This window comes from Lampetra fluviatilis, chromosome 4 (assembly GCF_964198595.1).
Source record: "Lampetra fluviatilis chromosome 4, kcLamFluv1.1, whole genome shotgun sequence".
In the NCBI taxonomy this organism is placed as follows: domain Eukaryota; kingdom Metazoa; phylum Chordata; class Hyperoartia; order Petromyzontiformes; family Petromyzontidae; genus Lampetra; species Lampetra fluviatilis.
This window is the reverse complement of record NC_136278.1, coordinates 1,204,742-1,347,434: the sequence shown is the minus strand read 5'-3', so window position 1 is coordinate 1,347,434 and position 142,693 is coordinate 1,204,742. Positions and strand designations below refer to the sequence as shown.

General features: G+C 52.4%; 4 protein-coding genes and 1 long non-coding RNA gene across 6 annotated transcripts; 3 read left to right on the top strand and 2 right to left on the bottom strand.

Annotated features, from left to right (window-relative positions):
• Positions 1–45,227: 45,227 nt before the first annotated feature.
• KIF20B (kinesin family member 20B) lies at positions 45,228–82,952 on the bottom strand. Its single transcript, XM_078855301.1, has 30 exons — positions 82,836–82,952; positions 81,091–81,241; positions 80,735–80,833; positions 80,434–80,550; positions 79,923–80,061; positions 78,804–78,988; positions 78,191–78,281; positions 77,642–77,866; positions 76,813–76,924; positions 76,083–76,154; positions 75,345–75,494; positions 74,526–74,691; positions 72,946–73,230; positions 71,644–71,780; positions 71,079–71,259; positions 70,096–70,239; positions 69,811–69,963; positions 69,484–69,592; positions 63,744–65,859; positions 62,635–62,731; positions 61,820–61,942; positions 60,791–60,874; positions 55,499–55,651; positions 55,147–55,305; positions 54,527–54,709; positions 53,743–53,886; positions 52,005–52,106; positions 49,691–49,832; positions 48,697–48,854; positions 45,228–48,369 (listed from the first exon to the last, which is right to left on the bottom strand). The coding sequence occupies exons 2-30, from the start codon at positions 81,226–81,228 to the stop codon at positions 48,286–48,288; spliced, it is 6,048 nt and encodes a 2,015-aa protein (XP_078711427.1). The 5' UTR covers positions 81,229–81,241; positions 82,836–82,952; the 3' UTR covers positions 45,228–48,285.
• Positions 82,953–84,758: 1,806 nt separating this feature from the next.
• On the top strand, positions 84,759–95,063 carry RPP30 (ribonuclease P/MRP subunit p30). The gene is made up of 11 exons (XM_078855300.1): positions 84,759–85,022; positions 86,275–86,330; positions 86,675–86,731; positions 87,225–87,299; positions 87,696–87,758; positions 87,993–88,082; positions 89,747–89,863; positions 90,082–90,111; positions 91,111–91,148; positions 92,627–92,706; positions 94,056–95,063. Exons 1-11 carry the CDS (start codon positions 84,941–84,943, stop codon positions 94,244–94,246), a joined length of 879 nt encoding a protein of 292 aa, XP_078711426.1. The 5' UTR covers positions 84,759–84,940; the 3' UTR covers positions 94,247–95,063.
• A 6,288-nt stretch (positions 95,064–101,351) lies between these two features.
• On the bottom strand, positions 101,352–102,572 carry LOC144931249 (uncharacterized). The gene is made up of 3 exons (XR_013636544.1): positions 102,531–102,572; positions 101,736–101,836; positions 101,352–101,589 (listed from the first exon to the last, which is right to left on the bottom strand). It is a non-coding gene; the product is annotated as an uncharacterized LOC144931249 (long non-coding RNA).
• A 5,431-nt stretch (positions 102,573–108,003) lies between these two features.
• LOC144931460 (disintegrin and metalloproteinase domain-containing protein 8-like) lies at positions 108,004–127,072 on the top strand. Of its 2 annotated transcripts, none has more exons than XM_078855299.1 (20): positions 108,004–108,292; positions 112,191–112,294; positions 112,748–112,824; positions 113,455–113,533; positions 114,099–114,175; positions 114,380–114,701; positions 115,078–115,149; positions 115,817–115,986; positions 116,210–116,294; positions 116,685–116,833; positions 117,547–117,724; positions 118,006–118,095; positions 118,501–118,696; positions 119,330–119,435; positions 120,507–120,714; positions 121,155–121,232; positions 121,781–121,859; positions 122,646–122,778; positions 124,582–124,897; positions 126,001–127,072. In XM_078855299.1, exons 1-20 carry the CDS (start codon positions 108,181–108,183, stop codon positions 126,133–126,135), a joined length of 2,766 nt encoding a protein of 921 aa, XP_078711425.1. In that variant the 5' UTR covers positions 108,004–108,180; the 3' UTR covers positions 126,136–127,072. The 2 variants fall into 2 exon arrangements, with proteins under 2 accessions (XP_078711425.1, XP_078711424.1); XM_078855298.1 differs by having other exon boundaries at positions 112,745–112,824.
• Positions 127,073–132,427: 5,355 nt separating this feature from the next.
• Positions 132,428–142,194, top strand: LOC144931248 (pancreatic triacylglycerol lipase-like). Its single transcript, XM_078855051.1, has 12 exons — positions 132,428–132,512; positions 132,891–133,042; positions 133,384–133,509; positions 133,943–134,077; positions 134,987–135,095; positions 135,501–135,620; positions 136,387–136,506; positions 137,385–137,503; positions 138,012–138,141; positions 138,736–138,847; positions 141,296–141,469; positions 142,096–142,194. Exons 1-12 carry the CDS (start codon positions 132,431–132,433, stop codon positions 142,163–142,165), a joined length of 1,449 nt encoding a protein of 482 aa, XP_078711177.1. The 5' UTR covers positions 132,428–132,430; the 3' UTR covers positions 142,166–142,194.
• The last annotated feature ends 499 nt before the right edge of the window (positions 142,195–142,693 follow it).

Here is a 142,693-nt window from a genome sequence, read left to right as displayed (position 1 = left end):
AAAAGACCGTGTTTTTGTGCCACCATTAGCGACTAATCTGGATGACCTTAAAACAGAATCACGGCAGCGGTGACTTTACACTTTGAGAGGCGTTTGGGACGAATTCAACTATCGCCTCGATGTTGTCCGTACAGCCGGCGGAGGACACATAGAGCATTTATAAAATGGTTAGTAAAACTTGATAACTCATTAAACCGTTTGTAACTTTCCGTGTAATTGTAATATGTTGCCATCGTGAAATATACTGCTTTGAAATTGGGTCCATCTTTTCAGAACGCCCTGTACAACGGCCGCCATTCCCGACAAAGGCCACGTGGATGCCCCTCATCCAGCAGTGGATTTGCAAAAGCCTGAACGTTGTTGATATTATTGTTGTTGTTGTTAAATTACAGTGCTTTCACAAAGATACAGAGATAGCACCCCCCCCCCCCCCCCATGCCACCACCTTGAAGGTGACCCGGGGCGTTAATAATAAATGTTTGTATTATCACAGTAATTGCCGTTTGCAGCGGCTTTGTCTCTCGATGGGGGGGGGGGGGGGTAATTAAATGTGTGTAGTGAAGATCAATTGAAGGCGGGGATCTCAACGGCGTTCATGTCACCGTAGGCACCGACAACATCAACAACAACAACGTCATCACTTCACAACAACATCGTTTTCTATGGCTCGTCATCTACCTACGTGACTTCACCGAAAGAACCACAGAATATGAATTCCTGCAGTCACGAAAGTTTTAAGAAGAAAAAAATCAATATCATTATCCATCACTTAACGCCCCCCCCAGCCGACAACCTCTCCCCTCTAACCGCCGAAACGTCGACTATATATGTTCATAATGAGGGCACAGTACGAAACGAATTAGATTTGTCGTGCGTGTGTTTTGTTATCTGTGATATGCGCCACTGCCAAAGGCGGCGGCAGCAGCAACATCGTCACCCACCACCATTACCACCAACACACACACAAGCGCGCGTGCGTGTTTGTGTGTTGGTGGCGGTGACACGCGCGTGTGTTTGTGTGTTGGTGGTGGTGAAACGCGCGCGCGCGAGTGCGTGTGGAAAACCCAGGCAGGCGCACTCCAGGTCGGTCTGCCAGATCGATCCGCTCCGCGTGTTTCTGGTCGCCCGCCCGCCCCCTGATCTGCTTTAATGGGGAGCAGCCGACTCGTTTAGCCCCGTGGCGTTTGCGACACCAGCGACCTTCTTAGCCCCCAGCACCTGCACCGCTCCTCCTCCACTGCTGCTGCTATAGGCGCGGCTGTGAGGCGGCGCGCACAGGCAGCTACGCACACAAAGCAGTGGCTCGGTACGAATGTTGACCGTGAATACATCACGGGACGTTGAGTGTGTACAAGCACGAAATCAAAAATCACCGTCGTCATCGGCCACGATCTATCATGGGCTGGGTTCGTAGCGCAGCGCGCTAACCACTGCGCCACCCCCACCGGCAAACAAAGACAAAGATCCCCCGTATAGCCTTAGCATACTGTTGGGACAAGTGTAAGAATAACATAAATCCAATTATAACCAATGTCGCATTGTATTAAGCCGCATTGAGTCTCGAGACTGGTTTCCAAGAGGTGTTGTGTTGCTGCAATGAGATGTTTGGCCCGTTCCGTTTGTTACTTCGTCATCCAGTGGGACTTTGGCGTCGTGTGTGCGGAATGCGCATGTCGGAGAAACCACGGCGATGGAAGCGCTCCGAGATCCGCACGGATGGATTCAGGAACATAAATATTTACATACGAAAACCCAACGTGATTTAGTTTATATGTTTGGGAAGAGTTGTTTTAATGTCCGTCTGTTACCGAGTCACCCGAAGTGTCGCCCAGCTCGCCACACCTCGGGAGCTCCGCTGGTTCGAGCCTGGCCCGCGATCGAATGAGCCACCACCACCACGCAAAGACCCGGCGCTGATGCCAGGGCTACGTTGTCAACAGATGGCAGTACAGCGAAACACATTGTTGTACTGAACTCCTATGCCCCACCGTTGTCTGTGCATCTTCCTCGCCTTCATCAACTCGCACTGACCAGCATGGTGAAGTATGGTCGCTCAATAAACCCCCCCCCCCCCCCACGTACGGTTCTTGCGATGCAAATGTCCACGATGGTCGCGCTAATAACGCTCACGCTGCCGCGGATTTCTGGGCGCTGCCGCGGATTTCTGGGCGCTGCCGCGTATTTCTGAGCGCTCCCGCGGATTTCGCCGAGCAGCCTTCGCTACCATTGGCTCTTGGGCAAGTGAGGCCCCTTGGGCGATGGAGATTATGGAGGGGGAGGGGGGCCGGAAGGGGGGCCGTGGGGTGGGGGCCCTCTATAACCTCCACTCCCATCTCCTACAACCATATAATCCACACTCCCATAAAACTCCCATCCTATATAGCCATAAAACCTACACTGCCATAAAACTCCCGTTCCATATAACCGTATACACCCACACTGTATATACAGTAATAACCTATGCGGCTTTTGGTCATTCCACTGCTGGATGAAGCCTCCTCCCCACGGCATGGCGATTGTGGAGGTTGTTTGACCATACTTCACCACGCCGTTCAGTGGTGAAGGAAGTTGGGGTGAGGGGGGGGGGAGGGGGGGTGATGTGATTGGTTCAGATATCACTCGCCACTGATGGTAGCCGTGGCCGGGTTCATGGTGAGCGGTGGGTCCGCGGTTAGAGCGGACCGCTCGCCATTGGGGGTTTGCGACCTCAAATTCTGGGTTGGAGGTTTATTTTTACAGAATAAGTTCCGCTTCTTCCCTGCTGGTCCCAGGAAGGGAAACGCTCCGGCCACAGGAATGAGGAATTTCCACCACCGGCTCTGGGCTGTACAACATGAGCCACATGTGCATCGCCTGAATGTTCGTTCGAGCAAGAAATTGCGTTGACTCTGGAGGATAAAACGGTAGTTCGCACTTAAACTAAACTAGTAAACAACTTTTTTACCAGGTAAGGCTCTGGGAGCTATATAGTTCTTTTGCAAAGCGACCTGGCGATCACAAATGAGAGCTCGACGAAAGTGGCTTATCACGTAGGAATGTATAGCAGCAGCCAAGCACTCTAGAAGCGTGTTTCTAAATGTGGAAAGAAAACAGCAGGACCCGGAGAAAAAGCCACGCGACTCGGGGGAGCGAGACCCGCAAACTCGAAATATACAGCAGGCGACATGGTCGGGATCGAATCCACGACCTCCTGCATACCGGGCGAGGAAGTTAACATTTCCTAGTCACCGTGGCACCATTTCTTGTAGCTCACCAATACCCACAAAGTGTCCGCGGAACCATTTCATCGTTATCGACCGCAGCAGTGGGATGATGGGGCTGAGTTAACCCCCCTCCCTCCCAAACCAGGAGTTGAACTCGTAACCTTCAGGTCGCGAGCCTCTCGCCTGTGAGAGAGAGAGAGATGGGGGTGGAGGGGGGGGGTGGAGGGGGGGGGTGGAGGGGGGGGGTGGAGGAGGGGTGGAGGGGAGCGAATCCGAGTCGCGTCTTCTACGAGGGGCCTCGCTGACGGCGTGGGAGCGTGCCGACCGCGCCAATGAAGACGCGACTATAAAAGGCCGCTTCGCTTTATGGCCAAAATAAATTTTGGATGCCTCGAAGCGAGGGGAGCGCTCCGTTGCGGCGATGCCAGTCGGGGTCCCCGGCCTGAATTGACGGCAAGGGTCCGTGCCGCAGGGGGGGGGGGGGCATGGGGACGGAGAGGCGGCCCTCATAAACTGGCCAAAAAAAACACTAAACTATATTTTATTTTAACCAGGTAAGGGCTCGCTGAGCTATGCGGCTCTTTTTCACAAGCGCCCTGGCGAACATAAATGAGAGCTCAATTAAGTGGCCCATCACGTGGGAATGTGTAGCAGCATCCAAATACTCCAAACGCGTGATGTTGATTCTAAATGTGGAAGGGAAAACCGGAGCAATCGGATAAAAAAAATCGACGCGACGATCAACTAAACCGTTGCAAAGAAATGAGTTTTCAATTCGTATGTGACAGTGCTTTGCTCCAATGGCTTCCTAGTCTCGGAAGGAAGAGCGTTCCAGACGGCCACAGAAGCGCGTATCTGAAATCGCGCGGCGATGCGGTGACCACCGCCTTTGTTCGATGTTTAGCCAAGAGGCCCTGCATGAGGACTTGACTCAGGGAATGTGGAACAGCAACAATACAGACAATACGATACGCATCCTCCCCGTGGCTGTCTCCACTTTCGGTTACAGACCTCCCTGTATTATTTTACACATCCAATCAGCCATACAGCAGCGTCGGTCTAACACATGGGTCTGCAACCGAAATAACAAGTTGAGACATTTGTTTTGTCATTCGGTAACAAAACAAAAAAACTCTAATTTCAAGAGCCGCAACGCGCTGTGGTGGTGGTGGTGAACACGAGACGGTGGTGGTGGTGGTGAACACGAGGTGGTGGTGGTGGTGGTGAACACGAGACGGTGGTGGTGGTGGTGGTGGTGGTGAACACGAGGTGGTGGTGGTGGTGAACACGAGACGGTGGTGGGCCACTTAAACGACGTCACAAAGCAGTCCTTAAAGAGCCACGGCAGGTGACCGTCCCCCGCTTGGTCTGCGACGAACCACAACTCTGGACCGAATTCGACAATTGTCGCATCATCGTCAGCAACATCAGCAGCAGCAGCGGTGCACGTGACGCTTGCTCGACTCGCACGCTGCGGGGAAGTGGCCAGGGACGTGTGGGGGGAAGGAGGCGCCGCTGGTTCGAGCACTGGTGGCCGAATGAGGCGCTCGCCGGTCACGAATTGAGCGCAAGACTGAGGATGCGCGTCGTTGGATGCGCGCTGCTTTACAGCCGGGAGGCATGGGAGCCGCTCGAGCGCGATGGTGGGCAGAGCAGTGGAATAAACGAGAACGTGTATGAATACTGTACAAGCCCTGTCTTATTATAAATCCACTGCTGGATGAGGGCCTCCCCCCGAAAGGCGCGAGGGTCATGGTGGGTTGTTGGACCGTGCGACACCGCCGCGTTTAGCGCGGGTTGGTGGAGGGAGTTGGGGAGGGGCTGTCGGTAGGACCGGTTCGGATATCGCTCGCCGCCGATGTTAGCCGTGGCCGAGGAATCGAAACCAGGTCGCCGGGTTCGGGGTGTGACGGGTGGAGTTGGTCACCACCATCGCCGAGGGCTCGGGTCAGGCTGCTCGGACTCCGACTGCCGGGTTACCAAATCCCATTCGCCAGGTCACGGCGACAGATCAGCATCGCGGGCATTGGGGCTCATCTCCCGTTCACGGCCCTGCCGAGCCGATGGTGGAAATTCCACGTTCCCAATGGCGGGTACGCGTATCTCCGTAAGACAAGCCCACCTGTTGACTTCGCCACAAAGTGGTTCTGAGTTTTATCGACCCCCCGGAGATATGATGGGCCGAGTCAACCGCGATCCGATCTTGCCTTCGGGGGCAGCAGTTCCTCACGTGGCCCATGGACTATCACGTGTCTCTATTCAAGGCAACAAAAGACAAAGATCTCCCGTATAACCTGAACAGACTTGTGGGGCAAGTGCTGTAAGCGAGTAGCACCTAACGAAGGCCGGCACGGCACACGAGGGGTGCGGGTGGCCAGCACCACGCCCGACCGCCTTTGTCTCCCCAGTGCCGATGTTTAAACACCACACCAGGTGCTCGCTTAAGGCTGAGTCGACCTAGTGGGTGATCCAGGTGGACCAATATGTTGGCGGTGAGTGGGGGAATTGTACCGCAGGGCGCTAACCACGAAACTCGCGTTTCACGGGAACGACAAAACGACAACGACCTTTACAACGAATATCCATTACGGCAAAATAAATATACAGATGCGAGTCAAAGTCGAGCAACACAAACACGTGGGGGAGGGAGGGCCAAGGTCTCACCATGTCATGGGCTAGAGAAACTGGAATTAAAATCAAATGGAAAGGAAAATTGAGTTAACACAATGGCACGGAACAATCCATTTAAATGTCTGCTAGGGAATATTGCTCGTGAAGGCCACGGGGGTGGCGGTCCTAAGTGTTATTTAATGTTTTTGGTGGCTGGTCCAAGAGATCCCTGGAGGCTGTTTATTATGGTTATAATTACTACCCACAATCCACCGCTGTTGTGCGCGTGCTCATCGCCGTACTCTCTGGATTCTAAGACGCACTTTGGGTTGCGGTTCTTTTTTACTTTCCAGAGAATCGTCTTATAATCCAGAGAATATGCGTCACGGGTTCTGCTTAATCGATTTATCGACCACGTCGTTGTTGTTGTTTTGCGTGTCCGCATGCACGCAGGATCCGTGCGTGTGAGGAATACATCCTCTGTATGTTCAATGCCCTGTCACCGTGCTCTGCTCCTTCAAGGACCTCTCTTTCCTGTCTCATCACCGCCACCACCACCACATTCCTCACCACCACACACCACACATACTCCCTCCTCTCCCTCGCCACAACCACGCAACACTCTCTTCCTACCCCGTGCTGCATTCACAACCTCCAAGTTAGCTGCGCTCTCCTCCTCCAACTCGGCACGGCAACTCCGCTATTCCTCGTTACATCTACAACACTTTCTGCCATTGCCGTGTTCCATTCCGAACCTGCAGTTTGTCTACCCTGTCGTGCCGTGTTCCATTCCGAACCTGCAGTTTGTCTACCCTGTCGTGCCGTGTTCCATTCCGAACCTGCAGTTTGTCTACCCTGTCGTGCCGTGTTCCATTCCGAACCTGCAGTTTGTCTACCCTGTCGTGCCGTGTGCCATTCTTCACCTCCCCCCTTCCTCGTTTTGCCCCAATGTGTGTGAAGGTTGAACATCATCCTCAATCCACGTCCACTCCTCCACAAACCCTTGTCCCTCGTCACCATCAGCCACGACGCTTCATCGACTGGTGGATTAATCCCCTTGCCCCCCCCCCTCCAAGCCGCTGCCGTGGGTGATGGTGGGTGTAGGGTGTAGGGTGATGGGTGATGGTGGGTGTAGGGTGTAGGGTGATGCAGGGATGGGTGATGGTGGGTGTAGGGTGTAGGGTGATGGGTGATGGTGGGTGTAGGGTTATGGGTGATGGTGGGTGTAGGGTGGTGCGGGGTGGGTGATGGTGGGTGTAGGGTGGTGCAGGATGGGTGATGGGTGTAGGATGTAGGGTGGTACGGGATGGGAGTTCACGAGACTTGGCCAATGCGGATTGGGACTTGGAGCACGTGTGATCTCGCCTCTCGCTGACCAACTCACTGCTGCCGTGAGCGCCTCTCTCCGCCACCGCTCCTACGAGACACTGAACTCGTTTTATTGTACCAGGTAGGACCCACTGAGCTACGTAGCTTGTTTTGCAGAAGCGACCTGGCCGCAAATGATTAGCTCAACGAAGTGGCTCATCATAACGTAGACATGTACAGCAGCAGCCAAACCCTCTAAGCGCACATTGCGTCTAAATGTGGAGGGGGGACGCGGATCTTCGCGAGCACGGGGAGGGACACGCAAATTCAAAATGTGCAGCAGCAAGCGTCAGAATCGAACCCACGATCTCCTGTATACCAGGCGAGGTAGTTAACATCTCGCCACAGCGGCCGGTACCCCTTCACCCCCCTGCAACTCTTTGCTCGGAGTACCCGGAGCGACCGGGTCGGCCGGGAGTCCCGGCCTGGCTCCGGCACTCATTGTCCCCAGGCCTCGCGAGCTTCGTCTTCAATGCCACGTGTGGAGGGAGAGAGGGGATATGCACTCAGACGATGCGCGGGCAGAGCGCTAATAATGCATGAATGTGTGTCTGCCTGCATCTCTCAAGGCATCCATCAACCCCTGTCCTCTCTCCCTCCTCTCTTATTTTAGAAATGGTTCTGTCAAGTCTCGCAAAAAAAATAACATGAGCGCACACTCACGAGCCAGTCCCAGAAAGCACTTTTTGTATATGCGTGCTCATGCAGATGGGTCATTGCTCGAAACGTCGCCGAACTATATGTCTCTCCTGTAAAAAAAAAAATGTCAAGAGCAGTGTTATTGATCATGTGTCGAGCGGTTGTGTTATTTACGCGTTGGTTGAGTTGTTATTGGTGGGTCAGGCCGGGCCAGGACTGCGTGAGGACATACTTACATTTGTATTGACTCGTCTTGTATACCAACAGTGACACGTGGTCAAACATGGCTACATAATACATGTACATACAGTGAAGAAGAAATAATAATGGACAAAAATCCATCTATTTTACATTCAAATCGTATAAATTATCGTACTGTTGTAATGACAGGGTGACACCTGCTGGCCTGGAAGGGAAATCACGGGTACGGGCACGCTTAAGTAACAACCAATCAGAGTGGGAGGTGTGTCTGGGGCTAGCCGAAATACTCCGGGAACCTGCTGGAAGGTTCCACGAGAGGGCGTGGCCAGAGGCGGGGCCTAGCCACGCCTGGGGGGATATAAGGGGGAGCGGACGCGGGGCTCGGGGCTCGTGTGGGGGGTCCTGGGTCCTGGCTGTGTCGCTGTTCACCGACATCTCTCGCCGTCGTTCTTTGGACTATCATTTGTGATGGTCGTTTCGCTTCTCAACAAGAGCAACATAGCTCAGTGAGCTTTACCTGGTGCAATAAAAAACACAGTTTCGTTTCGATGTTTCCGCCTCCTCCACCACCAACCACACGGCCCCAGCAACCGCGCCGTGTGTTTGACGACATCGCTCATCTCGAGTCGTCGTAGTGGGATGGGGGGGGGTTGGTGGGGTTATTGTTGGGCGGGGGGGGCTATCACAATTTGAGATGAGATCCTAATCACACGGGCGCTCGTTCGCGCGGGTTCGCGACAGGCCGCGCGCTGGTGGCCCTGGTGGTCAATCACCGCGGTGCCACGAGGAGCTCGATTGCGTCACCGCACATGGATATTCAACGCGATGACAACCGTGCTTGGAATCACGTTTTGCTGTTCACCACCATCATCATCTTCGCCATCCTCGCCATCATCCTCGCCATTGCCATCATCATCCTCGTCATCCTCACCATCCTCTCCATTACCATCTTCATCATCATCATCCTCGCCATCATCACCATCTTCATCCTCGCCATCATCATCATCCTCGCCATTACCATCATCATCGCCATCATCATCATCCTCGCTATCATCATCCTCCCCATCATCATCGCGAGCCGTGCTCTCTTCACTGCTGGATGAGTTTCGTTCCCAACGCTGTGGCCACGTGTCACGGCGCTGCCCATCGCGGCGGCCGCGCTGCGTCTCGCGCCTGCCGCAGGAAGGGGGCACGAGGCCGAGCAGCGTGGCCCTGCCCGAGCCGCACCGGCCTGAGAGCGGTGGTGCTCAACCCGGGGGGGGTACGTGGACCCCTGGGGGTACGTGGACCCCTGGGGGTACGTGGCAATGCCCCTGGGGGAAGGGGGTACGTGAGGTGTTTTAATATATGCGTGAAGTTAAATGATACGTGAGTCATTGGCGAATAATCGCGAATGACTCTGCCAAATATGAAACAACTAAGACAACATTTAAATCCATATGGCAACCTAGGCGGATATTAAATACATGTCTAAACACGTTGATCGTTAACAATGTGGTCCCCAAGAGTGATCAGGGAGCGCGGACACAATACGTCACATACATGCAGAGCGTCACTTGACTTGTGTTCGCTTGCAGTTACTGGCGCGTGAGAATACCACGCAAAAAGGGCGTTACAAATGTTGATGTTCATTCATTCACAGAGTTCGTTCTTTCTCATAATCCATTCACAGACTTCTTTCTTTCTCAGAATCCATGCGAGGCCAGGGCAATGGTGGGGTACTGTCGGTGGAATCAAAACTCAACAACGGGGCTCCACGGTGGCTAGGAGATGTTAACTACCTCGCCTGGTAAACAGCAAGTCGTGAGTTCGATCCGGACCCCGACGCCTGCTGCTGTGTGTTTGGAGTCTGCGCGTCGCGCGTTTAGAGTGTGCGGCTGCTCGAAATTACCACGTGATCAGCCACTTTGTTGACCTATCATCTGTGGCCAGGTCGCTAATGAAAAATAATTGTATAGTTCAATGAGCCTTACCTGATAAAATAAAATACTAAGGAATTTATAGTTGAAGAGTTGTTTTAAACAAAAAAAAAGTGAGAACCACTGCTGTAGAGAACTGCTCCGCATCTGATGCACGGCCGCTCGTGATTCTGTCTCTGAGCGTGGCCTCGCGAGGAACACTTCGGCTTTAATAGGTGCTCGCTAACAGCACTCGCCCCGAAGGTCACCATCGTCGTGGGAGGGAGGCGAGGTGGGTGGAGGAAGGCAGACGGCGTCGTTTACGAAGTGATTGAAGGCATTGTGTGGGACATCCGTCTGTATTTCATGCATCGTTATCGATTAATCAATGCGAAATCATAAATTCATTTGCGGAAATGGATTTCGACGGGGCTATAATTCATGCGTTTGCAGTGAAATGCGTGGAAATCAATGAAGCAATAGCGAATGCATTCTCCTTTATTTATGGCAGCGGCTGATCGCTATAACTGCAGCGGTAATTCCTGATATAGGGCGGGCGCTTGAAACGTCTGTTTTTGTTTGTAACACGGCCATGAAATTAATCGATTGTGGCATTGAATCGCGATTCAAATGAAGATGCGCGTGCGTGCTTGTGCGCAACAGATCAGAGGGCACCTAGCCTGGCACGAGGGGCCGTGGTGACGTCGCCGCCATTTATTGGCGAATGGCGATTGTTGTGGTTGTTGTGGTTAAATTTTGATGTGAAGCTTCTTTCGTGACTGCAGGGATTCATATTCTAGGTTCTTTCGGTAAAGTCACGTAGAAGGGAAACAATAGAATAATAAAAATATGAAACAATAAGATTCTCACGACGTTTCGACTGCAACACAAGCAATCGTCATCAGGTGTGAAATCCACAGCAAGAAAATTTGAAAAAAGTGGCGATTTTTTCTTGAATATGTTGTTGTGGTTGTCGTGGTTGTTGTGGTTGTTGTGGTTGTTGTGGTTGTTGTGGTTGTTGTTGCGCAGGCCCACGACGCCAATCTGCCAGCAGGAACCAGCGCGGTTAAAGTTGTGCGGTGATCGTTCGGAGTGAATGCGGCTCAGTTGACTTGTGGGTGGTGGGAAGGGGGGTCCGGGGACACGAGGGGGAGGGGGCGAACGAGTAGGGGAATCGATGAATAGGGGGATAGATTAATATGGGAATAAAATAGAGGGGATATATAAATAGGGGAATAGAAGAATACGGAATAGATTAATAGGGGATGTGAGCAGATGAATAGGTGGGTATAAATCGGGGGATGGGTCATGTCGAAATAAGGTGATGGATGAATCGGTGAAGCAGAAGAACATAGGAATGTGTAAAATAAGAGAATAGATGAATGGGTGTAGATCCGTGGGGCATGGAGGAATATGGCATGGACAAATAGGGGAATTTATAATGGGGGGGGGGGAGTACTATATATATGGGAATGGATGAAAAAGGATATCGGTATACTGTGATGATACGTGAAATAGAGGAATAGGGTGATACGGAGATGAATGGGTCGGGGAATGTGTGAATAGGGGATAGGGGTGGGGGGGAAATAGAGTAATAGGGGGAGGGGTGCGTGCATTGAGGAATGGCGCGTACGAGGAATAGGAAATAATAGGGGGGGGTGGAGTGGTGGGTGGCGGGTAGTCGAATAGGGGGTGCACACGGGTGGAGGAGTGATGGCTGCGGAGGATGGGATCGATAGTCGAGGATGGGATCGATACACGAGGTCGTCCAGCGGTGCGAGGCGATGAAGCGGAGTGAGGGTCGGGAAGATGCAGCTCGCTGCGGTGGTGGTGGTTGTTGTTGTTGTGAGTTCAGTGACGGTTGTTGTTGTTGTGGGTTCAATGAGGCGGTGGTGAGCGGTGTGGGTGAGAGGCGCGCGTGGTGTGTCGAGTTCGCGGTGGCTGCGTGCGTGCGTGCGCAGCACGCGTTCATCATGGCTATCAGCATCACCGTGCCGCGCCGCGTGTGTGTGGTGGCGTGTTGTAAAGCGACGTTAAGGTACGTAGGTCAAATCGGCCTCATGAGTACCTGGTGCGCCGTGTAAACATCGCCACCTCGGGAGACAAAGGCGGCCGGGCGTGGTGCTGGCCACCCACCCCCTCGTGTGCCGTGCCGGCCTTCATAGGTGCTACTACTCGCTAACAGCACTTGCCCCAACAGTCTGTTAAGGCTATACGGGGGATCTTTTCGTGTAGTCCACCCCGTGTATGTGTCCGTGGACACAAAGACAAAGATCCCTCGTATAGCCTGAACAGACTGTTGGGGCAAGTGCTGTTAGCGATCACCTATGAAAGCCGGCACAGCACACGAGGGGGTGGGTGGCCAGCACCACGCTCGGTCGCCTTTGTCTCCTCAGTGGCGATTTTTATACATCGCACTAGGTACTCATTTGAGGCTGAGTCGACCTAGGGGAGGCCCAAGACCGGTTTAGATACTCGTCACTGGTGTTGGCCATAGTGTAGCGGTTAGCTACACTACTGTGTACACAGACACGCAGACACACACACACACACAGACACACACACATACACACACAGACACACACACGCACGCTCACGCTATGTTTCCTTCCTGATCAGAATTCCCACTCACAACCCCGACAACAACAGAGGTCACCCATATGAAGGAAAAACTAAACAATCAAGCCGCGACTTACACAATAACACGCAGCCGCGATGTTTTGTTTAGAGAACACAATGGGCTTTATGATTTACGATCTCATTTCAAAAGTTAAACGAGTGAGTAAGTGAGGTGGGGAGCGGTGGCGCAGTGGTTAGCGCACTGCACCACTTCAGGAACGCCACCTACGCTCAGCTCCCGGCCACGGCGATCGACCATCTGCAGGATGTTGTCCGAAGCGAGCAAAGTGTGACCCGGCTTCGACCTCCCATGCTCTCATTAGCAGAGTCATTTTCCGACGTTTAGGGAAATGGCCCTTCACCGCAGCTCAAAGCGATAGAGGCCAAAAATATATTTGAGTGATTAGTACCTTGGGACTGAATCATATATAGAGAGAGAGTTTGGAGTGTACACCGTGGAGCCTTGCTAGAACGATGGAGCGTTGTGTCAGATCTCGTGAAATTAACCGTGTTTGTCGTACGCCCTCCTCCACCCGATACAGCCAATCATTATTGAAGTTGTCACACGGCGAGCAAAGCGCGCAAACATTTTAGTGACCGCTTCAGCAGCGCCACGTGTAAACAATTTGGTTTCGGAAGTTTCGCTTGGTCGTTACATCCAGCATAGCGATAGGGAAGAGAAAAACACCTCCCGGTGTCAAGGTAATTGTGTGAATGTTTCTAGGCCTACAGACTTGCACTGCGGTATAGCGGCGATTCGCCGTCGAAGGGAATGTGTTGAGTTATTGTTGGTGGGGGTGGTTAGGGGTGTGTGTGTGACTGCACCACTGCAAATGCAGTTGTGGTGGTGGTGGAAGTTTTGCTGGTGGTACTGATGGTTTACTGGTGATAGTAGTTGTTGTGTTGGTGCGACTAATGGTTTACTGGTAGCGGTGGTGGTGGCGGTGGTGGCAGTTGTGCTGCTGCTGCTCATGGTTTACTCATAATAAAGGTTTTTGGGTTAGATCGCGTAAGTATAAATGTGTCGTAAGGGATTTATCACGTAAACAACGCGCCAATGAGTGACTACTTCAGCAAAACCGGTGTGTTGCAGAGTAAATCCACAACATTTACACATTTGAGAAGTACGACGTTTCGCTGATAATCACATCCAGCATCATCAGGCGATTTTTCCAGAGTAGCGAAGCAATCCACCTGCTTGCCGTCCACTGGTGGTGCTGGTGGTGCTGGCGGTGGCGGTGGTGATGCTGGCGGTGCTGGCGGTGGCGGTCGTGGCTACCGGTCTGATCATCGTGGATGTTGCGCGGCCACCACACGCACCGCCACCGCCGCTCGCGTATTTATAATTTCGGTGATTTACGATCCCATTACAACGTCAGTGGCTCCTTTATCGCCGTGGAGGGGAGGTCAAGAGGTCAAGACTCGTCGATTGCGATGATAGGGGCCCGTTCAAGAAGTGAAAACGTAAACCGATATCTCTGGAGACAAAGTAAAGGTGCCGTCCCCTGCAATTATTCACTCGCCGCCACTGGCGGTGGTAAGTAAGTCTGCAAGACGGAGCTCTAGAGAGGGCCCCGTGTGGGGGTGTTTGGCCTACTCTTCCACGCTGGGGGGCGGGGAAAGAATAGCTGATACGGTTTACCCCTATTACGGCGTACATCCGTTTCAATACGGGCAGAACAAATTTTTGTCTTTGTATTTCTCCCTTGTGATGGGACTTTGTAGGATGAACGTCGAGATTTAGAAGGGGTGACCAATAGGGTCTGAATTGGTCTGTAATAAGGTAGGGCACTGATACGGGATTTATGGGAATGAAAAATTCTTAAAGGAGGGTGGGAGGACCCACAGTTTACCCCACCACGAGCTGCGGGGTATCCAAGTAGACCGCTGGTTTGGACGGAGGCGGACAGATGGAATCAACCTTCTTGGTTCTTTCGGTAAAGTCACGTAGAAGGAAAATAATAAAATAATAAAAATAAAACATAATCAAATAATTCTCACGACGTTTCGGCCACAACGCAAGCAGCCGTCCTCAGGTGAAGAACAGGTCTGTCGGAAACGCTGTCTTTCTGACAGACCTGTTCTTATTTTATTATTTTATTATCTCCCTTTTACGTGACTTTACCGAACGAACCAAGAAGATGAATCCCTGCAGTCACGAAAGCTTTAAATCGAGATGGAATCAAGTTCAGCTGCCGCGCCGTGAGGGCAAATCAAACCCACGAGCTACGCATGAACATATTATATGTACGTGTGTTTAAATTCCCTAAAGCCTCATCTCTCTTTTTCTCTAACAGGCGGTTAGATATGTAATCTATTACATTTTTTAAACTATTTTTATCATTATTTCTGTAAAAAAATGTTGACGAATTAACCGATGTTGTGGTGCATTGTGGGTATAACGTCTGCACGTGCACGGCGCTCTTGGTCAACATCCACTGCTGGATGAGGGCCTCTTCTTCAGGCCGCGTGGGTCCTGAGTTTACCATTCCGGTTTCCTCCCTGAAGAAGCAATTGGAGCAAAAAACGCACTTTCCCACGTAAATAGTGATTATGACTATTATGATGATGATGATTATTGTTGTTGGTTTTGTTTTAGGTGGTGAAGGAGATCTGTTCAGAAGTTTCTCAAAGGAGCCATCGCGACAGAGGGGGAGAGACGTGAGAGGGAGAGATGGGAGATAGAGGGAGGGAGACGGGGGGGACACACAGAGAGAGACGACAGAGACGAGAGACAGAGCGAGGGAGACCGGAGACAAATAGGGAGACGGAAGAGAGATTTGAGATAGGCACAGATAGAGAGAGAGGACAGAGTGAGCGAGAGAGAAATGAAACAGAGATAGATGGGAAAAGAAAGACGGGAAATACGGAGAAAGAGAGAGAGAGCGAGAGGCGAGACAGAGTAGAAGCGACAGAGAGGGGGCGAGAGAGACCGGGGGCGGGGAGAGAGGGACAAGACAGAGAGCCATAAGTGTAAGACACCGACAGAGAGAGAGATGGGGAAACACAGACAGTGATGGTGAGAGAGCGAGACGGATCACAAGCGAGAGAGAGAGAGAGGCGGGACGTAACAGGCGGGGGCGCGTGGATTCCGTGGCGTGGCCACCACGACTGTGACTGACGCAGCATGCGAGGAGGATGGCGATGATGATGAGGGTGGTGAGGGTGGTGATTGTGATAAGGGTGGTGATTGTGATGAGGGTGGTGAGGGTGGTGATTGTGATGAGGGTGGTGAGGGTGGTGAGGGTGGTGATTGTGATAAGGGTGATGAGGGTGGTGAGGGTGGTGAGGGTGGTGATTGTGATGAGGGTGGTGAGGGTGATGATTGTGATAAGGGTGGTGAGGATGGTGATTGTGATGAGGGTGGTGAGGGTGGTGAGGATGGTGATTGTGATGATGGTGATGATTGTGGCCCAGGACGCGTCTTGCGCTATCGTCATGGGGAATCCACGGCCGAGCCTCAAGACAGAGGGGGGCAGTTGCTGCTGTGTTTGTCGAGTGGACGTGTGTGTATGTTTAATTTCTTTCGCACCGTACGTTGCCAACCGTGCTAATCGGAGGTGCGGGAATGGGTTTTATCTTTTGTCTGTTATTAAACTATTGTCTTTTATTAAACTATTGTCTGTTATTAAACTATTGCGTTTACCAGATGAATGCCCAGCGAGCTCTTAGCTCTTTTTCAGAGGGGGCCTTGCCACACCTGATGACTTCTCATCATCGCCGCACGTGGGAATCGATAGCAGATCGGGATGGAGGTGGGGGCTGTGGGGTCGGTAGTAGGTTAGGGGGGGGTAGGAGGGGGGGCTGGTGTGGGGGGGTGAACGTGTAGACGTGTGTAATACATACACCATGTGTAGATGTGTGTAATACATACACCATGTGTAGATGTGTGTAATATATACACCAATGTGTAGATGTGTGTAATACATACACCGTGTGTGTGTGTAATATATACACCATGTGTAGATGTGTGTAATACATACACCATGTGTAGATGTGTGTAATACATACACCATGTGTAGATGTGTGTAATATATACACCATGTGTGTGTGTAATACATACACCATGTGTAGATGTGTGTAATATATACACCATGTGTAGATGTGTGTAATACATACACCGTGTGTGTGTGTAATACATACACCATGTGTAGATGTGTGTAATACATACACCATGTGTAGATGTGTGTAATATATACACCATGTGTAGATGTGTGTAATACATACACCATGTGTAGATGTGTGTAATAGATACACCATGTGTCTATGTGCGAGTGTGGTTTTATACCCCAATTATTTTCAGCAGGGAGGTTTTATTCCGTGTTGTTATGTTTCCCATCGTCTCGCCCTCCTGTGTGTGTGCGCGGCTTTTATCGCCGCGGCAAAACTCCACGCGTGGGCCATGGAGAGCGCGTCTCTCACGGCCCGCCGGTCTCACGGCCCTCCGTGATACGGAACGACTCGTTTTTTCCCCTGGCCACTTCCCAAAAATAATAATAAATACTAATAAACAACAATAATAAATAATAATCAATAATAAACAATAATAATAATACTCCTGTTGCCGGGTATTATAACCGCGTTGCCAGGAGCCCGCAACTCGAATTTATCGAAATCTGCATTCATGCCGCTTTCAGTTGTGGCCCTGAGTTCTCTAGGCGACTGCTGCTGCTGCTTCTGCTGCTGCTGTTGCTGCTTCTGCTGCTTCTGCTGCTCCTGCTGCTGTTGCTCCTGTTACTGTTGCTCCTGCTGCTGCTGTTGCTGCTGCTGCTTCAGCTGCTCCTGCTTCAGCTGCTGCTGCTGCTTCTGCTGCTTCTGCTCCTGCTGCTCTGCTGGAACGCCGGACGTGTGTGCGTCGCGGGGGCTCTGCTCGGTTCCCCCCCCGCCCCGAACTTTTGACCTCGGCTGCCCGCGGGAATTTCCTCGGCGGATTTCGTGGCGAGCGGAATCGCCCCCCCCCCACGCCCGCCCGCTCCCAACAACCGCCTCGCACCATCACAGCAGCCGGCGCGAGCGGAAACAATTGGCCTTGATGATAATTTGTAACATTCTAATTTGACCAAACGCGATATTTATTCCGTCGCCATCCACGACCTCGACCCTGCGTTGGCTCGCAAATATATTGATGGCAAAGTTTATGTCCATCTTCTTCGGAGTAGTAATACTAATACTGGTAGGAACCACCTGGTTCCACCAGCCCACAGGGGATTATTGTGTCCGTCCGTCGTGCATTAAAAAATGGGAGGGGTCGGGCTGGATGAAGAGGGAAGGGTGGGGAGGGGTTGGGTGGGGAGGGTGGGGAGGGGCTGGGTGGGGAGGGGAGGGTGGGGAGGGGCTGGGTGGGGAGGGTGGGGCTGGGTGGGGAGTGGGAGGGGTGGACCTGGGTGGGGAGGGGCTGGTCACCCTGTGGTGCCCTTATAAAACTCAACGTTTAACCTACTCACGCCGGCTTGTGCCCGCCCTCACAGTCGGCCACATTTGCGGAATACACCACGCCGCCGTTGACCCTGGCCATTGACCGAGCAACCCAACGTTCCTACCAGCTCCCTCCGCAGGAATGTGTTTCAGTAGGGTAAACATACATGTTTGCATTACAGAGCACCTTGCATCGAGCTGCACGAGACACTGCAGGCAGCGGACAGCACGAGTGACACGTGACACTTGAAACTCAGACACGTCAGAAACAATGCACACAAACAAAAAAAAGCCGTTTGCTCAATGAGCCAAACGCTGACATGGTCGCACGTGGTGTGGGGGCACGTGTTGTGGACCCACGTGTTGTGTGGGCACGTGGTGTGAGAGCACGTGGTGTGGACGTGGTGTGGACCCACGTGGTGTTGGCGCAAGGCTTCCGCGGGCTGCTGAGGCAAAGCTCCGTTAGCGAGCACCGACCTGGGATCGGCCACCTTTGTCTCCCCTGTGCCGGCCTTGTGCACACCGCGCCGTGTGCGCTCACTCTAAAGTCTCGTGTCGCCCTAGGGGTGGAACCAGCACCGGCTGGGAGCCCCACACGCGCCACTCCGGGTTGCCGTGGCACCGCTTCAAAGTCTCTGTTATTAATCGCCCCCTTTTCCTATCCCGTGCCGGACGAAGTCCTCCCTGCAACTCTTTGGTCTCCTGATGACGATTGCTTGTGTTGCGATCGAAACGTCGTGATATTATTTTTTTATTATTTTTGCTATTCGCTTTATTTTCATTATTTTATCGTTATTATTGTTTCTATCTACGTGACTCTACCGAAAGAACCATAGAATATCTTCACTGTACCACGCTGGTTGGTAGTGGGTCGGTGAAGGCGGGAGAGGGGGGGGCGGGTTGATGTGTGTATGTTTAACACGTAGCAGGATTTCGCGACCAATATTCATAATAAAGGTTTTTTTGGTTAGATCGCGTAAGTATAAATGTGTCGTAACCCTCCACAACCCGACACAGCCAATTAGTAAGGGATTTGTCACGTAAACAAAACGCCAACTAGTTACCACTTCAGCCCACCGGCGTGTCGGAGAGTGAATCCGCAACATTTACATGTGTGTCGAACTTCTTTCGCACAGTACGTAGCCCACCGTGCTGATGCGACGAGGTGCGGGCAACTAGGGCGCCAGATTCACCGCGCGGTTAGACAACCACCACCGCTGCCCCTCCACCACACCGGAGCCAGCAGCAGATTTCAACTTTCCCAGCCACGAAACTTCAACTTTCTTTCCCAACACGAATCCAACCGGGACATGTCGCGCTATATTTACTCCAACCCTGGGAAGGCGGAGCGCGTGGGTCCCATCGCTGCTCCCTCGCCAGACACCAGCTCGCTCTGTGTGGTCCGACAAAGAACTCGTTAGTGGCACGGGGGGAGGGGCTGGGAGGATGTGGGGGGGGGTCAATGGGGAGACGCTCCAGTGAAGGAAAGTGATGCTGTGGTGCTGCGATCACTTCCCCCACAACCCCCGAATCCCAACCCGACCGCTTACCCCATACAAAGCCCAGCCCTAAACCGTGGGCCCACACGTAACCTTCACCCTGACCTTCATTGTCTCCGGTAACCCTCGCGAGTTCATGACCCCCAAACCGCGCGCCTGCAGCCCCCTGGAATACCAAAAAGTATTTTTAAAAATTGTAATAATTTAGTAAAAACAAAATGTTTATCACGTCTCGTCAACTCCACACGTCACTATGCCCGCCCTTAGCCACAAATCTCTCTCTCGCCGTAACGCCGCCTCTCATCCCTGAGAGGGAGGGGGCTGAGAAGCCAAGGGTTGGGGCGAGGGGGTAGGAGGCTGGGTGTGAGTTGGGGGGGGGGGGTGCGCTATTTTCTCTGATAATTGCTGATTATGTAAATGTATCTGGGAGCGAGAGACGCAATGTTCTCTGGAAAGCGGTTATTTAAAATTAAATCTTTGTGACAATCCCACTTGGCTCCCGTGGGAGAGGAGGGCACGCGTGTCAAGTCTCACCAAGCGGAGTGGCCCTTGCTCGATCCACCGCTAGATACTGAAGCTTCACAAAGGCCACGCCCGGCTGCCTTTGTCTCCCCATTACCGAGTCCCAAGAACAGTTCGGACCTCGTTCGTTATCGATGTTGGCCGTGACCGGGAGTAGAACTCAAAGCCCCGTGCGAACGCACACGCGCACACACACAACACACACACAACACACACACACAACACACACCACACACAACACACAAAACACACACAACACACACACAACACACACACAACACACACAACACATACAACACACACACCACACACACACCACGCACACACACACCACACACACACAACACACACACACAACACACACACAACACACACACACACAACACACACAACACACACACAACACACACAACACACACACAACACACACACAACACACACATAACATAAAGACCCCCGTATAGCCTATGACAGTCTCTTGGGGCAAGTGGTGTTAGCGAGCTCCTACGAAGGCCGGCACGGCACACCAGGGGGTGGGTGGCCAACACCACGCCCGGCCACCTTTGTCTTCCCAGTGACGATGTTTGCAAACCGCACCAGGTACTCCTTTTGAGGCCGAGTCGACCTAGGAGAGGCCCAGGACCGGTACAGATAATCGTCACCGGTGTTGGCCGTGAGCGAGAATCGGACTCGGGTCGCCGGGTTCGTAGCGCAGCGTCGCGCTCACCACTGCCGCGCTCCGCAACCTACAAGACAAAGATCCCCCGTATAGCCTGAACAGGCTGTTGAGGCAAGTGCTGTTAACGAGCACCTATAAAGGCCGGCACGGCAAACGAGGGGGTGGGTGGCCAACATCACGCCCGGCCGCCTTTGTCTCTCCAGTGGCGATGTTTACACATCGCACCAGGCACTCATTTGAGGCTGAGTCGACACTGACACACACCGACACACACCGACACACACATCCTAATCCACACACACCAACACACACACACCCCTATACTCGCCAACACACACACACAACAACAACAACCGCCATTCGCCACTAAGTGGCGGTGACGTCACCACGACGCTTGTGCCAGGCCAAGTGCACTTTGAGGCCACGTGAAGTGTCGAACGCCCGCTGGCAGGAGGTCACGGGGCAGACCCAGCAGGTGCCACGGGTCGACTGACCGAGATGACCGAGATGACTGGCTGATGCACCACCTGTGCCCCCTACCGTACCAACTTGCTGTGCTTTAGCCACCCGGCGCTCCGCTCGTTGTTGTGAGCGTCGCTCCTCCGCCCTCCGTTGTTGTTGGAGGGCGACTGCCTCCAACTGCCCAGTAGCGTCCTTCACGAGCCTCCTCCACTGAGGCCGATCTTGACACCGCTGGTACCAGTCATCGGCAAGTCCACTCAGCTCCACGTCCTCCCGTACCACATCACTCCATCTCTTCTCTAGCCCGTGCCGCGCCCGTTTAGCCGCCTCGATCCGGCCGAACAAAAGCTGTTTAGGCATGCGGTAGCTGGGCATGCGGGCTACATGACCCAGCCAACGCAGCCTTGCCTGCCGGAGGAGCTCACCGATGGGACTTTGCCCAGATATTTCAAGGATTTGTGAGCTCCTCACACAATCCAGCCTGGTTAAACCCAGGATGGATCGTAGGCAGGCCAGCCTAAATGTTTCCAACCGGCGAAGATGCTCCATTAGGGGGGTCCACGTTTCGCAAGCGTAGAGAAGGGAGGGAATGACCGTGGCCGAGAAGGCCTGAAGCTTCGTGCGGAGCGACAGACCAGGTAGCTTCCACACAGCGTTACGCAACCGATGAAAAGATAATGCCGCTCGACTGATTCGGAGTGAGACCTCTGCTGATAAACTGGAGCCGGTCATGGGAAACTCTCCACTCTCTCCACAACTGCCCCATCACCGATTGGGAGTTGTGGGGGTGGAGTGTCCGATGGTACAAAATACCCAGGCAGGTGCTTAGTTTTGGTGGGGCTGATGGTAAGGCCCCACCTCTTAGTGGCACGCTCCAGTCTCAGCAGCAGCGTCTCCAACTCCTCTTCTGAATGAGCAGCTATTACCAAATCATCGGCATACATAACGTGGTTGACCAATAGGGAGCCATCCCTTGATCGCACCCGGGCATCGATCAGCCTCCCATTATATCTGTACCAAATGGAAATTCCCCCGGTACAGCTATTGAAGGCTTCACGAACTACGCAGTCGAAATAGATGTTAAATAATGTGGGAGCCTGAGGACATCCCTGTCGCACCCCGCTCGCCATTATGAAGGTCCTTAATGATCGTGAGCAGAGGGTCAGGGACTCCGAAAGCACGAAGAACAACCCAGAGCCCAGGCCTACTGATGGTATCATAGGCCTTGACCAGGTCAATAAAGCAGAGATGTAGGTCTTGTTGGAATTCCCTACACCTCTGCAGTAGCAGACGGACAGAAAATATGGCATCTGTACAGGACCGCCCTTTCCTGAAACACACACACACCCCTACACTCGCAAACACACACACACACCCCTACACACACCAACACACACACACCCCTACACACACACACACACACCCCTACACTCGCCAACACACACACACACCCCTACACTCGCCAACACACACACACCCCTACACACACACCCCTACACACACACACCCCTACACACACACACTCCCCTACACTCGCGCACACCCGCACGTCGTAGCAAATTATTCGCGTGTAAATTTATATATTTATATAAATGATATAAATATGTAAATTACATACATTTTATTTGTATAAATTACATACATATTATTTATAAAAATTAAGTAAATATTATTTATATAAATGATATAAATATCTAAATCCCGCCTAACAAAACTAACCTCTGCCGCCTCATTAATTATCAGCAGGTGCCAATTTGGGATTTGCCAGCCGCGTGGTCGTGGCGACTCAAGGACTTGAAGCGATAACAAGGAGGCTTGCCTCTTATCTCGAACACATTCTCGCTTTCTCTCTCCTATCATCTCTGCAATGTCGTAATCCTACTTATTTAGTTCACTCTCTCTTCACGCACCCCGTGCTGGCTGAACACCCCCCACGTTGAGTTAAAACCACAGCCTCTCTCCTCTGTGTCCTTGTGTGTGTGCGTGTGTACGTGTGTGTGTACATGTGTGTGTGTGTGTACGTGTGTGTATGTGTGTGTATGTGTGTGTACGTGTGTGTGCGTGTGTGTGTGTTGGGAGCGGTAGTGTAGCGGTTGGCGCGCTGCGCTACGAATCAGGCGACCCGAGTTCGATTCCTGCTCACGGCCAACACCAGTGACGATTATCTAAACCGGTCCTGGGCCTCCCCTAGGTAGATTCAGCCTTGAACGAGTATCTGGTGCGGTGTATAAACATCGCCACTCGGGAGACAAAGGCGGTCGGGCGTGATGCTGGCCACCCCCTTGTGTGCCGTGCCGGCCTTCAGAGGTGTTCTCTAACAGCACTTGCCCCTACAGTCTGTTAAGGCTACACGGGGGGATTTTTGTATTGTGTACGTGTGTATGTATGTTGAACTTCTTTCGCATCGTACGTAGCCAACCGTGCTGATCGGTGTTGAGTTTAACTTGACGGTGGATTCTCTTGCCCCCCTCCCCCCCCCCACCTTCTTCTGTGCACGAATGTGAGGTGACCGGCGCGGACTTGAGAGGGGTTAGAGCAGTGGCAGTGGACACGCGCTTGACTTCAGTGCCGCGATTTGCTCAGCATTCATCAATCCTCCGCCCTTCTCCCCCCGTCATCGTCATCATCCTAATGCTCTATCCGCTATTGCGTGAACATCAATGGGAGTGACGTCTTAAACCTGCATCTCCTCTCTCTCTCTCTCTCTAAATCATCTCGAGCATTCTGTAAACCACGTGGCTTCTGTGTGGCACCTCCCCTCTCCCCGCCCACTGTGAAAACAGACGCCGCCGCCTCCTCCTCTGTGCCGCAGCAGCGTCGTGGTCCTGACGCCGCCTCTCCATCCCCATCTCCCCTCGCTCTGTGCTCCCGTTTCTCCGTTCCCTTTCCCCGTTCCCTTTCCCCGTTCCTGTTCCCCTTATTCCCCGACCGGCGCTCTGCGCGAGCTGCGTTTGGCTTCCGGTTTGCCGAGCGACAACAGCGTGACGCTCATAACACGCACAAAGATCTTTACCACAAATCAACCACGAGACCGGATCGATCTCTTCAAGGCGCATAAACCATCACCACGCGAACTCCGCTCATCCTCGGAGCAGCGGCGTTTGGCTAACCGTCGAACAAAGGCGGCGGTCACCGCTTTCAGATGCGCTTCTGCGGCCGTCTGGAACGCTCTTCCTTCCGATATTAGGAAGCCACTGGAGCTATGCACAGGTACATCTAAATTAAAATTTCATTTAGAAACGGCTTCTTGTGTTTTAGTTAGTTGTCGTTCCTCCACACCTCCGATTAAGAACGGCTGGCTACGTACGATGCGCAAGAAGTTGAACGAAAAAACGTCCCCATCTCTCTCTTCTCTCTCCCCTCGGCCGTTCCTTTCACCTTCCCAACACGGCACGTCCTTGGCTCTGCTCCCGGCCCCGTGGAGGTGTAATCACCACGGGTACAACAGCGGAATCTGTTCTCGAAGACACGTGTTGAGTCTAATTTTTTGGGTTAATTGAAATGCGTTTCTCTGTGGCTGTGAATCATTCAACCACAGCAACAGCAGCGGCAACAAACTAAATTTTGTACATTTTATTTAGGTCTGGACGGAGAAATCATCGCAAATCCGCTTACGGTGACGTCGCGAGTTTTTTTTGTGTGTCCACACAATATGTCAAGTTGCTATAAATAAAGACAGCCATTTACTTGTATCGTCGTTGTTGTTATTATATATTTATAAAATGTGCTGCATGAGAATGCACGTCTTCTGACAGATGGTACTGGGATTAGGAGGAGGGGTGATGAAGGGGGCGGGAGGAGGAGTGGGAACGCGCTCTGGGGAGCTTATGATGGGGAGAGCGGTGGGTGCGATGGTGTGCTGAGCCTGTGATGGGGTGCTGAGCCTGTGATGGGGAGTGGGGTGGGTGTGATGGGGTGCTGAGCCTGTGATGGGGAGTGAGGTGGGTGCGATGGGGTGCTGAGCCTGTGATGGATGCTGAGCCTGTGATGGGGAGTGGGGTGGGTGTGATGGGGTGCTGAGCCTGTGATGGGGAGTGAGGTGGGTGCGATGGGGTGCTGAGCCTGTGATGGGGAGTGGGGTGGGTGCGATGGGGTGCTGAGCCTGTGATGGGGAGTGGGGTGGGTGTGATGGGGTGCTGAGCCTGTGATGGGGAGAGCGGTGGGTGCGATGGGGTGCTGAGCCTGTGATGGAGTGTGCTGAGCCTGTGATGGGGAGTGGGGTGGGTGTGATGGGGTGCTGAGCCTGTGATGGGGAGTGAGGTGGGTGCGATGGGGTGCTGAGCCTGTGATGGGGAGTGGGGTGGGTGCGATGGGGTGCTGAGCCTGTGATGGTGTGCTGAGCCTGTGATGGAGTGTGGTGAGCCTGTGATGGTGAGTGGGGTGGGTGCGATGGGGTGCTCAGCCTGTGATGGGGTGCTGAGCCTGTGATGGAGTGTGGTTAGCCTGTGATGGGGAGTGGGGTGGGTGCGATGGGGTGCTGAGCCTGTGATGGAGTGTGGTGAGCCTGTGATGGAGTGTGCTGAGCCTGTGATGGGGTGGTGTGTGCGCAAAAGACAAAGATCCTCTGAGTAGCCCTGAACAGATTGTTGGGTAAGTGCTGTTAGCGAGCACCTATTGAGGCCGGCACGGCACACGATGGGTTGAGAGATCAACACCACACCCGGCCACCTTTGTCTCCTCAATACTGATGTTTACACACCGCTCCAGGTACAACATTTAAGGGTAAGTCGACCTAGGGGAGGCCCAGCCAGGAACGGTTCAGATATTCGCCGCCGGTATCGGCCGCGAGTGGGAATCAAACGCGGCTGGCCGGGTTCGTAGCGCATCACGCTAACCACAGCGCCGCCGCTCCCCACAATACAGACCCACGCTCACCTCGACTTGGGAGGGCGAGCGGGGGGGGGGTGTGGGGAGCAGAGGTCAGGAGGAGAAGAGAAGCGATCGCGGGCCCATTATCCACGAAACAAACTCTGGAATTGAAAATGCGATACACTCCTCCCGAAATATTTTTTTTGTTAAATAACACCCCGAGAAGCGACGTTGGCGCTGATCTTTGAGGGCAATCAAATAAATACAAATTCTCGCGCGTGATACTTTTGTCAGCAAATGTTTTTTTTTAAATGCCGTGGGCGTGCGTCCAAAGATCAAGGAGTCATTTTCACCAATACCACCACCACCACCACCAACCACCACCCAAAGAGTAAAACGAGAAACAACGTCGACTAAAAGGAGCGAACACTCCACCGCGGAGACGGAGCGGTGAAACCGGCTCGTGTCGCAGCAGCAGGCGCCGGGGAGATCGTTTGCATGGTTGCGTGGCCATGCGGACATGGCGATGGTTTCGTCCAGCAGTGGATAGACCATTGCCTGCGCGTGGGGAGCACGCGTTGACTGTCCGTGCCCAATTCTCCGATCCCTGCAACGGCTTCTGTGCCAACTTCATCGCATGCCATCGATGTTGTGTGCCCACCTTAGCCCCGAGTAAAAATAGATTCCAATCGTCCTTTTCGCCACTGCTGGATGAAGCTCTGGATTGACCATGGCGGCTGATGATGATGGTGACGATCGTCATCATGGAATGAGATGAAGAATCCATTGGGAAATCTCGCAGAGCCAAAGCAGCGGCTGCGACGGGGACTCGAGAGGAGTGCCCCTCTTACCTAGGGGGTATTTGGCCTACTCTTCCACCTCTTCACCCCACTACGACACGCGACCGCTAACCCCGCTGGGTGTAATGGGGGTGGGGCAAGGGGCGGGGTCGGTCACTGAGGGTTGAGAGACAACGTTACCCCACCGCCTCCACTGCCGCGCCAGGAGATCGAATTCGCGAGCAACAGTGGCGGCGAGCATCGCAGCGCGGCGCGGTCAGTCCGCTCGCTCGGCGGCTTCGTGACGAGCGGTGGCGGTGGTGGTGGTGGTGGCGGTGGTGGTGGTGGTGGCGGTGGTGGTGGTGGTGGCTGTGGTGGTGGCGGTGGTGGTGGTGGTGGCGGTGGTGGTGGTGGTGGCTGTGGTGGTGGCGGCGGTGGTGGTGGTGGTGGTGGCGGTGGTGGTGGCGGCGGTGGTGGTGGTGGTGGTGGCGGTGGTGGTGGCGGTGGTGGTGGTGGCGGTGGTGGTGGTGGTGGCGGTGGTGGCGGTGGCGGTGGTGGTGGTGGTGGTGGCGGCGGTGGTGGTGGCGGTGGTGGTGGCGGTGGTGGTGGTGGTGGCGGTGGTGGTGGTGGTGGTGGAGGGGGGGGGGGGCTCCATCGAAGGACCGCGATACCCAACCGGGGGGGGCCCTCTCGGCTCGTCCGCGTCCCGAGCGACGTCGTCAAGCGAGCGGTGGAATTGCGTTGGGGGGGGGGCGGGTGGGTGGGTGGGGTGCACGCTGGGCCGGCACCGGCTGAGAAAACAACAAAAAGTTGCCCTGAGTTCGACTCCCAAGGCTGGTCTCGGTAGCCCAATCTTGGCGGGGTTGGAGGGGTGGGTAAAGATGGGGGGGGGGGCTGGAGGGGGATAAATGGGGGCTGGGGGGGGCGAGCGTCCTGTGAGGAGGCGGGACCCCCCTCTTGTGAGCGAGTTTTCCTGCTGCTGCTGCTGCGGCCCCGGGGCGCCCAGCGCGGGGCGCTCTGCCTGGGGTGAGCCGGGTTCGTCGCAGCGGTGCGCTCACCGCTGCGCCACCACTCCCGACACCGTCACACGCGCAGTCCCTTGATGGACAAAGATCCTGCGGGTAGCCTCGACGGAACTTTGTTGGGACAAGTTCTGCCAGTAGCGAGTAGCGCCTAATGAAGGCCGGCACTGTGGCACACGAGGGAGTTGGATGTTTGTGTCCAGCACCACAACACACACACAACACAACACACACAACACACACAACACACACTACACACACCACACAACACACACACAACACACACCACACAACACACACAGCACACACCACACAACACACACACCACACACACAACACACACCACACAACACACACCACACCACACAACACACACCACACAACACACACCACACAACACACACACACAGCACACACCACACAACACACACACACCACACACACAGCACACACCACACAACACACACCACACAACACACACACCACACCACACCACACAACACGCGCGTGCACAGCCATCCACGTACGCACGAGTCGGTTGGGTTGGATACATTCATTCCCCATCCCCATCCCCAGAGGGTGAACTCTGCAAGAGACGCGAGCAAACATTGAAATAATGGGGTGGGAGGGGAGGGAGGGAGGGGGAGGGCATGGAGATGTCCGTCCCTGTGTGTCTCGTGAACTATCGGCCGCGTGAGTGACCACGTGGAGGAGCTCAGTTCGCCTGCGAGTCGCCACGTGTCTCCTGCTGCGCGCATTCATCGGAGATCGGCGCAGCTCAGCAGCGCCACGCGCTCACCTCCTCGACATTCAGCTCGCGGGGGGCGGGGGGGGCACGGGTGGGGGACACCCCCTCCCCCCCCTCGATTGAGCCTCCCCCGCTCCCACTGTGAATCAATGATTGTCGTCTTGGAGATTATAAGTAACAAAATGAACACGCAGCTAGAACGCCTCCCGGTCGCCGTTGTAACTCCTCATACAGATTTGTAAAATAAAATCAAAAGAACGATTTTTCGCACACCTCTATAATGGGTCACACAAAAACAAAGAAAAAACAAAGATCCCCCGTATAGCCTGAACAGACTGTTGGGGCAAGTGCTGTTAGCGAGCATCTATGAAGGCCAGCACGGCACACGAGGGGGTGAGTGGCCAGAACCACCCCGGCCGCCTTTGTCTCCCCAGTGACGATGTTTACTACACACCGCACCAGGTACTCAATTGAGGCTAGGTCGACCTAGGGGAGGCCCAGGACCGGTTCAGATAATCGTCACACACACACACAGACACACACACACATACACACACACAGACACACACAGACACACACACAGACACACACGCAGACACACACAGACACACACAAACACACACACAGCAGCATTGGGGGTCACGACACAACATCGACATTCAGTGTGTCATCAGCAGTCCCGCTCGTCCCTTGAACCAACGCCTGCGGCGTGTGGCGCGATTGTTTCAAGAGGCGACAGCGCCCGAGGACTCCGAACCCTCCGTTAGAAGCGGGCTCCTCACGAAAACTCATCCTCGTCGCCGTCGTCCTGCTGTTAAACACGCGTGCGCAACGACGCAGCGGAGAGAGTGTGTGAGTGAGTGTGTGTGTGAAAGTGTGTGTGGATAAGTTAGTGAGTGGGTGAGTGAGTGGGTGAGTGAGTGGGTGAGTGAGTGGGTGTGTGAGAGTGTGTGTGGATAAGTTAGTGAGTGGGTGAGTGAGTGAGTGGGTGAGTGAGTGGGTGAGTGAGTGAGTGAGTGGGTGAGTGTGTGTGTGTGAGAGAGTGAGTGTTTGTGTGAGTGTGTGTGTGTGAGAGAGTGAGTGGATAAGAAGTTAGTCAGTGAGTGAGTGAGTGACTGAGTGGGTGAGTGAGTGGGTGGGTAGGTGAGTGAGTGGGTGGGTGAGTGAGTCAGTGAGTGAGTGGGTGAGTGGGTGAGTGAGTGGATGAGTAGGTGAGTGGGTGAGTGAGTGAGTGAGTGAGTGGATGAGTGGGTGAGTGGGTGAGTGAGTGGGTGAGTGAGTGGGTGAGTGAGTGAGTCAGTGAGTGAGTGGGTGAGTGGGTGAGTGAGTGGATGAGTAGGTGAGTGGGTGAGTGAGTGAGTGAGTGGATGAGTGGGTGAGTGAGTGGGTGAGTGAGTGAGTGGGTGAGTGGGTGAGTCAGTGAGTGAGTGAGTGAGTGAGTGGGTGAGTGGGTGAGTGAGTGGGTGGGTAGGTGAGCGAGTGGGTAGGTGAGCGAGTGGGTGGGTGAGTCAGTGAGTGAGTGGGTGAGTGAGTGGGTGAGTGAGTGAGTGGGTGAGTGAGTGGGTGAGTGAGTGGATGAGTAGGTGAGTGAGTGAGTGAGTGAGTGAGTGAGTGAGTGAGTGAGTGAGTGGATGAGTGGGTGAGTGGGTGAGTGAGTGGGTGAGTGAGTGAGTGAGTGGGTGAGTGGGTGAGTCAGTGAGTGAGTGAGTGAGTGGGTGAGTGGGTGAGTGAGTGGATGAGTAGGTGAGTGGGTGAGCGAGTGAGTGGGTGAGTGAGTGGGTGAGTGAGTGGGTGAGTGAGTGAGTGGGTGAGTCAGTGAGTGAGTGTTTGCCTTCGTCGCACGTGCGGCGCCCGCTCCGAATCCACTCGCTCCACCCCACGCGCCCATTTCATTGACCTGGGAGCGACATGCGCGAGCGATGGATGTTGGAAATCCCAAACCCACTCAGCCGTTCCAATACAAGGCTCTGCCATTAAGAAAATTGCGTTTCCGAGTTGAGTTCGCGTATTTCCCCTCCTCCTCCTTCCTTCCAAACGAGCATGGAGGGCGCGCGCGCATCGCACATTCTTCGTTCATCATTCACTAACGCGGCCCCGTGCCTCGCGCGCTCCGAAAGACATCGTACGGAGGGAATGACACCCAGAGTCGGGACGCGAGGGATCTATCGCCAGATGATTGTGTCGCCGTGGCCAGCACATCGAAGCCCGCCGTCTCGATGCGTACGCGGCCGTGCGTGAACGTGTGCGCGCGTCTGTACGCGTGGTGAACTTCTTTCGCGCCGCGCGTAGCCAGCCGTGCCCATCGGAGGTGCGACATATCGTTGACGGCGATGATTCCGAATGACAAAGAAGATTTCCCTACCGATGATGTCGACGATGATGAACGGCGAATGCCTCTACCCCAGGTGCCCCCCTCCCCGCCCCGTGTTCATCATCCTGACAGAGCCGAGCGAGGAGATGGATGAGGTGGTGCTGCACTGTCCACCCTCTCTCTCCATGTGCTCTTTCTCTCTCCCTTCTCTCTCCACTATCATCTCGCTATCACCTGCGCCCCCCCCCCCCGTCCCACTCCGCGCTCCCATGACCAACCAACGTCTCCACGCGTGGCGACTCCACCACGTGGTCCGTCTCGCGCTGGGCCGGGTCGCCCCGCCAGAGGTCACGTGGTGGAACGCGCCCGCCAGAGGTCACGCGGAGATCGAGAAACCTTTGGCCCATTGGCCTCTGAGGTGGGGGCTATAGGTTCAAGCCAGTGGTGGCGGGGAGAGGGCGGAGTGGTATTAAGCCACTGAGGTTAGGCCAATGGGTTCAAGCCCTGAGTCTGGGTGTCTATCAGAAGATGATGCAAGTGGGTGATTGAGCGTTTACCTGCGAGATTGCTTCTCATCGCACCTCCGATTGCATGCCGTCTATAATGGTGTTGCACAATGTAACCGTGCCTTGTGACAGAAGAAAACCTTTGAGATAATAGTCATGGGTTCAAGCCCTGGGTCTGGGTGTCTGCCAAAGGTGAATAATGCGCGCTGAGATACTGAGCCAGTGACATAATGGTTATGCATTCACTCCCTCGGTGTTGGCGTGACTCTCGTATGCGTGTTGGGGTATTGAGCCTGTGCCTCTGAGATAATATTGATGGGTTCAAGCACCGGGTCTGGGTGTATATCAGACGCAGATGCCACGTATTTGAGAAATTCAGCCACAAAAATAATATTGATGGGTTCAAAGCCTGCGACTCGATACATGTGTTCCTCGGAGATAATATTGATGGGTTCAGGCATTGGGAACTGTGACCCACGGAGGCTCGTAACAAGTGTTGGGATAATCACACGATGCGATTATGGTTGTTGGGTTGAAGCTCTGTCTGCAGGTGCATCCGTGAGGCTGATAACGGGCAATGGGTCGCTCACTCGGCTCCTCTCTGCCTTGGGGTGAACGCGTTCTGCGTGTGCTCGCGTGTGCATCGATGCACGTGTGCGCAAGCGTGTGAGTGCTCCTGTGTGTGTGCGTGTCTCTCGATATATATCCGTCCGTGTGGTGTGACTTTGCATGAATCTGTGTGTTTGTAGGTCTCTCTGTGCACGTGTGTTTGCACGAGTGTCATGTAGTTGTGTCATGTACGCGTGTCTCAGTGTCCGTGTGTGTTTGCACACGTGTGAGTGTGTGCTGTGCCTGTGTGGGGCAGTGGTTAGCGCACAGTGCTACGAACCCGGCGACCCGAATTCGATTCCCGCTCACGACCTGGCCTCCCCCTAGGTAGACTCAGCCTTATAAATGAGTACCTGGTGTGGTGTCTAAACATCGTCACTTGAGAGACAAAGGCGGCGGGGCCGTGGTGCTTGGCCACCCCCACCGCTTCGTGTGCCGGCCTTGACACCACGTGCCCCAAACGATCAGCTGAAGGCTCAATCACAGAGGCTACTTCAATGTTCAGGAATGATTCTCCCGAGAGCTGGGAGTTGCTGCTGGGTAACGAGCACCGTGGGGGGCGGGGGGAGGGGGAGAGAGCCGGGGGGGGGCAGAACGAGGGGTGGGGGGAGCGGGGGGTGGTGGGGGGTCTCTTTACCATCGGTCGTGCAGCAGACGGCGCTTGTTTGGATGGTTAACACGCCCGCAGGCACTTTGACACGTCAGGCTTTCGCGACCAATGGTTATCCGTAATAGAGGTTTTGTGATTAGATCACCCGCAGTATTAACCAGGGCGGCCTGCCGGCATCGCACCGCGAAACCTCTACAACAAGCGGCCGCTGGGCCACGTGGCCGCCCCCAAAAGAAGAGACACGTGTAACACGTTGAAGACCTCAACGCAGGCGACGGTGCTGTGTGAGACTGCATCAAATGGTCCTTGAAGTATGAATTGACCTCGTGTGGAACCACGTGAGGTTTATACACCGGAGGAGAGAGATTGCAAGAGGGGCCAGAGCCGTCTCGTTTGCAAGAGTGACCTGGTGGGTAGCGGTGGTGGTGGTGGTGGCGGCGGTGGTTACGATACGACGGTAGAAAGATGAGCGGTCCTCGGAGACCGGGTGTCGTAATGTGGCCCATCTGTTGCATCTGGCAGAAGGAAGGGAGCGATGGCCCTGAGCCATGCGTGGTCATGAGGGCCGGGAGATGTGATGCGGTGAGAAGGGAGAGAGGGCTTTGGGGGGGGGGGATTCCTGCAGGTCGGATCAGATCTTCTTCAATATAGAAATAATAAATCGTGCACTTAAATAACCGGAGGCACAGCCACATGCTCTTAAGTAAATAAATAAATAGAGTGGATACATTATTAATGACTGTATGGAGGAATACTAAATATATATTTTATGTGGTTACACGTAAGCGGCCAACTTAAATGGAACCGCATTTCTTAAACACTGTCTTGGTGGATTATGAGTTGTAATGCATCTATAGAAATGAAATGGGTAAAAACTAAAAACGCATAAACGTTAAGATGATGATGATTATCATTATCATGAGGAGGAACACGCGGATTAGAGGACAGAGACGGCGCATTGAGCGTCGAGGAAGAGCCAGCGGCCTCGGGCACGATGCGCCCACATCTGTGAAAAAGAGCTTCATAGCTCATCGGATTCCTCCAGGATAAATCAACATTCTGCTTCTGATTCTGCCGCTGGGAGAGGTGATGGGCACGGTGGTGGTGGTGGTGCTTAGCGATGGAGCGACAGCCCCAAAACAAACGATAGAACTCAACTTGACCAGGTAAGGCTCACTGAGTTATTTGGCGATTTCTTTTTCAGAAGTGACCCCGGCCACAAATGACAGCTCAGCGAAGCGGCTTATCGTCGCGTGGAAGTGTATAGCAGCCAAACACTCGAACACGCGCGTTTCTCGTTGTGGAGGGGGAAACCCTGGAGGCTCTGGAGACAAAAATCCGCGCGACCACGAGGAGAGAGACACGCAGACTCCAAATATACAGCAGCAGCAGGCGTCAAATCGGGATCGAACCCACGACCTCCTGCATACCAGGCGAGGTAGTTAGCATCTCCTAGCCACCGTGATGATGATGAGAGAGACACGCAGACTCCAAATATACAGTAGCAGCAGGCGTCAAGTCGGGATCGAACCCACGAACCTCCTGCACACCAGGCGAGGTAGTTAACATCTCCTAGCCACCGTGATGATGATGAGAGAGACACGCAGACTCCAAATATACAGCAGCAACAGGCGTCAAGTCGGGATCGAACCCACGACCTCCTGCGCACCAGGCGAGGGAGTTAACATATCATAGCTACCGTGATGATGATGGGAGACACACGCAGACTCCAAATATACAACAGCAGCAGGCGTCAGGGTCGGGATCGAACCCACGCCCTCATGTGTACCAGGCGAGGGAGTTAACATCTCCTAGCCACCTTGATGATGATGAGAGAGACACGCAGACTCCAAATATACAGCAGCAGCAGGCGGCAAGTCGGGATCGAACCCACGACCTCCTGCGCTCCAGGCGAGGGAGTTAACATCTCATCACCTGGTGGCACCGAGGTCGGCAGAGATGGAGCGATGAAAGTCGTCCCGTGTGTTGGTGGTGATCGATGGACCCGTGACATCATCGCGGGACCGAGAGAAATGGTGACAGCTTGCTTGCAGAGCCTTTTCTATGCAGGGACAGCTGCCGTCTGGGGAGGGAGGGGAGGGGGTCCCACGATGCGCAAACTCCACCACCAGCCGGGCATTGGAATGACTGACACGAGATGGATGTGAGGCGCCTGGAGTTGCTCAAGTATGTCAGCGTCCCATTATGGGAATGCAAATCCTGACCCTCCATCATCATCATCGTCATCACCCAGCCATGGGTTGACCCTGGCTGGGCCAGCGAGTCACTGTATCCTCTTGGCCCATCGGACATCATTCCCTTGTGGCCGCGGCGCGGCCTGCACAAGCCCCATCTCACTTCACTTCGGAGTGTGGATGGTGCCATTAATTCATAATTAATTGGCCTGCATGTGCATGATCTCTAATCCACGTGCTCCTCTCTTTGCCTCGCGGTGTTAAAACATGTGTTGTGTTTAGTTTTGCTGTCCTTCCCCCACACCTCCGAATAGCGCGGTCGGCTACGTACGGTGCGAAAGAAGTTCAACATACGCGCACAATCCCAAGCATGCATCTTTCCTCCACGCTTCTGGCAATTTAACGTGTCTGTTATTCACCTGTGGGAGAAAACCTTGCGCGAGGGGGAAACGCTCTATCCCCGTCCAGAGTGAAGCAATCGGGAGATTACTCCACACGTTTGTGTATCCGCCTTCTCCCGGCGAGCCCCAGGGCACCTCCACGCCCCACACGGGAAGAGATTTGGCAACATCTGTCGTGCGGTGATCCACCATCCCTCGCCGCCTTCACAGGGCCGGGCTACAGGCCACGTGCCTAGCCAGTGCCGCACGGCCATCCAGAACGAGTGGTGGAAATTCCCCATTCCTATGGCGGGGCTGAGTCTGGCTATTGGACAACCCACCGTAGGCGTCCGTACGAGGTGGTACTTATTTTAATCAACCTCGGACCGAATTTATTTTTATTTTAAAAAATTTAAAGAGTTCGTGGGGGGGAGGGGGGGTTGGTAGCCATTCATCATCCAGCAGTGGATAGAGGAAGTGTTTCACGCGATGAGTAATGAATGTGAGTACGCGCTTTATGATGATTGTGATCGCGTGCGGCTAATATTTTAAAGCGCGCACTACATCAAAGCGGTCTTGACACGGCAATCCCCTCGGGAGAGACATTTATTTTAAAGGGAATCTAAATACTTTTTTTTTCAATTCTTTCCCTTCCCTCTCAGCTTGAATATTTCATCGGCAAAGCTGCCTCTGGGATGACACACGGCTCCCGAGTGGTCGGTTCCACTAAGCGCGACCCGGGCACTCACGCACACAAAGACCCCCCCCCCTACCGTATAGCCTTTGCAAGCTGCTGGGGCAAGTGCCTTTACCCAGCACCTGTTAAGGAGGTCGCAACGGAACGCGAGAGAGGGAGGTGATTGGCCAACACCACGCGCCGGCCGCCTTTGTCTCCCCAAGTGTTGACGTGCTACACAACCGCACCTTGTACTCATTTTAAGGCTGAATCGACCTAGGGGAGGACTGGTTCAGATGTTGGCCGTGAACGGGAATCGAACTCGGGTTCACCGGGTGCGCAGTGCAGCGCGAACATACAAACACGCACACGCGCACTCATCACGCACGCGCACTCATCACGCACGCGCACTCATCACGCACGCGCACTCATCACGCACGCGCACTCATCACGCACGCGCACTCATCACGCACGCGCACTCATCACGCACGCGCACTCATCACGCACGCGCACTCATCACGCACGCGCACTCATCACGCACGCGCACTCATCACGCACGCGCACTCATCACGCACGCGCACTCATCACGCACGCGCACTCATCACGCACGCGCACTCATCACGCACGCGCACTCATCACGCACGCGCACTCATCACGCACGCGCACTCATCACGCACGCGCACTCATCACGCACGCGCACTCATCACGCACGCGCACTCATCACGCACGCGCACTCATCACGCACGCGCACACGCGCACTCATTACGCACAAAGACAAAGATCCCCCACATAGCCTGAACAGACTGTAGGGGCAAGTGCCGTTAGCGAGCACCTATGAAGGCCGGTACGGCAGACGAGGGAGTGGGTGGCCAGCACCACGCCCGACCGCCTTTGTCTCATCAGTGGCGATGTTTACACACCGTACCAGGTACTCATATACGGCTGAGTCGACCTACGAGACGCCCAGGACAGGTTCAGATAATCGTCATCGGTGAGCGGGAATCGAACTCGGGCCGCCCGGTTCGTAGCGCAGCGCGCTCACCGCCACACACTCACTCACACACACTCATCACGCACCCGTGCATACACGCACGCACACGCACGCACCTGAGTAAATTACGCATCTCTGAACCCGGCATGAACGGCTCAATGACCCGAATCAGGTGCCGATTGCACACAACGCTCATCACTCCTCATCACCCCCCTCCCACGCGCACCACCCCCTCCTCTCCCCATCCCCTCGCTCTCTTCACCCTCCCTTAGGCTTAGCGACCCCCCCCCGTCACCTCGGCTTCTCTCCGCGCCCCCACCACGCGTTAGTTATGAATGACCTTGGCTCTAGTCCAGTGCTGCCCGCTGTGTGCACAGAGCTCACTCACTTCCAGGCCGCCGCCGCTCCGCGCGATAAGAAGCCACTTTAGTTCGCGGCTCGCAGTGCTGGTCCGGCCGGGCTTGGAGCGTGCGGGCAATCAGTGAGTCGGCGAATCTGTGAGTCGGTCAATACCGTCGGTCAATCGCGTGATCAGTGAATCAAGCCACCGGTCAGTGAGGCGGGCTTTTATAATCAGTAAATATATCAGTCAATCAGTCAATATTGTATCAGAACCTACAGCCGTACTTCTATGACTTGGATGTTGAACAATGATGATAATGACACACCGCTTATTCAATGAAGACGACGACGAAGATGATGATGATGGTTATTCAGATGCTATTGTTAAGATATATGACAACGGCAACATTTAATACTGTCGGCCCAACGGGGAAATATGCGGCGATTGGCGTAAGGAGCGGTGATTGACAAAGAAGGTTTCTGAAATCGTTGTGCGACTTCTCGCCACAACAACAACAATCACAACAACGCCGCGAGATGGGATCGGACGCGCGGATTTGTTAGGTAAACAAGACGAGCCCCCTATCATCGGCTCCACCATTCTCATTGAGATTCATGGGGAAAGGAGAGATACCCGGAGAGGAGGCGGCGGTGGTAGTGGAGGTGGTGGAGGGGGAGGGGGGAGAGGGGAGAGAGGTCCGCGGGGAGAGGAGACGGGAGATGAATGGAGGCAGTGGCGAGGAGGGCGATGCGAAAGAGATTTTGTGAGAATGCGCTCCATCGCTTTGAAAACTTTTACGATAAAAGAAGAATAACTCCGTGTGTGTTTGTTGACTGTGTGGGGAGCGGCAGCGGGTTCGTAGCGGTACGCTGCGCTACGAACCAGGCGACCCGAGTTCCATTCCCGTTCACTGCCAATATCGGTGACGAAAATATAATTTCCTGAAGTGCGTTTCTGAGAATTTCTAGAGGTGGTGGCGACGCTGCTGCTGCACGTGGCTGCTGCCTGAGATCCAGCACTGTGAAGGCAGCAGCGAGGGGTTGGTGGGTCACCGCACGAATGTTGTGGAACTCCCTTCTACCCGTGGGTGGGGCGTCCATGGGGTGTCATGCCCTGGCTCGCCAGGAGAAGGCAGTGCAGGAATAACGTGGACTCCAACCGCTCCGTCTGTTGTTTGGGTTATCAAATGTTGCCACCGCAGTGTATATGTGTTGGCCCAAAACATCTTCACATATGTAGAGGACCGCAGAGCCTGGGCAACTGTTGGTGCCAGCTCACCGCGTGGCTGCCGCTGCTGCTGCTGCCGCCCCCTATCCCGTCCGTTCGTCTGTGGTTCCTCCTCGCGCCTCAGAGTCGTCCTCTCTCTCTCTTTGTTTGAGAGAGTGAGCGGTTGCCGTGCGGTGCGTTACGAGTTGAGATTATTATTATGATTATTATGCATTGTTCATGCATCAATGCATCCGGTTATTCACTCATCCCTCTAACCACGCATTCAGAGCAACATATAACTCGTGCAACCATAATTTAATTAATCCATACACGTGTCCATTCCATATTTCATCCGCCTAGAAATTAATGTGTCCATTCATCCATCCATTCATTAATGTACGTACGTACGCATTATGCCACCCAACAATCTATGCACATACACACACATAAATCAACCATCCAGCCTACGCATTCACTCATTCGTTATTTTATCCAACTATGTCCACGCAGTGTTCTACCAAAAATCTCTTGTTGTACCAACTACCTACATAACCTACCTGCGTGCCTACTTAAATATCCATTATCCATTTACAAAGGCCGGAACCCCCGCTGCATCCCACACATCACCACAATGAGCATCCCGCCTCGTCGCTTCGACGAAAGTTGCGAGAGACGAGTTGCCATCAACTATTCATGGTGACTCTCCTCTTGACCCCAAGGCGGCGTCCGCTAGCATCAGTCACCTGGGCTAAACGGAGCGTGCGGCGTGTAGAAATCCGCGGAAACTCTCTCGCGGCAGTGGCAGAAATCTGTGAAAAAAATCCTTGGTATCTGTGGAGGTAAAGAATAATAATAGTAACCTTGCCCTTTCGTATGGCGGCAATATGTTCAGGAACCAGATGCTAATGTCGAGGACTGCTAGCCACGACGAGAGAGCTTCATGAGAGAGAGTCCGCGTGGTTTTGCTGTTCCCCCTGCTCCGTTGCAGGAGCGCACACCACGATGGGTGTTCACGATATGGTCCATGGCTTGGGTTGCGTGGCCACACTCGCACGACTGTGGCTGTGTCTCTGACAACCGTGGGCGGCTGTGGACGTGGCCGGCAAACCCCTGAGCTCAGAGACGACCCGAACTGTGGAAGTTCGCCGCGCGCGTCTCTCTCCCACCGCCAACACCACCACCATCACTTCGGTGCTTGCTCCACCGCGCTCGAACGCAGCGAGGGAGAACGCGCGCTGCGCCTTCCACACGTGGACGACGATCAAAGCCATCTCGCACCTGCGAACCGCGACGGCGGTGAAAGTCCGAGCCGCCGAACAAACAAACGACGACGCATCGCCGACGCACGAACGCGCCATCCGTGCGACATCCTCGCTGCGAGCCACGCAGTGTCTCCTGCCCGCCTCCCACTCGCATTCGACTACCACACAGCCCAACGCTGTCGTTCTTCCATCCTGCCATAGGAGATGAGAACACGTGTCGTCATCATCATCATCATGATAATACTATAACCCTGGATCTGGACAAACGCCGGATCTGAAAAAAAACCACCCAACGTCGCCACGACGTCAACCGAGGGGTGGCGGGGGGGGGCGGTGGCGGGGGGGGGCTGTGGATTTGTGAGACTGACGGAGGGACGAGCGTCCCGAAGTATCGAACGAAATCGGCGAACGAATAAATGCACGAATTGGCCATCGATCCGTGGGCTGGAAGCAATAAAAGCAAGGGGCGACTCCAATATCACCCCGAGTGTCTTTATGGCTTTTAAACCGTGACGAGATTGCGCGGGCGTTCTTTGCGTGGGCGATTTGTCTTGCGAGCGCCAAGCACGTGGAGTGGCATCGCGTTGGACGGAATTCCACGCATCCAAGTTGGGTGACCGATGCTCCTCCAGTCACTCGAGTCACTCCCCTCTCCCTCGTACAGTCGCTTGCCTCTTACTCCTTCCTTGACTGCGCCTTGGCGTTTTCGGGCGTCTCATTCATGTTGTTAGTTTCTTTGTTTAAACGACGGCGACTTAGCTCGGAAGCGAAGCAAGCCTCGTTTCGAACTCTGACGAGTGACCAACTTTGGCTTGCCAGGTGCTGTAGGCGTGGGGGGCTGTGCGGTGGCTTTGCTGAGCGGTCATCCCCTCGTGTATTCGGGATTTGCTCCGGGCCCTCCCGATAGATCATCGCACGCAGGAAGCCAGTCTCTCGCGAGTGGAATTGACCAAAGATTCGAATGTTACAGGACCGTCCAGACGTAGAGGCTTGAGACTCGCGAGGCTTTACAAAGGAGTGGGGGGGGGCATTATTCTACGAACGAGGAGATTGGCATGAGACGGATCACCACCGAATGTTATCTCTCGCATAGAGCTGCGCTACTCCCTCGCCGTTGTCAGAGGACGGCCCGTAGAAGGTGACATCAAGTCGGTGAATGACGAGAAGAGGCCATCACAACGGAGTAATGGTTTAAACAACGCACATACACGTGGTGTAACACAAAGCACTCGGCCTTGATGCATGATGCAAACACCATCAGCATGTTCCCGAAGAAGTACTCCATCCTGCCTCAGGTCGCCATCAAATTTAATTTGAGCAAATGTGGACCGATTGACAGAGGCAGCTGGGATGCAGTGAGAGACAACTGTGGACCTTTTTCACCCTTTTCAGGACTCATCAGCACTGTAGAGTCACCAAAATCTGCCTCTTTGCGTGATCCACCAACTCTCGTTGCCGCCTATAACTCAGCGCTTTGGGTTTCGGCAGCCGCGTGCAAATTCCTCGCTATGGGACCCATTCGTGTTCGCTAATTCCAATAAAATTTAATGATTTTTCTTGGAACTGCTGATGGGTTGTGTTTTGCTAAATTTCACACAGCGGCCGCGTGCTTATTACCCGTGTCTGGGGCTTGTTTGAAACGTGGCTGCCTGTTCCCCAGCGCTGAGTTATAGGCAGACACGATGGTTGATGGATCACCCGCACACAGGTGTGGTGAGACTCGACGATGTGCCGGCGGTAAAGCTAAATGTGAACTTCGCCCTTCTCCGTCTTATGGGATAAAGGGTTGCCCCCTCGCGCGCGTGAGGTCCCTCCGGGTGCTTCCTCCTCTGAGTCGTTCTCTACAACTCTCTGCGAGAGCGAGCGAATTAATAAATACCCAGAGTTGGAACTTAACCAAATCAAGTTAAACCCGTACGAATTACGATAATTTCCTGTGCAGGCTATCGGTGGCAGGGCCTTGAGAAACCAATCATCAATTCGCTCTCGCTTTGAGAATCCGGTTTAACTCAGCTTGGGGCGCGAGACCCCAACACACGGATTCGAACCCAGGCTTCTCGGCTCTAGCCGGCTCCAGCCGGCTCCTCCTCGCCGGATGAATTTAAAAGTCAGCCGACGTTCCAAGTCGTACGGTAAAACGTGACAAGCCCCGTGGTGTTTTAAGCACGAATCACGAACGCGTTGGGACATTTTTCTCCCGCACAGCGTTGGGAGATTTCAGATCACTTGGCATGCACCCCGCGTGGCCCTGGTGGATTTACGAGCTGCTCCGAGCAGTTGTTTGTTTGTTGTTGTTGTTGCTGCTGCTGCCTCTGTTTTTGTCACCGCTGTTTCCCCCCCCCCTCCCCGATTTCTCAGAGCAGAGATTTGCAACTTTTATCTCAACGAGATCCGAGTTTAATCAGCTCGCCTGGCCGCGTGATCAATCCCCCGCGTGACCACTTCATTCCAGATTGTGCAACAACAACAACAAAACAACCACCATTGTGCGTCTGAGCCGTGCCGCGAAGCCCTCTTGACAATGTCTCAAGGAGCCAATTCGAGACGTCCTCGGGTGCGGGATTATCAGGCGACTACATCGCGAGAAAGTTAATTTGCGTGTCGGCGAGCGGGGAGGGGGCCCTTTTGTCACAGCGCTCACAGAGCGGAGCAAAACACACCCAAATATATCCCGGGGAAAGGGGGTGGGGAATGATGGCTTTAAAGCTTTGGCAGGCGAGCCTAATATTCTCGATAAGGAGGCGAGACTTAGATGATGTGTTGGCCTCGTGTTGAGAGGAAACAAAGACGTTGCAAGTACAAAGACTGTGGAGTTTAGAGACGCGAAAACTCGCACAGAGACCTGTCGACTCACACTGAAACACAGAGACTCACAAAGAGACCCATAGACTCAGGCAGAGACCCATAGACTCACATGGAGACCCACAGATTAGAGAGGCCATGGAGATGCCGACGGTGCAGGGCAGGAGTAGAGGGAGGCCGAGGGGGGCAGCGCGACCCTTCGTGTTAGAGAACGGTCCACGGAAGTGGATATCACAGAACTGCTTCTTGCGAAACCCCATGGTCTACACACATGACCCATGGTCTACACACAGTGGCGGGCAGCGCCGTCCCACGTGCTCTGCCACATGAGAGAGACGATCGTGGTGGCGTGACGGTCACACCGATACTCTGGGGACGGGAATTTTAGCGCAACAAAAACATGCGGAACCAAATGTAATGTGGTGGGGGTTTTTGTTTTGTTGAAGGGTCATTGGTCAGCGAGCTGACGACCGTCAACTTTACACGCGACCACCCGGCTTAGTCACGGGGCAGCTGATGCAAGGAGCCGAACCCAGACACTCAGCGGTGCCAGACTCCGGGGCTATGAATTATTTGACGTCCTATGCTCCGGCCCGGCCATGCGTTATTTATTGGCGAGGTTTTATTTTATTTTAACCGTGAGTGCAGCTCGCGATGCCTGGAGGGGGGCGCGCTGAAATGATAAGACGATGGGGGGGGGGCAGCATTCTCGTCTCGCTGCCTCGCACGGCGCCCGGGATTTCGACCGCGAGTGGCCGATGGCGAGATGCGAGCCCTTGAAAGATGACGCCGTCAGGGAGCGCGCGGGCTTTGCGACGAAGGCATGGGGTGGGGGGCATGGGGCGGGGGGCGGGGGCACGGGGCGGTGGGCACGGGGCGGGGGGCACGGGGCGGGGGGCACGGAGTGGGGGGCACGGGGTGGGGGGCACGGGGTGGGGGGCACGGGGTGGGGGGCATGGGGTGGGGGGCACGGGGTGGGGGGCACGGAGTGGGGGGCACGGGGTGGGGGGCACGGGTTGGGGGGCATGGGGCGGGGGGCATGGGGTGGGGAGCGGCGGCGCAGCGTTCAGCGCACTGCGCTACGAACCCGGCGACGCGCGTTCGATTCCCGCTCACGACCGACGACAGTGGCGAATATATTTGAGCCGGAACTGTGCATCCCCTATGTCGACTCGGCCGTAAATTACTAACTTGGTGCGGTGTGCGTTAAACATCAGCACTGGGGGGAGACCAACGAGTGGTGTTGCCCCCCCCCCCCCCGTGCCGGCCTTCAAAGACACTCACAGCAATCTAGATCTGAAGTTTTCGTGACTGCAGGGATCCATATACTCTTTGGTTCTTTCGGTAAAGTCACGTAGCCACAGCAATTTGTTTCTTGCTGTGGCTGTTCCACCTGATGACAGACGCTTGTATTGCTTCCGAAACTTCGTGATTTAATTTATTTTATACCTACGTGACTCTACCGAAAGAACCAAAGAGTACACTCACAGCACTTGCCCCAACAGTTTTTTAAAGGCTACACAAAGGGGATGGGACTTTATCTTTGGAGGCGGTGGGTGGAGAGAGGAGGGTGGAGGCTGGGCGGGTGACTGGGGAAAGGAAGATATGAAATATGTACAATGTTTTATTAGATTGGGCAGCGGGGGTGATGCACGAAGACACCCATGTCAGCCCCTCGCCTCGCGCCAACTCGCTGCGAGAAGGGTTCACAGCGCGGGACGTGACGCACGGGGGATCGTGTCAGAAAAGGAGGGAGGGGCGGGGGGGGAGTAAAAGAAATCCGCGGAAGCTCCGAAGCTTTTAAACAACAGAAAACTTCCACACGCGATCAAAAAACCCATCCTCCCTGCTCTAATACACACCTCCCGCACACCGTGCGTCTCTCGAGTTCAGACATCCGTTAGGACGCGCGCTCTAACCAATTCACCATACGCGGAGTCATCGCTTCGAAATGATTAATCAGTCGTTGCGTAGAAGGCACGAGAGGGGATGCTCGTTGTGAATCCGTGGCCCCACGGGCAAGGCGGCGGCGGCTGCAGACGCCTGGAGTCCATCCAGCGCTGGTGGAGGCAACATCTATTCAAATATTCGGCACTGGTCTATTAGTTCTTACGGTAAAGTCACGTAGAAGGGAAATAATAAAAATAAATATCTGCATTTTCCATAAATATGCTAAATTCCTGTTGATATGCATATTCCTTTGTCAAGGCGCCCTCCTCCTCTAACCCAGCTTAAATATACGATGCCGAGCTTGGTGGTGTTCATTCAGACGCTGTCTTTCCGACAGCCCTGTTCTTCGCCTGAGGACGGCTGCCTGCGTTGTGGCCTAAACGTCGTGACAATTGTATTTTATTATGTTTAATTTGTTTTACTATTTCCCTTCTACGTGACTTTACCGTAAGGACCAAGAAGATGAATCCCTGCAGTCACGAAAGCTTTAAATCGAAATTTATTCGGCACTGGTTTATTGGTCCGTGAGCAGGAATCGAAGTCAGGTCGCCGGGTTCATAGCGCAGTGCGCCGACCACTACGCCACCGCTCCCCCACGCAAACTCAAGGCAGTAGCGGCTGAACGGGCGCTGTGAGCGAGCACTTAGCACGGCACAAGGGGAGATGGGTGAGCGACACCGCACCCATCCTCCTCCTTCGACTCCCCAATGTTCACACGTTTACACACCGCTCCAGGAAGTCATTTACGGCTGCATAGACCTCGGGAAAGCCCAGGACCGGTTCAGATATTGAACGAGGATCGCTGGGTTCGTAGCGCAATGTGCTAACCACTTCACTCCCGCTCACCACAACGCGTGTTCACATACACAAGGGACAGTTTTTTTTAAAGTGTTTATTAAGTGTGAAAAATACTGCTGTTGCTAATAAAAGCGGAATCATTATTTCCATTTAAACAAAAGCATACGTTCTTATTCGTCGAAATTTTGCTGAAGGTCAGACGAACCAAGCGAAACAACAGCTCCCGGTGTATAACTAACCGCGCGTTTTGCCATTCACACAAATTCTTTTTCCCCGTAAAATTCCGGTCGCGAACGCCGAGTCCAAGGATACAAAACCAAAATATATATAACCACAGCATCAAGGAATGAGATAAGTAGGATCACCGAGACAAAAAGACGATCGCATACCTCCCCTCTCAGCCTGCTCTAAATCACCATCCAACACCAGTGATGATTATCCGAACCGGTCCTGGGCCTCCTTCCCGAGGTTGACTCGGTCTCAATTGAGTACCTGGTGCAGTGACAAAATAAAAACATTGCCACTAAGAAGACAAAGGCGGCCGGGCGTGGTGCTGGCCACCCACCCCCTCGTATGCCGTTCCGGCCTTCATAGGTGCTCGCTAAAAGCACTTACCAAGTCTGTTAAGGCTGTACGGGGGATCTTTGTCTTTGTGTGCGTGCGGCAGCGTCGCCAAATGGCTGTCCGCTTGTCAAACGTGAAACCGTGCGAAAATAAAATTAAAACTCAAAAGTGGATTTCCCCTGTGAACTCGCGTCACCGCGCGGACGGCAATTCCAGTGCGAAAACCGGTTTAGTGTTGAATGCACACACACTTGTGGACATGTATTCATGTGTGCACAGGTCTCCCGTTCGTTTCCACATCGCTACCGCGTGTTGCACGCTCCCCAGCGAGCTGGAGAGCACGCGGATGACACGTCCGGGAAAACAAAACCCACATCGGAGAGCTGAACAGCACGAAGGAAAAAAAAGTCCCTACGCAGTGGTACAGATACATAAATATATATTTCTGGCAAAGTGATCGAAATGAAAGTATTAAGGCGGTTATGAGTCTTGTGGCTCACTCGGCTCGGGGACAGCTGCCAAAAAGAAAAATTAATCTGGCGCCATCTACCTTGAACGTTCACAGCGTGCAGTCGCAGGTGGGGCACGCAGGCCGCATTAGCAGACTCAAGGTCAAAGGTTTGCTGCGTGGAACCGTGACCAATCTGCCCCCTCCCAGCCTGGTGGTCCCCCATTTGTGGTTCACGATTCGGCTCTTCGACAATCGCATTACAAATGTTGGCGAATGCGGAGGCCTCCAGCAGCTGCAGCGAATCAGGTGACGCAATCACATAAAACATATCCACATTTTTTTTTATATAATCGATTCTCACACACACATACACGAGATTCGATACATGCATCATCATCAATCCACCTGTCACAATGCTGCCACGTAGAAACCCACACGACACCTGCACACCAACCGATTTCATCACTCTCCTCGATGGACATCCCCACGAGCACAGCAATGGAAATGTAATTGATGAATAGAGGTATATTGTTACCCGCCTACATTCCACCGCCAGGCTCTTCCTGCTAAATCAAACTTCAAAAGGCCAACACCTCCTGCACGCGATGAAGCCACGCTGTCAGCTGCGTACCCCCCCCCCCTGTCTCCTCATACTCACGGTCGTCAGGAAACAGCGACAAGCAATATCGCTGCTGCCCTGACACCAGAATCACGACAAACTCGGCAATAAACGCCCTCCCGTGCGCTTCAAACATGCCATCGCCGGCGATTCTCTGTGCTTCCCTCCCATCAGAAAGCGACATCGATGACCGCGCGTGGGGGTGGATGCAGCGTCTGTGCTCCAGCCGAGTAAAGTGACAGCAGGAAAGAAGCGACGATGATGATGATGATGTGTGGCGGCTGCTTTGAGTGGCATCGGGCCCCAATGACCTCTTTGCTTTGACGTAAAAAAGGTTGTACACGTTACGAATCATAAGGGCGACGGAGCAAGTGCAACGCCGGCATAGCTATTGGCAGCACGCCGCGCCACAAAGCCAGCAACCCACCATCCTCCCCCCTATTTCACCAACCTGCACTGACCAGAATGGTGAAGTATGTTTAAAAATAAAAACCCCAGGGCATGGAAAGGCCTTCGTCCATTGGTGACTTGAGAATGGCTGAATGTTTGTTGTTGTATGCAGACTGTAACGATGACAAACGTCAGCGGCCGAGGCTCCAGCTCTCTACTCGGACAGCCGGAGCGTTAAGCAAATCTCACAATCTAACCCAAACCACTAACCCGGGCGGCCGCTAACATTGACCCTGGGCTTCGAAACTTATCTCGAAGCCCTGTCAGAAAGTAATGCACGGTTGGCAAGACAACGCATGCACCAGAGTGCGGGCAATAAGTCAAACTGAAAGAGGCCCAGCGCCATAAACTCTCCGCATGTCACACACTCAGGAAGGAGGAGGATAAGAGCCGGTTGTAAATTCGACACGCTCGTAACGTTCCAAGTTCACCTTTTTTGTTCGTGGAAAATGAAAACAACTTTGCCTTCATTCGGCTCGCGCTTTAAACCTTTCCCCATCGGCGTTCGCTCAAATTGTTCCCCGCCGCTCGCTAAAAGTCATGCGCGCTTTTTTTCTTAAACTCACGCACGTGCTGCTCATTCACAAAAGTGGCATGTGCTGCCATTTCCGCTGAATCACCTAAAACAACTATTCTGCTCCCCAGCGAGAGGTCCCTGGCTGGGTCTGTCGTTCGTTAAGGAACTAAATCAAGTCGGTGCTTAATCACGTCAGAGCTCAAATCTCCTCTCGTCAATAAGGACGCAACGACTCGCCCCTCTCCACGATTAGATTAACCATCTCCTATTCAATTTGCCAATAGATTTTCTTCTCTTTCGCGGCTGCAGGGGGTTTCCGTGAGCCGATCGTGTACACAAATCAGAAACAATCGATTCTTGACATGATGCAAGCGGGCTCACGTCATCGTGAGTCCGAGGAGCCGTTAGGCTCGTCGAACAGTTCCATCGCCACCCCGCTCAGCAATTACAAACCCGCTCGCATCGTTCCCTGGTGGATGCGACTCGTGAGGTTGAGACCGGGATACATTTCTCTTCGCTGCCGACTCCAGACTCTCGAGCGCGAGAAGTGCCAGCGACGCGTCTCCCCGTCACTGCTTGCGCCTACGCAGCTGCCGCATGATGGTGCTGTGGTCGCTCTCCTTCTCCACGTTCTGCTGCTTGTTGTCCACAAACTGCGCACGCACACAAAGATCCCCCGCGTAGCCTTTAACGTACTGTTGGGCCGAGTGCTGTTAGTGAGCACCTATTAAGGCCGTCACGGTGCGCTCGGCCGACTTTGTATCCCCAGTGCCGATGTGTGCACACCACGCCAGGTGCTCTGAAGCATCCCAGGGGAGGCCAGGGAACTCGTTCATATATTCGCCACGAGTGTTGGCCGTGAGCGGAAATCGTACTCGGGTTGCCAGATTTGTAGCGCAGTGCGCCAACCCCGCTCCACCACCGCCCCCCACCAACGCGGCATACACGCGCACGCGCGGGGCAAGGGTGGCCCGTCTCACCGTGTGCGACGAGAAGTCCATGGGAGAGGAGATCTCCAGCTTCAGCAGCTTGCGCTTGCACTTCCTCTTGCCGAGCGGCGGCGGCGTCTTGGCAGCAGCATCGGTGGCGGCGGCGTTCACCGCCTCCGCGGACTTGAAGGTGCTCGCGATCTGCTTGGCTGCGCAGACAAAAAAGAGGCACGGCGTGGGTGCAGGCGCCGGGCGTCAGCACCGACGGCGCCCTGCGCTCTCCTCTGGCAGCAGTGACGTCACCGGAAAGGCCCCGAGCACGGCAGGGGCCAAGCGTACGCAGTTGCCGGCGAACGTCACCGGAAACTCGCCGTCCTTGTTGTTGTTAGCAGTTTAACACGTAGGCTTTCGCGACCAATATTATTCATCATGAAGGTTTGTTTTCAGTAAGATCGTTTGTTCACGTGACAAACCTGTTGGGTGGTGGTGAGTTAACGAAACATTTATATTTACGCGACCCAACCCAAAACGAACTTTGTTGTGAATTGTTGGTAGCAGTCCACGTGACTGTCGGTCATCACGGTCACTGCTTTTTGTTGTTCGACACAATTATAAGGAAATATGGGTTTGCATAGCATCACAAAACAACATCCTTCATCTCACAAAGCCGTTGTCAGCAGTCATTGCCGCCAAGTCATCTGCGAGTGATAATTGTTAATTACTGTAGTTGTTCCAAGGCGTTGTCAGTAAGTCACGGCCGCTGCAGTACAATGATGTGTAGTGTCTTAATGATACTGCTGTTAGCAGACGCAGCTGTTTGAGCAGCCCTTGTTAGCAGTCACTGCTGTTGTTCACGGTCAATGCCAGAATACATTCTCATTGTTAGTCATCACTTGTGAGGTTAGTTGTTATGAGCACTCATTGCAACGTTAGTATTGGCACTGTTCGGAGTCACAGTTAGTTCCCACTGCTGCCTACGGCCCTTGTTAGCGTCCACTGTCATTGCCCGTCGTCTAGAGCAGCCGCAGCGGCCGCGATCAGTTACCGCAGCTCTTGAGGCGCGTGGGGGAGCTCTGCAGGAAGTCTCCGATGCGCTGCATGGGTCCCGTCGCACCGGTGTCCCCGCCACCCTTCCCCGCTCCGAGCCTCATGCCGGCGCTCGCCGTCTCCCCCGACGCGCCGCCATCCTGGTTCGGGGGGATGGGGCGGGAATCACGTGGGTAAAACTAAACAAATTTATTTTACCAGGTAAGGCCCACTGAGCTATGTACAGCTCTTTTTCAGAAGCGATCTGGCCATCACAAATGATAGCTCAACGAAGCGGCTTATCATGTGGACATCGATCAATAAAAAATTTTAATTCGTAATTGGGATTTGCGTTCGGACCACGTAATGCATGCCCGTACATTTTAGTGTTTGTCGTGTAACCCTCCACCACCCGACACAGCCAAACTAATTTCACCGTCACGTGGTGGGCAAATCGTCTTAACAACACGCCAATTTCGATTGTTTCATCTCACATCACCGGTAAAGTGACGAACGATTCTCAGAACCAAAACTTAAGCAGGACAGAAAACAGGAATTCATTCTGACTTAACGAAACATAATATTGGCTGCGAAAAAAAAACCCTGCGCTTTCAGTGAACAACATTTTTATTTATAACGAGGCGGAGAGCACGTTATGGCTTAAGGTCTCTTCTTTTATTTTTCTAAAGGGAGATCATGAACACACGAGATTCTGTGCGTGCGATCGCCGTGGTTGAGAGGAGACGCAGGTGCGCGTGCGTTATTGCACAGCCGCACGGAAGAAATCGCGTGAGCGAGCTTGTGCAGGGGAGCACGCAACAGGGATAGAGCGCCGGCGTGATGCAACGTGATGGTTCAGTCCCAACGGGTGACATTGGATTAATCATTAACGAATGCGGAGTCATCTTAGAATGAGCGCGCTTAATAAATTTATGAAGTATAATTACAGAATGAGGGCTTCGCTAACTGCTAAATCAGCAGGGCTATGATGTTTAAAGTAGGTAGCAGTACAGCAAGTGTTTTTTTTACTCCTTCTCTAGAGGTTTGAGTGCATGCATGGCAGTGTTTTTCCAGGTTCTCCAGCCTCCTTCCACGTGACACCAAACATGCCTACAACACGACATCGATGAAAACATCCCAACGTTAGCAAGAACCCCCCCAAAAACGAGCCTCCTGGGTCAATAAAGGGCATTGTTATTATTTTACAGCAAGGACTTAATGTATGTGCTTCAAACTAGGCACGTAATGATTTCGCGCCACCCCGGCCGTGTGATAAATTGCCGTGATGCACGGCCGCAAATCCATTCGAGAATCAATCCTGTATCGGCCGGGGCTTGCCGCCTTGTTTGCATTGTCTCCCGTTTATACCCGCCTTGTTTGTGCACTCGTGTCGAGTCAATTACCCTAAACGTAACATTAGCATATCGATAATTCAACGCACGCCGTAAACGGACACATCCTCCACGTTCAATTCCACGCACGACCCAAGGGTTGCCTACATTCAGTCTCATCTGCATGACTTGTTCTGCCCCTTCGTTCCATTCAGTCGAAAGTGTAACGCTCCATTCTGAACGCGCGACATTCAACGCACGCGTCGCGAGCCTAAGAGTTGATCTTAATTGTTGCTCGCCTAATCATGACACCGCAGAAGCCGGATTTGAGCACTCCCCTTGGGAGCAAGGGCAGCTGCGCTCACGTACAAAGTCACATGCTCGTATCAGCAATTTACCTTTGACTTCCCCCCCCACCAGTGTAACGTACGAATGTGTTTCTTACGTCAGAATTGTGCTTATATAGGGTGCGCTTATACACAGCATTCTGAGACTTAAGCCGCGACCCTGTAATTTGCTTCCCATCGCTTATCGTTAATAGCGGAGTGGAGGCCGACAGTGGGCAGAGGAAGACAGCCGAAGAGATGGCAGCGGCGAGAAGGTGTCTCGAGGTACAGAGGCCATGACTGGAGAGGAGCAACTGAGGAAAGGAAGGATATGGAAAGAAACGGGAGGGAAAGGCATTTGCGCAGAGCAGTGGGATGTTCCAGGCCGACTCGCACAGAGACCCATAGATCCATATAGACCCAATTATCAATATAGACCCGTAGATTCGCACAGAGACCCATAGACATATCACAGAGGAAAACAGCGGAAGAGCTGGCAAAGAGGGTTGGGAGGCTATGGATGAACCGGAACGACTACAGACAGGAAGGAGCGGAAAAAATGTGGGAGGCCTTTTCTTTTCTGCAGTCGGAAGGTAGAGGCTGACAGCAGCACAAGCAGCAACTTGTCGTTAGACCTGCAAGGTTGGCCGCTTCGTTCTCGCCGCGTGTCACTCACCTGCTCACAGCTGCCCTTCAGCTGAGCTTTGCTCCTCAGCTTCATCAACCGGCTGCCGCTCCGGCCCTCATCGCTGGCTTTCTGGCGAGAGGGAACCTTGGCCTGCGACAAGAAGATGTGCACATGGCTGTTTGGGATGGTGTTCCCCCTTTGCCCCGCCACGGTGCTCCACCGATTGTCACAATTCGAGGCCAAGGACTCGATTCGACAAGAGTTTTGTGTTGCGTCTCTTCTGCGCTGTCCGTCTCGTCTGTACTCTCCATGTGGTTCGTAACGTCTATCGTTGTTTTATTGAACAGTCGGTTGTCAAAACCATAATCACGAGGCTTTGTACTTGCGTGATCTAACCAAGAGAGCAGTTGTGAATGACCGACTGACGTGTTTGTATTGTCCATCGCATGTCCTGTTTATATTGAGTCTTGTTAATTCCAGTATCGTGAAGGTAAGACTAACATTTTATATGCATGTATTGCAAATAATTGATATGAACGTCATTCATTGCACGTGCTGTGTTAGGCTTATACCGATTCGGCCACCCGGCAATTAATTAAATGGTCATAATCCCGGGTCGCGATTGGATTGGAAAATTGATTCTTTTCACCTCATATTCAATTTCCTGTTTAAATTTGTTCCTCGTGTTTCCATCTTGGAAGTTTTGCTCGCCTCAAACGTAAGAGCGGCAGAAATCACGATTCTAAAAGGCACTACGTTCTACGCAGCTCAGGCTCGGTGTCTCCGACACGGCCATTACAAACCCCCCGGGACACCCACCCCAACTTGCAAACCCGGTTTTATTAACGGGCGGCTGAAACCCAGACTCGAATCCCAGGACCTCAGCGGTGGCACCTTTGACCTCTGAGCCAGCCGGCCGCCTCCAAATGTAAGAATCGATGTCGGTCGATCAATCTACACGCCCGGCAAGTTACGCACAAAAGGGGAGCACGGCAGGCAGAAATATGACAAGGCTCGCAGTGCTATTTCACATTCCTTCATGGCCATTGATCAGCCCGGGGTCTGCAGGTCTCCGCCACTGCCAGGACCCCCTCCGCAAAATGAGACGCGACATCTCATTTCCGTTCTAATATTAAAACGTCCACGTGCAGCGGGGACTGTATTATATAAAATTATAAATTCCGCTTTGGGGACGGAGAGAGTGCGGAGTGGCGGGGGCTGCGTCGCGCGAGCACGTTTGACGGTGAGCGAAGTTGACAGCGAAAGCCACTATGCCGTCGTCTGCCCCCACTCATTTGCATGCACGCCAAAGTAGCCCTGCGCCACGGAGGCTTCGGCGAGCCCGCTTACGGAAAGCTCGCCCGAGCACTTAGCTGAAACGCGTGGCAGGACATCGGGAGGAGGACTGGGGACTGCCAGCGTCGTCTTGCACTGAAGCACGGTGGGGGTGTGCGATTCGCAAGGTGGCAGATGGGGAATTTTCAGCCCCGGTATAAATGTCCTCCGTGCGCATTTCCGAATTATCCGGCAGGTTTTCTGTGAGATGGCCTTGGCTAACGTGTACTCGATATCTTTGTGCTGGTGAAAACAAGCATCGCTGACTGATGACGGCATCCCGATCATCTCCTCCCGCGATACGACTCAACAGTCACGTTCTTTCAAGTCTCGTTTTGTATCGTTCGTCTCGTCTGTACCGGCCGTTTTGTTTGTAGCATCGGGGGAAGAAACGATTGCGTGCATGGTTCTCGCGCAAACAAACACGGGCGGCCGGAGCACCGGCGCTCACCGACGACTTCAGCAGCTGGTGCTGTTTGAGCGGGGTGAGGTGGATGGCGAGCTGAGAGGGTGGGAAGCGTGGAACGTGGCCTCCCCCGTCCACCGACACGTCCGAGCGGTCGAGCACCACGGTGTCGAAGTCACCGGGACACGCCTGCAGGGGGGGGGGTGGTGGAGACGGCGCAGTGAAGACGGCGCGATGGAGATGGGGGCGAGCTCGTTAGCGCCCGTTACAGCCCGTTAGCGCTCGTTAACTCGATGCTTGTCATCGGGACATGAAAATTATGTTTGGACTAAAATCGTCACCATTATCATCATCTGCTGTATTAAGGGCTCCCCAGCCCCCACCCCCCCACCATCGCCATCGTTCACCGTCCTGCAATACCACAATCCACTCGCGTTTATTTGGCTGCCATTCCATCATCAATCTCGTCCATTGGCCATGCCAAACAAGGTGGTGACCATAATTCTGCGAGACCGGCTGATCCTGCTCCTAATGCTGCACCCGCTGATCTTGATAATCATATGTCCAGTGGCCTGTATTTGCATTTTAACAGCCATTAAACGGTGAAAAGATAACTGATAATTATTATGATATATGATGACAAATGTTGACGGTCATGTCGATGCTGACTGATGGATGATGATAGCGATGAGAATGATGATTGATGGATGATGATAATAATAATTCATTGAATTGGAAAGAATAATGATGATGATCAGTGACCCACATCATTTCACCGTCCGATCCAGGTATAAAGTCGTGCGGTATCTCCCGCGGCGCTGGTGCTCACCAGTCGCGGCTGCTTGCTGTTGCGTCCGCGCCGTGACTCTAGCGACTTGTCCTCCTCCCCCTCCTCCACCTCCTCCTCCTCGCGACGCCTGCGGACGGCGCTCGTCCGTCGAGGCGGCAACTCCGTGGTGCGGCACGGCGCTCCCTCCGGCTCCGCGGTGCTCCCCTCTGTCTCGCCGGGCGCCTGCGTCCCAGCGAGAGGTTAGGCCTCGACAGCGCCGACGCCTCACAGAGATGACATCCCCGACGCCAGCTCTACCACTTGGATACTATCTCCGACTCCAACCTCACGCCTCCCAACAGCAATAGCTCGGCCACCATCGACCCTAATCCTGAATCCAGCCCCACAGCTATAGCTATCTCTACCGCCAAAATGATAGCACAAACCGCTTAGCCTTACTGTCTTAACTCTATCCCTAACACCATCCTTACAATCCAAATCATAACTAGCCCTTACCCCGAGCCTTAGCACTAACCTTTAGCAAACGCTATCCCTGCAGACCTAACTCTAGCTCTCTCGCCAACCATACTACCCAATCACTCTCATTCATCAGAGCCCTAACGCCGGTCGTCCTAACAAGCGCGAGCCCCCAAATATGACCTCGTGCTCCGGTCGCTCACCTTGGCGGCGGCGTTGGCCGCGACGACGGCGTTCAGACAGCTGATCTCTGCATCGCGCTCGGCGAGCGCCGTGCGCAGGGAGTCGAACTCGGAGGCCAGGCCCGTGGCGAGGAGGTCGCGCTCCTCACGCCACGCGCGCAACTCCTGCTCCTTCTTGCTCTGCAGACCGTGACGATCCCGGAAAAAAACAAGGAAGAACAACCGTGCAAACGCACCTACTGGATACCTTTCCACCTCCAACTGTTCATACTTGGCACTGTACACGTATGACAGTGCGCAAAGCTTTTGAGAGATTTTTGCGCGCAGGTTTCTGAGCGTCCGTGTGCCGAGTCCGAGGGGGCAGGACCCTCACCTCCACCTCCTGGATTTGCTTCTGCAGCTTCTCGCGCTCCGCCGCCCACCGCTTCACCTCCACGTTGCGCCGAAGCTCAGCCTCCTTCAGCTGCGACGTCAGTTCCCGCTGCGCTTCTTTCCAGCGACTGTCCACCGGTGTCACAACCGGCTCCTGTTGGGGTACACACAAAGATAAAGATCCCGCCGTATAGCCTTTAACAACAAACCATCGGTATGAGTGCCGTTAGCGAGCACCTACTAAGGCCAGCACAGCACACACGAGAGGCTGGGTGGCCAGCACCACACTTGGCCGCCTTTGTCTCCCCCAGTGCTGACGTTTACACAATGCACCAGTGTGAAAACTATCGCTCCCCACACACACACACACACATGCTGACACGCACACACACATGCTCACACGCACATGCTCACACGCACACGTGCAAAGGTCACGTTAAACGGTGCAGCTCTGCTACAAGTAAATTTGTTGTGCGCCACCGCAAGCTCGGTGCTTTTGTTTTGCCACGCGATTGCGGATGCAATGCTACCGAGCCGTTAAACTCTAACGCCACCCTCATTTATCCAGAATGTGTGGTCCGTGGACTACAGGTGCTCCGCAAGGTCATGGAAAGCGGTTTGCGGAACTGTTACAAATACTACAATTTCGAGTAGTTAAATTTTTTTTAAACACGTTCATTCCTTATCGCAAAGCTGTTTACCCATGAAAGCCTCACCGAGTCTAACGGTTCTTTTTCAGGCGGGTCCTTTCAAGTTTGCACTGTAGGTGGCCATGGTTGCTGTTGAGTAATTTTGCAGTGTAATTTTTCAAATTTGACTAACTTGGGACCATGACGCTGGCACACAATGGCCTGCCTCGGTTTCAAATGACGTCACGGGATCCCTTTAGCGTCCGCCGCGAATCAGCCGGCACTTCCTGGTGTACGGCGAGCACACCCGCGGCAATAACCAGGGTGGACCGCTGGATTCGGACCGTGAAGCTCTGCGACGAGGGGCGATTACGCCGCCGCCGGGGTCACTGCCCCGTCACGGCGATCCGCGACAAGAGCAAGAGGGTTGACAGATTCCCGCGGGTTCAGAAAGAACTGGGAACCACCGAGCTTGAGCCGCACACGTTAACCGCAATGTTTCTCTGAAAACCACGATACAGAAATGTGGCCTTACGATAAAAACTAAATAAAGGAAGTCAGCAGAGTGTAGTTAGCTGTGCACATAACCGAATGCCCCAACAAAAATCCGTTTTCTTTCCCGCCAAGCAAAACCCATGCAATGCAGTAAATTAAGTCGACTTATTATGTACGCGGTAACTTTAAATGTCATCTCCAATTCATGTTTTTAATGCGTAAAACGGCCGGTACATAGTTTATCTGGAGTGGTGGCGTCACGCATGGCGACCGATAAACAAACCCAGGTCGCCGAGTTCGTAGCATGTTCTATAAATCCCTGCAGTACCGTTCCGTACACGCACACACAAATATAAATATTAGTCACACAGACATTAGCGGCGAATGCTGTTGGCGAGCATCTTTGAAGGCTGTCACGGTGCACAATGGGGTGGTGTGGCCAGCACCGAACCCAGCCACCTTTGTCTTCCCCATTGTACATCCCCAACACGTTGCCCCAGATATTCATTAAAAGGCTGAGTGGACCTAAGGGAGGACCGTGACACATTCCGATATTTCTTGCCAATGATGTCGTGCGTCACGGTTGGTAATTGAACCCAGGTTGCGGCATTCATATTCCAGTGAACGAAACCAATGCCTTACCACTCATCACACACACAACAACTACAACCGCCATTCGCCACTAAGTGCCGGTGACGTCACCACGGCGCTTGTGCCAAGCTATGTGCACGTTAAGGCCACGCACGCACGTGCCTGGCACAAGACGCAGGCATCCCAGTTGATAATTCCGTACCGAGTTTGACGACTCCAACCAGCAGCCCAAAGGAGGTTCGTTGGAAATATCTGCCCGCTTAAGGTGGAAAGGCGGCTCAGAGGTAAGAGTACAAAGCTTGCACCCTGGACATCTTGGCTTCCAATCCAGGACCCGTGAATTGAACCGGGCTCTCAAGTGCAGTCAGTGGATGTACCCGGCACGGTTAGAGAAGCCGCGCGTCTCTGTGTACCCGTCCCCGGGCCGTAATTCGCGCATGCAAATGTAATTGCGCAGCGCTTTAACAGATACCGCATGGGTAATGAGAACCGTCGGCACATTTGTATTTGGCTGTTGATAAAAAAGAATGTGTACATAATTTCAATTTCAAACACTCACATGCGCCCTTGAAACTCGTTTTGCTTGTCTGGCAATTTGATTTAACTGTCCAAACTAATTTGGTTTTCCACTCTCTGATTTGATGAACATGCGTTCAAGATATAGAAATTTTAAAAAATGCTGGACAAAAAAAACGACAAAACGAAATAACGCCTTGAACGCGAAACAACAGACCAAACAGATGCAATGTACATTCCCACACACGCACGCACGCTGTCATCCAGTGCTACGATGATAACGATTGGTGGTGAACGTGGAGAATGAGGAGACTTCCAAACAGCATGAGCCATGAGGCAGCACAGCAAGTGGGTCAATGAATCCATTTGTCCAGCGATTTGAGCGTTATCCCCCTTGCACATGCGGTGGTGTTTCTCCCGGCCATCTCCCACACAAACCAAAGTACTAGTTTAAGCAAGAGCAGGGCCAACATCCACATGCAGGACCCTCCTGAAAAATTAGTTGAGACTCAGTGGGGCTTTGCTGCTTCCTTAAACCACTCATCCTTTGCTCCACTGTGCTATCGATCAATCTTTCTACACCCGTAGACCAGCATCACGCCTTGAATAACTTCCATGCCAATCATGCAGTGGGGGTCCCCTGTCCCCAGGATGGGAACCACTGCTCTCCATAATATTCTGTCCAGAAGTAAACTCCTCTTCCCCCCATCCCCGTTCTGCTGTAGAGAATCCACACAATGTCAACACGATCTGTCCGCGCATCCAGATAAGAGCGAAAAACAATTTCCCGTTCTTGAATGTCTCCAGTTTGTTTTTACGATGCTTTGTCCACAAAAACTCAGCAGCAGCAGCAGCAGCGACTGAGCATGGCCGGCGATAAACACTCCCCCGCACTCGCTCGGGGAAATTAACGCCTCCGGCAGTAACGGCGAAGCAGTCGTTGGTTCCACCACGGGGATAATCCACCGCGGCGAAAGACAGTGGTGCCGATAATAGGATCGCCGGGCTCACGTGCTTCCCCATCGACTGGGTAACGTGACGATTCGCCCCGCTCACGATTCCGATTCCAGAATCAAAAGGTTATTTTTTTTTATTCCAGCGAATGAGGTGCCTCCTAGTGGCTGCAGGGGGACATGCAAACCAATGATATACGACGTATAAATTCACAGCACTTTAGAAATCCACTGCTGGATGACGAAGGCCTCCCCAACGCCGTGTTCGTTTGTTTTATTGTACTTCAACACGCTGGTCAGTGCTGTTTGGCGATGGTTGGTATCAGGCACCCTAGGATCGGTGCTGATACGACTCTTGTCCTGGTCAGAAACACAACTCAGATTGCCAGGTACAGACAGCACAGTGAGCCAACCACTTCGCTAGCTACGCAAAGAAGGACGACCAGGAGCGGTGCAGATGTCACTCGCGACCGACGCTAGCCGTGGCTGGGAATCGAACACGGGTCGCCGGGTTCGTAGTGCAGTGTGCTGATCGCTGCGCCACTGTTCGAAGCCACATCCAGATTAGCCACTTAGAATGTAGATGTGTGGTGGCCAAAGATGACGCTAAGCCGTGCGGAACATTATGGCGATGCGTAAAAATGCAATTTGCTTGATAGTTGCGGATGAACATTAATCTCTATAAATATTTAAACTGATGTCTTCTGATTATTTGTGAGACATTTTAACAGAAACCTGATTTGCCCCCATTCAAACCGCATAATGATGGACTGACTGACATTAAACAGATCCTCATGCACACGATAGACGCGTCAAATCGTGCACGTGAAATTCAATTATTTACGTGTACAAATTATGCGCGAGTGATATGCTCATGTTACATTTATGAATGAGGATACAAAGGAGGCGGTAATAACGCCATAAACATTGAGTGTCGGATCGTCAACTTGAATCGTGGCAACTGAGGCGCGTCCTGGAAAACTTGCAAACCCACACTGTTCCTATTCTCAAGATAACTCATGCTGGCTTACGAAAACACTGCAATCCACTCGTGATAGATGGTCGCACAATGAACTCAATAATTCATTTGTTCCATTTGTTGCATCCACTTACATCTGCCTTCTCTACCTACTTAAAAAAAATGAGATTTCATGGGTTATCGAGTTTATTTTGCTCCCCCACCAGGGAGCGGGGCGGGGGAGGGGCGGGATGTAGAGTGGGGGCACAGCGGTTCGAGCACTTGTGCCATGAACACGACAACCGGAGTTAAATTTCCCAGCCACGGCTAACCGATATATACAAACCGGTACTGGGTCCCCCCCCCCACATCCACCACCCCACCATCACCAACCTGCACTGACCAGCGTGGTGAAGTATGGTTAAAAACGGCCATAAAAGACATGGCGTGTGGAGGCCTTCGCCCAGCGATGGATTTACAACGGGGCTGGCAATTATTACGGGCCGAAGTAGTTTATACATAGCCTTGTGATCATTTTGACAGATTTAGGTCTACCTAATACAGTGGTGGTTCTCAACACCTTTCGGTACGGCTATACCCAATCAAGAACAACTGTTCCCACGCCCACGTGCACCGCTAACACGCGCCTCAACACGTGAACCGCATGCGACGTCGGCGGCACGGCTCGGCTTCTGCAGCGGCAAAGCCCACCTCCCGGTATGGCGGTGAAAGAGTGACGTCTGCGTGATTTGTCAACAGCAACGCGCTGCCTCCGCTGACATCGCACACTCACGTTCGTCTCACCGCAGCCCAAGGGCCCCCCCCCCCCCCCTCATGAAAGGCTTGAGTGAACCCACTGATCTACTGACATCTAAACTAAACTAACTATTCATATATGTTAGCAGGTAAGGCCCACTGAGCTATATAAAATTTTTTTCAGAAGCGACCTGGCTATCACAAATGATAGCTCAACGAAGTGGCTCATCATTCATCATCACGCGGAAATGCATGGCAGCCAAATAATCTAACGTGTGATCTTCTCAGTTTGGTTTGGTAACTTTTTTCCCTTGAGGAGTTGGTGGCATTGCTGGCAATGAGGGGAGTGGTGAGGACGCTAAGGTCAGGAATGCTGCTGGCACGTGGGTTCTCACCGAGTCGTCGCGTTTCTCGACACGGGCGGCGACGGTGGCGGCGGCTTGGGGAGAAGGGCTCTTCTCCCGCTCCTGCTGCAGTTCCTGCCATGATGACAACAAAACATGCTGTTTACCCTATCAGCAGCACCTATCCTGGCACCTATGCAGCCTAGATGCACTTATCCAGCACCCATGCCCCGATATGTACTTAGCATGTCCCCAGCCCCCGGACACATTCTGGCATGTACCTAGCCTGGCACCACATTCTGGTGTGCACCTAGCCTGGTACAACATATCCTGGCATGTATACAGCCTAAAGACACATAACCTGGCATATTCAATAATACAATTCCCTGTACCATGCCTGGTTCCAAATACCCAAGTAGGTACCTAGTCTGGTCCCACATGTACTGGATCTCATACAATGGTGTGCACATCTAGTTTAATATCAAATACCATTTCATATTCCTGGCCTGGAGATACACGCAGAGTCTGGGTTGTAATCATTCGAGCACAATGTACCCTGGCATGGATGTAAACGAGGGATGTTCATCGTTTGGAGTTTATACATTTAAACTTTGGCTAATTCTTAAACAATAAATGTGTTTACGTGCTAAATGGTGACAGCAACCCTGTCAAAACTGTGCAGCCTCCATCGCCACCTAGAGCACGTGGCTTGCAGTGCACACGCGACGCGGCCCGCGTGCTTTGTCAGGACGTTGGCCACAGTTGAAATCGGCATCGCCTAAGCTCGCGAAACTTTAGGCCGATTTTATTTACACGGCCAATGACTCGATACCTCTGCTGCTCTGTTCATAGTTATTTACAGACAGATGAAAATAAATAAAAGCATTTTCTCTGAATGTTCATGTTTTTACTGACTAGCACTGGCCATGCATTTCCATGGTATTCGGGGGGGTGGGGGGGGCAGCACAAAACACGAACCCGAGTCAACGCTATAGGACGTGGGTTGACATCATTTAAATATTTTTATCAATTTAATGGCATCTAGCACCCCTGACGTGAACCTAGCCTGGCACCGCTTACCCGGCGCAGCACCTGCAGCTGCCGATCCCTGCCGGCCATGCACTGCGCCCCCTGTGCGCGCACCTTCTCAAGCTCCTGTTCCAGGCGGGCGGATCGCTCCTTCTCCGCACGGGCCATCTCCATCTGTACACGCGCCGTGGGGGTTACAGCGGACATGCGTGACGGCGCCGATGTGAACGCGTGTGGGCGTGCAGGTGTGCGAGAGAGTGTGTGGGTGTACGATTGCGCGGGTGTGAGAGTGCTCTGGAAGGTGGCCAGGTGGCACAGAAGTTGGAGCGCTACTTGGCACCACTGACAATTCTGGAGCCGCCTGTGATTGAAACCGCGTAGCGAGCCGATGCTTCTCAGCCCGGTCAACTAGGACTGCACACTAAAAAAAAACATCACATTACATTTGGTTCTGTGCTTATTTTGGCTAAATTCTGGCTCTCGAAATTAACAATACCAGTTTGACCGTCACGTGATGAACATTACTCTCGGTGGCAGGGTGGGTGGGAAAGCGCTGCCCCCTTGTGTGTGGACTCAGAATTCGAACAATTCATTGAATCTTGCACTTTGCGGTTCAGGTGAAATATCTGTGGACTTCTCAGTCCATGGACGAGATCCAAATATATTAATTGGTGGTACAACCTGAGATGGCAACATGCGAGTTGTATTAACATCTTTAAAAATCGCAAATGAATGTCAATAATGCAATAATCTAGTTATAGTCAGCACGTTCTCACATTGCCCACTTAAATTTGACACATACGGAAACTGGCATCACTAAATATTTGCCACCCTTAGGCGGTACCAAATTTTGCCCAAGCCGTTACCTCCTTCTCGACGTGCTGCATCTGCCTCCGCACGTCCGACAGCTTCTCTCGGAGATCGTCGCTCTCCTCCGCTGCCACACGCAGTTTGGCACGCACGCTGCCAAGGGGTAGCAGCAGTCGGCAATCGAGAGGAAAAATACACACGAGCTGAAAGTCAAATCCCTTAAGGGAGCCTCTGATTAAATCCTGGCTTCAAATCCAAGTATCAGCCAACTGCCTGCGATTAAACCAAGTGTAGTGGGTTGATGGTCTCAGCCCCGGGTTCTGATAACTTGAACATACACCCATCGACTTGGAGAAACCCAGTCTTCCCAATGTGATGCCTCAACACTTTCTTGGCCCCCAGATTTCTGTCGCCCCCAAGCTAAGATCAGGCCGACCAAAACCCCTCCTTAACACTCACACCTGTGCTATTGTTAATAAAATTACACCACTACTTTTAGTCACCCCCTTCTTCATCTCAAACCACTATATTACGTAAAATTATTATCGCTGTAAAGCGGCCCTGGGAAATGGCGCTATTATAAGATAAAGACCCGGACTCACATAGACTGAGCTGTGACTAAACCGGGTACTCAGGTGTAATGAGTTGATCAACACAGCCCAATCACCAATGGCTGCACACAAAAGCCACCACACTAAATATGGTTCTACACTGAATTTTGCTAAATTCAAGCTCTGAGAATTTAAATGTTCACTTTATTGTTATGCAGAATGATTGGGAACTATTTGCGCTCAACTGTGTGGACTAGAAGTCGCTGAAAGAGATCTCAGAGTTATATGATATCCGCTTCCTTGGGCTATTAACATACGGTTGTTACTGCTCTGCAAGACATGCAAATGTATTCCTCGTCTCATGACGTGAAGCCACTAACCTAAATCGGGATACAATTGGGGGGATATCAAAGAGCCGTAGCCACCACACCTAGTTTATGTTCTCCCCTTGAGTCCACTCATCCCATGCAGTTGCCTTAAATGGAATTTTTAAAGTCTATTCGTCACCAACGAAGCTTCAGGGACAGCCAAGGTGTGTGCAGCTATAAGGTCAACGCTGGTCGTCTTCCTAGTGCAGCGCGCATCTCCGTGTAGGCGGTACGGCGCGTACAAACCTCGCAAGCTCCTCCTCCAGCTCCGCCTTCTCGGCGCGTGCACGCTCCGCCCGCCTCTCCGCCGTCTCCTCCGCGCCCAGCCGGCTCTCCAGTGTCCTCATCGTTTCTTCGCACACCTGCAGCTCCTGGCACAGGACGCCGTTCGCCTCCCTCAGAGCAGACAGGTCGAAGGACAACTTCTCTTTCTCCACTGTGAGTTCGGCCACAGTCGCCTCCAAGCGCTCCACGTCCGCCGCCCGGGTAGCTTCGGACGCGCCGATCAGCTCGCGGTATCGACCGTCGGTCCCCGCAACTGGCGCCGACGCTTCCTCCCCCGCCGGGACGGCGCGCACTTGACCCTCAGCCTCCTTCTCGGCTGCACCTCGCTCGAGCGCCGCGATCTCGGCCAGCGCCACCGACTCCGGCTCCTCCTTCTCCGCCAGCGTTCGCTCTGGCGCGCACCGGCGGTCGGCCCCGTCCTGCCCGCTCGCCGTCGCCACATTCGCCTTCGACTCGGCCAGCTTGGCCTCCCACTCTCCCATGAGGCGGTTTGCGGCCTTGAGCGCGTCCTGTGCCATGCGCGCCTCACGCCGCAGCCGGCTCTCACGAGCCTTCGCCTCGGCGCTCGCCGTCTCGTGCTCGGCGAGCAGCTCCCGCAGACGCTTGACCTCCCGCACGGGCGCCTCGGCCCGCGGCGTGCCCACACCGCTCTCCGACTCGTCGGACTGACCAGCCATCCGCTCACACCGCTCTTCCAGTGCTGCCATCGTGCGGTGGAAGTTTCCGGCGCCGGAGCCGCTGTTGGCACGCGCCCTCACATCGGCCAGTTCTTTCTGGGCCTCTTCATACTTCCTGGTTGCTCTCTCCAGCTCCTGCCTTGTCTCAGTCAACTTACTCCTGGTCTCCTCCAGTTCAACCCCAGCCTTCGCCTGTGCCGCCTTCAAGTCATTATCCTCCGTCCTCTCGTCGGCCTCCCCTCTCTCGTCTCGCAGCACCTTGAGACATTGCTCAAGCTCCTTCCTAAGGTTCTCGCAGTCTTCCGTAACCTCCTTGAGGGTGTCCGCTTGATGCATCGACTTGTTAAAGAGTTCCTCGTTCTGGGTCTTGAGCTGCCCCAGTTCTGCGAGCCGCACCCGCGCCTCTTCCAGCTCGGCGATTTTCTCCGCCGCCTCCCGTCTGGCTTCTCCAAGTTGCGCGAGGAGGTTGGCGAGCTCCGCCTTGACATCCGCGAGGTCCCTCCTCGACGACGCCTCCCGCTCGGCCGCGTCACGTGCCACCTCCAGCCGGTCCCTCTCCTCGCGCAGCTCCCGCCGCGACTCCGCCAGCTCGGCCTGCAAACCAGCGACGGCGCCCTCGGTGGCACTCAGAGTCGCCGCCTTCTCGCGCAGCTCGGCGCAGCTCCCCTCCAGCCTGCGGTCCAACACAACCAGCGCCTGCGCCTGCTCGCACAGAGTGGCCGCCTGCAGCGCGCACTCGGCCGCCAGCTGCCCGTTCTGCGCTTTGAGGACGCCAACCTCCTCCAGGTCGGCTTGCGCCGCGTCCAGCTCCTTGTTCTTGCTCGACAGGGTACGCATCACCTCCAGTAGCTCGCGCTTGGTGCGGTGCAGCTCTTGGCTCGCCCGGGCGCCGGCGGGGTTTGTCTTCGCCTCGACATCAGAGAGCCTCTCGTCCCCGCCGCGCTCCCCCAGCGTCTCTCTCAGTGCGGCGAGGTCGCTCTCCAGCCGCTGCTTGTGCTCCTCCTGTTGCCCGCACCGCGCTAGCAGCTCCGAATTCTCAGCACGCAGACGAGACGCTTTCTCCAACGCCTCTCGCAGGTCCGCGCGTGCCCGTTCCGCGTCACCAAGCACTTCGCTCAGGCGAACGTCGTCACAGCCCGCAGGCTCAGAACCTGGAGCTCCGCCTCTCTTGTTGCCGCTCTGTAGCTGAACCTCACGTAGTAATTGCACCAACCGCGGACTGACGTTTTGGGTATTTTCCAAGGCGCTCCCACATTGGTGCCGATTTCCGTGAGAGCGCTGGGCGAGCGGGCGGATCGCCGGGAGGGATTTTGGGATGTGCGTGCGGTTCGTGGAAAGATCTCCCTGCCACTGGGGTTTCGACGGCGTGGCCTGCGCTTGTGTTTTCCCAAATGCTGGCCCTACGCAGAGACATGGGCAGAAATGGCAGTCCAAGTCAACGTTGCGTTTGAGAAATGAAGATGCATTTTTTTTTACAAATAAAAGTCAGGCTATAATGCCAAATAGTGGAGGGCCAGCAAAAATGGGAAAACATAAGTTCGTCTACGGATATATCTCCCCAATACTGCACGTCAACCTGATGCTAGAGTATACTTTTAAAGATACACCGATTCATTAATTCAGATAGATTCTTAGGCTCACAGCACATAAAATATAAGAATTGTATTTTCAATCTGTATATTTTGTACGTAATGACCTCTGAATACACGATAGACCATTACATTGACAATGTTCATCAATTCTTTAATCGAATTGTTACCCCATCCAAATCGGGATATTTCGCCCAAGTGCAAGAGGGAATGAAACGTTATATGCCTACAAAGTGTCGCTCACCTAATGCTTGGCAGCAACTTCTAAAAATAGAGTGCACTGACAAAATCCACACAAAATTTTGTCAACCAAGCACCAGACTTTAATGTTTATTCAAATATACACAAAATGCGAAAAGCGGTATAAAAGTTGAAGTGAAGGTGGTGCGCCATTTTGATTTTTTTTTACGATAACTTTTGTAATGCTAAATTTCCAAGATTGCCCTACCCTCCATGAAATAACCAACCATGCAATCAACCAGCCATACGATTAATTTTACAATAAAAAAAAACACCAATCAACCATACAACAATCATAAACATACAACCAACCCATGCAAGAAACCAAGCAAATCATAAAAAAAACTTAACAACCACCAACCAACCAGCCACAAGACCAACCAAACCATCCTACCATCCAACCAATCATACAACCCACCAGGGATAAATACAAAACTAAATAGATGTTTGGTTTGCTACAGGAGTGATGGTAAGGGCAGGGCTTTTGCAAAAACTAAGAGTGAATCTTATTATTTGGTTCTTTCGGTAAAGTCACATAGATAGAAAAGATTTTAAAAAAGTAAATAAAATAAAAACTACGACTTGTTATTTTTTTCGATCTATCTACGTGACTTTACCGAAAGAACCAAAGAATATGAATTCCTGCAGTCGCGAAAGTATTAAGTAAAAATTTAAGAGTGAATCTGTCAAGACCTTGGAACATTAAGACACACAATGTCTGCATTAGCAGGCGGAAGGGTGATTGCCTGGCTGCCGTTCAGGAAAACATCAAGACGCCTCTTACTTGGATCAAGGCGTGAGCTGTATACTGTTAGGACCTTGATAAAGGACTCAAATGAAAGGGGCAAACCAAAGAACAAACAACCTTAATCTTATAGATAAGTACTTTGGCAGTTGTGTCTCAGACTTTCTAAAACTGGTTTCAAGCTTCCATGAATTAAATACTTTTTTTTAGGTTATGGACAAGTACATCATCATTATAGGGCATGCGATGCCACGAGCTTTTTGTTAATAAGAGAAATAACTGAGCGTATGCAAATCAATGTGCGTATAAGTTAACTACCTAATCATTTTCCAAATCAGTATGAAGTATCCTTAAGAGAAAAAAAAAGTTGCCATTGTCTTCTGTGATCCATGCATTTGATTGACAATAGCATCCTGGTTATAACTGATCGGAAGAAATGTACCGATTGTAGCGTATTCACTGCAGCTTAATGCATTTATTCAACCAAACATAAATTGTTACCCTGATCACGAGCCGGGTAATTTTTTGGGAGGGACGTATACATTGTTATTCTGCCTGTCAGTTTAAAAATGTGTAATCAAATAAATTGGCATTCCCATTAAAATCATAGATTGAAAAATCCAATACCTGTAACATCACTCTGGTAGAGATTACTTAGTCAATGCATTGAATGTCATCACAATGTGAGGATGATGCTCCTGAAAGTCACTATTTCTCATTACCAAAGCTTCAAACATATGTTGGACAGCCTCCAGGACACACAACCTAACGGGGCAAGGGGAGGATGGTTTGTGACTAAAAGATAACAGCTGTTTTTATTTTCGCAGACTACTGCCTGCAGCACAGAAAATATTCTTCTGGCTGCAAAATGCTACACATCATGTGTGCTGGTATTCTAAGGAATTCCGTGCACCTTGTAATACCCCCCTAACGTCATCACAGTCGTATACAGTGCTGCTCATCCAAGTAATATTCAAAGCACCATTCCCAGATGCAAGCCCAGGATGAAAAGCCAGGTTTTATTAGTGTAACAGTATTCCTTTGGCATAAAATAACCCCAAATTGGTTAACAACACTGACCCGGCTTAAAACGCAATTTTGTTTCCATCTTTGAAATTCTACTAACAATATAGCAACACTAAATAATACAATGCTCTGCGCATTTTATAGCTTAAGACATTATACACACGAGGCATGTAACAATATTATAAAATTTAATGATTATACGCACACGAAGCAGGCATCGAAGTGAGCGTGAAGAAATCGATTGTGATATTTTAAGTAATACGCTGAGGCTAACAGAGCAAACCTCTTTTTTTTACTGAAAATAAAGCGAGTATTGAAATAAAATCATGACCCCAAATTCTAACAACTGATCAAATGACTGTAGAATCGTTACGATGCTAACACGGCATTTCACACTGTGCACGCAAAAAAATTGCCTAAAAACAACATCAGCCTGGAATGAATAATCTCTAACTATCCGTCCTATCCACACCGTGATGGCAAGATAGCGCAAAACAACTCAAGGTCAGCAACTGTAAAACTCTCCTTAACCACCATGGATTCGAACCCTGGGTTCAAATCCAGGTCTCAGCTGTCTGTGATTAAAACAAGGTGAGTTAAATGTCCCAGCATGGTCACCGATGATTGCACAACAAAAAGAAAACTAAATAATAAAATTCATTTCAATTCTCAGAGAATTCCAAATATTGGTTTGACTGAAATATGACAAATGTATATTTCGCAGGGCATATGGGATGGTGCAGCATCCCTGTGCTGTGAATAAAAGAGTTCATTCGAAGGAATCTCAGTCATTCTGTGAAATTTTCCGTGAGATCTCCTTTCGTGGGCTGTTCTCTGACATGGGGTTGTGTGCTGCTGTGAACACCTCTGAACGAATTTGACAGCACAAATCGGGTTAAATCAGAACGGGCACAAAAATGAAATAAGTTAAAGACTCCACTGAAGACCAGTAGCAATTCAATTCTATTGGTGAAAGTGCCTCGACCCAAACGGTCAAACGATTCGCAAAGCACAGCCACATAACCACCAGCAGCAACGGCGGCGGTGGCGGCAGCGGGCAGGATCTGCCGCAGCAGCAGCCAGATGGTGCGTTCACACCCAATTTGGTCGTGCCGTTGTGCCGTCAGCGTTCTTCTTTGTGCGCGATCGCAGTATACGGGCGTACGCATTGTCCGTGATCGCATGCGCTGCCTGAGAACGCAACCGAACCAGGCTGCGAGGCATCTTCGCAGTCGGCGCTGTCGGCGCCATCAACGCCGACCCTTTCGCCGCCGGGCCGATGGCCAGTGATGTCGCCTTGGCGAGCGACGCGGCAGTGCCTCCGCTAGCCGCCGTGTTACCTCTCTTAGCTGGTGGCTGTGAGCATTCTGAGGCAAGGCCCTGCATGCAGTTGGATGAGCGTTTCATGGCTCGCGTGAGCTCACCCCTCAGCTGCTCCGTGGTGGCCTTCAACGACACTAGCTCAGAGAGCTTGCAGCTCAGCTGCTTGTCCCTGCTGGCCAGCGACACGCGTAGCTCCTCGATCAGAAGGTTCTGGGTCAGGGGGTGAGGACAATGGGAAAACCAAACCGTCACAATTCAGCACAAGGAATTTTAGCCAATGCATGAGAAGCAGCTAATGTAAAAATATTAATAGATTTTTCCAAAAACAGAAAAATCCACAGCCTGGATAATCCACCCACAGATAATGGAGTGATCTGTACAAATGATGGAAAACCCAATGGAGAGCGGCAGAGCCATACTCCCTCTACCTTTGTGGAAAGCTCCTCTTCTAGCTTCCCGCTGCGCTGCTTCAAACTCTTAATCTCCTTGCGGTTCTTTTCAAAGGTCTCCTCGGCCTCCTCCAGGGTCACCTTGAGCTCACGGTTGGCCTCTTTCAGTGTCCCAAGGTCCATTGTCTGTGCCTTGAACACCGGTGCGAGCGTGTGCGGGCGAGGCAAGCATGCCCAATTATACACAATACAAAATTCATATCATCAGGAAGCCGAATAATCTTATAATCAGGAGAACAGAGTAGCACCAATGTTACACCCCACCGGAGAATCGGGCAGCAGCTCCAGCTGGCGGCGCGATTCCTCGACCGTCTCCCGCAGGGCCCTCACATCCCGCTGTAGGCCCGCCAGGGTCCCCTCCAGCTCTAGGATTCGCTTCGCCTGCTGCTCGGCGAGCTCCGCCTTCTCCTGCAGTGCCGAGAAGGGTGAAGGGTGAGAGGCGCGTGGGTTTGATATTGAGTCACGAGGCATAAAGGGCTGGCCATGTGAATGGGGTGGTTTGGAATCTATGGATTGTGAAGATACAGGAAATCCTCATTTGATTGAATGAGATTCTTTGACAGCTGAAGAACCATCTACAGCAGAGGTCCTTAAACTTGTGGCCTACGTGCCACATCATACTTAAAAAAAACCCGCCAAGAGATGTAGAGTAGTGAGATGAAAGGGAGACAAACAAGAAACAGATATGAGAGAGATGTAGACAAGATATAAGGTTTAGTGAGATGAAAGCAAGTCAAATGACAGATAAGAAACGTTGTGACGTCACGACACCACACGAGCGCGCATGCCGGTCGCCCCACTGAGGGAGCAGACGAGGGCTGAGCAGCGCCACCGCCTCAAGGTAATCAACGTGTGTGTATGTGTATGTACGCTGAACTTCTTTCACACCATACATAGCCAACCATGCTAGTCGGAGGTGGGAGAGGGATAACAAACACAAAAAGCACTTCTAAAGAAATTAGTTAAGAGGAAATGTAAGTGGGCTTGGACAAGACACGACGCTCAGACGTACGATGTTCTGGGTGGTCGAGACCAATGACAGAGCGGAAGTCAATGGAGGGAACGTCCACCAGAAAGAAACCTTCATCCAGCCGTAGACAGATTAAAGCACGCGATGACGACTACGAGGCGTAAGATTAAACTCGTTTATCCGACCCCTCGCTGAAAGCCTCTCTGAGGAAAGTTCGGCGAGCATCCCCTCACGGCAGAAAGACGGTCGTCGCCATTGCCTGCTCCAATGTGCTCACCCTCAGCTTCTCTGTCTCGGCCTCCAGCCGCTCTATCGGCACCAGGTCCTTGTCAGCCTCGAACGTCTCCTGCAGTTCGCGCATCTCCCTCTCGTGGAACTGCTTCCACTTCTCCTCCAGCAGCTTGATCCGCCGCTCCCAGATATCCTCCATGTGCTCATGCGTGCGCTCGTCGTTCTTCCTGCCAGTGCACGCACGCGTAAACGCACGGGTTGGCGGAGTCAAACGTCCCTAATTCCTGTTGATTTTGGGAAGCTTTTGCGGCTAGGCTTGTGACAATGGAGTGATTCAGCAGAGGTTTTCGCAGCCACTTACACTGTACGTGCAAGTGTGACTTTCTGGGTTTGAAAAATGAAAAAAATTCAATGCAACTCATAAAGATGCCTGGATGGATCAATTGTTTATGATTTGTGCAACATATCTGCTAAATATTTGCTTTGGAAAAAAATTACACCGAGCATACAAGGCAAAAAAATGGTCTCATAGTCAACCCAAAGTGGTGATAATTTATCACATCTCTTGGGCGAGGAGTAAACGTATCGTCGCATGCCTATTAAGAGCAAACCTCTGTTGTTCATCCAGGTTGGCCAGGTACTGGAGGTGACCGGAGATCTCCCCACGAATCTTCCACTCGTCCAGTTTCCTGTCCTCACGTTCCTTCCTCAACTCTTCTTTCAGCCGCTCCACCTCCATCTCCCGATCCTGCCACGGTAAGAAAACACATATACAGGTATATTCTTAGGGTTTTTCGGTAAAGTCACGTAGGTACCTCGTACGCAGCAGCGTACGAGGTACGATACTGTATGTTGGGACGCTGTCGGGATGTACTGTACGCATCTCCCGCCTTGTGTGATGCCTCACTCTCACCAGCGGTCGACGGAGTTAAGTTGTCACGGTGTTAGCGCGTGTATTTTTATCTGTTTTTTGTTTGACGGCTCGACTGTAATGATTCCAAACATGGAAAAAACCGGTATGCTGTAGTGCCATTTTCATACTGATGTCGACTAAAATATGTATATAATTGAATGATTTTTAGACGGACATATAAAACAGTGTGGGGATGTCATGTGATATACATGACATGGTGTCTAAGGGTGTGTTTGCTGCTCAATAGCTGTTAATGGAAAATATTGTTCCCATCTCATTTATTAAAAAGTGTTTGCATCAAATGTTCTTGTTCAAAATAGGGCACAACAGTGTACAATGAGATCTACAAATGTGAGTCAGTCGATATCTCTCTACTCTGGAGACAGGCCATTGGCTGATGGTTAAGCTTCAAATCTAGAATGATGGTTAAGAATTCACCATGTACACAGACATATATTATATCAAGAAAAGTGAAAACATTACAAAATACTAACAACCTATGGCAGGGCACGCCTGTAATCCACCACCGTGGAGGCGAGGGTTGATGGATCACACAAATGTCGTGAAACTCCCTTCCCGTGAGTGTCGAGGTTGGCATACCCTGGCTTGCCAGGAGATGGCAGTGCAACAAGTGATGACTAATCTCCATCTATTCCATCTGCACAAGTGCATTTCCCATTCACTCGTGTGAGTTTTGTCCAGGTGCTCTGGTTTCCTCCGACATGTACAGCAACGTTAATTGGCCGATGACACCTTCAAATATAGGAGCACATAGTCTGGGGGGTGAATCTGGCACCGACTCGCCACCCGATCAGCAGTTACTCACGCCTGCAAGTCATTCTCTCTCTTCGGAAGCGAGCGAACACCGTGCACGCTACAAGCGAATAATGAAAATTCATCCAATGGTTGGATAGAGGGTGGGCTAAACATTCCTAATTGTTATAATTTTCTACAAATCGCTTACATAAAATCTTCAACGTGATGAGTGTTGTCAACGTACATTCTCATTCAAATCGACTTCACTGCAGTTTTCATCGATGTCGCCGTCGATTCCTTCTCCCTCGCCGCCAGCCTCCTGGATGGGCTTCACGGCCGCTTTAGCGGTGGCGGCACTGGCGGCCGCCACTAGTTTGGCAATGGTGGCACGAGCGCACGCAACTGACGCCGTGCTATTGGCGCCCGCCCTGACCCGCTTCTCGGGGACAACGCCATCAGCTGAAACGATCATACTGGAGCAATCGGCTTGTGTGCGTTTCCCCAGACGATCCGGAAAGTGCGTCAGCACCTGCGGGAGGGAATGAGAGAGTAAATTCACACCACAGGAACAAGCAGGACGTTAATTGAAGGCCGTTAATGCCTTCCTGCGCCAAATTGAAGCCCACTGGGTTGTTATAGCTGTTGTACACCTGTGTCATCCGGCGCTTGAAGCAGACGGTTTGTGGTTCGCACGCAGATGTGAAATCCCTAATCTTGCTGGCCAGGAGCTGGCAAAATATTTATATTATTATTTCTATTATTTTTATTATTCATTTTTACCTACGTGACTTTACCGAAAAAACCTAAGAGTATGAATCCTTGCAGTCACGAAAGCTCAAATCTAGAAAAGCCAGTGGGTTCGTGAAAAAACATACGCGCGGAATTTTAATCGTTAACCTTTTATGTGCGAGGTGGGTAATCTCCAAATTCTTCCAGGTTGCACACATAATGATCCTTCAAAAATAATAAGCCAAACATCCCAAAGCAGGGCCCTTTTGAAAAAAAAGAGAATTGAGACTCGGGAGGCTTTCCGGGGTAAATAAATCACATGCTAAATTCAGGAACCAGCAAGGAATTCAGGTCAGCCAGCAATTCGTCACACTGCATCCTAATGAGATGGATATTGCTTTTAGTTGGGATACGGATATGGAGGAGGTCACAGCTGTTTCCGATGGAAACACATCAAGTTTCGTCATTATCTTCTGTCTACACCAGGTGCGAGGCCAACGAGACAAAAATGTTTGGGTGCCAGCTGCACCTAAGCTTTGTCATGAACTACAGATGCCACTGCACATAATACATATATTATTCGCATGAGTAATATACATCATTTTTCAAGGAAGACTTGGGTCACAAAACAATTAACATGCAAACAAATCGTTGAAACATCTAACATTGCACATCTGATAGACAGAAACATTAAGCAATGACCATTAAACATTATCAATAAATTGACAATAAACAATAAATTAATGATAAACAACAACACTGTATGAGTGTAAAAACTATCCAAAGTACCATGAATATACATTTTTGCCACAGAATACGATATAGTACAAAAGCAACTGCATCAATAATGATCAAGGAATTAATCCAATAAAAAAAAATTCAGAATGTTGTGTCTGTAAGTGAGTGAATGTGGGCACATGTGCGAACGCATGCGTGTAATTATCTGCATGGACTTGTGTCTGTATATGGGCACGCACGTGCCTATGTCTATGCGTGCGTGCCTGTATGTGTGCGTGTACGCGTGCGGGCGTGTACAACCGTGTGCATGCGTGCTCATAAGTGTGCATGCGTGTGCAAGCCGCGGTGCGACTTCACCTGTTTTGCGATTGCGGAAAAGCGCAGCACGTTGAGGTTCTCCGTGTACCAGGAGGTGCTGGGGTTGATGTTGACCACCATGCATGTTTTGCCCCTGCCCAAGAAGTAGACTTGGAAGAGCCGTGTAAGTTTGCTCTCCCTGAACGGCACCACACGGCTGTTCAGCCTGCGTTCGCACAATGCACGCAACATGCACGGCATTAGTCTGTGCATCTGTGTATCTCTCTGTTCGACAAAAAATTTGTTCAACACAAATTGTAAGTTTCGATTGTTAAGAAACAAATCGTGCACACACATGGATTATGTAACGCTTGTCAACATGTTTGTCTTCGGAAGTAATTAGCAGTATGGAAGCCAAAAAGAAAAATGCACTAATTTGTACATTTTATTTTTGTTCTGCTATTTTATCACCTAATAGCAATGCAACTTTAGACTACAGATTTGTTACGAAAGTCATCAGGTGATGCACTGTTTCCTGACAGAGTTCTGAATAGGAATGTCATTGTCTCGTAAATAACACCAATGGCACAATACTATCATTGGGAGACCATTGTATTTCGTTCTTGGTGGAATACCAATCTGCAGCTAGGAACCACAATATGAAATGCATATTAGTAGTTTTTAATAACAAAATAAAGTCTCAATGTGCTGCACTGCCTCTGATAAATTTCATTTTATTTTCATAAATAAACCCGTATTCATTGAAACTGGTGAAGCAGTCTTCAGGAGTTCAACGGACAAAGATAGATACACATACAAATAAAATAAGCACACAACCCACAGCAGCTTTATTAGACGTGGGGCGTGTGCAGAGCTCACCTGTTGGCCTGTTGGTTGAAGCGCAACGCGGTGATGCACTTGCCGAGCGCGAGCAGCGACGTGTTGATGTTGCACGCCTCCTGCAGCCGGTCGGCCACGTTATGCGTGCGGCTTGACCGCTCCGAGCCAGCCAGATCGCAGATCGAGAACCTGCGGCATTTCATGCTCGCCGTTAGCATGCCAACGTCACTTTTTTATACGAAGGTAAAGTGTACATTTACATCCAGAGACAGAGTGAACACATGCATACGGGGAACACAGGCTAAATACGTAACAAACTGTTTAGAACAGAAGGTGAGCTTGGGAAGGACGCATCGCTTTAACAGATGACGGTTGATGGTCAGGAATAATGATGGGAGTAACAGCCAAGAATGGGATGCCTCCGAGAGGACATCCTCCAAGAACTCAACGACCCAGGTATGGCTATAACATCAGGGGCAAGTGCCCCCTCCCCCCTTGACTAAATTGCATTGACAATAATTTTTTAGTAAAACAACCCTCATTACCAAGAACACATGGGAGGCCGTCATACAGCAGTGGACTTATAAAGGGCTTCAATTATTAGTTTTTTATTATTACACAATTGCTAAATACACAAAAAAGCTGGACCCTTTAAGGGACGAATATAACCTAGAAAACAATTGCAGCAAGAATGCTTATTTGCAATGCAATGTAATTTTTCATCATTGCTACCCTCACCTTCATTGAACATTTTTCCCTGTATCAATCAACACTCACTCGTTTATTGCGGTGACCTCCGGCTTAGCTCCCTTCTCGAGCCGAATGAGTCGGATAGTGAAGATGCTGTGGCTGTAAAAAAAACGTGGAAATACAAAGAATCGCCCGTTAACATATGACCCCACACGGGCGTTTCGTTGCCCACTCAGCTATCAAACTAGTTCAGAAATTCCCCCATGACAATGGTCCACTTCATAAATGCATTCACACGCGACCGACACAACTTGAAACAAACTACAGGGTAGGCCTCCAAATCATCCTCAATGCATTTCATGTTGTCGCATCTCAGAAGATAAACAGGGCGAGCCTGGTTTGTACTTGAATGGGAGATTACAAAAGCGCTATATAAAATCCTAGATAAGATTACCTGGGATTCAAGATCAAAATCAGAATCTGTATTCATACTTGAGGAATCCGATGAGCTATGAAGCTCTTTTTCACTTATGTCCAGTAGAATACCAGGTACTGTAGCCTTGGGCTAAAAGCTAGCCAGGAGATAGCAGAACAGCAATCGATATTAAATGTGTAGAGCTTGGAGAAGATACCCCCTCATACGTGTTGGTTTTCCCCAGGATCTTTAGTTTCCTCCTTCAAAGTCAAACTCCCATTCGTCTATCTGGCCATCACAACAAAATAACCCTCCTGAAAGAGTCTTGAGACTCAATAATCTAAGAAAAACGATTGAGTATTATTTTTCTTTTTCACCCTCCCACAGAATTACACACAGTACCTCCGGCTAGAGTTGAGGTTGAGCTTGGTGGAGGCGAAACTCTGGTTCTTCCGGCCGGCATTTAGAAGGGTCAGCACCTCAGTGACATTGTGCACTTGAACCCACTTGATATCTGCAGATGCACACACCACCGGTAATACATTATGAGCAACTCGTTTTCTCAGTCTCATACGTGCAATCTCATTTGTAGTCTTAGCTGCCCGTCTCATCTTTCGTTTATACCGTTATCTCATCTGGTACGTTTCATCCGTTGCAATCATGAGCCTAATGGAAAACATTGCAATAGAAAAATGATTGATTCTTCCATGCACAATTCGATGCGTGTATTGCAAGCCTCGCGACCAATTTTAACTCGACGAAAAATTGTACAGCTACCAACCTCACACGCTGCCAACAATTCCACTCACCGCACCACCTCCACACCTCCTCACATTTTTGTTTTTATCCCAAACTTTTATCCCATGGAAGCGGATATCACAGGCGTACAGTACTTCAAAGATTCCGTTAAGTGAATTCTGGTCCACACATTATGGGTGAGCACTTTCCCACCCACCCTGCCAGAGATTAATGTCTGTTTCATGAGTCATAGCAATATATAAATTCCTAAAGTTGGAATTTAGCCATGTTAAGTGTAGAACCAAGTTAATGCAATTCGTTTTTTATGCAGCCATCGGTGTGACGAGGCTGAGGCCGTTGACTCGCTATTCTTTGGGAACCCGGTTTAATCACAGACTGCTGAAACGTACATTCCATCTGAGACTCTCAGCTGTGCCGGCTGAGCGCTTTGACCTTTGAGCCACCCGGCTGCCACCTCTCCCCATTCCTGTACCTTTTATGAAGGGGCCCTTGTGCTGATCCTCTGCCATGTGCAAGATGTGGCGCTGGGCCAGGCGTGTGGCCGGCGTAAAGTCAAGAAGGTCGTAAATCAGCTCATTGTAGATCTCGTAGAATGCCACCCACACAGAGTAGCTGCGCTCCTTTTCCGACGGCTCAAGGCTAACGCAGTCGCTGATGGCTTTGCGACCCTCCAGTTCGCTTAAGGACTGTGACGGTCCTGCAATAGACACATGAGCAGACACTTTTAGCAGGATGGTATTAGCAGACACTTTGATTGATACCTACACATTCCTCCTGAAAGCAGGCACTTTCTGGTAGAGCGTTTTACAGTAATGATTATTCAAATACATCCCTCTAAAAACCGTGCACTTTTAGCAATTATAGTAATTAAACTGTAACGTATTTATTCATAAAAGCTTCTCTGAGCGCGACGTTTTTTTGCCAATTTTACTCCAATCACACTCACTTCAATCAGCCGAATCGTTTGCACTTTTCCTCCACTGCCATGTTCACAGTGAGAGTATAGGCATGGGTGACTTACCCCCACACATGATGGATTCCTGCAATGTCCCATCGGTGGACGTCAAAGATTTCCCATTGGTTTTGTCCAAGTCTAAAAGGCTGCGGTTTGCCTGCAAATGAAGGTACAAGCAACTGAAAATTATAACAAAGATGCAAACCAAAAAAGACAGATTTTATATTTTAGCTACCTGTACTGTGTGTCCCAAGCTGTCCTACACAGGTTTGAAGCTTTGTTAATTAAAGTGGCAAGTGATATTTGAACCGGTCCTATGGCCCTCATTCACCAACCAACACTGATCAGGGAGGTTTATGGTCATTTCCATGACCAATACAGCATGAGAGAGGACCCCAGTTTGCAGTGGAATGACAAAGGGCTGTAAACTAATATTATATTTTCTTATTGTATGCAACTGATTCACATGAGCCCTGCAGCTATTAGATAGGATACCATTTAGCGCCTCGATAAACATTTTGATTCTTCAATCAAACAGAAATTTATCACATAGGTGGTTTAGCTTGAATTTTTCCACTCCTAATCAGGCTGTAGATTGATATAAATTCACCCGGACAGCATCTAACAAGCAACATTTGACCTTTGTGCTTTCAAGGACCCTTCTCCCTCGGGTTCCTACCTTCTTAGCGAGCGCGAGGAGCGCGCTCTGCGCCGCCTGTTCCTCCACTATTGTACGCGGGTCCAGGTGCAGCACCTCGGAGCTCCGGTACGGTTTATACTCAGGCACTGAGCACACATGACCCTGCAAGCTGTTGAAGAGGAGGTCCAGGGTGCGGGGCAGAAGGCCCCCGTCCTTAACCGTGCCTGCCAGCGGACAGCAGAGGAACACAGTCAGGTGGTGTCAACTAACACTTTCTAAGTTTCAACGTGTATCTGAATCACCTCTCCAGCGCTGGTGCAGTGAGTAGCACACAATGCTATGATCCTGATAACCTGGTTTTGATTTCTGGCAACAACTCGAATTAGTTACAAGAAATAATCTGAGCCAGATAATAACATGGGAGGAGGGGAGCACAATAACACTGATACAATAGGAACTTTTTCTTACTTGCTTTCCTTTTCCTTATATTCTCTTTGTCCTTCTATTCTCATTTAATTACATCTGTGCCATCAAAACCATACGATGAGACAATGTGCCCATTCGGAAGTCGCGCACAGCAATGCATAGTTCCGAATGTTCAAAAATGGAGAAAGGGAAGGAAATCACTAAACTAATCCTGAATTCTCTTTCACGTCACCTTTTCTATCCACACACTAGAATGTGTTTTTCAACATGCACTGATAAAGACAGAAAAGTTCAACACAGTCGAATTATCCTTTTTTCAGAGCTAGAAAATAATGTGAAAAACTAAATTTTACATGATGGATCTTCTTTGTGGAGTCATTGACCAGGTGGATGCATTCAAATTTACTCCACTTGAGAAGCCGTTTAATCACAGGTGGCTGAGAGCAAGATTTTAACACAAAATGTCAAGTGTCAGCTGAGTACTCTGATAAAGTATTAACGCCCTGAGCCACCAATACACTATGGTGGTCTTCGAAAGCTCTGAAATTATTAGTCCATTCCAAGCTGATACAATGATGGGCTATATAAAAATCAAGAGGCTTAGCATACAGTACACTCAGCACTAATGCAGCTTACGCAGAACCAATAACATGATAAGCAACGTTGGCTATGTACGGTGCAAAAAAACTTTAACATACATACACGATATCCACCATCTCCGCCACTGTGTACCTTGCACGGTGTAGGTCTTGCCCGAGTTAGTTACGCCATAGGTGAACACGAGGCAGTTGTTTCCCAGGAGGAATTCTTTCACGAGTGGCTTGACGGTGTTATCAAACACCTCTTTCTGGCTCACCTCTGGCCCATATACCTGATGTGCAAAATAAAAACAACATGATAATCACTGGGGCAACCCTTGGAAACATGCCTAAGGTTAAGGGGTAAACACGGAAGAGACACGCACCGTCAAAGGCATCTCGCGCTAAGTTCAAATTCGGTGCCATGTTTTTGTTTAACAAGCCACTGCAAAACATTTCTTATATATATTGAAACAAATATTTACTGGGAAGATCGTGTGACCTGGCTGATTTTTTTTTCATCAATCGCTTCCCGTTGGTTGTTTTTGGACTTCATGGAAAGACACAGAAAATGCTTGAATCGGTTTTAGAAAGTTGGTGGAAACGTGGGGTTCAAGGAACCTCTCTTGTGCATGTCTACCAAACTGCTGGCGGGGGGCACTCACGTGTGTGAAGCTGTATCGTTGTATTGTCTGTTCGATCCGATCCCCCTGCTTCAGGGAGAGGTTTTTATTCGGAACGTGCAGCAGGAGGCTTCCATCCCCTTCCACAACCACGCACGACTGCAACAGCACACAATGTGTGAAACAATGCATTAAGAACACAATTGTCAACAATTTAAAGGTGGAGTACAACAAAGCGATCACTGTGAAACCTTGTTAAGAAGTCCCCATTCCTTGTGTTTTCCACATCCATCATCTCATTTTGTAATAGGTAACACAAACATCTAGGAAACCTTTGACCAACCTCTTCCACAGCCTCGCTGCTGTTGCCGGAAACTCGCTTGATCCTGGCGTACACGCGCAGGTGCTCCCTAGTGTCCACATCTTCTGGCGGCGTATTCTCCTGTAGTGTATGCGGTCAAGCGTCAAACACCACAGGGTGTGAAACCAATGCTTTACCACCCAAAAGTGCCTTTTTTAATGACCTTGTGAAACAGAGAATACTGTATGATTGTTATATATTTTTCCCAATATTAATCCAATCTTTTGTAAGTATGGTGTAAATTAGACACAGGACAGCAATTGTCCTGCAGTCACTGGTCTAGTAGTCGCGTGTGAAGCGACTGAAACTCTCATGAGCTACACAGCGTGTACACACACCGATGGGGAGATGACGGAGAACTCCGGGAAAAGGCGCCTGCGTTCGGGGAGGTATTCTATATCTGTTGTGGACTCCAAGACATTGTCAATGTCCTTGTAGGGCGACTCGACATAGCGGAAGGTCGAAGGGTTCGCCATCTCACTCAACAACCTTGAGGAAAGTTGAGCAAAAGCCAAAAGGGGAAAAGCACATTAATAAGTGATCACCAGCAGCATCATAATCATCATCGCAAACCCACTTAAATGTTTGCTTTTTAATGTAAGCCAGTCCTCGGCCATCATCATTAAAGCAAGCCTGATTGTGATGAGATGATCATCATGGCCACCAACACCATCACTCCCACCACATCATAAGGATTACCAGAGCATCACCACCAAATCATTATCCAATAATTATCTTCATCACATCAATATTATCACATACTTGCTCAATGCTATTCGAACATTGTTCTTAAAACCTCTGATCCTACTGAAATGATAACTGATGCCCGAGAATGAGTCGCGAGTAGAAAATGAGTTTTCTTCAACAAGATATGACACTACATAATTTTACTTCTAATATAATTTATTTGTATTTAGTCATACATTTTGATTCAAGGGGTTGTCTTAATTTGTACTAAAAGGTAAACTATTAATACGGAAATTTATATCAATTGATCATGAAACGTTAAAAAATGAAATTATTCTCTGGACAACTGTTGGTTACTACATCTGTTGTTGTTTGACTTGCATCCCACTGGAATTTTTGCACACAGCGTTGGTAATACGGTGCTTTTACTGGAAGTTTTTGCAGTTTTTTTCCTGGATTTTTCTGTTTGCGCGTAGTCACTTTAAGATGTTTTCTTGTTCATGTTTTTTTTTGGTTTGTTGCGGTTGCACACGATTCAAGAGCCGAATGGCTCACAGGGCTATACCAAATAAATGAAACTGAAAACTGAATGAATCTCTTGGTCTCTCTGTGTATGTTATGACGAACGGCCAACAGTCACCTCACGTGTTCCTTCGAAGGCAGCGTTATTGACCGATGTTGAGGGGTTTGTTTTATTTACAATCAAGTGAGATAGATTAAAACAATAACAGGGGCACTATTAGCTGAAATTACACATGTACAGACGATCGCAGCGGTACTTACTCAACATAATTTAGAATCCCGAGATTAAACGTCTCTGTGCAAGGGTTGTCCACTCTCTCAATTGACGCACACATAGCAAACACGTAATGACGCGTATAGAAATATACAACATTTAACCTACACAGTATGCATTTGTATATTGAACAGCGGAATAGCAATGCCAACACAACCGCGACTGCCACTCGTGTTATTTTTTTAAAATCGCGGCTGCGAAGAGATCTTCACCCAGCAGTGGATAAAGGCCGGTAATCTGTACATCCCTTTGTCAATCGACTGCTAAATTAAATGTCCCCTCCTGAGGAGATTGTTTGAACAACTATACTTCACCACGCTGGACATTAGGCGGGTTGGAAACGCGTGAGTGATTATAATCGATTATTGTATTAGCAATCACAGCGAATACAGCGCCTTTCATTCATTTTCGAAGTATAAATACAATTGTTTCTCATGACAATAATGATTTTAATTGTGATTTATAAGCCGTTAACCCCGCTGGGGCCTTATCACAGAACCACGCTCTCCAGAAAGTAAAGTTTAGAACTTCGCCTCAGAACACAACAAAATCCCAACATTTTGTCAGCAAAATCTCACGATCGCACACTCATCCTCTTACCGCTTGGTGACGATCACTTTTTTTGTTTTCGTAAAATGTACACGACGTTAATATACTTTGCTTATCTCGATTAAAAAGGAATACATTTAAACCGAGGCGCCCTTTTCGCGCTCGTCCTGCTCGCGACTCCCGCGGGGCGAAGCGGGGCGGTGGAGCCGTTGGGCCTCAGCCGTTAGGTCGAGCAGCCAATCACAAGAGCGGAAGGGCGATGCTACTCGCCTCTGATTGGTCCTCGACGCAATGTCACGAAATTCAAAATAAATAAAAAAAGAAGATGAATCCCTGCAGTCACGAAAGCTTTAAATCGAAATTTAAATAAATTAACGCCTGTGGGAGGGCGGGGCTCCGGGGGTGGGAGGGGCTCCGCGGTGGGAGGGGGTCCGGGGTGGGCGGGGCTCCGAGGGTGGGAGGGGCTCCGCGGGTGGGAGGGGCCGCGAGGTTAAAGGCGCAGCCCTGAAATTTCTTACTCGTGCCGCTGCTGGGTGGACGGGCTCGCTAACTCGGGGAGCGGTGGTGCAGCGGTGAGCGCGCTGCGCCACCGGACCCCGGCGACTCGAGTTCGATTCCGGCTCACGGCCAACACCAGTGACGATTATTTGAACCGGTCATGGGAGTCCACTAGGTCGACTCAGCCTCAAATGAGTACCTGGCGCGGTGTGTAAACATCGCCACTGTGGAGACAAAGGCGGCCGGGCGTGGTGTTGGCCCTCGTGTGCTGTGCCGATCTAGGTGCTACTCTCTAACAGCATTTGCACCAACAGTCCACACACAGTAATGTGACAGACATCAACAAGGATGACAACGCAAAAAGTTGGACTTTAGTTTGAAAATAAAGGCAGGAAGGCGTCAGAATCATTCTTGTTTAAAATCACAGCGCTGGAAACTGAGAATCCAGAACCAAAGAAGTGCAGTAGCCTGTGCGTGTGCGCTCAGCGTGGACGGGTCATCATTTGATGAAAGCGACCACCAAGCCAGCGGTGGAGGTTATACGTTCAGTTCTAGATTTGAAGCTTCCGTGACTGCACGGTAAAGTCACGTTGGTAAAAATAAATAATAAACATAATAGAAATAATAGTAGAAATTAAATAATAAATAACAATTACTTTTTCTATAATTATTTTTTATTATTTATGTTTATAAGTTCAGCTCACCAGTATAGAAGACGTATAAAAGGGACTCAATAGTGAATGAGATGGTAGCCTCTAGTCCTGTACCGTAGTCGTCCACACAATATTTGGGTGTCGTTTGGAGGCGCCACGCCTCGTCGAGCCCAACTCGCGTCGTGATTGGTTCATTTGAACCGTCACTTGTTGAAACCACGTGATTGCGCACGTTGCCCCTATTAAATGTAATATTTATATATTTGTTATTAGCGGTCTTGTCCAATGCTGTGCGATGCAGTTGTGCATGAACGACGCTACATATGTGACAAAAAGAGCTTTAAAGCTCATGGGATTCCTCCGCTGGAAATAAATATTCTGATGTTTAACACGTAAGAGGCTTTTGCGACCAATGTCATGCATAATATAGATTTTTTTTGGGGGGGGGGATTAGATCGCGTAAATATTATTGTGTCGTTAAACCCGCCAACCACCCGACATAGCCAATTAATAAGGTTTGTCACGTAAACAACATGCCGACACACCGGTGTGCTGTACTAGTAACGAATCGGCATGTTCTGTTCACGTGACAACCCTTACTAATTGGCTGTGGCAGGTTTAGCAACACATTTTATATTTCCGCGATCTAACCCAAAAAAAAAACTTGTGTAAAATATTCTGATAAATATAATTTTCAAAACGCGACCAACGGAATTCGCGGAAACCTCCTACGGCGAGCCACACGCGTGACGTGCTGACCCTGCGTCGGACATCTTACGTCGGGGAGCGGCAAAGAACGCCATTGGTCGAGACGAGCAGTGGCGTCACAGACGCCGCCCCGCCCTTCCCCCGCAGCAACAACGCGACGGGCATGCTCCCTACCTAAGATGGCCGCTTGAGGAGGCACGCGCGGCGAGAACAACACAAGAACCACCACGACGGGGTCGCGATTCAAGACGCCAAAGCCGGCACGCTCGAAGCAACGGCGCGCGCGATATCACGGCAATGTCTGCCGAGCTGAACCTGACGGGGGGCGCCAACGCTAAGCCGCAGCACCTGCAGAGCGTCGTGGAGGCGGCAGCGAGGCGTAAGTGCGGCCCGGGACATGCGCCGGAGGCCACGCCGCACACGCGTGCCGAGCACACACGTGTATGTACAGTGCACTGTACAGTAAACAGAGTGGGTCAATGTTGTTTCTTTTAGAACTTCAATTCTCGCGACCTACCACGGTACACCCCACCCCCCACTAGGGTTTATCCCCCACGTGTTCATCAACGCAACGCTAAAGTTGTTAGGCTTGTGAGTGAATTCCTCGCAAATTGGATAGCACCACTACGCTCTAAACCCACTAAGCACAGCGGGGTAAAGTTTGGCCAAACAACCCCCCGTGACCGACACGGCGTAAGGGAAGGCCTTCATCCAGCAGTGCATCGTAGATCGGTGTCGTCGTTTCCGCCGCACGTGTTGTACAGTGGGTGACTTGCGACACGTGCGCGAGTGTGAATAAATGTGTTCGCCAACCGTCAGTCATGTGTGGCGTGTAATTGACTTGATGCGCATTTGAAAGGGGAAGGCAGATTACGGTGAGATAAATACGTTAGTTACCCATAAATGTAATTGTCCGTCGTATTAAAACAAGCTAAATTATAGCATTGCTTGTAATGAAACCGACCACGGGAGGGGGGGGGGCATATGCCCCTGAATAACAGTACACACTACACGATATCGTCCCAGTGTGTGCCCCAAACCTTTCAGAGGCACTCAGATTCAAATGAAAGAGGTCATCACGGCCGAGTGTCGTCCATGTCAACCACACCGCTGCCGTGTGCCAGATGCCAACAGTTGCACGGTCGAAATCGGTGCCAAATTGCATCGTTCCTGCCCGAGAAACTGCACGCAACCGTCGTGTATTGTTCATCTCGCCCCGTGCAGCAGGCATCTCCAAATAGTTTGATGCAAACACAAACCTCGGTCACCCCCCCCGACACACACTTTGTCACCTATCACTGCACCCCCCTCCCCCACCTGTCTGGAGACCCAGAACATCGGTGTTTTATTGATCCTTAGCAGAGAAAATACATTGAATGGTTTTTATCGTTATTAATGTAGGACGCTAGTTAAATATCTTGACATTTTTGCATCTTACCACCCCCCGCTCCCCCCTTGGGAGGTTTCTAAATCTTCCTCTGGCCACGTGTGGCCACGGACCTCATGGAATGAGGTCACGGACCGTACAGAATGGGGTCACGCGCAATGGGTTCCGCACCGCGCATTTAAGGAAACATTTTGTCTTTGTTTCATGTGTTTTGTATTTGCTGTGGTTTTACATTTTTTCCCAGTGGGATATTCAACCGTGGCCATCACAACCGTGGTGGATTTGAGTGCGAAGGGCCAGGTGGGTACGTCGCGGTGACGCGCGCCATGGCGGGCGCACGCGGCTTGAGATTTCGTTGGCACACGACACAAGGAAAATCACGACAACACCTACGATACTTTTTTTATTCTGGCTTTTCGGCAATTTTTTCCAAATTGGTGGTCTCGGTGCCCTGTCGCGAGATGAAGAAGCCATTCGGGGTGGGTGGAGGGGGGAGTGGAGGTAACGACTGTGCCCCTTTGGCCTCACACCGCGTGTGTGCGTGCCTCTGTCCTCCGTGACGGCGTGTACTGAAATTCCAGGCGAGTAGCGCGCCACAACGTTTTTCCCCTGTGTGAAAGCTCTGCTCTTGCGGTTCTGCACAGGAAATCAAGCGACCGCAGATCCCGCAGTTCCTCCTGGAGAATCCTCCAAAAGTACAGGTCCGTGATGGCACTCGCACGCGCCCACCGTCCCGGTGTAGCGGGGGTAACCACACCTGAGCAATCGGTTGCAAAACTTGGTTGCATGCAACTGAATGGTTTATATGTTGACGTTGTTGTGACCGGTCGCGAGCAGCTGTGCGACTGCTCGACCCTTCTCAGCGATCTGCGGCGACGTATATCATCGCTTGCGAGTATGATTGGTGGTGACGGTTCTGAGTGCGCTCTTTCATTTCCTCGTTGCACAACCACTCGCTCAGACGCGGACAATGCAGTTGCAGGCGATTGCATTGCGTGATTTGGGGAAAGATTTGGTTGTGCAGCTTATCGCTCAAGTGTGTACCTGGCGTGAATGTGAAATGAGCTACCTGCTGGCCTAGCAACACGATGCTAACTATCTTGGTTCTTGTCTGTAATTAGCCTTGCGCTCCCTTTGGCTGTGTTGTTGTTGGTGGAGGTGGTGGTGGGAGCTAACTCATGCGATGTTTTTCAGGGCTCAGGAAAACCCTTGAAGATCCTGACGCGGCTGACAGCTATCATCACAGATCCGTCCCATGGGAACAAAATGGTAAATGTGTTTTTGTTCGTACAATTTTTCATGAATTGTGATATCGGTTTGCAGGCTCTTTATAAATGGTAGGGCTCATGTGGCTACAGGGCATATAAAATTAAGTTGTGGCTGCCAACCGGTGGTTTAAGTTTTAGGGTTATGGCCAGCATTACTATGGGAGTTATGGTTTAAAATTTAGCTTTTAAGGTTTAGGGATTAGAGTTTAAGGTTAACCTGCTGGAGATTTATTTTGCGGACGCCTCTTATAAAAAATGTTAAATCAGAAGCTGCATTTGGCCGACGGCCCATCGGTTCCCCAGCCCTGTTGTCGACGGCGTGCGTTGTTTACGGCCGATGGCTCGGCAGAATCACGAGAGCTCCGTGCTGACGAGCGCGCCCGTCTGTGTTGTGCAGCGCACAGGTCTGGAATGCTACGACATCATTGCCGTGATGCCCAAGTCGGAGAAAGTGTTTCACGTGAGTGTGTTAGTGGTGCTCATTAAAAACGCTCGGGCGAGAGCTTGCGGAAATATTTATTCCGCTACATCTCTCTCGCTTCTCTTGTATGTCTCTCTAATCTGTATCTATTTATCTCGGTGGGCCAATATCTCTCGGGGGACCACTCCAAGAGCTGGCTCACGGTGGTGTGGGTGGCCGCCAGTTAAAACAAACCTGTTTCTCCAACGCGCGTGTTTCCGTGGCGAACACCAGATGGCGTGCATGGATCTCGACGTGGACATCATCGTCATCGACGGCACGGAGCGCCAGCCGTTTTACTTTCGCCACCCGTCCGTCCGAGGGGTGAGGACGGACGCGGATGTTCTCTCGCTCTCTGATTGGTCGCTGTTGCTGCTGCTGCTGCCTTCAACGGGATCCAAAGATCGCTCCAAAATTTGAGATTTTAATTTTTTTTACAAAGCAACAACAGAAAAATTGTTGCCACGACAGTCGCTCACGCTTTCCCTCTTGAGAGCCAACATAAGCAGACATCTCTTGTGCGCCTCTGCGTGTAAATGAAAATATTTTTAGTCCATCATCCTGTTGGCTTTCTTTGGGCGAGAATCAATCTGTTGTTGATCTGAAAACGTTGCATCGGGTAGCGGTGAAAACGGGCGGCTCGGCAGACTCACAATTGTCGCGTCAAAAACACTTGCGCTAACGAGGCGGAGAGCGTGGGATTGAGACCTGGTTTCATCCACCAGCGATTGCGCCGAAATTCTCGAATGTCGCATGACGCGTGAACCTCTGCGTCACCGTTCAATACCATGAGATATTGAGCATCTGTACCTAAATGGTGGTGCACGCCTGATCCACTGTGGCAAGATGTTGACGACCTCGCCTGGTATGGAGGAGGTTGTTGGTTCGATCCCGACCCTGACGCCTGCTGTATATTTGGAGTTTGCATGTTCTCCCCTTGGACGCAAGGCAAGTGTTTTTGACACGTCCTCTGGCTTTTCCCTCCACATTTAGAAACATGCATTTACATTTGCATGTAATAGGCCAGGTCGCTTTTGAAAAAGAGCTATATAGCTCAGTGGGCCTCACTTGGTAAAATAATAATACTTTAGTCATCCAACACTTTGGAGGCGAGGGTGGGTGGTTCACGTCGATGTTTGTCAAACTCACAAACCTGCTGGGCTTTGAGAAAGCCAGGAGATGCCAGTAGAGCAAGGGTTTTGAATGATATCTGTGTGGAGCTTTGTTATCCCTTCACACACTTGGTGGGTTTTCTCCAGATGCTTTCATTCATTTCCGCATGAAGCCAAACGCTCCTTATTTAAAAAGGAATTGACCAACAATCTAAAATGTAGCAGGAACCTCCCAAATGCGAGTCTTGAGGCATTGTTACTAACATCCTGTCTTGGCTTACGAGTCGGTGGTGCTGGTGGTGGTGGTGATGGTGGTTGTGTTGCTGCTGGTGGTGGTGATAAGTTGCTTGCATTTTGTTCTGATTGTTTTACTTCGTTGACAATATAGAAATTGTTTCTTTAATTTTGGTGACCCAAATCACTCTTGCAAACGAGAATTTCTCCCGGCCTCTTGAGTTCTCACCTGGTTAAAATAAAACTCGCAACTGTTGTACCTGTGGCACACCACAGGAAAGGAAGTAGAGTCAAGGATGTTTTATTTATATTTATTTTAAAAAGGAGCTGCAAAGACAAGAGAAAAAATGGGAAATTATAGGGAAAGGATGGAAAAGGAACGGAGAAACAGGAGCAAATGTTCAGGAGAGATGAGGATTGGGAGCAAGATGCTACATGAGGACCTCGACGCTGCTGCATGGAAGAGGAGCAGTATCTGTCTTCACAGAGGGGTGGGTGGGGTGGGCAGGAGAAGGGAGGGGTTCAGAGTAGATGGGCGGGGGGGGGCCCACACAGAAGTCACGTGATTTAAGGGAGGCTCGAACTGATGTCGAGAGTCGAGCTTGAAACCGGCGACCCGCGCGTCGCCCCATCGGAGTGCAGGCCATCGCGCGCGGCGTGTTCTTCGAGCTGTCGTACTCGCCCGCCGTTCGCGACGCCGCCGCACGGCGGAGCACCATCTCCAACGCGCTCAGCCTCACGCTGGTCTGCAAGGGCAAGGTGAGCGAGCTGAGGGTACCCACATTTCACCCCACCGTGGCTTGAAATCATTGTTTTGTGACATGGGGCAAAGACACGAAGTGAAATGCGTGTTTGAGCCTTTGTCATGTATGTTGCTCGCTGCTGGGGAGCGTGGCTTTGGGGAGAAAGAGAGATAATGAGCTTGATTGGTGTTGAGGAGGGCCACGGGATGTTACAGAGCTCTGTTTGTTTTTCAGAATGTCATCATCTCTAGCGGCACCGACAACGTAAGTCATCACTTCCATGCGTTTGTCTTACGTTTGATTTATTTAAAGGCAGACGAAAGCCAAAACACACAGCTCTTACCTTGGACATACACAACACACCCATCACACCCCGTCCCTGCGGACCGCAACGTCACATTATTTATGATTACAGCTTGACGTAGTTTACAGAATTATTAAAAGTCACTTAGTGAAATGACCTTTGCGTTATTATGCATTATTAACGCGTGGTGACATCACCTTCACAGCCGTAAATTGCGACCGGAATTCAGCTTTGTAACGTCTCCATTATATGGATGAGTGATGACATCGTTGGTAAAAAAACTGACGTGACATTGTTTGATCACAGCTGAAATTTAGACAAATTAATCACAAAATGAAATGTGATGCGATGGGGTTTTTGTTTTGTGCGTTCATTGGTGATCAGGATAGCATCATCGGCGCACTACGCTTGGCAAGCCTCTTGAACAACAGGCAACTGAAATCCAGATTTGATCCCAGGATCTCAGCGGTGCTGGCTCAGTGTCTCTGACCTCTGACCTCCGAGCCATCTGGTGACCTCAACCAACGAGCTTTTGCTCTTTAATTTAGTGAGCTGCAGAATAGCGTGGCCTGCGGTTTAGTCATCGGTCGTTGGATGTGAGAGTACGGAATGAAGGAAGAATTCACCTCCCCACCCTGGCAATTCCTTGCATTTTTACGATCGTCATGAGACTGACAGTACAAGATGGACAATTCAGACGAGGTGGAACCACGAAGACAACACGAGACGGACAATACTAGCGAGATGAGACGTCGCAAATGAGACGTTTGAAATTAAGCAAAAAAATATTATCCACTTGAATCGAATCGGGACCTCGAATCGTGCACGCATGTCTAATTGTGACATTGCAGAGGGGATGAGTCGATGGGAGCCTGTTCAGTGAGAGATTTGTGGCATCATGCGTGAGTTACTGCCGTCTTTGTCGCTCACTGTGTTTTTGTGCCCCTCTTGTGAAACAGCCGCTCTATCTACGAGGACCCTATGATGTCGCCAACCTGTATCCTTTCGCACAGACGCTGTTTATACCCCCCCCTCCCCCATAGCCTTAATTGGATTTTGAGGCACTCGCTGTTAAAGAGCATAGATTGAGGTTAGAATGGGGGTGGTGTGTGCCTGCAATTGCCCACGCCAGGCCGCTTTTCCCCAGTGCCGATGTTTACACCCCCGCACCAGGAACTAATGTAAGGCTGGTCCGGCCTACGAGGACACTCAGTATATTGGCAGCTATCTCCGTCTACTGACGTTAAACGCTGGACAGAAACCAAACTCGGCTCGCCGGGTTCGTGACGCAGTGCGGTCACCAGCGCTCTGCCCCAGTGTGAGGAAGCAAGGAGGCAAAACAACGCGCTTGTCCCGAGCGCAAGGCTTTTTAATCGAGGAGGAGTTTTTTTTCTTATCTGCAAGATCAGAAGCTCCGGGGCAGGGGGGGGCTTTCCCACTTTAAGAGACAACTGTCGCCACGTGCTGTTATCTGCGGAGATAACAACACGCGTATGTGTGTGTATACACAGCGTTTGTGGAGCGCATTTGCCCCCTCGGGCTGTTTATGACTCAGACGCGTGATTTGTTTTATTCAGAGCTCTCCCCGCCGTTCCGAAATAGAGATGCCGGCTGTGTGTGGAAGCACGAGTTTTGAGAGCGACGTTCCAATTCCTGTGGAATCTGGTCTTCGTGCGTAGGAGTCAGTGCTGGAACAAAGCGTGCCCCTCTCCCCACCCCCGTCCCCGCCAACACCTCCACGCTTCTCCGCACAGACAAAAACGCTCGGGACAGACTCAGGATGAAAGCACACAGCGATGACATTATCAAAGGAGCTCGTGCATGTGTAGCGTTGAAACCACCACGTGAATGGACAGCAGGCGTGCAACAAATCTCCAATTCACACCACCATTCCCTAAGTCTCCCCCAATGCCTCCCAGGGCCGGAGTTTGAACCAGGCCCCGGCTCCAGCGCCTCCCGCTGCTGTTGTGCGAGCAGCCACCGTAACGACGATTCAGCCCGGCACCTCCCCAAGTGCGAGCCGCGGCTCGAAGCCCGGATCCCGACGGTGCTCGCCCAGTGCCTCGAACTGCTGAGCCACCCGGCCAGGGTCTGAACAAGTCCTCCCGTGCTGTGAGCTACGGATTAGCGTGGCCTGTGGTTTTTTTTCTTCGAATGAATGAGATTTGGTAAAGGGAGCAATTCTTGCCTGGCAGAGATTTCGATTAATTGGGTGGGGTGGTCAGAATTAGATTTGTGAATCCTTTTTCCTCTGTTTTTTGACATCGTTTTGCGCAGTTCTGTATGCGTCGTTACGTCAAGCGTAACGGTAGCGTACCGCGTGATTTATTGATGGGATCGTCATAATCATGATAGCGACGATGTTGACTCATGATCGATAATAGCAAATATATAATGACGGTGATGACGTCCTGTCGGTTCTGCTGCTCGTCCGCACGCCCTTGGCCTTTGACCTTGCACCCCTGTGATGGCTAGCGCCCTGCTGTTCGGCCTGTCGGAGAGCGAGGGGAAGAACGCCGTCTCCTCCAACTGCCGTGCAGTCATCATCCACGCAAGTTCGTACCGCCTCTCCCGCCCTCAAAAACCTCATCACCCACCCTCAGAAACCCCATTTCTCCGCCCTCAAAAACCTCATCGCTCGCTTTCAAAAACCTCATCCTTGACTTCCGTCTGTCCTCTTCATCACCATCACTGATTAATGATGGCACAGCCAACTCGAGATTCCCTGCGGTAGTGCGGGGGAGGGGCGGCCCGGACCTCACGACAACACGGATTACACAGCGAGCACAGGGTCGGCCTAGAGAAGCACACGCATCACTCCGCTGTGTTCCATGGGCGTGAAGACGTAGATTGGTCTCGCCTGTGCCTTTGTGATGGTTCAATTTGAGAAAAGTAGATCTTGACTTAAAGCTTTCGTGACTGCAGGAATTCATATTCTTGGGTCTTTCGGTAAAGTGACTTTACTAAAAGACCTAAGAATTTGAGAAAAGTATTGATGTTTAATTGCTACCTTAAGGCTCACGGTTATTGTCATTTCTAAAGAGTCAACAAACGAGACTAGACACAGCAAAGGGGACGGAGCGAGCGAAACGACGCAGCCGACTCGGGACAGTCAAACAGGCACGACAGACTGACGATTAGCTGGCACGGTTGGCTACGTAGGGCGCGAAAGAAGTTCTACGTACGTACAAACGAGACGCAAAGACGGAACAAGCGAGAGACGGTGCCGCACCCGTGAAGAAGAACGTACTGTTCACACGACGCTAACCGGACAAACGAAACAGACGACCAAATGCACCGCCAGGACAGTACGATGAGACGAACACAACCCGACAGATTTTTCCATCAAATAAGAGCCCAATTTCTCATCACAAGCGTTCACCGATTTGCCAGGTTTGAAGTCGTCGCGCGTTTTAACGATAGGCGGCGGTAAAGCTGCAGCCCTGCAACTGCCCGCTGTCGCTGACAGAGAGGGCCTCCGCTCACACAGGGGCCTAGGCGTGTTGGGGCAAGCGGGAGTTACCCACACTTTACTCCACCGCGTGCGCCCTGCCGATTGACCGCGGTTGAACCCATTCACACCGCTGGGTGGACAGACGGTGTGGGGGTGGGGATTTAGGCAACTTTGTGGACGTCTGTGAAAGGGAGCCAAATAGCTCATCGGGTTCTTCCAGTCTTAACGGAGATTCTGATTCTGAACTTCCGCCGTTGTTTCAACTGCCGCGCCTGGAGATGGTAATCAAACTGGCGATCTCTACTCTGCAAGTCAAGCGCTGCTGACCTCTGCCCTGCTGAAGCAGCATGTTTAATAATAATAAACGTTTTTTTTATTTATGCCGCTACGTTTCCTCCTGACGTAGAGCTCCTGATTTATTGCTTTGTGGTTTTGTTTTTTTATTCCAAGAAACGAGGAAGATGGCCAAGGGCGTCATCCTGACGGAGAGACTCGGTGACCCCGGCGGAGGGGAGAAGGACGCCAAGTCGACCGTGGAGGCGAAGAGAGGGGCGGACGAGGTGGAGGAGGTAGCAGCCGCGGTGGCAAAAGACGAGGGGGTGGAGGAAGGACCTGCAAAAAAGAAATCTCGGAAAAAGTGACGAGTTTGGAGCCATTTCGCCACGTCAATCGCGTGACGCGAGAAAAGGCGACCCAAACAAAGTGTTCTGTTTATGACTAAACAATGACCGATGGTACAGCGGAAGATTTTTTTTTATTAAATACATTATTTTGTACTTCTTCCCCTCATTTATTTTAGTTTTGTACCAGTCGTGCCATCGGCGTTGCGTCGTCACGAAGCGTGGTCTCAGAAATCTCACACAGCGGCCCCCGTTGGTGTTGTTTCGTGGGTGGCCCGCAGAAGCGGGTATCTCGGAGCTACTGCTAAGATCCCCTTTTTCAAGCGACCACCGGTCCACACGCGGACACCGTCCCACTCGCTGTGCGTACGAGAGTGACGTTTGTTGCGCGGCAAGTCGTCATATCCGCATTTTGTTATTGTCCGAGCTGTCCAAATTAGGTGCGGAACCAAAATTGAATGTCCCGTCGCTGATCGCCGGGCTGAGGCCATCGGGTCACTACAGAGCGACAGTTTTAAAACTTCTGTAAATATGAAACTACAGGTTTTCACCTTTCAATCCCCTCGGGTCTTATCCAAATAGCGAATTCCTACGTCGGCACTTCGAGCCGTGACGTGTCCGTGGTGCTTTCCAAGAGCTCTCTAGAACCCCCCCCCCCACGTCTCGCAGAGGCTCTCCCGCCAGTAGAGCGCTCCCCTGCAGGGTGTTTAGGCCTACTCTTTCACACCGGTCGTGACGTCCTGGAAGTGTAAATACAAAATAAGCTGCTTGATTTTGTGTGTGTATTTCGAGGGTTGAGTGTTTCCTTCATTAAATAACGGCTGTGTGTACAGTTCCTTCCCGACGTGGTTTCCGCTCTCATCTTTAAAGCGACGTTTGTTGTTGTCAACTTCAATCCGTGCGGATTTGTTCTGTTGCCGGGGGAGCCGATGGCAACCCTAGGCACCGGTCGGAGGCGTGGCGAATACCCGGCCGCCTTTGTCTCCCTTGTGTAAACATTTACACTGCGCCGGGTACTCGTTTGAGGCTGAGTTAACCTAGGGGAGGCACCTCCGATTAGCACGTTTGGCTACGTACGGTGGGAAAAAAGTTGAACTCGGGTCAGCGGGGTTCGTGGCGCAGCGTGGCGCTAACCACCACCCCTCCACCGGACGAATGAACAACACGGCAATATATTTCACTCGTGAACAAATGTCGAAATCGGTTAATGACACAACAGGCGTCTGAACATTTCTGCATTTAGGGGGGGGGGGACTGCGCCCCCCCCCTCCATGCCCTCCCCGTCCTGCCCGGGCTTCTCCCGGCCTGGTGTCTGAGAAAGTCTGGACCTGAGCATCCTCGCGGGAGATCTCCTGCGTGGAGCGCGCCGTCTCCCGCGCTCCAATCACGCCACGGTTTATTTGTACAATCATTACTGTCGCCGATTCAGCAGCAGCAGCAGGAATTGAGTGGACAACACCCAACTAACAAAACAAAGCGTTACAACAAAATCACTCGCGAATGGCTCTGCCGGCTTTCCCACCAAACGGTTTCATTAACCCAACGAGAGAATATTCTCGGGGTTTAGTCTCGGCGCAGTTTTGATTATTTTGAGTTGTGCGCGTGAATGGCGAATTCAAGCAAATTGAAGAGGCGACTCAATGGACGGCAAAGCCACTCGGGCTGTCTGTGTGTGCGCGCGTTATACAGAAACCATTAACAGGTCTTGAACAACTGCGTACACGGTTATCTTGTCTTAACATCAAAATACATTCGAGCAAATGTGTGGCCCGCTGACAGGCGGAAGTGACACGGGAGTGACGGCCGTGGATCGGGTTTCGTCCTCGTTAGTACTCGTCAGCACGGTTTAGCCGCCAACTCTCGATGCTTCAGTGTGTGCATCTGGGAACCCATCGATGCCGACTCGCCACTTCCACGCTTACAGGTCCCATTGGCTGAGCTAATGGCGACAAGAATCACGTCTGGAAATGACGAGAGAGACCTATCGCAACAGAAACGCGTGGTTGTACCGGCCTGATCGTGGTTGTGGCGGTGGTGACCATTGCCATGATTCTGATGATGACTGATGCTGTTGATATGATATACGTAACAATGTGTACGTGAGACCGCATCTTACAAACGCTGTAGAAACCGGCTATAGTTCTTGTGTAGAGTAGAGGAAGCCAGTCCAGAGATCGAGGAGTCTCGAGTCTAGACTTGGACAGGGTAGTAGGGGGGGTCGACAGCACGGATGACTGGGGGGAAGGAGTATCAGACCACGGCGTGGGGAAGCAGATGTTGATGATGGCGTTGGTCAGCTCCCAAGTCGGATTTGGGTCAAGCCCTCTGACACATCACAGCACAGCTGCGTTAGATCATGAGTATTGTAGTTGTTGCCGCCTGTGTTGTTATTCATATGCGGCTACGTGGCGAGACGGATTCCCACCAAGGAGAACTCACCCCTGCCATGGGAACGTGGACATTCACCACAACAGCAGCACACAGAGATGAGTGGCACCGGGATGATTAGTGGTCGGTTATGGAGGTGGTGGTGAGTGGGGTTGTGAGGATCAGGGTGGTGAGTGGTGGTGAGTGTTGGGTTGTGAATTTTGAGATGGTGGTGAGTGGGGTTGTGAGGATCAGGGTGGTGAGTGGTGGTGAGTGTTGGGTTGTGAATATTGAGGTGGTGGTGGTGAGTGTTGGGTTGTGAGGATCAGGGTGGTGAGTGGTGGTGAGTGTTGGGTTGTGAATATTGAGGTGGTGGTGGTGGTGAGTGTTGGGTTGTGAGGATCAGGGTGGTGAGTGGTGGTGAGTGTTGGGTTGTGAATATTGAGGTGGTGGTGGTGAGTGTTGGGTTATGAGGATCAGGGTGGTGGGTGGTGGTGAGTCTTGGGTTGTGAGTATTGATGTGGTGGTGAGTGTTGGGTTGTGAGTATTGTGGTGGTGGTGAGTGTTGGGTTATGGGGATCAGGGTGGTGATGGTGAGTGTTGGGTTATGAATATTGAGGTGGTGGTGAGTGTTGGGTTATGGGGATCAGAGTGGTGAGTGTTGGTGAGTGTGGGGTTGTGAATATTGAGGTGGTGGTAGTGAGTGTTGGGTTATGAGGATCAGGGTGGTGAGTGTTGGGTTGTGGGTATCGGGGTGGTGATATTAGGATGGTGGTGAGTGTTGTGTTATAAGGACCGGGGTGGTAGTGAGTGTTGGGTTGTGAGGATCAGGGTGGTGAGTGTTGGGTTATGAGGATCAGGGTGGGGAGTGGTTGTGAGTGTTCGGTTGTGAGTATCGGGATGGTGGTGAGTGTTGGTGAGTGTGTGAAACAGGACTTGCGTTTGTTAGGGGCACTGCCACCGTGAGTCAGGGTGGAGGGGGCAGCAGCAGCTGAGAGGAAGTGTGAGTGGCGAGAGGAAGCTGCGGACTTCACAATTCCACCACAACTTAAATAGGAAACTGATTCATTGATTCATTCATGTTTTTTATATATACATACAAATAACTTCATGTCGCCCCGCAATATAGCTGAAGAGGTAACTGACTAATCCCAGGAGACACCTATCTGTTTGGCCTCGCGTTCTACCTGCGTCACTTGGATTGTCCCTCGTTTCTCGCGGCCCGTGTCCAGAAGCAGCAGGAGCAGCTGCGAGTCCAAAGTAGAAAGAGCGGTTATCTCGCCCCTCGCTTTGCACGCATCATGAACAATAATTAATCGGCTCGGCATGGCACGAATCGACGGGCGATGCATTGCGAACGCCCACATCGATATTTTTCAATCAAATTGCCTCGCAACGCGCACGTCATTTTGTAGTTGACCGTCGCGTCCAGCCGTTCAGCCAGCCCTGCCATCCCATCCATCCCAGTCTACCCACCCAGTTAGCCAGCTTAGCCAGTTCAGCCAACCAGCCCAGTAAGCCAGCCCTGCCAGCCGAGCCTGCCTAACCCAGCTGGCCAGCCGGCCCAGCCAGCCCAGGCTGCCACAACCCTGATGTGCCTCTCTCTTTCCACCTCTTCACCGTGCCAAACGGGAGTTCTCTCGTGTCTGGCGAGGGAGTGAGAGATGTGCGGTTAGTGCGCGGAGGGATGAATGGGCATCGTTAACGGGAAACCGCGCCAAACTCAGCGGAATAACTGGGTCATCAGACGGACCGCTTTCAGCTTCCTTCCCGTGGTGGGTGTTTGTCAATGTCCGCGAATTCACGGCTCGGCTACGTGCGTCGCTCCGGTTGCGGAAGGACAGATGTTGGGGAGCGGTGACGCAGTGGTTAGAGAACATCTCGCGCACGGCGCGGCGAACCGAGTTCGATTCCCGACGACGACTGTCATCGCTGGCGAGTGAGATCTGACACACTTTGGGGAGTCGTTTGAGAGTGGATTCTGGGAGTGAGCGGTGGCGACGGTGGTTGAGAGTGGATTCTGGGAGTGACCGTGGTGGTGGTGGTTGATTGTGGATTCTGGGAGTGACCGTGGTGGTGGTTGAGAGTGGATTCTGGGAGTGACCGTGGTGGTGGTGGTGGTGGTTGAGAGTGGATTCTGGGAGTGAGCGGTGGTGACGGTGGTTGAGAGTGGATTCTGGGAGTGACCGTGGTGGTGGTGGTTGTTGATTGTGGATTCTGGGAGTGACCGTGGTGCTGGTGGTGGTGGTTGAGAGTGGATTCTGGGAGTGAGTGGTGGTGGTGGTTGAGAGTGGATTATGTGAGTGAGCGGTGGTGGTGGTTGAGAGTGGATTCTGGGAGTGAGTGGTGGTGGTGGTGGTTGAGAGTGGATTCTGGGAGTGAGCGGTGGTGGTGGTGGTTGAGAGTGGATTCTGGGAGTGAGTGGTGGTGGTGGTGGTTGAGAGTGGATTCTGGGAGTGAGTGGTGGTGGTGGTGGTTGAGAGTGGATTTTGGGAGTGACCGTGGTGGTGGTGGTGGTTGAGAGTGGATTCTGGGAGTGACCGTGGTGGTGGTGGTTGAGAGTGGATTCTGGGAGTGACCGTGGTGGTGGTGGTGGTTGAGAGTGGATTCTGGGAGTGAGCGGCGGTGGTGGTGGTGGTTGAGAGTGGATTCTGGGAGTGACCGTGGTGGTGGTGGTGGTGGTTGAGAGTGGATTCTGGGAGTGAGCGGCGGTGGTGGTGGTGGTGGTGGTTGAGAGTGGATTCTGGGAGTGAGCGGCGGTGGTGGTGGTGGTTGAGAGTGGATTCTGGGAGTGAGCGGCGGTGGTGGTGGTGGTTGAGAGTGGATTCTGGGAGTGACCGTGGTGGTGGTGGTGGTGGTGGTTGAGAGTGGATTCTGGGAGTGAGTGGTGGTGGTGGTGGTTGAGAGTGGATTCTGGGAGTGAGCGGCGGTGGTGGTGGTGGTTGAGAGTGGATTCTGGGAGTGAGCGGCGGTGGTGGTGGTGGTGGTGGTTGAGAGTGGATTCTGGGAGTGAGCGGCGGTGGTGGTGGTGGTTGAGAGTGGATTCTGGGAGTGAGCGGCGGTGGTGGTGGTGGTGGTGGTGGTTGAGAGTGGATTCTGGGAGTGAGCGGCGGTGGTGGTGGTGGTTGAGAGTGGATTCTGGGAGTGAGTGGTGGTGGTGGTTGAGAGTGTATTCTGGGAGTGAGCGGCGGTGGAGGTGGCTGATTGTGGATTCTGGGAGCGAGCGGTGGTGGTGGTGGTTGAGAGTGGATTCTAGGAAACCACGATCAGCTCTCTTTATTCCCGCCCCGCTGCTCTTTGTAATTCGTGGCGCGCGTCCCGGCAGAGTGCACTTAGCGGCCGCCCGCGGATGACGCGAGCCCATCTCCTAATTGAATCTCCATGACGGATGAGGGATTGATAGCCCGCGTGTGCTGAGCGCACGCGGCCGCTATTGCTGTCACGCGGGGACACCGATACAATTACAAGTTACGATGTGGATTGATGCACAAGTGATTTTTTGTTGTTGCTTCTTTTGGGTCGGATCGCGTCAGTGAAATGTGTTTCGTACGCTCTCCTCCACCCGACGCAGCCCATTAATAACGTTATCACGCGATGGACGCGCATTGCCAGTGTGTGTATGTGCGGTGGACTTCTTTCGCGCCGTACGTAGCCGACCGTGCTCATCGGAGTTGCGGGGGAAGGACAACAAACTGAACACAGAAAGCGGTCCTGAAGAAGTGAGTCGTCAATGTAGATGTGTGGATATGGAACAGGGGCAGGGGGTCCACAGCACGAATGACGGCACAGTGATTCATCCAGCAGTAGATTGACAAATTCGGCTGGCGTACAGGAGGTAGGAGGATCATACTCTTAGGTGTTTTCGGTAAAGTCGCGTAGGTAAAAAATAAAATTAAAATTAATAAAAGTAATAATATTTATATTATTACTTTTATTAATTTTATTTTACAAACTGCACACAGAAAGCGGTCCTGAAAAGTGAGTCGTCAATGTAGATGTGTAGAAATATTATTACTTTTATTAATTGTAATTTTATTTTTTACCTACGTGACTTTACCGAAAAAACCTAAGAGGATGATTCCTTGCAGTCACGAAAGCTTCAAATCTAGGTAGGAGGATCGTTCAATCGAACCCCGGGTCTCTTCTTTTTTAAATCCTTTATATTAAGTTCGCTTGCTTGCTTGCTTAGGACCGTGCAAATCTTTCGCTCGTTTTTTTAACCCACTTCCCGTGATCCAATCGAGCTGACATTTTCCACACACACTCGTTGTGCGAGACAATTAATGTTCGTGAAAAATTTTTTCAAAAATTTTACACTTTTTAGACAAAAAAAAAATATTTTACATTTATTCAAATACAACTCATTCATAGCTTTGGCTGAACATCACAGTGTAGGAGCCCAGAGCGTAACCCCTCCACAGGCCGTGGCGGAGTAGCGCAGTTGGTAGCGCCCTCGCTTCCCATGCCAAAGGTCGCGGGATCGATCCCCGCGTCCTCCACAGGCGAATATATTTTTTAATCCTTTATATTAAGTTCACTTGCTTGCTTAGGACCGTGCAAATCTTTCGCTCGTTTTTTAACCCACTTCCCGTGATCCAATCGAGCTGATATTTTCCACACAGACTTGTTGTGTGGGACAATTAATTTTCGTGAAAAATGTTTTCCTAAATTTTACACTGTTTAGGGAAAACAAATTAAATATTTAATTACCAATTGCTTAATACTGGCAGACAATCATCTGACCCATAGGTGGCAGCCATCTCAAGCCAGAGGACGAGAAGACTCTATCCGCGACGCATATAAAGGATTTATAGTGAAAAACTTTGTTTATACGGGTTTACTTGTTCTCACTGGAGCAGAGCGGTGGGACCCGCGAGGGGAGCGGAGGAGTGGACGCCGCCACTCACCCTCGAGTCGTCGGCTACCCCCGCGCATTCCTCGAGGTTCGCCGCCTCCCCCTCGATGTCCGCGCTCTCGCGTCCAGGCGGGCAGGAGCCCTGCAGGCGCAGAATTCGCGGAATGAGAAACATGTTTTGTGTTTTGTTATCGCGAGCACAGTTGGCAGCGCGCGCTTGCGTGTGGCGGAGGGCGGCTCTGATTTAGTGTCAGAAATTGAATGACCTCGGCTCAATGTGATACTCACCACGTAACCCAGCTTATGCGCTCCCATCATGCGATGTCTGTGCTGTTGTCAAGTTTTGCTCGCTGGCTGGCTGGAGGGGCGGACTGGCGGTCACGTCCTCTCTGCGGTGCGAAAGAAGTTCAACGGTGACTGACTTTGAACGCAAAGAGGTCGGTGGATGCCACGGATTTGTGAAACTACCAGGAGATGGCAGGATAGCGAGTGGGGCGGGGGGGTTTGTGCGCCCATCTGGGGGGTGGATGCAGTGCGCGGCTGCTGCTACTGCTGCCTTTTGCCCGGGTTCTCTGGGCTCCCACGCGAAGCCACCGAAACTCTCAATCACGACGGAATTCAGGGTCACGCGTCCCAATGCGCGCAGCTACCGGGCACCCGCGAAGGGCCCAGCTGGACGCGCGAAGCGAGAGCGGCGTGATGGGCACAGCGCACGACGAGGTACTTAGAGCGGCTTCGGAACAGAAGAGTAGGTTTGCAGACCAAATAAGATGGACTAAAACAACACACGGGATAGACAACAGTGCACACAACGAACGCAACCCTAAACGCAGTTTCGTTTCTCTACAACTGCTTCTTGTGTTTAGTTTGACGTCCTTCTCCTGCGCCTCCGACGAGCGCGGTTGCCTCCTACGGACGGGTGTGAAAGACGTTCAACCATACACACACAAAGTATCGTGCAATATAAACACACGGAATGCTCACAGTACGCACAAAGTATGATGGACGAAAACAACACACGGGCCAGACGACCGCGCACACACCAAACGAGAATCCGAACCGTGCAAGCCGCCCGCTCCCCACCAATCATCTTAATTGCCCCCCTCCTGTGCGACCTGCCCCCCCAACCACCCAGCTCCCAAAACAGACCCTCCACTCGAGCGCGAGCACAGATCATCATCATCCCCCACTGCCCGAGCCTGCCCCACCCCCAGCATCACGTATCCTCCTCCTGCACGCCCTCCTCCAGCAAACCCTGATGACTCATGCGTTCTGGTGTCACAATTCTCTCTGTGTGCGTATTCAATTCCGTTTCGTGTCGGACACGCCGTGGCGATGGGCCACGGCTAGAGAGTACCGCAGCACTGGGACCTGTAGGATGTAATCTAGCGGTGCTGTGCCGTGACTACGTACATGATTTACGTACTTACACTTTGCTCGTACAGCTACCCGAGCTGATGTCTGTGTGTGTGTGAAAGAGTGTATACGTGTGTGTGTGCGGTTACTGTATGTGTTTGTACAAGTGTATGTATGAGTCGTGTGAACAGTGCTTGTCCCGTGAGCCTGTTAAAGGCTATTCGCAGGAACTTGTCTGTGTGTACGTATACAGTACGGGGAGCGGTGGCATAGTGGTTATTAGCGAGTTGCCATACGAAAGCGGTGAGCCGAGTTCACGTCCCGCTCACGGCCAACACCGGTGATGCATTTCTGAACCGGTTATGGGCCTCCCATTGTATCGCATCTCCGTGTGTTCGCAAGTGGTGATTCAGTTTGATTCGATTCTAGTGCTGGGCTGAGTGTGGGGGGAGGGGGTACATCTCTCACCCCAAGCACAATTCACGCGCACAGCGCTTTCAATGTAATCTGGCCGGCGTGGGAGAGATTGGGAGGACATAACGCTCACATATCAAATATAGCACTTTCTATTCATCATTGTTCTCGCACGTGTTTTTAGCACGCCTCGAAAGCTTATCTCGCCTGATTTTGTACTCGGGATTTGTATAAACCTGTGACACAGAGTACACGAATACAGCGTCGGGTTAGTATGAAGCCTTGCACTCTCGTTGTAGTGCCGTGTGCCGAAACCCCACCCCTACTTCAAGCCAGGATAGCTGGGCGACAAACGAATGAATACTTCACGGCTGGAGGAATTCTCCACAGCTCTGGCTGTCGCCTGATGAGGCTGGTTGCAATCACGGCACTAGAATTGTAAACGTCGTGGGTTTACTCTCCAACACACAACCGGTGTGCTGAACTAGTAACGAATTGGCATGTTTTGTTTACGTGCCAGACCTTACGAATTGGTTGTGTCGGGTGGTGGTGGGTTTAACGACACATTTATATTTACGCGATCTTACCCAAAACAACCTATGTTATGGATAATATTGGTCGCGAAAGCCCCCTACTACTACTGCTACCACTGGGGAAACGGGCAGAAGGAAGGAAGCGATGGCGAGCTGCTGCTGGTGGTGGTGGTGGGGGGGTTGGATAACCTCGCTCCCGTGAATCAGTCAGGCGGCCGTGACGAATCGCCGGAGAATTCTCGGCTTGAGATAAGCGCGCCGACTCACGTGCACATACCGCACGTGCGGTGAGTCACGTGTGCCCCCAAGTAGCCCGTGCACAGGCCCCGTTTGTCAAACGGCTGGATGAGGGATGTCCCTGCGCCCGAGGGGGTGGGGGTCATTTGACCATACTTCACCACACACTGGCCAGGTACGCTGGACTATGGTTCAAGTATGGTTAATGTAAGTCATCATGGTTAATGTAAGTCATGTAAATATGGTTAATGTAAGTCATCATACTTCACCGCAACTATTACTACTGAACTTGTTTTATTTTTCAAGCTCAGGCCCACTGAGCTACGGCAGCTCTTTTTCACAAGCGGCCTGTGCACAAATGACAGCTCTAGGAAGTGGCTCATCACGTGGTCATGTACAGCAGCAGCAGCAACATCCTCCAAACACATGCTGTTGGTCGAGCGCAACGGATTGGTTAAGCCGGTGAGCATAGGAGTACAGTACAATTTATTTTTTAATGTCCCTATTGCTGCCCACCCACACAACGTCAGCCCCGCAGCCTATATCACCTTTTATGCATGGCGCCCCCCCCCCAACAACCGCCGTTCACCACTAAGTGGCGGTGCCATTCCTGGTAAAATTCGAGGCCACCCACCCCCCACCTCGGGTCCCCCACCCATGCTTGGCTCGCGCGATGCGACCCATTCCGGATGATTGGGTCACGGATGATGATGGTGGTGGCGGTGGTGACTCACTCACCGAGTCTGTACCGGAACGAGAGGACGACTCATCCCGATTCTGATGAGTGTTTAGATTACGAAATCTCGGTGCTCGATCTAGTGTGCTTGACGATCACGCCAGAACTACGCCGCTAATGTTCACGGAAATTGCCAGGATTTGTATTTTAGTTAATTATTGAATTGCCTTTGTCTGACCCCTCCCCTCCCCCCTGTATGAGTGTAGCACGGAATGTGTCGCCGTCTTCGCAACCGCTGGCCGTGACTCAGCTCTGCGACTCGCGCTGTTCCTAAACACACGCGGTGGATTACGATGCGGGATTGATTGTATCTGTGCCAATGTGCGAGGCTGTGTTGTGCATGTGTGCGAGTAGAGTGTGGGCCTCGCCTAGGTCGACTGAGCCTCCAATGTGTGTGTGTTTAAACATCGCCACTGGGGAGACAAAGGCGGCCGGGCGTGGTGTTGGTCACACCACCCCCTAGTGTGCCGTGCCGGCTTTCATAGGCGCTCGCCAAGAGCACTTGCCCCAAAAGTCTATTGAGGCTACCCGGGGGATCTTTGCCTTTGTGTGTGTGAGTGGATGTGCGCCTGCGAGGGTCAGGTTCGATTCCCCGGCATGAGCTTCGGGCTGCTTACATCAACTGCGGCTGGCACAAACAGAAGACAACATCACCACCACCAACAACAACAAAAACACACGTCCCATGAGGCCGATAGGGTGATGGACTAAAACGTCGATTTTATTTTTAGGCGAGCGCCAGGCGCGCGTCTGGCCATTATTTCTTTATTTAACCATCTCCTAAAGTGGCGATGTTGCTCGCCGCCTCGGCTGGCGCCCTTCTCGCCCCCACCGAGAGGACCGCGCGGCTCCCTGCGGCTGGCGAATATCCGCCTCGCACCGACAACACAAAACCCACCGCACTCCTTGCGCGATTCCAGGCAGTGAAGGGCACTGCGGTGGCGAGATGTTCATTACCTCGCCTGGTCGGCAGGAGGTTCGTGGGTTCAATCCCAACCCTGACGCTTGTGTACAGGGGGCTTCGAAATCAATATTACAACACGTTTTTAATGGAAAAAGCAAGGATAATACACTGTAACATGGCAACAAATGCATGTTAATAGCTGCAAAAAGTCAAAGAGTCTTCACTTATTCGCCATCATTGTCAATACCTGCCTGGAATCATACTGTATATGGAGTTTGCATGTTCTCTCTCCCCGTGGCCGCATGCATTTTTATCCGGGTCCCCCGAGTTTTTTCCCTCCGTTTTTATAATCCACGCGCGTTTAGAGTATTTAGCTGATATAAGTGTCCACGTGATAAGCCACTTCGTTGATCTATCATTTGTGGTCAGGTCGCTTCTAAAAAAATAGCTCTATAGCTCAGTGGGTCTTACCTGGTAAACTAAAAAAAATTGTTTAGTTTATTATTCATATATCACAAGAGTAGATGATGAACAGGCGTCTCATTAATATTACAAAGTTAAATTAAAGTGTTTCTTACACACCCCATCAGCAGCAGCAGCAGCATTGATTCAGGACAAGCAACAACACCGACAACAACAACTCAGAGTAGAGTCTTGCTGGAATCACTGGTCGTGGTGTCCTGCCGGATGTGACGGGCAATAGACCCTCTCTTTAAGATGGTTCATATTGTAATAACAATACTGGGCAGTAAAATAAATGTGTTAATCCACTGCTGGATTCAGCTCCAAAACATGCATTGCTTGGGGCTCGCAGATGGCAGTGAGGCGGTGTCCAATGTGGCTATTGTCTCTCTCCGTTCGTAGCATTGTTTGCTCTCCAGGAAGAGGTCACGCCCTATCAAGAAACAAAACGTACATTTAGAAAATTGCGTGTATAATTGTTAGACTAATTTTCCGTGTACAGTATTGTATGGCTCATACTTTACGAGTTATGAGTGGGATTACCAACTGTCCTGCCAAGTCATCAACCAGAGCGATTAACCACCCAGTCTGGGGCTACGGTCAGAGAACGTTGGACATTTTATATTCGGTTTAATATACCATTTCTCTTCACTCGTGTACTCTCATCGTAAAACGAAGAGTTGAAATGTATATACTGTATTGAAAAAAAAAGTTACGACATTGTAGGCGTTCGTCAGACTTGAGACAAATCTTAAGGGCCGTTTCCTGTAACTTCTGTCCCGAGCCGGAATCGAAAACGTGCTTCTTGCAATCGAATGCTGGCCTGGGGTCGAATATTCCAACTTTGTTGAACTTTTTTTCCCCGCAATAGTTCAACACACACACCCCCCAGCCGCCCGGGAGAGACATTACTCCAGGCGACCTGAACACAGCGCACACTGAACCGTGTATACAATTCCTGGAACAAGTCTGCGGATTGAAATGGAGAACTTCTGTCGGCGTGGGACAGAACCTGAGTAATCCACGGCTGCTTGCGGCTGGCTATGAGGGAGGGGATGAAGCCGGAGGGAGGGGGGGTGCTACTCGCCTCTGCTGCTCACGATAAGTGTGACGATGGGGGTGATGGGGGTGGGGGAGAAATGGGAGTGGTGGGGGGGAAGTGGTCGTGGGGGGGTAGTGGTGGGGAGGATAATGGTGGGGAGGATAATGGCGGGGGTGGTGGGGGTAGTGGTGGTGGGGGGTAGTGGTGGTGGGGGGTAGTGGTGGTGGGGGAGTAGTGGTGGGGAGGATAGTGGTGGAGGTAGTGGTGGGGGGGATAGTGGTGTGGGGGTAGTGGTAGAGGGGTGGGGGGTAGTGGTGGGGGGGATAGTGGTGGGGGGGGGGTAGTGGTGGGGGGTAGTGGTGGGGAGGATAGTGGTGGAGGTAGTGGTGGGGGGGGTAGTGGTGGAGGTAGTGGTGGGGGGGGTGGGGGGTAGTGGTGGGGGGTAGTGGTGGGGGGTAGTGGTGGGGGGTAGTGGTGGGGAGGGGGGCACGTGTTGGACGGTGCCTTGTGGATTGGGGGGTGCAGTGGTGTAACGGATGGCGCTCTACGATACGAACCTGGCGACCCGAGTTCGAATTCCACTCACGGCCACCAACACCATCGTTGACGATTCTTATCTGAACCGGTCCTGGGCCTCTCCTTGGTCGACTCAGCCTCAAATAAGTACCTGGTGCGGTGTGTAGTAAACATCGCTACTGGGGAGACAAAGGCGGCCGGGCGTGGTACTGGCCACCCAGCCCCTCGTGTGCCGTGCCGGCCTTCACTGGTGCTGCTCGCTAACAGCATTTGCCCCAGCAGTCTGTTGAAGGCTATACGGGGGATCTTTGTCTTTGTCTCGCGGTTTTGTAAATTACAGAACTTGGCCCATTCCCTCCCTCCCTCCACCACCACCACGAGGAGTCACCACCCACTGGTACCGCCCGTGGTGGTGGTGGCAGTGGGGATGATGATGGTGAAGGCTCATTCGGTGAACGCTCCCGGCTGAGACGAGGCCTGAACGAGAGCGAGCGAGGGAGCGAGCGATCATCGCTTCTTCATCTTCCCGAGGAATGAGATTCCTACATCATCACCACCATCGCCTCCCGAACCCCATCGCCACCCTCATCCTCATCCACATCATCGGTGCCGTCGCAACGAGGTCACGGACACCAGCTGCTAGCGGTAAGCGCGTGCTTGAATCACATCTGAAGGAACAGCAATCTTTAAACACAAATGTTGCTGTGTTTTATAATTAACGCGCTGCGTATGAGTCAATGAATTACAGTCACCCACCCCTTGCCCCCCCCTCGTCAATCCACCGCTGGATGAGCGTTTCCTCCCTGTTTGACCATACTTCACTACGTGGGTCAACAACCCCGGGGGGGGGGGGGGGGCTCAAGGAGAGAGGCGACGCGAGACGTCCCCAGACCGCCGTGGCCGCGAATGGAACTCGGCTGAGACGGCGGCCGCTGTGGGGGGCGCAATCGACAGCCCTTGAGCCCCCCCCCCCACGGCCCCCCAATCGGACGAGAAACTCGAGAGAAGTGAACGACGAAGACGACGATGGTGATGATGTTGATGATGTTGATGGTGATGATATTGTTGATGGTGATGTTGATGCTGATGGTGATGATGTTGGTGGTGGTAATGGTGATAATGGTGATGATGTTGATTATGTTGATGGTGGTGATGTTGATTATGTTGATGGTGGTGATGATGTTGATGTTGATGATGTTGGTGATGATGTTGATGATGATGGTGATGATGTTGATGATGGTGATGATGGTGATGTTGATGATGTTGATGATGATGATGGGGGTCGAGCGGCGCGGGCCCGGGAACTCGCGATTGTGGACGGATTCACGTGGATCGGTGCAGCGGTGGCCGTGGGGATTGTGTGGTTCGTGGTGATCGTGGGGACCGTGGATGGATCGTGTCCGTGTGTGGTGCCTCGTGTCGCTATTTGCGGAGCGATGGGAAGTTCGCTTTTGCTGTCCGCCCCGTCGCCTCCACTGTACAAGTTAACTGCGATTCACCGTCGCGGGCTGCGCGTAGGTCAACTCAGCCCAAACTGAGTACGTTCGATATGCCGGGTGGCCTGATCGTAGACAAACGTGGGGGAGAGTCGGCCACTCCGCTCCGCTACAAATCGCCCGCTGTGTCGGCTCGCACGGAGGCGTCTGTGTGTGTGAGTTGTGTAGCTGTGTGTGTGTAGTGTGTGTGTGTAGCTGTTTGTGTTGTGTGTGTGTGTAGCTGTTTGTGTTGTGTGTGTGTGTAGCTGTGTGTGTGAGTTGTGTAGCTGTGTGTGTAGCTGTGTGTGTAGCTGTGTGTGTGAGTTGTGTAGCTGTGTGTGTGTAGTGTGTAGCTGTGTGTGTGTAGTGTGTGTGTGAGTTGTGTAGCTGTGTGTGTGAGTTGTGTAGCTGTGTGTGTGTAGCTGTGTGTGTGTAGCTGTGTGTGTGAGTTGTGTAGCTGTGTGTGTGTAGTGTGTGTGTGTAGCTGTTTGTGTAGCTGTGTGTGTGTAGCTGTGTGTGTGTAGCTGTGTGTGTGAGTTGTGTAGCTGTGTGTGTATAGTGTGTGTGTGTAGCTGTGTGTGTGTAGTGTGTGTGTGAGTTGTGTAGCTGTGTGTGTAGTGTGTGTGTAGCAGTGTGTGTGTGTAGCTGTGTGTGTGAGTTGTGTAGCTGTGTGTGTGTAGTGTGTGTGTGTAGCTGTGTGTGTGTAGTGTGTGTGTGTAGCTGTGTGTGTGAGTTGTGTAGCTGTGTGTGTGTAGTGTGTGTGTGTAGCTGTGTGTGTGAGTTGTGTAGCTGTGTGTGTGTAGTGTGTAGCTGTGTGTGTGAGTTGTGTAGCTGTGTGTGTGTAGTGTGTAGCTGTGTGTGTGTAGTGTGTAGCTGTGTGTGTTGTGTGTGTCTAGCTGTGTGTGTTGTAGCTGTGTGTGTTGTGTGTGTGTGAGTTGTGTAGCTGTGTGTGTGTAGCTGTGTGTGAGTTGTGTAGCTGTGTGTGAGTTGTGTAGCTGTGTGTGTGTATAGCTGTGTGTGTGTATAGCTGTGTGTGTGGCTGTGTGTGTAGTGTGTGGTGTGTGTGTGAGTTGTGTAGCTGTGTAGCTGTGTAGCTGTGTGTGTGTGTAGTGTGTGTGTGTTGTGTAGCTGTGTGTTGTGTAGGTGTGTGTGTAGCTGTTTGTGTTGTGTGTGTGTGTAGCTGTGTGTGTTGTGTGTGTTGTAGCTGTGTGTGTGTAGTGTGTGTGTGTAGTGTGTGTGTTGTGTGTGTGTAGCTGTGTGTTGTGTGTGTTGTAGCTGTGTGTGTAGTGTGTGGTGTGTGTGTGAGTTGTGTAGCTGTGTATGTGTAGCTGTATGTGTGTGTGTAGCTGTGTGTGTGTGTTGTAGCTGTGTGTTGTGTAGTGTGTAGCTGTGTGTGTGTGTAGTGTGTAGCTGTGTGTGTGTAGCTGTGTGTGTGTAGTGTGTAGCTGTGTGTGTGTAGTGTGTAGCTGTGTGTGTGGCTGTGTGTGTTGTAGCTGTGTGTGTGTGTTGTGTGGCTGTGTGTGTTGTAGCTGTGTGTGTGTGTTGTGTGGCTGTGTGTGTTGTAGCTGTGTGTGTGTGTTGTGTGGCTGTGTGTGTTGTTGCTGTGTGTGTGTGGTGTGTGTGTGTAAGTGTGTAGCTGTGTGTGTAGCAGTGTGTAGCTGTGTGTGTTGTGTGTGTTGTAGCTGTGTGTGTTGTAGCTGTGTGTGGTAGCCGTGTGTGTTGTGTAGCCGTGTGTGTGTAGCCGTGTGTGTGTGTAGCCGTGTAGTGTGTGTTGTGTAACTGTGTGTGTGTTGTAGCTGTGTGTGTGTAGCTGGGTGTGTGGCTGTGTGTGTAGCTGTGTGTGGTTGTAGCTGTGTGTGTGTGTGATGTAGTGGAGCTGTGTGTGAGTGACGATTATCTGAACTGGTCCTGGGCCTCCCCTAGATGGACTCAGCCTCAAATTTGTACCTGGTGCGATGTGTAAATGTCGCCACTGGGGAGACAAAGGCGGCCGGGCGTAGTGGCTGGCCACCCACCCCTCGTGTACCGTGCCGGCCTTCATAGTAGCAGCACTTGCCCCTACAGTCTGTGAGAGGCTACACTGGGGGGGTCTTTGTCTTGTATCATGATGACGCCTGTTTACCCAGGCTCATGGCTCCTTATCAGGAGCATACTGTATGCGAGACTATCCAGGGACCAGGGGCCTTTGTCTTTGTGCAATGGGTGGTGCCCGTTTGTGCGTAAGAGCGCACGTGTGTAGATGTACCATGGGAACACGTGTGTATTCATGTACAAAGACAAATATCCCCCGTGTATTATAGCCTGTTGGGGAAAGTGCAGTCGGTAAGCCTCTTTGAAGGCCACGCCCGGCAGCCTTTGTCTCCCCAGCGCTGATATCTGCACACCGCACCAGGTACTCATTGACGGCCGAGTCGATCTAGTGGAGGCCCAGGACTGGTTCAGACTTCGTCTCCGATATTAACCTTGAGCGGCAGTTGACCTCTGTTGCTGGGTTGCTAGCCCCATGCACTAACCACTGCACCACCGCTCCCCACTCTGTGTACTCTGCATACCCATCGCGCACACGTCTATTACAAATGTGTTTGTTATTGTGTCACTACGGTGCAGGATGATGGGTCGGTGATGCTGTGAGATGATGGGTTTGGCGATCGTGTGGATGGTTTTGAGATGGTGTGGGACACTTGGTTTAGTTCAGTGATGGTGTATGATGATGACGATGGGTGATGCAGTGATGGTGTATGATGATGACGTGATGGGTTTGGTGATGGTGTATGATGACGTCATGGGTTTGGTGATGGTGTATGATGATGTGATGGGTGTGGTGATGGTGTATGATGACATCATGGGTTTGGTGATGGTGTATGATGATATGATGGTGTATGATGATGTGATGGGTGCGGTGATGTGCGCTCTGTTGGTTTGGTGTGGTGAGTGTTGGTGATAATTGATGGTGATAGTGATGATGGTGGGATAAAATATAGTTGGTGCTGGGGTGATGTCTGGTAGTGATGATAGTGTGGTGATGGTTCGGTGATGGAGTGTGGCGATGTATCGGTGATGGCGTGCAGGTAGGAGCCACGCTCCGGTGATCCACCTATCCCAGGAAGATGTCTTCCTGCCCAGAATCCTGGAGGAGTCGCGGAGTCGTCGCGACGTCCCCCAGCACCAGCAGGTCCACATCCACATCACGTCCACTCCACGTCCACTCCACATCCACTCGTCCGTCACTCTCTCACTAGCCACAGACGTCTTCCAGCACCAGTAGGTCCACTCCACATCCACATCGTCCGTCACACTCTCGCTAGCCACAGGCAGAAATATTCCCCTATATCGTAAATTCCAGACAGACAGCGGCTGCCGTTGTAATCCCCGATCATAATTAATCCTTGCGATCGCAGTCCGTTACGCAAATCGATTCTTTTCAATTTACACGTGTTGATAGTGTTACGGGACGGAGCAGTGGCACGGAGGTTGGTGCACTGCGCTATGACCTTGGCGACCTGAGTTCGATCCCCAGACCGCGGTCTGGAGCTAGAGGTCTGCACGGATGATGGGTTCACGGGACCACGTGCTTGCTGCGACTGACCACGTGACCACGTGCGTGTCCCCTTCTTGTACTCAGCAGGGTCGCTGGCCCGACCAGGCGCGATACGCGGTGCGGGTCGGGGGCCGGGACGCTGTGGTGGCGCTGCGGAGGAACCGGTGAGGAGTCGCGCTGCTGTCAATTACCTCGCCTGTTATACAGGAGGTCGTGGGTTCGATCCTGACCCTGACGACTGCTGCTGTATATTTGCACGTCTCTTTCACCGTGGTCACGTGGATTTTTTTACATAGCTCCGTGGGCCTTACCTGGTGATTAAAAAAAGTTTCTAGTTTAAATTACACCGGTTCACCAGGGTTCATTGTCATCAACATCGTCGTCGGCACCCTCCCCTTTAAACCCCTTAACCGGTCTTCAACCGACCCCCCACCCCCCTGCAGCCCCCCCAATTACAATTTGAAATTCCCGGGGCTTCCACCCTTGGGATCCCCTGGCCAATCCGATTTGAGCGCCAAGCATCCGGCCAATCGGGCGCAAGCCGAGCGTGCGCTCAGTGAGAGGCTGCCGGCCAATGGCAGAGAGGGAGAGGGAGGGAGGAAGAGGGAGGGAGGGGGAGGGAGGGATGGGGAGGGAGCGCTGCGCATTCACACACCAAGTTGTTTACCGGGCCCCGTGCCGCGGCGGTAAATGTTCGTGGAGTGGCATCGAATCGACGAGCCGCTGCGTCGTTACGAGCCTCGCACATTCGTCCTGGACACCTGTGACTGGTGTCGAACTTGGCTCGTCTCCAGGGAGCTGATGTCGCAAGACTACACGGAGTTCCACTACCTGGCCGACGGGACGCCGGTGACGAACACGACGGTGGAACGGGTGAGTTGATAATCCTCGGAAGTTCCCTTTCAGTTTTTTCGTCCGTGGCCCGGGGCCACGGAGGCTGCCGAGAGGTGGCCACGGGACGTCAAGAGTGCGGCAGCGAACTCTTGAATCCATCCCGTGCGGAGCTCTTGAGTGTTTTCCCGGCTCGTGTGCATGGTGGTGGGTGCTTACTGGGTGGTCCCACGTGAAGCCAAAATCTCCTGAATGGAAGTAGTGGTCAGACATTCCAATGCAGCAGGACCCTCCTGATTGGGAGTCTTGAGCCTCGGTGTGACTTCCCTGCTTAATTAATTGGCATCGAGACACCATTGTGATGCGAGCGAGCGGGCTTGGCTTGACCAGGAATAACGACGGAGTGGCAGTCGAGGGAGAGAACGCATCTGGGAGGCCCAGCCCCCAATGGAGATATAGCGACGAAATGTGGTGGAACAATCTGTGGATTGTTCCACCGCAGGACCATGAGAGGGGGGAGGCTTGGGAAAGAAGGCCGTCATCCATCACGTCCGATTGTGAAATCTCACGGAGCTCTCCAATCGTGCCCTGTTCCTTCCATTCGCAGAGCCACTGCCTCTACCAGGGCCACGTGGAGGGGGAGCCGGGCTCCTCTGTCAGCCTCAGCACCTGCGACGGCCTCCGGTAAGGCACAACAGTGGCTTCGCACGGGACCAGGTGGTCGAGTTGATACCGTGGTCAACCAGACACTCGCCCTGCGTCTAGCCCTAACACAACCAGACACTAACCCTACCCCGAGCCCAACCAGACACTAACCCTGCATCTAGCCCTACCCCCGCTGGCCCTCACCCTGACCTCACCCTCCTCCCGCCCTGCCCCCACCAACAGCGGTCTCCTCCGTGTCTCCCACGGGAGCTACGTGGTGGAGCCGCTCCCCGGCTCCTCCTCGGGGGAGCACACCTCGTCGCGCGTCCGCCGCTCCGCCGAGCCCCACGCCACCTGCGGGGTCGCGGACGCGGCGCCCTCCCCTCCAACGTCGTCCCTTCCTCCTCCTCGTTATCGTCACCGCGATGCGTCGCCGTGGTCGCCGCCATTGCAGCCGGGCCGCCCCCGCGTGGCGGCAATGGTGGCGCCCGTCACCGAGGTGCAGCGGGCGCTGCTGTCCGACACCAAATACATCTCGCTGGTCATCGTGGTGGACAACGCCGAGGTGCGGCGCACGCTCACCGCCGTTCGTTACGCCGCCCGTTAATTACACCGGTTCACGCCGAGTTCGTTCGTCGTCATCGTCGTCGTCGTAATAGTCGTCGTCATTACGATCGTTGCAATCCTCCGTAGACCGTCGTTGGCGTTGCCGCCACCTTGCTCGCCGCATGGCGGCTGGGCCTGCGCCAAATCGCTGTCGGGGGACGATTAACCGACGGAGACTTTTTTTTGGCCAAAAAAAAATAAGTCGTTGCAAGTGGTCTCCACCGTCGCCACCGCGTTGCGTGCCAGCCGTTTCGTCAGGAACGCCGCCCGTTCGTCCCCCACCTCACGCCTTCCACCGCCGTTTTTGTTGTGTCGGTTGTTGTCGTTGTGTCCAGTTCATCAAGTTGGGGCGCGACATGCAGCGGGTGCGCCAGCGCGTTCTAGAGATCACGAACCACGTGGACAAGGTGAGCCGGCGCCGCGATCGCGTGACGGTGCCCATGGTCAGCCGTGGCTGTGACTCAAACTCGGGCTAGCCGGCCTCATGGTGCCGGACGTGCTGACCACTGAGCCGATGCGCCACGCGATGACGGCGATGTAAAAAAAAAAGAACGAGGGAGTGTTCAGTGCCGTGCGTGCGTTAGGGAGCCAGCGCAGCCAGAGAGAGCTCGCCACGTGTGATACAAAGGAGGGTAAATACTCAAAGGTCCACACAGATGGGTTCAAGGAACGCACTTCCGGTGTTGCCATCTCCTGGCCCCTTCGTAGACCCGGTGAGGTTTGTGAGTTTTGTAAATCTCCGCGTGATCCATCAACCCCTTGCACTCCCAACCGCTGGATCCGCTCCCGGCTCGTGAACGAACGGCGTCAATAAATGCCCGTTAATATAATGACGAGGGGGCGTGGAGAGTCGCGTGCCTGCGACCGCGGCGACGGAGGGAACAAATGGCAGTGTGGCCGGGTCGCGGCACGGCTAGCAGAGCACCGCGGTCATCGGTTGAGAGAACCGGAGGAGTGGCAACCGGCCCGTGGCGTGCGGGTACCGGACGCACGATCGTGAGAGACGGCAACGGCTTTTGAGAAGCGTTCGTCCGGCTTCTGCCGATGACGGTGATTTCTCCCGGCGGCCTGTAGCTCTACCGCCCGCTCAACATCCGCGTGGCGCTCGTGGGGCTGGAGGTGTGGACCCACGAGGACAAGGCGCCCATCACCTCCGACCCCAAGCTCACCCTCGACCGCTTTCTGGACTGGCGCTTCCTCCACCTCGTGCCACGCAAGCGCCACGACAACACGCAGCTCCTCACGTGAGTCGCGTTGCCGACGTCACTCCGCCCCGACCACCTCCCACCACCCCCCACCCTCCACCGTGGCTGTGGATCCCACGCAGTGCCAGAATAAAACAAAACAATAAAAAAAATTACAATCTCATCAACGCGCGCACAGCCTGTGGTGGGCGTGGACGCGAGGTGAGTGACGCCATCTCACTCCCCTTCCCCCTTGTGTCTCCCCCTTGTGTCGTCTCCACAGCGGGATGGACTTTGTCGGTGACACCGTGGGCCTGGCTCCCATCTCGGGCATGTGCTCCATCCGCCAGTCTGGTGCCATCAATCAGGTGCGTGGTGGGGGGGGTTGGGGGGTGGTTGGTGAGGGCGGCCGCTCTTTCTCTCAGTATCCACGTCGCTCCGCTTGCAGCGCTACGGCAGTCCAACATCCCCCCCCCCCCCCCGTGCGCACGACTCCTCGTGCCACATCCTCGGCGTCCGTCCTCGGGGTGTCCCCTCTGCCTCGGCCGCGCTTCTCTCGTCGACTCGTCGATCGCCGCCACCTTCGCCGTCTGCTCTCTCATTCTAACAGTGACGTTTTTTCCTAAGGACCAGTGCTGTCACGTTGTCATTTTCCGCGTCGTGCACCACATCGATTCCTCTTTCTTTGCACCATCATAATGAAGATTCTAATATCGTGGCTCTTCTCCAAACCCCCCCCCCCGCCCCCCCGTTGGCAGGACCACCACGCGAGCGCGGTAGGCGTCGCCACGACGATGGCGCACGAGATGGGGCACAACCTGGGCATGACGCATGACCTGGCGGAGCGGGGCTGCGTGTGTGCCACGCCCGAGGAGCGCGGCGGCTGCCTCCTCTCTCCCGGACTCGGGTACGAGTCGCTGACGCGATAAACAAATCAATCATTGCTTCATTGCGCCCCTTCGCCCGCCCGCCCGCCATATTGCGCCATCGATATCGGCGTCGCGTTGCCACGAGTCGACGAATCCGTTGGGAACTCTCTCCCAGCGGTGCGTAGAGACCCACAGAACCGGATACCGCAGAGCTACCTCCGAGAGCACTCCAGCGACCTCTGGTCTGCACGGTAGAGGGCAGCGCTATCTATATATATAAATATATATAACGGTCAAACCGACATTTCTCCGAGCTGGAATTTTGGCAATTGGAAACGCGGAATGAAATTTAACTGTGGGTTATTTTTTTGCGTGCAGTAATTGGTGACCAGGCTGAGACCACCGAGTACACGGTTCAATCCACTCGCTGCACTCGAGCACTCTGCTTAATCGCAGTGGGCGACCGAAGCGGTGCCGGCCCAGCGTCGCTGACCTCTGGGCCACACGGCCTCCTCTCGTGCATCCTCGATCTGAATTTCAGAGTCTGTCGGCGGGGCCCCTAGTGGGTCGTAACGGCCTTAATGGGTCATAATGGCCAGCATCGCCCCCCACCTCCCCGCCGCCACGTAAAGCTGCGGCAGGCGTGCCTTCGCCCACGCCCGATGAACTTTTAGTTGATGCTCGCAAACGGCGCTTGTCCCATCGGTCTGCAATGGCTACACGGGAGATCTGTTGTCTTTGTGCCGCTCAGCTCGCTGTTCCCGCTCGAGTTCAGCAGCTGCAGCCAGGGGGACCTGCGCAACTTCCTCCTAACGGGGCTCGCCGAGTGCCTGCTGTCCCCGCCGGCGCCCGGCGAAGTCTACGGCGGCTCTGTCTGCGGCAACCTCTTCCTGGAGCCCGGAGAGGAGTGTGACTGCGGCACCGCCGAGGTTTGCGGACGCACGGATGGACGGACGGGACGGACACACGGGCGGAGAAATGCGTGGACAGTTGGACAGATGTCGGGACAGATGTATGGATGGATGTACACACGGAAGGATGGACGGATGGACATTTGTGATAGATGAATACACGGACGGACACTCGGATGGATTGTCAAGCTGCATGGACGGGCGGCGAGACTGTGGGATGGACCGACACACGAATTGACGGACAATCGCACACACAGAGGGCTGATGTGGATGAGCCGCGGTCTCGTGTGTCTCCGCAGGAGTGCACCAACCCCTGCTGCGATCCGCTCACCTGCCGCCTGCAGCCCGGGGCCGAGTGCGCGCACGGGGCCTGCTGCGACAGCTGCAAGGTGGGAGAGCAACCGGGTGCTGACGACGGCGATCATGGCGATGACGATGATTACGATGACGATGATGACGGTGACGACGATGACGACGATGACGATGGTGATGATGCAGCATCTGGGTAGTTTTATGGCCATCTTACCGAACTCACAATTAGAAGGTCATGATTTCAAAATCTAGTTCATAATCATCATCATTCCTCGGTGATCACTAAAGTGAGCACCACTTTGTGGGAAGACAACAGCAGTTTGTCACCCACGACCACCATCCTCATTCGTCGGTGTCGCACACCTGCAAAACGGTCACACGACACCGCCGCCGCCCAACTGCCCACATCAGCCCATCCATGTGGTGGGGGAGGGGAACGCTCTGTAAAAGCTCTCGCCGGGTTGTTGTCGACGCTGGCGCAGGTGGCACCGGCGGGCAGGGAGTGCCGCCCGGCGCGGAGCGAGTGCGACCTGCCGGAGTCGTGCGACGGCGCCGCCCCGTCGTGTCCTCCCAACCTCCGCATGGCGGACGGCACCCCCTGCCAGGGCGGCGCCGCCTTCTGCCACTCGGGCGCGTGCCCCACGCCGCTCCAGCAGTGCCGCTCGCTGTGGGGCGCCGGTAAGCCCCGCCGGAGCACCGCACATCACGGAGTCGCCGTCCCTACACCGCCCCCCCTTGCCCCCACCCACTCCACACCCCCCCTTTCTGTTTTCAAGCCACTCCTCAAGCCCTTCCATTTCAACCTCACGCTTTGGGATGCCCCTTAATTGCTTCTTTTCCCTCCTTCCCTTGAGTGAAAGAGAGTGTGTGTGTGTGTGCGGTGAGATGATTGGGGAGCGGTAGTGTGGTGGTTAGCGCTACACTGCGCTACGAAACCGGTGACCCGAGTTCGATTCCCGCTCACGGCCAACACCAGTGACGATTATCTGAATCGGTCCTGGGCCTCCACTAGGTCAACTCAACCTCAAATTAGTACCTGCTGGTGTAATGTGTAATTTGTTCCACTAGAGAGACAAAGGCGGCTGGGCATGGTACAAGCCACCCACCCCCTCGTTTGCCGTGCAGGCCTTCATAGGTGCTCGCCAACAATACTCGCAGCAACAGTCTGTTAAGCCTATATGGGGGATATTTGTCTGTTGTGGTGAGCTGAAGGCTGTGTGAGTGGGCGGGTGGCCGAGTGAGACTGGCCGAGGTGAGGGGATGCCCTCGCGACGAGGGGCCATGAGACTCACACCGTGCCGTGCGCCGTAGGTGCGGACGTGGCGCCGGCCGTGTGCTTCGAGCGCGTGAACGTGCAGGGAAACAAGTACGGCAACTGCGGCGTGGACACGCACGGCTACGTGGCCTGCGCCCAGAGGTGAGACCCCCCCCACCGCCCAGTTTCGAGATCTTAGCAAGCTCGGGCCTGCTCGGGGCTGGTCAGGCCTGCTCGGGCCTGGTCGGGCCTGCTCAGGCCAGGTCGGGCCTGGTTTAGGCCTGGTCGGGCCTGCTAGGGCCTGGTCGGGCCTGCTAGGGCCTGGTCGGGCCTGGTTTAGGCCTGGTCGGGCCTGCTAGGGCCTGGTCGGGCCTGGTCGGGCCTGCTCAGGCCAGGTCGGGCCTGGTTTAGGCCTGGTCGGGCCTGCTAGGGCCTGGTCGGGCCTGCTCAGGCCAGGTCGGGCCTGGTTTAGGCCTGGTCGGGCCTGCTAGGGCCTGGTCGGGCCTGCTCAGGCCAGGTCGGGCCTGGTTTAGGCCTGGTCGGGCCTGCTAGGACCTGGTCAGGCCTGGTCAGGCCTGCTCGGGCCTGGTCGGGCCTGGTTTAGGCCTGGTCGGGCCTGCTAGGGCCTGGACAGGCCTGCTAGGGCCTGGACAGGCCTGCTAGGGCCTGCTCGGGCCTGGTCGGGCCTGGTTTAGGCCTGGTCGGGCCTGCTAGGGCCTGGACAGGCCTGCTAGGGCCTGCTCGGGCCTGGTCGGGCCTGCTCGGGCCTGGTCGCGTACTCAGATGGGAGAGCACAGCAGGCATTGCCGGGTTTGGGTTACGGTGTTGCAACCCAATCGACAATGGATTATTTAATCCATCTGTGTGTAACCGCCCCTCTGGTGATGGGTTTTCTCCGGGTTCTCCGATTTCTGCCGACACGAAGCGGAACTCTGTTGCAGGCCGTGGGGGGCCAAGACCGCCCCCCAGTATAAGCGGCACCCCCCTTGCAAGGAGGAAGACTTGGTGGAGTCCATGGGCAAAGGCCACTCTTATTGTTAATTAGAGTAACGAGAACAGCAATAATAATTATTCGTAAAAATCTTCATCATTTATAAAATATATGTATTGCGGAGAGAACAGATGAGTTTGATTTCTGACTGACATTGGAGGCTGGCCCCCTCCCTCCACCGCCCTCCCCCCATCGATCTACCGACTGACCCTCCACCCCTTCTACCCCCCCCCCCCCCACAGGGACACGCGATGCGGGAAGCTGCAGTGCGTGGGGGGGGAGGGCTACCCCATAACGGGGGTCACGTACACCCTGCGTGTGCCCTGGGGGGCCGCCCTCACGGTCTGCAAGATCGCCGGGCACGAGAGCGACCGCTCGGGGCGGCCCCCCACTGCCGGGGAGCCCCCCGCCGGCAGCGTCCTCTCTGGCACCAAGTGCGGCGACGATAAGGTGTGCTCATCACGCCGACGAGGGAGTTTCGGAACGGCCCGCAGAGAGTGGATGTCGCGGAGTTGATCCGTTCGAGTGGCTTGTATAGCCACGAACTCTCGTACACATGACCTGCCACAGACGGATGTTTGTCCCGTGGCAGGTAAACCGATAATTTATTGTTATTATCAGAACTAGATGTCTCTGTGTGTGACCTCCTGTCAGCGAGCCTTCGACACTTCACTTGGCCTCGGAGTGCGCCTGGCCCGGCGCAGGCGCCGCGCTGACGTCACCGCCACTTCGTGGCGAACGGCGGCTGTTTTTGTACGCTGGACATGGTGCTGGCCACCCACCCCCATGTATGCCGTGCCATCCTCCTTATGTGTTCGCTAATAGAACTTGCTCCAACAGTCTGTTGAGGCTACACCGGGGATCTCTTTGTCTTTGTGTGGATGCTCTAGGTGTGCGTCTTTGGGAAGTGCCAGGACGTGAGCTCGCTGGGCGCTGACGAGTGCACGGCCAAGTGCAACGGCCACGGGGTGAGACACCACCGTGTTCGACACGGGTTTGGGGGTGGGGATCGCGTGTGGACGAGCTTTCGAGGAGCCGGTTGTGTCACTCCAGTCCTCGCGACCCATGGCTCCGTGACGACTTTTCCTCATTTACCACAGACACACAAAGACGCCCCCCATCTAGCCTTCACAGGCTGTTGAAGCAAGTGCTGTTAGCGAGTACCATATGTGACGCACACGTACACTCGTACACACACAAACACACACACAATCATAATTTGTATTATCACCATCTATGTCAGATGGGATGTGTTTACCAATTATCCGGCTCGTGCACTGCGCAACTATTGAATTTACATTTCAATGGATAAGCCCCGGTAACCATGAAAAGATTGAAAGTGTTGGGCCGCAAGGACTGGAGTGTGGGAAACCCCGGTGCAGAGGCCGCACGTGGAGGGTTGGTCAGCCGCAGACCCTCATCACAAACACGATCACCGCTCTCGTCACGAACACGATTACCGCTCACAAACGACCCTAACGATCCGAGTAATGGGAATGCGTGCGTCGTGTCCCAGGTGTGCAACAACCTGCGCAGGTGTCACTGCGAACCCGGCTGGGAGCCTCCGTTCTGCCTGGAGCGTGCGAGTGGAGCAGGTGAGACGCTCTCATCCTTCACAATTATTCTTGTTAAGAGGAAACTCAACCGGTGACGCTGTGCCGCCGCCGCACGGTATCCTCGCTGTCCAGGAGAGAGAACGACTCGGAGGCACCAGGAGAAACCGCAGACGAACGGCAAAGGCGGCAGCCGGGCGAACAGCCGGCGCCAGATTCCCCCCCCCTCCACCCCACAGCTCTGCAGTCCTCTATATATTTTGGTGTTATCGGCCAATTATTGTTTACGTGGGAGGAAAGCCATAGCACCCGGAGAAAGCCCACACGTGCGAGGGGGCAACACTCGATCCCCGTATGGCACCTCCCCAACACCCACGGGCAAGGAGTTTCACATCTGTGCAGTGATGCACCAACCGTCGCTGCTGCCTCCAGCGTGTGCGCGTGTGCAACCCGAGTTCGATTCCCGCTCGCGGCCGCCATCGGCGACCGATATTTTAACCGGTCCTGGGCCTCCACCGAGTTCCACTCGACCTTAAAAATGAGTACCTGGTGCGGTGTGTCGTGAACATCGCCACTGGGGAGACAAAGGCGGCAAGGCGTGGTGCTGGCCACCCACCCTCTGCTGCTCGCTAACAGCACTTGCCCCAACATCCTGTATGGGGGGGGGAGCGTGTCTCTCTCTTTGTTGCGTGTGTACGTCCACACCCACACAGTTGCATCAACTAAATCTATTCCTGACCATCCACCTGCCGCCCCCCCCCCATTACTACTCCTGCGACCCGTAACCCCCCCCCAACCCCCACCTCCCATTCTCTTCGCCCCCCACAGGGCTGCCAGTGGTGGTGGTGGTGGTCTGTGCGGTGGTGGCGGCGGTGGTAGCAGTGGTGGTGGTAGCGGTGGTGGCGGCCGTGTGTGTCCGTCGACGGAGGAGAACGAGCATCGGCTACAAGCAGCACGACAGGTGAGAGCACCAGTGTGTGCACCTAGCCTGGCACGAACACTGTAATGACGTCACTGCCGCTTCGTGGTTGATGGCGGTGGTGTGGTGGCGGCGGCGGTGCTGCGGTTTTGCACGCTGCGCCACGAAAGTCACCGGCCCCGGTTTCTGGGCTCCGGTTAACATCTGCGGCGAGTGACGCGACATCTTGTCATGCGCCTCTCTTAGGTGGGCTCAGCCACAAACGAGTACATGGTGCGGTGTGGTAACATCGGCACTGTGGAGGCAAAGGCAGCTTGGAGTAGTCTGCAAGCACCCTCCGTGCGCCGTGCCAATCTCACCTCAACAACCACTTTGCCTTGACAGCTGTTTGTCTAGATAGGAGTGTTTGTCTTTGCGGAGGTGTGTGCCTTTTTATTAACCTGGTCAGGGCCAACAACACCATTAAAGGGGTCGTGACCCTCTGTTTACGATCAATAAGGGCCTTCGAATTGCTGCGCAGGCCCCGGTAAGGCTGAAAGGACCCGGGTGTTGGCAAGTTTTTGTATTTACCTTGGGGTGCAACAAGGATTTGTTTTTTTTTGGCCCCTAACACGATTTCAAATATTTTGTTCTGACCCTGTAGTTCAAAAACTCTTTCCATGATTTTCTCAGTAGAGGCTTATCAATGCCTTTTGTGGTCAAGGGATGGCTTCCTGTTGGTCAACCATGTTGCTTTACGCTCGATGCCCTGGTAATCACTGCCCACTAAAACATAGCAAATGCCTGGGTATGTTGCGTGATCGAGCACTATACCCACCGCCTCAACTCTTTCAGGAGCAATTGGGCAGTTGAGTGGAGAGGGTTCCATATCTGGGCAATGTGCTCATGACCAGCTCGTTTGACAGAGGAAGTCTCACTCCGAGTCAAACGGTATTATCTTTCCATCAGCTGTGTAACGCTGTGTGGAAGTTACCTGGTCTATCGCTCCAGACGAAACTCCAGGTCTTAAGCCATGCCCTATTTACGCTTGTGAAACATGGACCCCTTTACGGAAACACCTGCGCTCGCTTGAAACATTCAGGCTGGGCTGCCTGTAGTCCATCCTCTGAGTCTGCGGCTGTTGTGCATGCCCATGTACTTGTGCTTACCTGTGTGTACATGTGGGGGGTGGGGGGTGGTGTACCGGTGAGTGCACTGCGCTACCCGAGTTCACTTCCCTTTCACGGCCGACACCAGTGACGATTATCTGAACCGGTCCTGGGCTTCCGCTCGGTCAACTCAGCCTCAAATGAGTACCTTTAGGGAGACAAAGGCGGCCGGGTGTGGCGCTGGCCACCCGCCCCCTGGTGTGCCGTACCGGCCTTTATAGGTGCTCGCACTTGTCTCGACAGTCTGTTAAGGCTATACAGGGGATCTTTGTCTTGGTCTTTATACATGTGGTGGGGAGTAGGGATTGTGTACACGTGCGTGTGAATGTCTTCCTGCGTACAAGTCAATCACATTTCGTTTAACCCCGGTGAGAACTCAAGAGACCATAAGAGTCTTGTTTGCCAGTGACCTGGGCACAACCTTAATAGGCGCTCGCTAACGCTCATTTTCCAGACATAACAGAGGAGCATACAAATACCTCTCCCACACGTATCATTGGCCTCCACGTGAATGATAAAAGTATTCATTTCACAGCCCGTCGGCCCAACGGCCTTCAGGGGAGTGCACAATTTCAACGGCTTTGATTTGGCAGGTACAAGCAAAATGCCGAACCGTTATCGGCACGTGGTGCCTCATCAGCAGACAGTCCACCACTAAAATGAACCTCCGCCGCTTCGCCCCTCTTCCAACTCGCAGCAGGAGCACCGCCAGCGTTGCCAAGACGACGGTGGCCACCGCCAGCGTTACCAAGACGACGACGGCGGTGGCCATCTCAAGCCCCCGCTTCAAGTCGAGCACGAACCACGCGGCCCAACAACGGCTGCCCCTCCCCGCGGCGCTCCCCGCGCCGCTCCCCGCGCCGCCCCCAGCGGCCCCCGGCACCGTCGCTGCGACACGCGCGTTGTTCCTTCAGAGTCCCTCCGAGGCTGCCCCCGCTCCTCCCGGGGCTCCGTTCAGGCCACGGCCCCTCAAGTCGGCGACCTCGCCGACCTCGCCGACCTCTGTGGCAGCGGTAAGGAGCGGCCGTGTCGCGTTCGGTTGGTGTTTTGTGGTTTGTCCGACGCCCGTCCTCGCACCACGCCACACTGCCTGTGGCACGTATACAGGGCATGTGTACAGGGCACCTGGCTCTCACCTGGTTGCTTTATTTATGCAGGTGAGAACTGAAGAGACCAGCCTTCTTGGTTCTTTCGGTAAAGTCACGTAGAAGGGAAGTAATAAAATAATAAAAATAAAACACCTGAAGACGGCTGCTTGCGTTGTAGCCGAAACGTCGTGAGAATTATTTTATTTTATTGTGTTTTATTTTTATTATTTTATTACTTCCCTTCTACGTGATTTTACCGAAAGAACCAAGAAGATGAATCCCTGCAGTCACGAAAGCTTTAAATCGAAATTTGAAGAGACCAGGATAGGAATACAAATTTTCAGCAGTGACCCCGAGTCACCAAAATGACAATTTTATTAAAAGTATAGCAATGAAGCAAATATAAATCGGGGCAAAAACGATTGAGCCAGACAAAACATCGAAAAGGATGTGTGAAATTTTTTATTACAAATTTTACAAAATATTTACTCGCTGAACTTGCCTGATGAATGGTAGATTGGTCTATGATAGAGCACGTGGGAGATTGGTTCAATTTAAAAGCGACATGAACCTTTCTGCAGTCGCACAAGATATAATTAAAAAATCTTATTTTATTTTCATAACATAGTTAGACTGTAGCGCCCTCCAGTGGCTACAGGGGTCAGGAGGGATCACGTGTATCACAAGTCTCAGGATTGGCTGCAATTGGTACGTTACACGCCTGACTTTAATCCAATCGTTGCCTTGGGCAGACATGGTCAGTAGAAGTGCAGTGAAGCAATACCAATTCCTGTGCCACGCTCCCCACCCTCGTCAACTCACTCCGAGCGGCGTGAAGTGTGGTCAAATAACCCCCACGCCATGCGTGGCGTGGGGAGGCCCTCATCCAGCAGTGGATTGACAAAAGGACTGTTCGCGATGCGTTGTGTTATAGCCTGGCTCTATCCCAGCCTTGGGATTTATGCCGAATCTGTGGAGAATTCTCACCCCTTGTGTCGTCTCCCGTACCCCCTTCTCTTCCCCAACAGCCACAGCCCAGGCCCCGCCCGCCCGTCCCCTGCAAGCCCCTGCCGCTTCTCTCCACCGGCATCAGAGGGGGGGGCCCATCCCGGCCACTGCTGCCCCCCAAACCGCTCATGCCCCCCAAAGTTGGGCCGCGGTGACACCCTCCCCCCACATTTTATTTCTTGTTACGCATCGTCGTTTTTGGCGGCAGTAGCATCTGCTATGGTCTATCCACTGCTGAAGGCCGGCACTTGTTCGTCACCACGTGCCGTGATCTAACCACTGCTGGATGGACTCGATATACTGCCACCTATTCACAGTCCTGAAACCCATCGGTCTCGTCTCACCGATGCACTCGCGATGGCCCCGTCGCTCGACCTCCACGGCGGTGGTCATCCTCAGAGGCCGCGGTCCTTCCTTCGGCCGCCATGCCGTCACCGGTCTTGTTTGTTGGCTATAATCACCCATAATCAACCATAATCAACCCTTCTGGCGATTAAAAACGCCACCGGTCCAGGCCCATTTGCCGCATCACCAGTGCGTCCCTCCGTGTGACGTCTCCGACGTTTGTTCGTTCCCCGCCCCACGTGCTCCTCGTCCCCATTTTGAAGACTGAAAATTACTTGAATATTCGTGGCGAATGCGAGACTCTCTTCACAAGGCTGGAGTGTGTATTTATCATTGGCAACATCGACTTTACGCTGTTTAATTAATGGCAGCTGAACCTGGTTATCGACCCAGGTATCTAAAGGGTGCTGGTTTTGGCCATTAAAACTCCCTTCTCTTTTCAGCCAACCGGCCCCCACCTCAGGCTGAAATAATTATTAATTTATCATCTCAGCCCAGCCTTGCCTCAAGAGGGTCCCACACGATCTCACTATGACGTGTTGTCTTCTGAAAGTACTTTTTTAACCTTTTTTATGCTTTTACAAAGCAGCTGTGAGGTCTGCAAAGGTTTACTGGTCCTAAGTGAATTTTTTTTATTTATGGGGTTTTTTTAAATCGCGAATTTGCGTTCGAGTCCGTGAGGTTTGAAAGTCTGTTGACCAAAAATACGCGTGAATAATGATAATAAACATGCTCGATCAATGCCAATTATCTTGGACGAGTCGAGTGCAAATCGCAAACAGAATGGAATGACCATCACCACATCATCACATCACCGTCAACACCATACACATCGTCAATTCCCTGATCACCATCGATGCCAAACAATGAGTCCACAGTAATAAACTACTTCTCTAACCTTAGACCACTATAAAACATCAACACCATTACATGGCGGTCAGAAATGTAAAGTAACGATGTTACCTAAACCAGCATTACCATTAGACATCAGAAACATCACGAGTACAATCACACCACCACCACCAGCCGAGCCATAAAAATAAACTTCCAGGAAATGATTCACACCGGCTCTGAAACTGCTTGGTGCCAAACCTGGAGTTTTGTGGGTGGCGCGTCCCAGCCAGATGGTACAGATGGACTGGCGTTTACATCACGGCTCCTGCTACACCGGCCAATCGGCTGCCAGAAAAACAATCGGGGAGGGGGGGGGCTCACACGATGCGTGTACGAGGATGAGGTTGGTGTCCGGGGTAAGGGGCTGGCGGGGCCGTGTTGGGGTCGTCAAAGTTGCAGACAGTGTCGCAGCCGTCGGGTTTGCCGGCATTGCAACTTCACCCGGGGGGACCCACGGCTTGGAGGAGGGGGTCCAGGCGCCAGGCGACAACCCTCACGACCACCCAGCGAGCGAGTTTGAGCTCCGAGCAACCACGGCCGCCGTCTCGCCCTTCATCAATTCGGGGACGTCAGAAACTTCACTCGAACCCAGGCACAGATTTATTTTTTCTTAGTCACAAACTGGTCGATAATGCAAAGCAGTAAAATTTTGGTTGTAACAATGCCACAATTTAATATCGATTAAGCCAGCAACAACCGTGCCTCCAATTGTGCGTGCGAGGATCCCCGATTGTCGATCGCAATATTCTCCAAACATGAAGGCGCACTTTATTCCCCCTGCTTGCAAAAGCAGAGCTTGAGTGGGATTGTGTCACACGCACACACAAACATTCCATACCAAACTACCATCCACACACGTGGTCAGACGCTCCCGAGTGTAGCTCGGTTCTCACAAAGCATGACAGACATGCGCCCCCTAACTGTGCTCATACCTTTGATAAACTCAAGTCATAAAATTACTCTTAAGAGTTTACAGACTCAACACCAGTCCGCTTCACCTTCCACACCTGGGTCATCAAAACTCTGAAGTGGAGTTTAAGCGTCACCGCTTGCGTCGCGCGTGCAGCCGACACACACTCGGCGTGGCACACGGCATGGGCTCGGCAAGAATTTGGCTCCCGAGGCCAGCGCCGAGGCCTGAGGCTGTCAGTCACGACGAGGAGGGTCGCAAGAGGCCTGCGCCGGGGAACGTCGCTCCGTCCGCTTCCTTCGGTCCCCCACAATACCACAAGACGCGGCTCTCGGAGAGTCGCCTCTGCGGCCCGGACTCGCGATGCTCCCCACAGTGAGGACACGGCAGAGGAGGGGGGACCCCCGCCGTCGTCATCCACGTGCAAATGGCACTTAATGAAAGTTTTCAACGTCTAAATAAAGTGCGGTAGAAAATCAATGACTGCAGGGTAACTGGCACTTCCAGCTCAGTCGGCTGTTCACCCCCCCCCGCCGCCCCCGCTGGCAGTGGCGCCCGCATCAGGGCACGGACCAGGAAGCGCGTTCTCACTCCAGAGTCGAGAGCCTCTTGCTCGCACCTGATGATGATGATGATGCTGGGTGTAATTTCCAGCTAAACATCGTTGACGATTGCTAGCGTTGTGCTTGCTTTTCAACATGCCCGTTTTCTGGAAAACCAAATCGAGTTGCACACACATCTCCACCAGACAACTTGCCTCGTTTGGATTTTGGTCGAGTGGTGGTGGGTTATAGCTCAAATTGCCGTTATACCTACGGCACGATCTAGCCCAAAAGAATACCAATCGTGAACATGCCCATTTGTTTCCCAGTCGAATGTAACCCGTGAACTTGTAATCGATGATTCGGGAGATGCAACCAGATTTGGGGGATTTGATAACAGTCGCCCAACCGATCCAGGTGCGTCCATTCCCACACTACGAGTGGACACGTGCAGGGCACTCGGTGAAAAGGGCAGACCGCTATAAACTGAGTGTTGTTGCCTGGCACCACACCACCACCAATAACAAGAAAAAAACTCGCATTCGTCAACAACGCTGACCCTGAAAAAATCTATAGAAGGGTGGATGGATTAGTTAATTCTCAACTTGTACGTGAATATCCTTGTTGTCGACGTGGGTCTCCTCTCCACGTCCTGGTGGCAGCGATTTGCTGCGTTTGGGACCGCATCTTTACTCGCTGTCCAGGAGGGGTCTGAGCGTCTCAGGGAGGACCTCATCATCATTGAGACTGTCTCATGAAGATGCTTATCGAGCCGGAGCCTGTGTTGGTTAATCTCTGCCATTTGATTTGCGTGTATAGCACTACCTTTTAGCCCGTTCTCGACGCTGCTGAGCAACGTTCGATTCTTACTCCAGAATGGTTTTGTCCCCGCTCGGCACGAGGTCGCCGAGATGAAGCTGCCCCCTGACGTAGCCCTTCAGGGAGTCTCGAACAATCCCCCTCAGTGACCAATCGTGTGACCGGGGTACCACCCCCTCCGCCGTGACTTGCACCGTCACGTATCCTCCGGCAGGGTCGGCTACGTTTCGCCAGGGTGAAATGTAATATTCTTGGTTCTTTAAGTAAAGTCACGGAAATAAAAAAAAATAAAAAACGAAAAAAATGAAAACTTAAATAAAAAAATGTTCTTTTATTTTTTTTCATTTTATTATTTTTTACGTGCCTTTACCAAAAGAACCAAGAATATGACTTCCTGCAGTCACGAAAGGTATGTCAAAATGAAATGTAATATTTGGTTGATTTCGAGAGCCACCAACCTTTGCATTTGGTGAGACGCCATGTGCGCTTAAGTTTCCCCGACTTGTCCACAGAGAGGTGCGTTGCCTAAAGGTATGCAATGTCTGCTTTTCGGCTGTTCAAATGCCTTAATATCTCTCTTTTACTTGGGTGGTCAAGTCCTTTGATATTTGGAGAGACTATTTTTATATGGACTGTGGTACAGGGTGGAAGAGTCTTCGTTTAAGGGTTCATGGAGGTTTTAGTGCTTCTGATATGAAAGTGGCAAGGCCTCTCTCCAATGGGCAGCTTGGGAGTGGGAGGGAATGAGCGATCAGTTTTTCATATTTAAATCATACGTTTGAATATTTGGTCAGAAGTCGGAATAAGATGCTTCAGACATACACAGGCCCAGCCACCACCACTTAATGAAAGGAATCACAGGGAGAGGAACAATCCCAGATCATCCCACTCGCATTCGGAACGTGTCAAATATCCAATAACAACAACAAGACTCCTTGTAAGAAATCGCCCCAACCGGGCACAATATACACTTGCTCAACATTCCAATAACAGAGCCCCCCCCCCCCTCCATGCTTCCCCCATATAACTGTCCGTTAACAAAACCGCAGGCAATAGATAACCATCATCTTAACGTTTAGGTAAAGAAGAATGTCAGCGTATCCCTTGTCAATAATTCTTTATCCAAAAAGGAAGCGCAACGTTGAGTGGGCCACCTCCCTGGCAAAGTTGGTCAACTAAAATATCTACACCACCACGGTCCTGTTCACATTATCAGTCCAAATACAAAGGTCCAAGGGCAGGGCAAGGGAGGGGGTGGGAGTTCAAACACTTGCGTTTGGTCACGCAACTCTCACGTAGCGGTAGGACTGCCGTGGGACTAATGTGCGTCCACCCTCTGAATGCCTTCCACTTCCCTGTCGTCCCCTCAGCCAGAGACGCACACCGATCCCTGCGATGTTATTTCACCACTGGCATCAAGGGCCTTGATGCATGACCATTGCCCTCCCATCTTCCTCCCATCCCTTCTAGTTAAAGAGTTATCCATCAATTCTAAATTTGAAGCTTTCGTGACTGCAATAATTCATACTCTTAGGTTTTTTCGGTAAAGTCACGTAGGTAAAAATAAAAATGATAAAAATAATAAATGATAATAGAAATATTTTTATCATGTTTATTATTTCTTTTTAATCTCCAATCCCCATGCTTTGCCACTCATCCGATAACAATAACACCCACGTGTCACTGCGAGAGATTGATCCCCTAAATTAACCGATTGAAATTGCTTACGAGCGATGTATCGTTTCAAACCTCTACAGGCGAGTCCACCAAAGTGTGAAGACATGCATGCCAGCAATCACACCAAGCGTAAGAAAGAAGGAAACCTGGATTGTAGAACACACGCAAGTAAAAAACCACAGATTCAAGGGCAGTTGCAAGTCACGAGAAGGGGATGATGGCTGGTGGTCAAGGATAGCTTCGGAGTGGCAGCCCAAGGAGGGATTGTAGCCCCGAGGACCGCGGTGGTGGCACGAGATCAGCTCCTGCGCAGGAGTGAGACCGTGGAATTGCAGGCCCCCAGGAGGGACGGTGGCAACGTGAGGAGACCTTCATCCAGCTGTGGATAGATGTCCGATAGTGCTTGCAAACACGAGGGGGGGGGGGCTATCGGGGGAAGCAGCTGTCGCCGTCCCAAGGCCAACAAGACCCCCCACGCCCACCACCACCTCCACCTCCACCACCTCGGAGCGAATAAAACCAGCGACAACCCTGGGCGCACCAAGCCCCGACTCGCTCCGGACAGCAGCAGGTAAGCGTACACAGAGAACAGCGTGGACACCACGCACGCACAGCCCTGTACACAGCGAACACGTGCACACAGCCAGCAGAGACACGTGTACACCACGTGGACACCACGTGCACACAGCCAGCAGAGACACGTGTACACCACGTGGACACCACGTGCACACAGCCAGCAGAGACATGTGTACACCACGTGCACACAGCCAGCAGACACGTGTACACCACGTGGACACCACGTGCACACAGCCAGCAGAGACACGTGTACACCACGTGCACACAGCCAGCAGAGACACGTGTACACCACGTGCACACAGCCAGCAGACACGTGTACACCACGTGGACACCACGTGCACACAGCCAGCAGAGACACGTGTACACCACGTGCACACAGCCAGCAGACACGTGTACACCACGTGCACACAGCCAGCAGACACATGTGTAATCTGTTCACACCATATGGAGAACCTGGAGAAACCCTCTAGAACAGGGGGGGAGAACATGCAAACTCCTAAGAAAAAGGCACCCGAGTCGGGGATTAAACCCAGGAGCTTATTGCTGCGAGGCACGCACGTTACCACTCAGCCACTCTGCCGTACGCAACGCAAAATAAACTTTAAAAGTTATAGGGCGATGGAATCGCGATAATCGTCAAATCTTGAAATCCAATATCGTATCGTGAAGCGTCGTGCAGCAGCATCCATGTCAAGTTGTGGTTTTCTTTGTGCAGAGATGTGGGCCGCGGTTCTCCTGGGAGGCCTCTGTGTGGCGACTGTCGTCACAGGTGAGTGTGTTGCGTTCACACACAGGTGAGAGCGGACCGATTGGGTGGGGGGCTTTAACCTTGGAGGGGGGTGGTTGTGGCGGTCACAGGATCGTGTAAACGCAGGTGGGGGAGGGGGGCAGCCACAGGTTGAGTGTTGATAACAGCGACAACGAAATCGGCAATGTCGACGATGATGATGATGATGCCGACGATGATGATGATGGTGCCGACGATGACGATGACGATGGTGCCGACGAGAATGACGCGATATTCAAGATTACGATCGTGGCAATAACCACTCTTAATGACGACGGCTATGTTGACTACGACGATCAGGACGACGATGATTATGGCCCAGGACTCTGGTGACGACGACGATGTTTTTGCCGCGCGCAGCGAGTCAGGTGTGCTACGACCTGGGCTGCTTCACGGACGACTTCCCCTACTCGGGCTCCACAGAGAGGCCCATCAAGCAGCTCCCCGATAGCCCCGAAAAGGTCAACACTCGCTTCCTCCTCTTCACCAAAGCCAACCCCAACACCTGGCAGGTGAGAACATCGCCCGTCACGGTGTCCCATCGCCCGTCAAGGTGTCCCATCACCCATCACGTGTCCCATCGCCCGTCTTGTCGCAAGTGGTTGTCGCGTGCCCTCGCCCCCCCCCCCCCCCCGTCACAGCGACGATGAACGTTCACCGTTGGCGAGGTGTGGCGGCACCAACAGCTTCGTCCACGATGACTTCTTGATCTCCATGTACACGCACCAGCCGCTTGTGCTCGTCCAACGGGAACGTTATTTCCACCACTGCTTCTGCGGGGCGCCGATGCCTCGCACGCTTCGCTTGTGCAGAAACTCACCCCGACGTGACACCATTGGCGCTGCGCCCGCAGGAACTGAAATCCCGTGATCCGTCCACCATCGGCGCCTCCAACTTCGGCAGCGGCAAGAAGACGGCGTTCGTGGTGCACGGGTTCATCGACCATGGCGAGGAGGATTGGGTGCAGGATATGTGCAAGGTGCGTCAGCCAGTCAGCCACGCGCCCACCCCTCCTGTGTGTAGACGTCCACCTATCTCGTTACCGTTCATTCAAAAGAACTGAGTGTTCGTATTGTTTCCACAAGCGTGGTGGTCACGTGACATGCACGGGAGGCACACAAAGCCGCGCCTTCCTGCCCGTTCATGAGCAGCACAATTACGTGTTCTTTAAGCTCTCGAGTTGGTGGTCTAGACAATGCTGAGAGCATTGTACATGCAGTAGTGGTTACGTGACGTGCACGCCAAGCGTACGGATGGGAGTTGCGCCTTCCTGTCGTTCGTGACCAGCAGCAGCAGTGGCGCACCCTTCACGCGTCCTCGTTCCGATCCGTGTCCAGCCTGGCACGCGTCCCCCCGCCGTGATGACGATTTCTCGATCGTTCCAGCACAACTTTGTAATTGTCGCATCGCAGGCCATCGTGGGGGTGGATGACGTGAACTGCGTGGCCGTGGACTGGAAGGGCGGCTCGCGCACCCTCTACACCAAGGCGGCCAACAACATCCGCGTGGTCGGAGCCGAGATAGCCAAGCTCGTCAACACCATGGAGGTGAGCGCGCCACGTGGGTCGTCGCGGCCACGCGGGACGTCGGCACGGCGGCTGCTTCAAGTGGCCGGGGGTCAGAGCGCTGAGCCGGCTCCGCCGAGACCCTCGATTCGAATCTGGGGTTGAGGTGCCCAACCAAAGCGACTCAGTTGAGTGCTCAACTGTGGCGAGTTAATGTCCGCAGCATGGTTAACAATGACTCCGCACAAAACAACCCATCGCATTACATGTTTCTGCACTTGATTTGGATGAATTCCTACTGAGAATCACGTGTTCTGTCATGTTAGGATCAGCGCTATTGCTAGGCCTCCCATGTTTTATGTTCCGTGTTAGCCCAAATGCAGCACGAGCATCTCATTTGCATAAATACAAAATGTGTTTTCTTGCAGACACGCAGTTTGATTGAGTTGCCATCTGGCCTGCTTTTCCCGATAGTCCTTTTGTTGAGGCCGATGCGTGTCCTGGGAATCTGTCAGTCTTGCCGGGACTTCAAAAGTCCCAATTTTTCCCAGTTGCGTAACAATAAAATTGCACAACTCCAAAGTCAATGCATTCAGGTGTCGTTTTCCCTTGTTAGAGTATTGATGATAAATTACTAATTTGGGAGTTTACACATCGCAATCAGCGCCCCCTGCTGGCAAACTAATGCACGTTTGCAGGCCAGGCCTTGAGTCGCATTGTGCCACACACGGGGCAGCTGCCACTGGGGGTGCCCTTTCAAATGTTTGAGACCGTTCCCAGCGTACAGGAGGGCCACTCCACCAATAATAAATTGTCATTCTTCTAGCTGCGGTAAGTCCAGGTTTTTTGTTTTGTACCGCAAGAGGTAGCAACACTCAGGAGATTCTGTGCGTGTCGCGAGCCGTGAGAGTTGCGATTCTGATGGAGTGATCATGGTGGTGGTGGCGGCAGGCTCAGTACGGGGCGCGCCAGGAGGATGTGCACATCATTGGACACAGCCTGGGGGCGCACGCGGCCGCCGAGGCTGGCCAGCGCCTGCCCCAGCTTGGGAGAATCACCGGTGCCTGGCACAGAACCTGCATGCCTACCCACCCGTCGACCCACCTGTCTGCCCACCCTTCCTATACCCACCCACCTAACCATCTACTCACTACCCACCTTCTTAGCACATCACCAGTACATCTCTTTATCCACCCACCCACTCCGCTTTGCTACCTACTTAACATACCCCTTCGTGATGTATCCTGACTGTAACGAGACTTCCGTGCTCAGCCTGAAAGAGAGTGCCTGGTAGGAGGGCATAAACATCCACCACTGGAGAGACAAAGGCAGCCGTGGGGGCACGGTGCTGACCACACCACCCGCTCATATGCGACGTCGTGCTAGGCTTCACAGGTGCTCGTTAGCAGCACTTGCCCCCTGTGCGAGCTACACGGGGGATCTTTGCATTTGTCTTTGTGCCCAGGTCTCGACCCGGCCGAGCCGTACTTCCAGAACTGCGACGCCGCCGTCCGCCTCGACCCCTCCGACGCCGCCTTCGTGGACGCCATCCACACGGACGCCGCTCCCATGATCCCCAAAATCGGTGAAGCTCGGACCTCGCCCCACACTCCCCCCCCCCTCCCAACCTCTGCCACTTGCCCAACGCCCATCACAATTTGGAGTTTCGGCAGGGTTGCCACCTGTCCATGCTTTACCAGGATCACCCTTTATTTAGGGGAGGGAGGCGGGGGGAGAGGAGGTCAATCCTTCTCGTTACTGTTGCCCTGTCCTGGAATTCGTCACATCCTGAAATTTAAAGTCACTAATATAGTACATTTCGTATTTGTTTCGTCCGTATATAGCACAAGGCTATCCAGAAGGTGCTGTCTCACAAACATCGTCTGCCGTGGTTTCACAGCAAGGGCTACGTTGCTGTGTACTTCCTGCGGAGTAGCGTGCGCTGTCATTTTTAGAATTTGGTAAATGTGGACCGTGACGCTGGCACACAATTACCTACTCTCTTGCCGAATGACATCACGGAAATCTTTAAACTTCCACTGCGAAGCAGACTGTGTGCGCAGTGCGTTATGGCTAATACACCCCCCCGCGTGAAACGAACTGTCAACTTCTGCAACACGCGGAGAATGTGTTACCACGGAGCCGTCGCCACCACTACTCGGAGGTCACACGTCAACTATGCAAGAGTGGCAGGATCTGGTGGAAGGTAACGATGATGATGATCATGATGGTGGTGGTGGGTGGTGATGTGATGGCTTATGTGATCATGATGGTGGAGATGATCGTGATGATGGTGGTGATGACTCATGTGATGATCCTGATGGTGATGATGGTGATGATGGTTGTCTCAGGGTTGGGCATGAAGCAGCCGGTTGGGCATCTGGATTTTTATCCCAACGGAGGAGAGGAGATGCCCGGCTGTGACAAGAACATCATCTCCACCATCATCGACATCAACGGCATCTGGGATGGCAAGTTGAAAACTGTACGCCAGCGGTAATGGTTACCTTACCCTAGGTAATGGTTACCTTACCCTGGGTAATGGTTACCTTACCCTAGGTAATCAGCCGCCGGGATACCACCCACGGCCAGATTTTCACTCACTGATTATTATACAGTCTAGAGATTTTCTTGTTACATTTAAAATGGTTTCAAGTATTTGTATTATAAATGACTCGAGTATGGTTCAGCGGTTAAGAAAGTGGCTCAAAATCGGAAGGTTTCAAGTTAAAATCCCGATTGCGGGTCGATCCGGCCACCCATCTATCCCCTCCCTCTGGGGTTTGGTAAAATAAGAACTTGGCGGGGAAGCCGGTGGCTTTCCTACGCATTAAATCGCCACTGCCCAGGGAATGTGTAATTTCCATCACTGGCTCAGGGCTGTAAACAGGAGACAAGCACCAATGCCTCAATGCTTATTTGAACAGGAAATAACTTTTGACTTTTCATTTGATTTCATTGCTTTTTGTCAAGTTGGCTACCCACCTCTTACAAACGAGACGATGCTTAACACGTACGCTTCCGCGACCAATATCATCCATAACTTTTTTGGGTTTAGTTCGCGTACAAATATAAATGTGTCGTTAAACCCGCCACCACCCAACACAGCCAGTTAGTAAGGTTTGTCACGTGAACAGAACATAACAATGTGTTACTAGTACAGCACACCGGTGTGTTGGAGAGCAAATCCACAACATCTACAATCCGAGTACGATGGCGACTATGCTGTCCGCTGGAGCTTTCACTCGTCGTTTAAACAAAATCGAAATAAACTTTCGCCAGCGTAACCACAGAGCGCGTGGCCCGGTTCCCCGTGGCGTTGTTGATCGCAATGCGGTGCCGTCGCCAGGAACCAGAAACTTTGTTGCGTGCAACCACCTCCGTGCCTACAAGTACTTCACGGAGTCGCTGACGAACGTGGACGGCTTCGTTGGATTCCCCTGCAGCGACTACAACTCCTTTAAAAATGTATGCCGCACCGACTGCACGCCGTCGCCACGGCTCGTACCAGTGGTGGTAATCAGGAGGTATACCAGATGCGGTGTGCCCGGAGCGTAAATATTTTAAGGGTCGCTGACACGGACGAGATTCAGCGTAGGTGTGCCGCCCTTGGTGGTGCAGTTATCACTTAATGCTCTCTGGGTTGCTGGGAGACTTAAGTAAAACGGTACTGGCATAGCCAGCCACGGATGTGGTGTGCCAGGGCGACCGAGACCTGTAAGGTTAAAACCCGTCCAGAAGTTGTTTGAACAAATTCTGCAGGATAACGTGAGTCTGCAAAGTCAGTTGAATGATGGCCTTAAATATATATTTGTTTTCATATGCAGAAAGACACAAATTTACGTTGGTCATCATGTCCTCTCAACCAAATTCCTTATCGTCATTCCCACATGCCTGACCGTCTCTGCTATCCGGCTGCCCTGCTCCCCTCCTGCCCGGCTACCTGCTGCTCTGCTGCAAACTCTCGACACCACAGGGACAGTGCTCCACGTGCCCAAGCGGAGGATGCCCCCGCATGGGTTACTTCGCATCCAAAAGCTCCGTGGCCGCCGGGACCATAAACAACATCTACTACCTCAACACCGGAGCGGAGCAGGGCTTCTCCCGTGAGCTCCACGCATCACCGCTGCTTGCCACACGTGTACCAAGTCAGAGTGATATCACTCGCCGGTGATGATAGCCGCGGCCGTAAACTCAACTCTGGTCACCAGGTTCATAGTGCAGGTGGCTCAACGGTTGAGCGAGTGGCTCTTAATCGGAGGGCTTGTAAATTCAAATCCTAGTTGCGGATTGACTTAGCCCCATCGTCACTCCATGGCCAATTAAAACAGGTCCCACTTCGTTGAGAAGTCAACAGTGGTGGTCCTATGGAAATGAATACCCCGGCCATATGTGGATATTCCTGCACTGGTTCAGGGATGTAAACAGGAGTCGTGTGTGCACCGCCTTAATGCTCGTCGCAGATGCTACAAAATTTCATAAAACCGTGTAAGAATGAACATTACATACTTTGTACGTTAACACGTTCACGTGACCCCTGCAGCCACTCGTGGCCGCTGCATTCACCAATGTTCACAAAAATAACCGATCATGAATGGAATGGCAACCCTGAATGACGACCAGCGACTTGCCAGTGGGCAGGGTTCAATCGTTTGACCGCGAGACGCGAACGTCGCTGCGACATTTTGTGCCGTGTCTAGGCTGGCGCTACGAGGCGACTCTGACGCTGTCTGGCACCAAATCGGTCCAAGGGATCTTTAAGATCGCTCTGTACGGGCCCAACGGGAACACTCACCAGCACCAGCTGACACCGTGAGTAGCTGGCGTCAGTCAAGGCAACAGCATGGGTTGGCTCACAAACGCACGCTAACACACGAACAAAACACACTTGATACGTTGGCTCTTGGTGCTGGAAAGGTAAAGCAATCACGTGCAGCCAAAGTGAATTGCAATAGGGGCCCACCAAGCAGCTCCAGGCAAGCGTGTGATGCTGTCCACAAGGCACAAGGCCGCAGTGTTCACCAGTCAAAGTCAGCAGCAGCACTCTCCGAGGTTTGCCCACAGTTCCAGAGTTGCCACGGATTCTCCAGGCAAGGCCCCTGGGTTCTCCTGGCAGCTCTGAGATCCTGGGACACTCTTTTTACAGGTGAAGCTGGGGAAGCACACTTGGACCACCCCTCGCGGGCACCCTTGCCGGTCATGGGGATTGTTTGACCATACTTCACCACGATGGTCGGGCAGAGAGGGTGGACCAGGACGAGTTTAGTTATCACTTGTCACTGATGTTAGCCATAGCCAGGAATAGAACACAGGTTGCTGGGGTTCATAGCATAGCGAGCCAATCGTGGTGCACGATCAGGTATGTAGCGTGGGATGAAACGATGCGGTTGCAGGTCAAGGCGTGCGAGGGGTCTGTGCAAAGCCGCGTGACAATATCCAACAATTGCCTACCATGCAATCGGTAGCATAGCATCACTGGCATGGGCCCTGACACAAGGAATTAAATGCCCGCTGCCACCACAACCCCGCACCCCTTATCCAACGTCCCCCCCCCCCCAATCCTCTTCAAGGCCAGCACCGAGGACCCTGTGGCCCATGGGTCTCAGGTTTAGCTGCACTGTCTCCACCACTTGATAGCGACGCGACTGCCTACAACGTCGAACCCTCGTGATTCTAAGTCCACGCATGCCGCTACCCACAGGCCAGCGCTGTGTTCAACTCTGCTTCTTAAAATTCCGTTGGCGCCTCCGCACTATGGAGTCAAGAGTGACCGTTGATGTTGATGATGATAAAGATAACACGGCTAGCCCGCAAACCCTTAACCTCCGACGTGATGGTTAACAGGGCACTTGCACATTGCCGATGCTTCTAGCACGTCATGAGATCTTCTTTGCAAGTGTAGGACTCGTACTGACGCGACAGCTTCTTTGTCTTTCTCAGTTCTTTATTAACGCGTATAGTTCACATCTCCTCCGTCGGCATCACTCAATGTCCCTCCATTTTCTTCAACGCACAACTCCCCATCAACATCACTCAATGTCCCTCCGTTCGCTCGCTCCGCTGGCTTCGCGCGCTCTCCCTCTGCTCCTCTCCTCCAGCGACCTCCCTCTCTGCTCTCTCTCTCTCTCCAGCTCGGTCGCTCTTTGTTCTCTCTGCCATCTCACTCCGTCGTAGCTTCTCCACCAAGGTCCGTTACTCTGCTGCTATCCTATACTGTATTCTTCTTTGGTTCTTTCGGTTAAGTCACGTCTAAAGATAAAATAATAAATTAAAATAATAATATTATTTTATCTTTAGACGTGACTTAACCGAAAGAACCAAAGAATAATTCCTGCAGTCACGAAAGCTCCAAAATTAAGATTATACTGTATTCTTTTTGTCCACTGCTACCGTATACTATCTCTCTCTGTCCACTGCTACCGTATACTATACTCTCTTGTCCACTGCTGCTCCGTCTCTTCCTCTATCCGTCTCTTGTCCCAGGCACCAACCAACTCCCGTTTCTCCCCGAACCAATTTCCCTTAATCAATTAGATCATCCCCCGCTTCTCCACTCGCCCCCAGCCCCCAGCCTCACGTGGTGTTGTTATTGTAGAGGCGCCAAATCCCGACACCCATCCCTCTCGTCCAATCACCGGCCTGCGTCCTCGATTACCCCCAACACCTGCAGGGCCCCCTTAACTACCTTACCAGCTTAATTGGTACAATAACAACAGTATATCGCCCCGCTCCCTGTGTCCCCGTTTGCCCTCACTGTCCGCCGCATGCCCGTATCACAATCCAACGCGTGACGCGTGTTTCTCAAGTCCTACACAAGTTCCAAAATAATAGGTTTTTCCCCTTTTTATGGCAAAAAGGAGATCCCAATGATGAAGACGCTCACCCCGAGGTCTCATTACTCTGATAGTGCAATGTCTTTGGGCTGTACGCCTTTTGGCGTCCTCTGGTCTAACATCGTTTGAGACGAGGCTCAAAAGAAAGCTGTCTGGTGTGGACCAATCAGTTTCAAGGACAATGCATATATTATCAGAGTATGTTTTATGTTTTTTGATTGCATTCTGACCACAAGCATTGTGGTTAATGCAGACATTATTCCTTGTAAAAAGTTTCAGTTTGGTGTTTAGCATCTTAACACCTGTTTTGTTGCCAGAAAAAAAGGGGAAAACCCTATTATCAGCTTCTAGCACTATTTTGCACTTCTTAAATGACTATCGCCACGATAGAGCCCCAGCCACCAACTCGGTTGACAATCTCCCACAGCTCGGCGACGTCGCTGGAGCCCGGCAAGACGTACACGTACCCCCTGGACAGCGAGGCCATGGTGGGCGAGATCACCAAGGTGAAGTTCCTGTGGGATGACAACGTCATCCACCTCGACCGCCCCAAGCTGGGGGTGACCCGCCTCGAGCTAAAGTCGCCGTTCGAACATCAAACGTGAGCAGCACTTTGAACCCACCACCAAAGTCAAGTTGCCTCCACATCCTGCGCGTAAAACTTGCAATTCTTAAGCAGGTACAGCCTTTAAAAAGGGGATGACTTTTGTTTTACTCTGCCCTTAAAAAGGGACCCGTGCACTTTTATTCTGCCCTTAAAGGGACGTGACCCTTTGTCCATGACATCGCTCTGGGTCCCCCGCCACCTTTCTTGCAGAGCGAGGCTGGACACATTTTTCCATTTACAGCCGAAGTCTCTAAAAAAGACTGGTGCGGCACACGGCAATTAAGTTCCACACGTGCCGGTTCCCAGATCTCGGGCACAAAGAGGCAACTCCTGCAAACCCAAAACACAAAATGCCAATTAAAGGCTGTACCCGGTCACACACAGGCCCAGGTGGTAACCCTACCAGCCAGCGATGGGGGCCTTCCCCATGCCGTGAGGTTGTCTGACCACACGCCACTGCCACCACTTTGGTCTGGCCACAGTGGTGAGAGTATATGCTGGAGCAGAGAAGTACGGTACAACAATGGACGTTGCCCCATCGAGTCTGTTGCCAACAGCGCGGTCGTGCGTTGAGTGTCAATGATGGTGATTCGACGTCGCCTTGCCCCCTGTGCGTGTAGATACAATTTCTGTGCGAGCTCAAACGAGATGGTGTACGAGGAGGTGCTGCTGACGATCAACCCCTGCTAGAGACGCTCACCACCACCACCACCACCGTCGAGAGAGAATCCCCGACTGACATTCACACCGCAGATGGAGAGCGGCTCATTCGCAATGTAAATCTGTAATAAAGTGCTTTAAATGATAATAAAAATCACATGCACGTCGCACCGTCTGTCAAAAATAATTTCTCCCGAGGCGAAACCTTTGGACCCATGAACCACGTTGGCAACCGTTGCTGGCAACTCGTCAGCAGCAGCAGCAACTCGTATCCGGACCAATTGTGGTGGCCAACACATTGCACCAAACTTTGTACCATTTTAGTCCATCTTCACAATCCACCAGAAAGCTATAACCACGTTTCCTGGATTTAAGCCTGTAATGTCCAAGCATATATATATATTTGTTTAATGCTACTATAGTCAGGGATTATGCAATATGACTAATGCTGGACATTACCCATGAATCCCCACCAATATGAATTGACCGCTCCATGTGTGTCGCTATTAAAACACTCAGCTTTACGCAGCATCACCGTCGCTTACACCGACGATAATT

Excerpts from the sequence above, each read along its gene's own strand:
- KIF20B (XM_078855301.1), bottom strand. The coding sequence starts at position 81,228 with ATGGCGAACCCTTCGACCTTCCGCTATGTCGAGTCGCCCTACAAGGAC. Across the intron at positions 62,732-63,743 it reads CTGGAGGAGGAGCTTGCGAG|CGTGCGTGCCAAACTGCGTG; the intron begins GTTTGTACGCGC and ends ACCCCTTGGCAG. Across the intron at positions 52,107-53,742 it reads ACCAGCTGCTGAAGTCGTCG|GCCAAGGTTCCCTCTCGCCA; the intron begins GTGAGCGCCGGT and ends TTCTTGTCGCAG.
- RPP30 (XM_078855300.1), top strand. The coding sequence starts at position 84,941 with ATGTCTGCCGAGCTGAACCTGACGGGGGGCGCCAACGCTAAGCCGCAG. Across the intron at positions 86,732-87,224 it reads AGAATCCTCCAAAAGTACAG|GGCTCAGGAAAACCCTTGAA; the intron begins GTCCGTGATGGC and ends GATGTTTTTCAG. Across the intron at positions 87,300-87,695 it reads CGTCCCATGGGAACAAAATG|CGCACAGGTCTGGAATGCTA; the intron begins GTAAATGTGTTT and ends TGTGTTGTGCAG.
- LOC144931460 (XM_078855298.1), top strand. The coding sequence starts at position 108,181 with ATGAGATTCCTACATCATCACCACCATCGCCTCCCGAACCCCATCGCC. Across the intron at positions 122,779-124,581 it reads GGCTACAAGCAGCACGACAG|CAGGAGCACCGCCAGCGTTG; the intron begins GTGAGAGCACCA and ends TCCAACTCGCAG. Across the intron at positions 124,898-126,000 it reads CGCCGACCTCTGTGGCAGCG|CCACAGCCCAGGCCCCGCCC; the intron begins GTAAGGAGCGGC and ends CTTCCCCAACAG.
- LOC144931248 (XM_078855051.1), top strand. The coding sequence starts at position 132,431 with ATGTCAAGTTGTGGTTTTCTTTGTGCAGAGATGTGGGCCGCGGTTCTC. Across the intron at positions 134,078-134,986 it reads AGCTCGTCAACACCATGGAG|GCTCAGTACGGGGCGCGCCA; the intron begins GTGAGCGCGCCA and ends TGGTGGCGGCAG. Across the intron at positions 138,848-141,295 it reads CACCAGCACCAGCTGACACC|CTCGGCGACGTCGCTGGAGC; the intron begins GTGAGTAGCTGG and ends AATCTCCCACAG.